Source organism: Tauraco erythrolophus, chromosome 9, assembly GCF_009769465.1.
Source record: "Tauraco erythrolophus isolate bTauEry1 chromosome 9, bTauEry1.pri, whole genome shotgun sequence".
Lineage (NCBI taxonomy): Eukaryota > Metazoa > Chordata > Aves > Musophagiformes > Musophagidae > Tauraco > Tauraco erythrolophus.
The window spans coordinates 23,042,932-23,182,731 of NC_141473.1; the positions used below are offsets into that span (position 1 = coordinate 23,042,932).

Sequence of the window (139,800 nt, forward strand, 5' to 3'; positions counted from 1 at the left end):
TTTAGAATTTGCTTACAACTGTATTGTACAATACAGCTCCAAAGTGGATGACCAGCCCAAAAAGATTCTTATTGGCTGAGCTGTTTGTGGAGAAATCTGTTTTGTGATCCAGCCAGTGTACTGAGAAAAGCAGGGGTAAGCGTGGACTGAAATAAATGGGCAAATAAAGGTTAAATCTTTCTAAGATGACTGTTAATTATGCACTGTATTTAGCTAGAAATATCCTGAATGTGTTTGTGACAGATTTGAGAGCCAGTCGGCTTGATTTTTTTTTATATATATTTTTTTTAGGCATCTCCCATATAGGGATGTTTTCATCAGTGTGGTTGTCTGAAATAGAGCACCTGCCATGGAGAAGGCAACTTTCTGAATTAAAAAGTTCAGTATTTTTAAGTATTTAAGCAAAGTATTTGTATCGATTAGGACTGTATTGTGTCTCTATAAAAAGTACTGATAACGCAGTAGCCACCGTCAGAAACAACTGTGTTTCGGGTTGGAGGTTGGGGGAACTGAACTGATATATTATAGTGAGAAGCAATGCATCCTGCTGTATATAGCTTCAGAAAAGTATTTGAGCTTTCAACTCTGATTTCCCTGGCCAATTTTAACCAATCTGTCCGAAAATAATTTAAGTTTTGCTTCAAGTGAACGGTTGGTGTCTGTAGCTGAACACTGCCATTTAACAGAAGATAATTCTTTTTTTTTAAAAGTGTAGGCTGATTTCGAGATGAGCTTATGAACTGAATCAACAGTTAGTTTTCCTTTGTTCCAAAACATGGAGACTTAAAGCAAAGAATGGATTCTCTACTAGTTCTTGCTAGTGCCTACAGCTGTGGGAAGCCCTCTTTTCATCCATGTGCTTCTAAATCTGAAGTGAGAAGCCATTATCTCCACACAATAAATACATTAAGTACTCCACCGAGATACAAGTTTTTTTTAAAGGGAGTATTTTGATAATGGGTCTGTTTCTCCATTTAGTGCACTGCTATGTGATTAGCCTATCAGAAATGTCACTGAATCGTTTGTGAATTTCATTTAATCACATTTTAATGCCACAGAATGGTGGGCTGCCTATTACTTTCTCTATCCTCTGGCATTATTAGCTTTCGCATATCCAGAAAGGATTGTATAGCTTTCAAAGTGACATTGAAAAGATACTGCACAGGCGTTGCTTTTGTTTCTGCAAGCACGTTCCTCCGGAAAAGTACTGTGTTTCAGTAATTGACGTTCTTATACTTCCACCCTAGCACATGAGTAAGTTGGGGGTTTGCTTTGTTTACCCCCTTCCTTTCAGGTTCTGCAGGAGTGCAAAATGTGATCAGTTTTCAGCAGCTTGTCTTTATGGTTGCTGTTTTGGGGCAAGGGTGTTCATTTGCCCCAAAACAACTGTGGACATAGCTTGAACCATCTTGCTTAATAGAATTCGGAAGCTCTTTGCTTAGATGATGTAGTCCTTCCTCTTTTATGGAAGAAATAAAGATCTTGCAGCCAAAACTCCTCTTTCTATGGTTGTTTCTTAGGAGATTCTGGTTCTCGAATTGAAGCTTTTTTTTTTATAAACTACTTCAGTTGACCGCTCAGTGCTTCTCTTCCCACTTCTGGTGCAGAGGCCAGAGAATTGAGTAAATAGTTGTGTGGCAATAGCCACTCTTGATCAAATACTTTAAATAAATACAGTTGTAAATCATTTCAGTTGAGGCAGAGTGTGTATAGAAAGCACCTCTGGTACTTCATGTATGGGAAGTGGTGAATGCTGGATTGGAGATAATGGAGACTGCAAATAAGCATTATGTTATGCTCTTTTATTGATATCTGAATGTTGTGAAGCAATAGTGTCTATTAATTCCTCTCCAGAATTACATTCCAAAGTGTGTAAATGGCACACAATTAAATAGTTATCTGTATGATAGTCTAAGTATATTTCTTTAACAAGTTTCAGGTTAAACAAACAAAACCTAAAGCAAAGCAAATCCCCCAAAAAACTAATACTGTTGAATTTTACACTTTTGGTGCTAAAACTGGGTAAAATTTGTAGCACATTCTTATCACTATCATTACTGCAGCGGTAACACAAATGAGAAAGTTAACATTTTGCTCTGGCTTCAGCATCACCAGCATCTAGCCAAATTTGTCCAATGAAGTATATGTACACAGCTTCACTGAAGACAGCAAAATTGCGTGACTGTGAGTGCATCAGCAATTTCTCCACTGGAATGTGTCCGAAAAGCATAAGCTTAGGGACAAAAAAAAACCCTCCTCCCCAGCCTGTGGACTACGGGCAAATAAACTGAATAGTTGGAGCTAGAGTTGAGGGGTCCTCTTATCTTGAATTAGTTCTTAATTGTGCAGCTTGTGGTTCATTTTAAGAGTCATTTGGTTCTGTAGGTTTATCCCTTTTTTTTGGTCCCTTGGATCTTTTCTAGCTAAATGCACTATGGTAGTGGCAGTCTTGAAAGGGCTGTTAGTACCACTGCTCAATGAGGAGAGCCAGCAGTCTAAAACAAATAACCTCTTACTCGGGTTAGGACTGAGGTCATGAAAGCCCCTCCTGTTGTGGGACCTCTGCAGGAATAAAGCCACACTTTAAAATTTTGAAGCCGCGCATTTATGACTTGCGTTCTTCAGGAGCATCTTTTCTCAAAAAAAAAAAAAAAATTGTTGGTGCCATTTGTTTTCATTTTCCAAAAGTGGAAGTACAGGAATGAGCCTTGCAAAGGAACATTTGCTTTTTGCTGAGTAGCTTCAGTGAGAAAATTATCCTCATTTTCTGAGGAGACGTGCATGCGAGTTCTACTAGTAGCACTAGTGTTCTTCATATCTCGCAGTTTTATCTAGCAGGTGCTTTTTCATTTGGGAAAGGGGCTGTTAATGGTATTTACTTTCATGTCTATGCAGTTCTGAAATTTTCTTCAATTTTTGAGTTACGGCATGTGGAACAAAAAAAACCCAACAAAACCAAACCATCAAAACAACCAAAAGATGGGACAACCCATGAATCTGGAAGGCCTTGTGCAGTTTCAGTAAATTCAAGCAGCTCTTGGAGAGAGTCACTTTAAAGGGCAGAAATTCAATTGGGAAAAGGCTAAGAAAAAGTTTTTTTCTGTGGTGGACTAACCTATTTCAAAGGCAAGCCCCTGGATACAGACTTGCAGTCAGGGTATCGTTTGCCCCCAGCCCCGCACCAGTTATGACCTTCTCGTGTTCATCAGTGTGTTCACCACAGTGCGAGGCTTTTGCCATAAACTGCGGGGGTTCATCTATCATGAGCAAGAGGGACGTTATTAATTGTTCCAAGTGTTTTTGGCTTGTTGATAGGTTAATTTTCTTGCCAGCTCCTAGTAATGCAATACAGAGCAATATGTCAAATATCTCTGCAGGTTCTACCATGCTGAGGCTTCATTTCTTATGAAAACCAAACCCATAGGAACTCTCCTTACTTTCTAGATGGATGATCTCCTTCAAGACCTCGGGCTTGAAGCGTTTCAAAACATAACTATACAAGTTCATACTTACCCTTCAGCTGCTGTCACATGGCTACAGCATTCTGGAAGATACATGCATTTTCAGAATTGGGAGTTTATGTGCAATAAACAAAATACCTAATTTTACAGAACTGTTATTTTAGTTGTTTTTTTTTTTCTGTTACAAAATAGTCCTAACTTAGAAATAAACTCTTCTAATACTGTGAGACATGCTTACGCATATGATGCAGTAGTTACCTTGATAGATTCCAGTTTGCCAAAGCGTAGACCCGAGCCCTATAAACTTGAAATGCTGTGCTGGGTCTGAGCCAAGAAGTCTAGTCTCTAGTAGTTCTAACAAGCTGACCAACCTAGAAAAACATGCTACAGTTAGGCACCATGCTGTGAATTTTTTTTTATGAAGGCTGTGTGTCACAAGCTTTTACTTGGCTTCTGAAAAGTTTTGAGAGCTATAGTAACTGTTTTTGAGAAGCTTCCGAACATGGCTGAGAAGATCATGCAATACTGAACTCAAGGAGGCTTTTGTGGCTGCTCTTGCTTGTTTCCCAAAGGTTTGCCTCTGAAATTTCAGAGTTATGTGATGTACAAAAGCATTAGACAACATATGGTGGTTGTTTGGGCTACTAGAGATTTAGTTCTCCCTTTGGGTTCATTTTATGCTATTTTTTCATTCTGAATCACTGCAGTCTTGGTTTAGCCTTATTGCTTTACTGGGATGAGAAAAATGGTATATCCTACCCACTAAATTATGTTATTAGTTTAGTATTAGGCTTTTCTTACTTCGCTACAGAGAAGCAGCTACAAGAATGGGATGGAAATTTTCTTGTTTCCCTTCTCGTGCCTGGCCAGAAGTTGGCAGGTGAATTAGTGAGCATTACCTACTCTTTGTTTTGAAAAGAGATCTGACAGTTTTGCAGAGACAGACACGCATTTACCTGCAAGAATTGGAGACTTTTACAATAAAATGTTGAAGAGATGCTGCTAGGTTACTTAACGTTCTGCATTTGGACTCCACAGGATCATTTTTAGTAATTTGAATTGGTTAGCTGAAAGTTGATTTTTGTTGATAATATTTTTTTCTGTTTGTCTCACTACCAGGAAGTGATCAAACACCCACCTTTGAATCTTAAATGTGGCACGTTTTTGTGCGATATATGTATAATGAAATAAATAACAAAAAAGGAAATCACTGTTCCTGGTTTTAGCAATTTAAGGAGTGACGTATAAGATGAACCTAATTTAAAGTATTGCTTGCCTCATGAAGGGAAATGTCTGCATGTTCTCTGCAATAGCCAGGTGTGTGATTTGGGTGAAGATGTTACTACAGATAAATCTATGTACAGAAATCCTGTGCAGAAACTGTGCTTGGGAAACTTCTCTAAGGCAGTTCTCCATGAAGCAGCATCTCTGCTGTTTTGACACATTCATTAAATTCTACTCACTGTTGTGGACCAGCCTGAACTCTGGTAGCGTGTGCCACCAGCCTCTAGAAAGGATGCCTGAGGGTGAACAGGTAAATGCAACTATTCCATCTTCATCTCATAGCAGAGGCTTGGAAAAATGTTTTTACTTTCTCAGCCCATCCCTTTGGGGAAAGAGAAATTATTTAAGACAGTTTTTCCTACAGCAAAAAATTCTTTGGAAAGATTGGTGGATTCGCCTTTCAGAATTTTGAACTGGAGATGATTTTCCCAAGGTGTTCCCATGTCGTCCTGCTTAACCTGGTGACAGAGATCACCCAAGCCGCCAGCTTTACTCAATGCTTTCCAAGCACAGCTGACTCGTGTATGAACCCTGGAAATGGGTTTTAAGTGAAATAATGAAACATCAGTTTGACATGCCTCAGTTTGGGAGCCAGTAGTCCAGCCAAAACTCATACTTCCAGACAAGACAAGTTCCTCCCTCTGCTTCCCACAGCTTGTCTCAGACTACAGCTCGAAAGTACCCCAGAAGTAGCTTGTTTTCCCTCACACAGTTTAAGGCTTGCAGTAGCAATGGGAAAAATGTTCGGTGCTTTTTTAGATGAGAACTTAAAATCCTGTCTGCTGCTACTTTGGTGAACCAAAAGGAGTTTTCCAGACATGGGTTACTTAATCCTGGCTTCCCGAGCTGTCACTGCTCATGTGTAACAGGGCTACGTTGTTAAACGTACATCGAGTTGTTAACGCACAGGTAAATGTGCCTGTGACTGCAGTGTGCTACCTGTACAGTGGATTTCAGAACTCGTGGATCACATTGGAGCTTGTAAGTATCAGCACCTTTAGCCTCGGGTGAGCTATTTTCTGGGTGGTGATGCAATAAACTTGGTAAAGAACAACCTGCCCCCAACCTACTGCAGGGGAGACTAAAATGGCTGATGGAAGGAAGAGCGAGCAGGAGTCAATATTCATTGTCACCTGGACTTGTCAATGACGGTGAAGCTGGTGAAGAAAGGATGTTCTACGAAAGGTCAGCTCTGGGAGTGACAAGGGGAGTCGAGAGCAATGGTCTGCTAGGTAAAACTGGATGGAGAAAATGGGCAACAGGAGATGGAGACGGTCAACAGGCTTCATCAGGGTGAGAAGCCTGTACTGGTACTAACAGAGTAAATGAGCCTTTGCTAGAGTGTCATGAAGCAGAGGGAGGGTGATGGCTCTGCAGATTGCCCAATAGTGCCTATAGAAGTGCTGCATGGCACATTGGGCTAAACCTGCAGCAGGGATTGTTCCCTACCAGAAAGGAAACCATGAAATGAGTCTAAGCGGAAGTGAGGGGTATGGGAAATGCAGAGAAAAGAGAATGCTTTGGGTTGAGAGATGTGCTCCAGGGCTCCATCTGCCCTCATAGTAGTTTTTTCCTCTTCATGGAGGAAGAAATACCTTAGCATGCTTGGGGACCTAAGACCAGGAACTGAGATCTCTGTTTGTAAATCTGGAGACAGCTGAGGAATCCACAGTGGGACAGGCTCCACAGGAGTGGTGCCTCAGTCACTTTGTTAGAAGATTTGATGGACCCAAGTGTTGGCAAGAGGGAAGAAGCAGGTCTTGTGGAAAAAAATAACAAACTTGTGTGTGTGTTTTGGCCTCAGGACATGTTGTGTGCAGGGATATTCCATCAGCGCCAAGTAGCTCCCACACAGTTTTGCTCATGGATGCTGTTCAGGAAAAGCTCTGTGCATTCTTGCTTGACGAGGCTTGAAAAGACAATGGATCTTGTTTGCGTGTATTGGACAGGAGGAGATTCTGCAAAGGAAAAGGCTGCCTTTGACAGTGACGGATATAGGTTGTTCTGTTTTCAGATATTTAACTGTTGCTGTCATGAGTTACGCTGCTGGTGTGAAACTTCACTGACTGTTTTACCACCTCAGATGAAAAAGATACTTTCACAGGGCTTTTAGTGTTCCTTTTGTGCACTGATGAGGCACCTGCCAGTCAAGATGACATGAACTGATCTTCTAAACACCGAGAAGCAGTCATTACTCTGGGTGCGCTGCTTTGGCTGCTGGTTGCAAAATGCCATGATTGTTGCTGAGAGCTATTTCTAGAAGGGTGGAGCAGCTTTGACGTTAGGGAATGGACTTCCAGAAAGAGTCTCCTGTAGTGGGAGAACTTTTTTGTTCCTGTGCGGATAATAGTAATAGACTCCTCTGAACTCCCTCATGAGCTCATTCTAATTGGTCAATTAAGGATCCACATTTTATTTTGCTCCTTTCCTCTTCCTCCTTCGAAGTGGTAGGATGTCCTCTCGTATGCCCATCCGTGTCTATAATAGAGCTTCTATTTGCAGAAGAGGTGGGGCTCCCCAGCATAGGCTGCTGTTCTGGAAAGAATTCGCAAACAGTTTCCATGCAGTCAAAAAACTTTGTTCTTAGTGGGTGACAGCCCAAATCTCCACACTGCTGACAAGGGCAGTGCTTGCTCTGCTGATCTGTGATGCTGGTCAGGAAAGCTGTGGAGCCACCCTTGCAAGAATTCAAACTTCTATTTTCCAGCTTCCCATACCTTCAGAAAGTAGTGCTGCCAGGACCACCTCTACAGAGTAGAGAGAAAGGATCGCCTAGTGCTCGTCTCATAGGAATCGGGAATTCTTCTGAAGCACAGAAGGGGATCAGCCTTCCCCTCATGGATGACCCAGACTCCCCCAACTGCTGATCCCTGTCCTTCAGGTTTCTCTTCTGATCCTCTGGGACCTGCTTGGATACACAAAGTGAAGGAAACACAGTGTGTCTTCAGCTAATCTGTTGCGAGAACTGATGATGTTAAAGGCTGAATGCAGGTCTTGGGTGTTAGCATGGACCAGCTACTGCATATATTGGGGGCCTCGGGAATAAACGGTCAGCTTGCTCCATCTCATATCACGGTTCAAAGGACAATGGGAGAGATTCTGAGGTGTTGGTGGATACCTGACTGCCATCACCTTGATTACAGCCCCTGGACAATGTAAATTAGACAGAAAGACATTGGTGTCAGAAGTTTTCCTCGAGGTGTTTCTTGTGCAGAGGCTACGATGACATCCAACACATGCACCAAGGTGTCTTGTGCTATAAATATTTTTAGAGTGCCCTTACTGTACTGTCTTGTACCTTGCTGGTAGTTGTTTACGTGACATCTGTTTTTTACCTTTCTTGACCTATCCCCTTGGGTAGCTGTGTGGGCTATGTCTCCTCAGTGCTATGTGTTAGAGAAGACAGGTGAAGAACCTGATGCTTGGGGTGGAAAGTGGACAACTCGCGCCAGCCTCCCCTTCCTGTGGGAGCAAGTCTCCTCCATGCACCAAGCCAGCTGTTTGTCTTTACCAGATGGGCTTTTCACCAATTGAGAAAACTCTAGTGCATTCGATCAGCAGAGCTTTTGACCATGGTCTTCATGCCAGGGTTCGATGCAGCCTTTTTGGCCTCTGTGAAGGTTTGGAGAGGATATTAATTTCCTGACTTTATCTTTTCTGGGAAGCTAACATTAAATGGGGGGTGAGGGGCAGAGGCAGGAATGGTTTGCAGTAGCCTGCGTTGCTGCTGAGGAGATGCCCGAATCACTTTGTGCCTTTTTATGCTCAAGTATCATTCATTGCTGTAGCCTAGAAGAGAAGTGACAAATTTATGGATAGCTGGTGGCAAGCCATAGTCTGCCTGAGCGAAGGGAGGGTTGGGAGCAGTGCTGTAATGGGAAACACTGCTTGAAGATCCTGCTGTGGGAGCTTGGAAGTACTCAGCTGAAGGAGCAGAGTTATGGCACAGGGAGATTGTGCTATGCGCGTTCACCCCAAGAAACCCCACTGAGCCTGTACGCCTCTCAGCTCAGCGGTATAGCATCTGTACTGTCTTTGCGTAACGCCACATCTATTGAGCAGCGTGAGGACAGGTGAGTGATCCATAACTATTGCTGCAGCCTCAGACTGTAACGTCTTGTCTGAGCAGCAGCTTCCCATGCAGTGTTGAATTCAGACGGAAGCACCTGGCCCTTGCAAGACAACTCTGAAGACTCTTCAGCATCCAGCGAGGTGGCAGGGCTTTGGGCATCTGCCATTTCCTGGGTGGGGGGTGGGGTGGGGGGATGACTGTGTAGATGGCAGAGACATCCCACCTGCACAGATCACCTCCATCTCAAGCCAGCAGCCCTGAAGTATGATGCTTTCCGATGTGTTACCCCCACGCTCTGCTGTTAAAAGATGTCCGAGATAACGTACAATTTTGGGCACCTGGGCTCCACCAGCTCGGATACCATGGTGCCGATTTTGATGCAGCTGAGCGTCTCGCGCACGATCTGTCTGATGGATTTCCCAGGCCTCGCTGTATATGGATCATCCCAAATCCCAACTTTCCAGTAACACAGCCCAGTTGCCCCTGAAAGCTGCTGTAACATGCTTCAAACATGGGTGAGAGGGATAGAGCACACCCTGACATTTTGCCCCATCTTCCTTAATTTCTCCCATTCTTTGGTTGGTTTGTTTGTTTTGGTTTTGCCCCATCTTTCTCCATCCATGGTCTTGCGACTCCGCTTACACGCGGATTTTAAGGCTGCAGTGCGAAATACCGTTTCTCCTGGCAGCGGAGGAGCTATTTCTCTTCGGCTGCCCCTGAAGCGACGGTTGTTGTTTCGGGGCGAAAAATAAACATGACAATTAAATTATTAAAAATAACAATTATTATTAAAATATCCGAGCTTTTGTCGCTCAAGTCCGGTAACCGGGAGAGGGAGCGGGTTGCCCCGCCCCCGACGGACCCCGCGGTCCCGCCCGGCCCGGGCCGCGGGTCCGCGCGCCCCGGGCCGGGCGGGGCCGCGGGGGTCCGTCGGGGGCGGGGAAGAGGCGCGGGCGCGGACGTGATTGGCTGGCCTCGCCTTGAGTGACAGCAGCCGCGCCCCTCCGCCTCCCGCGGCGGCGGGGCCGGTGGCGCCGCGCAGTGCCCGCAGCGCCGGTAGCCGTGCCGCCCTCTCCGCCGCTATGGGCCGCGGGGCCGCCCCGCTCCGCCGGCTGCTGCTATCGCTGCTGCTTCTACCTACCGCGGGGACGGGCGGCCGGGGAGCCGCTTTAACGGCGGGGGAACCAGAGACGGTGGAGGAGCTGATGGAGTACCGCGACCCTTGCAAAGCTGGTAGGGGAGCGGGCGGGCTGCAACTCCGGGAGAAAGTTTGCAAGCACGGCGGTGGTGGACAGGTGTCCCTGCGAAGCGCTCCTCGGTATCCCGGTGTCGCCCGGCGGGACCGGCCCCGCGTTGACCTGGCTGCGGTGGGAGCCCCGCGGTCGGGAGCCGCCTCCGCATCCCGCTGCTCTCCCAAACCGCAGCGGGCACCCCGGGAGCTCCCCCGCTGCTCCTCGTCCCGCCGGTGTGTGTGGGTTTCTGGTTGCCCTCCAGCTGCTACCCTCGCCGCTCCCGTTACCTGCGGGTTGCAACCCCGGCTAGGAGGCTCTCCTGTTTTGTTTTTGGTGTTTTTTTTGTTTGTTTGTTTTGGTTTTTTGTTTTTTTTTTAATTATCCCCCACTCCCCCCATCCCTTCGCTCACCCACCTGTTACCCGCCCCTCCCACACGAGGGACGTGTCCGGCGGCGCTTTGCGTTTTGGTGTTGTGTTTGGTGTTCTCCTCTCCCCGCGCTCCGTATAAGCTTTTTCTGTGCGTTTTTGCAGCCTGTTGGCAGCTGTTTCAACTTGTCGCGGGGTCCGGCCGGCCCGAAGTCGCGGTGCGTGCCCCGGAGAGGCAGGACCTCGCTGGCGCTTCGCGGGCGCGCTGGCGCAGAAGCTCTCCCGGGCTCCCCGGCGGACAGGGAGCCGGTGCGACCAGCCCAGGGCTCCAGCCGGGCCTCCCTGCGAATCCAGATACTTTACTGCGTGCAAGTTACTGCATCCTCTCCAGGAAGCCTCCAGCTGCTGCCTCTCTCCCTTTCACGGAGTGTTCTGTTCCCGTCTTAGACTGTGTTCAGTTGTTTCTGAGTTCATTCTAACCCTTTTAAACCAATTGATTTCTCCAAGAGCTTCTGTCGTCTGTAATAGCTTAATTTGAAGGGAGCATCAGCCCAGGTTTTCTCTTAGGAAAACTGGGTTGTACTCTTGATATGACTATTCCTCCTTTTTGGTTCCAGCTGTTGGTGAATGTTGTGGTCTTGTGAATGGCTTCTCTGCTGGGAAATTGGCAATCGATACCTTGTTAGTCTTGATTCCTTTACAGGTAACTTTGTGCAAAATCTTATTTTCTTAATGCTGTAGGAATCGAAAAAAGTAAGGCGTTTCTTTCTGTGTGTTCTTGGTCTCTCTTTTGAGTTGGGGCTTTGCCCCCCGAATGCTCTCCTCGTCCTTCCTCAGTGTCGCTTGGTGATAGCTTCCCTTGTTATCAGCTCCCTCCTGACTGCTTTTAGGGGACTTGTAGCCATATCTGCTCACATAGGCGAGCTCTGTCGAGGCAATGTCTATCGGAGCCCCTCTGTCTTGTATAGCGAGTTGTTTAACTGGCCTTGTACGTGGGCTGTGTTTCAAAGAGTGGATTTTATTCCAAAATTCAACTCGGTCCTCTTCTCTCCACAAAACGTTGCTTTGATCAGTAAGTCATTTATGATTTGAAATATGGTTTGGTGGAGTTTTTTTAATTCTTTTTAATCAGTATGAGACCCAGCCTACCAAAACATGCTTTACTGTATTTGCGTCTGCTTCTAAACAGTAATGAGTTGGTCTCACTCTCTTTCCAGTGAAACTAGGTGTTAGTGATACGGCTGTGGTTCAGACCTGGAGAGCTGCAGGTACAGTGCTTTGGCCTTCCCATCTGAAAATGTGTAATCCTTGCTTTCTCCTCAAAAGTATGGCATCATCTCCGATGTGCCTCACTTGCACTTGGGACCGTTGGGTATTACTGTCAGGGAAAGCACGTGGAGAATGAAGAATGCTCCTTTAAGAATCACATAAAGAACGTTTACTTTAATTGACTTACATCAGACAGGGAACCTGTGGCAGAAAAGGAGAAGAAATAATTTCTTTCCCAACCTGTCATTTACCTGCCTTTGCTGTAAGAGCCTTTCTTTCTCTTACAGTTCCCCCATCTTCCAGGCTCTCTACCTCTCATTTCTGCAGGTACACAGAGAGTAGCCTGGACTGCAAACGACAGCCTCCTTGTGTTACATATCCTCACCTCTTCTACTGGCGGGCAGAAAAACCTTATGTGTGTTATTCCTGTCAATTCAATTCAATTCAGTCAGGATCAAATGCAGAAATGATCTTTGTATTCTGACTTCTCAGGGTATGCCTGTAATACTTTTCCAATGTTTTCTTTCCAATAGAGAGGAAGGAGTGAATAAGACCGTCACACAGGAGGTCACACAGTCCTTTTCTGGAGCCCAGGGCCAGGCTGGTTTTTCTGACAGTGCGGGCACACATCTGTCTGTGGCAGAGGCTGCCAGGCAGCCTAGCCTGGTGTTGCTTTGGCTTTCCTATTGTCTGACCTGAGGCTCCAGAACCACGGTTTAAGTCTGCTTTTCTCCCTGAGTCTGAGTGGGTGCAGAGGACAGTACGGTGCCTCCTGCTTTGCTGCAGGCTTTTTCACCTGTATAGACTGTTAGCGGCTTTCTCAAGTTTCAGTCTTCTTCTCTATGGACCGTATGACTGACTCTCTCAATCCGTCCCGACTGGCTTTGCTTTCTGGCTCTCTGATGCAACATCAGATCTCTCCATGTTGGCTGTATCAACCTGAAGTGCAGAGCACTTGGGCAAAAGACACTCCTTATGTGCCATGTACTATCACTGTGCACTGAATGTGTACTCTGTGCACCAGTTTTTAAAGTCAGCCCCAAAACAGAGCAAGCAAGACCACACAGACCTGTGTTAGACCCTGCCTCTCCTCCTCCCCCTGCCTTGCATTTGCAGCCGCCTTCTTCCAGTGTTAGACCATTAATAGAGCTAAGCAGGTGTTCACTGCTGAAAACACCATCCCAAAGGGTCAGTCCAGCCAAGGTTAACACGTGAAAAGGTCTGTTTCCGGTGAGACGAAGTGAACACACCTCTAATGAAATTGTCCCTCTAACATGGATTATGTCAGGGCTGTTGTCTACTGCCTGTATAAGAAGTCCATCACGCTGTCTTCCTGGCATGCTATGGCAGTGACAAATTGTCTTAAGTTCCTTGAGCCTGAGTTTCTCCGCTGGTGGGAGAGTGTCAATATTTGTCTAGAAGCATGACTGGTGAGAGAGCAGTGGTTGCAGACCTGCTGTGAAAAGCTCAGGTAGCTGGTATGTTTTGTGAGGGAAAGTTTTTGATGGTCAGTGGAAACAGAGCTGGTGTTGAGAGACTTGCAGTAATGTTCCTATTGCTGCCATAGGCACGGGCTCCTGTGCACAGTCTTGTGGCGGCAGGTTGTGTGCAGGCTCTTAGCCCGTTGCGAAGACAAACTGCTGCTCCACTTATGTGTTTTCCAAAGCTGTTAAAAGTACCGTGCTTTACTACTTTTTTGCTGCAGGCTAATGGCTGTGACCCAGAGCCATGATGGATTTAGATCTGGCAGGTTACGAAGTGAAAGGTTGCCAATTCCTCATCCTTGCAGCTCATGCCCTGAGGTTGAGTGCAGGCTGTCGATGGCTGATCTGCTAGACAGGGAGTGAAAAGCCTGGCACACGCTCCTCTGTTGCATTAGCTAAGGGCGTAATAGTCTCCAGCAGCAAGGCAGGATGGACAGCATAGAGCAGGAACCTTCTAAATCACTGCAACTACTGAGCTGCTGGTATAAACATGTTTCCAGTTACCAGGGCTCAGCTGATGGGCCATAACTCCATGGCTGCTCAGCCTCTTAATTTCAGCGATCCAGAATTTCCTTTTCCTAACCTGTGGCTGCTTTCCTGTGTTTTTGATAGGGTAGGAAGAGTGGGCAAAATGCCTGAAAGGCTGCTAAAGGGGCAGTTGAGGCAGGGCTGCTCTGTCGTTTGAGTTGCCAGGGAGGGTGGCAGTGCTGACTCTGCTGGTTGGGTTTTGCTGAGTGTTGCGGCAGGTCGCTGGAGCTTGTCAAAGGGAACAGTGCAAAGGTTCCTGCCCCAGATCTGCTCCGTTACAGATGGAAAAATGTGGTAAGCCTGACATGTGCTTCGATAGATCTGCTGCTCGGAGGGTCCAGCTAAAGGTATCTGGGGCCAGAGTGCGGGTCTGAGTGAGGCTGCCTGACAGACAGGCAGCAGGGTTCGGCTATGGATGCATGGTAAACAAAACAAGCACATCCTTCTGGCGCTCCTCAGGTGAACTGGAACCAAAGGAATTAAATAGGCTGTAATTTGTTCTGGCAGTTATTTTGGTGCAAGCTTACATGAACTTTAATTTGAGGTGAAGAGCAGAACCTCTGAGGTTCAAAGTGACCTCTGGAGATAGTATAGTCCAGCTTAAGTCAGCAAGGGAGGTCGCAGACATAAATAGCAAGGAGAGCCAGGCACTAAATAATTTGTCCCCTGGATATTTACAGGCTTGATAACCTGTTCCCGCCAGCAGCAAGCCTGTGGCGAGGCTCTTTTCCACTTGCCGAATCACCTGGTGAGGAGAAAAAGCTGTGGTTTGGTCTCAGCGTCTTGGTTCCTGGGTACTGTGGCTGCTAGTATGGTGCCTCCTGCCCTTTGCAAGCTGGAGGTGCAGTGTTGCTTCTCGCAGCCTGGCATTTCCCTGGGTAGCTCATCTTCCAGGGTGGGATCCATTGGGGGTGTCCTCTGTTGGAGTCCCCTGTTTCTTGGCGCAGTTCTCTCTGCCCTGGTTAGGCAGTTTATTCGGGTGTGACATGTCCTGTCTATAGGCTGGCCAAGTCCGGACGTGGGCCAACCTGCAAGTCTTGACTCCCAGGCTAAACAGGTGAATGCAGTGTTTCTCTGTGCAGGTGTTTGCGTTAGGAGATAGGTGGACCTGCCCACCCAGCCCCGTGGGTGGGGGCTGCTGCTGCCTGTGTGTGTCTTGAGTGCCCTTCAGGGGGGTTTGCAGTGCTGAGGACCGCCAGACTGAAGAGGAATTGCACAAAGGTACAAATGAGCCTTGCAAGCAAGTTCAGCTTCTTTCCATGAGACTTTCATCAGAGAAATGGCTTTTGCACTGGGCCGTTGCTTGCAGAGCTCCTGAGCAGAAAGAGCTGGTGAGAGGAGGCTGCGGAACGGGAGCGGGGCTCTGGCAGGGAGATGGCACCAGCAAAGCAAGTCAGTCCCAAGGGATTTTGCGGAGTGTTGAAAAGGGGAAGAACTGAGGCAAGGGGTATGAGTAGGGGGCCTGTTGGGACTTCTGCTCAGTTCCTTGTCTCTGCTGTTCCTTTGTCACTAGAAGAGTTATAAGAGAAGCAGTTTGGCCACGATAGAACAGCTTTTCCCGCTGAACCACTGCTCCTTCAAGGGCGGATCCTGTTTGCCCAGTCACAGGATACCACTGTATGTCCCTGTTCCTGCTCCACCTCCTGATTTGATCCACCAGCTTTCAAATGCCCCACACCGGAGGTCAGATTCCCTGAATGCTATCCTGAGAGAAGCTCACACAGAGACAGGTAACTTGTGCTTTGCTGTCATTTGTTCCTTCTAGCTCTCCCTCTGTATAGGTGTAGTGCCTTTTGTTCTGGAGGCAGTGAATTTAATTTGGGTTGGGGTGCAAACATCTGAAGTCACATGCAGATGTTTCTGCAGGAAGCTGGGGAATTTGCTGTTAGGAACTGAAAGCCTTGTGAGGGGGTAATCAAATGAGAAAGGGGAGACAGGATCTGTAATGTTTGAATCACTTGAATAATGCTTGGGTTTTGAGTTGGATGCAGATGCTGTTTTCTCTGTTGGAAACACAGATCCATCATGTTAACTGCAGAGGAAGAAGGTGGCTCTCACAAGCAATCATTCCTCTTAACATTTTTTCCCTGATAGGTTGCAGGAAGGGTTAAATGCTCTAGGAGGAAGTTGATGGAGTCTTTTTGGGTGGTCTGGGAAAGAATTAGAGAACAGACTATTCAGTCTTTAATTTACCTGTTTTGGGGAGGTGACAGCAGTTACAAAATGGAAAACAGGTGGGTGAAGACTGCTGGAGACACTTTGTCTTTATACACACTCAGTGACACAGCTGTTTGCCGTTGGGGAGGCTGTATTTTGCAGTGAGGTTGAGCTGCACCTGAAGCTTCCCCCTCAAAGGGAAGATTTAAGGTGGCTTTTATTATAATCCTAGCCAAGCACAAGCTAATGGCTGTGGCTTAAAGAAAAAATAACCACTAACCATTTTCTTGCAGCTTGAGATCTCAGGTATGGAAGCAGTTGGCCTGAGGAATTTGAGAGCAAAACGTTATAATCACTGGGCAAAGGAGCGCTTGAGGTCCGAGTCTGAAGTCCTTCCAGTGTTTAGCTGTCTACTTGGCATCTGACAAAAGCATGCTTGATCTTTGACACTTCTTGAGGTGTGTTGGATCTGCATGTCCTGCGTGAGATGTAACACTCAGTGCTATACCTGTGCCTTGAGATTTAGCAATGGACCTGACAAGAGATGGGCAAACTTAAGACAGGGGGCCTTTTATTTCCTTAAAGGAGGCTGGTGGAGTGGGGAAGGGGCATTTGAAGTTGTCATGGATAACTTTTCCACAAAGGCCTTGTAGAGCTTTTATTGAACTTTGCAGTTGGGATGCAGTTCAGAGGTGTATGCCCTTGACCGTAACCTGCGCAGGTTTGATCAAGGAAGACTGCTTGTTCCTCTGGTGTTCTGTGGCATGAGATTAGTAAGTCACAAAGCTCCAGCCAAAGGCATTTAGAAACTGCTGCAAGTCTTCCAGGCTTCAAAAATCCTCAAAGCCAAGGATTTTGGTTTGAGGTACCTTCCACTTGTGTAATTATATTCTACCTTCACAGTCGTGCTTGGAGTTTTTCTTCTCCTCCTGTCCAGACCTCCTGCATAGTGTGTCTGTGCCTTGCTGGATGGCTCACCCAGGAACTAGCTGCATTTCACTGGTAAAGCACCTCTTTCTCACTGCTAAAACTCTACCTGCGGATGTCTCCCAGGTGAGCAGCTGCTGCCCCAGTCGGAATGGGGAAGAGCTGGGTAACTGTGAATACTCTCTGCAGTGTGTTCAGGCTCATGCATTTGTACTTGGGAAATTGCAGGTGTCGTGTGCCTAATATGCTGGATTTGCTAGCCTGCTTTCTCTAATATGTCCATTTCCTTTTTTTTTTTTCAAGTTGCCTTTTCTGCAAAGACCCTTGTGCTCTGTGCCTGCTTCCCTCTGTGTTTCCTACAGATCCATTTCGGATATTCCCATGCCTCCCTTTTCCTGAATCTCTCTTCAGTCCCTGCCTGGAGCATGGCTCAAATCCTTCTCTCCTTTCTGCCTCAGGTGTTCTGCAGTGCATCCTCCCATAGCTACAGCCTGCGGGGTACCTGTCTCCTCTCCCACACCACCAGTAGATCATGCCATTCTCCCAGCGGTCCATAGGTTCTTCCATCCTTGCTCATCTGAACAGCAGCCCCGTGCTATGATGTGCATTTACCTGCTGTGTTATGTGTGATGCAAGGGGCCATTTGCTGCAATGGGTGGGCTGCTGTGCCAATGTCACCTTGCCCTCGAGAAACCAGAGGGAAATGTTGTGGCTGGCTTCTGTGAATCGGAGCCCAGAGCTGTCTGTGCCAAGGAGATGGTGCTGGAGCAGAGGAGAACACTGACCCGATGGGGAGGTCTGTGTGCTCTTTTTGGAGATTGGCAGCCTTGGAGGGAAGAGGGCACCTCTGGCACTGAATGACCTGTTTGTCCTGGATTGTGAGTGTTCCAGGTATGAACCTGCAACAATACTGCTTACAGCTGGTGCTGAGATGAGCTTTCACTGCTCGGAATGGATGGATGATTGAGTAGAAACTGACGGTTGTTTTGATTCAGCTACTAGGTCTTCTGCTTCTTTTTCCCTCCTCCTTTGTTGTAGCCTAGCTCCCAAAAATGCTGATCTCCAAGGGCACCTGTACTTTGATGTTCAGATCCACTCTAGCGCTTCCTGAACAGGAAGGTTCCCTGTCAATAGAAAACTGCTTAAATGTGCAAGGAAGCCCTTGATTAAAGAACTCTCAATGATTGATTGCTCTTTCTTGGCCAGTTTGTGTCAGCCTGGCTTGGAATGGAGTGAAATGTTTAACTGCGTGTTGTGAAGGAAGCCCATGCGAAACCCCAGCCACTGGTAAATCACCCTCTGTTTCGACTGATCCAAATTGCCAGAGACCCGCAGCTGCTGCTGGTCCATGAATCAGCTCAGCTTTAGACCTGAATGGAAATTCACATCCTCTCAAGTCATTTTGTATTTGTGTGAATGTCAGCACCCAAGCAAAAAGCATCTGTTTAACCTCCCCATCTATGAACCCCAGAGCTGTTTGCTGAGCAAACTGCACCACAGTGTTGTAAGACACAAGTTCAAGTCTGCTGAGCGTTTTATCTCCTCCTGTTGAGAGTTAGTGTTGGAGTATGGTCGAGTCCCTTTGTCTGGTTATTAGAAGCTGGTTGATACGATCCTGGAGGGTGCTGAGAATTACCTTTCTGCAGTCCTCAGGTCATAGCTGCAGGTGTTGCCCGTCTCCTGTGCCTTGTCAGTGCGACTTTGAACTTTGATAGCATTGCCTGCAAATAGCATTGCCTAATCAGCAGCATTTTCACTTGCTCTGAACTTTGGCAAATTATCTGGTTTGGTTGGTGTTTTGCATGCTGAATTTCAGGTGAGACTCGCTGGGAGTTGTTCATTCATTTCTGTGAGCAGAGTTTGGAGGAGAGAGATTTGCTTACAAACTGCTCAGCCTCCTGCTGCTGCTGGCTGTGCCTGGTAGAAGGGCCTGTCCTGCTCCAGGGGCAGATGTCTGTTGTGGAAGTAGAGGACTGTCCGCACTGATGTGTGTGTTGATGGGATGCTGTGCAATGAAGGCATTGGTTCAGTAAGGCATCGATTTTTCCTTTAAAATTCCCCAGATATAAAAACACTTAGATGCTCTGGACTTGCAGAGTCAAAACTCCTTCTTGCAGCAATGTCAGCATTAGGTGTACTTCAGAGCTTGTGATGTAGCTCATTGGGCATGAAGTTAGACTCGAATGATGTGCACTGGAACTCTGCCTCTCTTGAACAGGTGTCCTGTGCAATGTGTCTACCTTGAGACTGCATCAAATAGGAGGTAACAAAGGGGACTTTTGGCTGCCTTGTCCACGTCTCTGTTGCGGAAGTTGATGGGTAGCAAATGAGGCAACTACTGCAGAAGCTTGGACAGCTACATGGCAGAGATGTTTGAACTATACTGGAGTGAAGAAGCTCCAGACTGAGAAAAAGCAGTAGGTAAGTGATCCTGGCAGGCAGCGAGGGAACCTGATATAGCGACCTACAAGTTAGGTGGTATTGAAAAGGTTGGAAGTCATGCACCTGCATTTGCCTTACTGAGTATCTTTGGTCGAAGTAAGGCTGTTCCTTGGGTGGCTCATTGTCAGTAGCTCAAGCTGGATGTGGACAGAGGAGTGATAAGACAGCAAGGATCTGCCCTTCTTTTATGGAGTCTGTCAGTCGAGCTCCAGGCAGAAGAAACTGCAGTTTGAAGTTGTGTGCACTTGGCTTTGGCTGTGCGTGAGTCTCCAGAGGTCTAGTTCAGCCTTCTGTGGCTACCAGATCTTGTACCCTGCCATTTTCCAGATGCTTCTCTGTTGGTTTGTATGCTGCCTGTGCACTCCCAACAAGAGTAAGGCACAGGTCTTTATCTAAAAGTGGGTTTTGAGAAGTTTTGGCTGCGGGGCCAAGAGCTTTCAGAGTTATTTGCACAGCGTGACTTCTGGTGCAGACTGGTTTTCGTGATCCTATTGCAGTCACTCAGAGACTTCCAGAGCAGTTTGTTTTGTCCTTGCTGGCACTGCTGACCTGGGAAGGCAGAGATGCTCCAGTTCGTGCGGCTGACCCTTCGGGGGGGCTGGAGGGGCCCATTGGGTTGTTTTTGCAGTGGAGAGAAGCCTCTTATTTGCTGTGCTGTTGATGTTGGAAGTGTGTTTTGCTCTGAGCTGCAGCTGGTCTGTGCATCAAGCTGCTGATGTGCTGTGCAGTTGACCGCTGCCTGGATTTAATCTCTAATCTTTGATTGTTCTTGAAAGCATGTTCTAGGGATTGCATTCCCACCCACAATGCTCCTGTGACCCATTCCATTTCCTGGGTGTCTAAGTACGGAACAGAAAAGATTCATTAACCTGGCAAGTAACCTCTTTTTATGGGGGAAGTGATTTTCCGTCACGCTCTGTTAGATCCTATTGATTTCTGGTTTTCCCCTCTTTGGCCTCCTCTGTCATATATTCTCCTCTTTGTCATGCTTCAGTAAGAAGGTGATATGTGATATGCTGGGGATTTTTTTTTTTTTTTTTGCTATTTCCTGGGCAGAGAGTAAGATCTCCTGAGGGCATTGCTTGAGTGCCCAAGTCTCTGCCTTTTCTTGGAAAGCTTTGTTGTCAAGGTAAACTGCTGGTTAGTAATGGGATGTTGATATGAGGGGTAAAACTTCCTGGTTGCCCTCTTTTTTGTCTCGATGTTGAGAAGAGAGTTTTCTATTCTTTTGCTCTCTTTGCCTGTTGTACAATCCCTCATCTCCTGGCAGAGGTGAGTTTGCCATGGGGTTTGCAAGCATGCGTGACATGGAGACCCGCAAATCATCAAGCGTGCCAGCTCCTTCCGTCCTCCTGGGTGGTGTTGGCGACTAGGTCCTGATGATTTTGCAGTGCTTGTGTGTTTCATTGCTACACCTCTGCTCGGTGTGAAATGGAAGGAGCTGCCAGGTTTGGGCTGTCCCACTGGCTTGTTGTTACGGAGGTGGATTGTGGCAAATGTGAGGGGATGAGGCATGTCCATGGAGCTGGGTGTGAGCGCATGGGGGTGTCCCCTGTTTCAGGGAGAACAGGACATTCCGTGCAAAATTCCACACAGGGAATGGGGAAAGGGTTTTCTTCCCAAGGGGTTCCCCTCCTCCTGTGCATGTTTATGTATTCCTCCCTCTGGACAGTCATCATTATGCTAATGCAGCTATTGCAAAGATAAAATAAGGTAAACGCTAAATACTTGCTGTCTGAGCAGGATGCCTTGGTTTTGAGAAGACTGTTGCTCTTTGCTAATGTATTTGATTTTTAAACAGAGCCTTTCTGTGATTCAAGGCAGATACTTTACTAGTTAGAGAAATAGTTTTCCTTCCAACAGAAGGAAGCTTTTGTATTAATTTCCAAACTTTCATGACTCTTGCTGAATTCCTTTTCTTTACATATGAATATTTTTATGGTAGTCCTGTGTAGAAGTATTGCATTTGAAGCATCAGAGACTTAAAATCTCAGAGAGCTTTGTTGTTTCTTTTAGACTTCTATATTGTTACAAGAAGCTGTATTCTGAAGAAGCAGTTGGCCTTTGCACTGCCTGTCCTGTTGCTGCTCAGGTTCAGCTGGCCAGAACGCGGAGCTTTGCCCAAAACGAGAAACAAAGCTCGCTGTGGCAAGGTTTGTCATCTGGGTTTTCCTAGAGGAAGATGCATGAAGAACAAATCTGATTGATTAATTTACAAATATTAGGCTGCACTTTCCTAAAATAGGCAATTAAACCCTGAGGGTTTAGTGAAGGGGTACAAGCTGTGTTTGCAGACCAAGCAGGCTGATTGGCAGAGGTGTGGAGTGGAGAGCTGCGCTCCTGGCTCTCAGCAGAACATCGCCTGGATGGTTGGTGCCAGGCTGTTTGGAGGCTTGCTTTCATGGTTCAGTACATTACGTGGGAGAAGGGGGAAAAGCTAATGGGAAGGTTTTGTAGGGAAAGAGGGTAATATTTTGTTCAGTAGAATATACCAGAAAGCTTCTGAAGACCTTACCAGATCATAGTCTTTGGTTTTAGTTGTGAATGGATGTGGAGAAACAAACCAACAAGCTCAAGAGTCTTAAAAAGCATTTGATTCAGCATTTAGAGTTGTTTTCCTCCTATTGCTTTCAAGGCTTTGAACTTTCAGTTTCTATGTTGTTGTCTTTTTTAAGAAGTTTCCTCGTGTCCTTCATTAACCCCAAAGACTCCTAACGTACCTCATTAATAATCTGTATATGTTAATACAATTGGGAGTAGAGATGTTGGAAGGTCTTGTAGCAAAACTGGGAAAGCTGGCAGTGTTGCTGTCAGCAGAAAAGGGTTCTGTCAAAGGATCAACTGGATGTGGGACTGGCCTGGGAGATTTGGGACTCTTTTAAATGTGCTTTGGAAGGATGTTACTGTCTGATGTGAATGCTGAGATGGAGCTTGGTGGCCTCTCCCTGCAGGACTGTTTTCAGAATGTCCAAATACCCCCTCAGTCAATATGAAGGCTCAAGGGGTTGTGTTTAGGGGCGTACAGGTCTTCCTTCCTATGTAAGGAGAAGACCTCTTTGCTGCTCTGTGATGCTGCTGTGCAATGCAGGCAGCTGCTGCTTCCTCGAGAGCTGGCCTGAGGATGCTGCTGTCCTCTGGAGAGGGAAACTCTGTAATAAACCATGCCCTGCAGAGGCTGGAGATGAGGGATGGGGTTGTGTTGCAGGGGCCTCTTCTCTCATCCTTCTGCTGGTGGTGAGGCAGAGAGGGTGATGGATACACCAGAAGTCTTGTGCTTCCCTGGGCTCTTGTAACTCATTATCAAAAACCTGCCAGCAACCTCCATTACACTGTCACAAGCCAAGGTCTTGGCATTGTCTCCATCCCCCTGCCTTGCCCTGAATTTTGCTAATATGCATGAATGCAGAGTCCTGAAATTCAGGTCCATGGTTCCAAAGTTCATGGTCTTGAGAATAAACAAAAAACTATTGTGGTGGCTGAGAGCTGGGTACCCCATTAACCCAGAATCATGAATATTTATCATGCTGGATTACAAAAGAACATAGAGACTATATTGTATTTCCTATAACTTTATTTCCATGGCATCTTTTCTTGGTGGGTCACTTTAATGTAAGCTTTGCTTATTTAGTTGCACACTTTAAGCCGATTAACTTTTTACTAATAAAATGTGTGTTGACTCCCTTTGTCCCAGCTCCTGTTTGTTTGTACCTACACTCCTATGACAAAGAGTCACAGAGAACTGCTTTAAGCTTCGGCTAAATCTCCCTGCTGGAAGCTTTGAACGAGCTGAATGTGTCTGGGGGTGATTTCAGCCTTGCATTTTCTCTCTCGCCCTCTCGCTGCCTGGAAGTTGGGCCCTGCAAAGCTAGCTCTTCTGAACACCCCCTCCATTTCTGAAACCATTTGTGGTGCTTTGGGGTTTGGCAGGGATGATCCAGCCCATTATTGTTGCTCTCTGAGCTGGGTCAGAATAAAACTACAAGTGAGGGGAATCGCAGGAGCTTTCCAGCCATGAAGGCTGATCTGTGGTTCTGCATGTGCGGTAGTTTGCCGGCTGGTAACCACATTCTTCCTTCTCTGCCAACATTCTTTGCCCTGTCATTCAATGCCCAACATATTGCACGTTTTACTGTGACTTGTCTCTAGGAACATCCCAGAGAGATGGTTCCATTCTGCCATTTTATTAAAGGCCCTCTATAAAAATTCTCCTTTTCCATCACAGGTAGTTCAGACTAGGATTTTAAAGTTAGTTGGGACTCCAAAGGTATGGATAAGCACTTGGAAAACACTTTCTAAATGCCTTTTAGAAATCCACTCCTTTGTGTTTGGAGCTTTGTTAAAGCTAAAATGATCCTTTAGAAATGTACTGTTAATACGTAAGAATGGCTAATCTGCCTCCAGACAAACTCAGTAGCCTGTTTCCATTGGGCCAGCAGCAAATGCCAAGAGAGATGTAGAAAAGCAGGGTAAAACAGAGGGGTACATCCAAAAAATCTCCCTGACTGCAGTTGACTTCACAACTCCTGAGCCAGGGACAGTTCATTGTCTTTAATGATCTTGGATAGATTTGTCTTCCATCTGCTTTCTTTTGGAACCTGTGTAAGCTTTTAGCATCCATAGCCTCCTGGGATGAGAAGTGCCAGAGGTTAACTGCAGCATCCCTTTACTCTTTTCTTATCCACGTGCAAGTCAGTGCATCAGGTGTTGCAGAGGTGTTGTTAGTGTTGTCAGGTGTTGTTAGTGTTGCCTACTAGTTTGCATTCCTGTCTCCTTTTAGACCAAAGCTTCCCATGAGTTGTCTCTGTCTAGGGGAGATTCAGAGGAACACAGCTGTTTTTAATAGAACAAAATACTCATCCTTTACTGTTGCAAGAAAATCCTGTCTTTAAGAACCCTGAGCTCACACTGGCTGGGGAAATGTTGAGGACAGTAGCAGCCTTGTTCCACACCTCCTGGAAATTGCTTAGTGCTTCTCTGCAGCACGTTTTGCAGGTGAGTATTGGACCACTCAAGTTTGAGGGATAATTTTGAATGTGCCCATTAATTTACTTGCAGTAGAGAGGGGATGACTGGAGGAGGTCCATGCTGTTGCTCCCCCGTTGCCTGTCCTCTCCAAGGAAGCATCTAACAAATTGTGATGGAAGGAAGGACGGTGTAGGAAGAGGATGTGCTCACCACTGTAGTATCTGGGCATCTTTTAGTACTGGAAGTTTGAAACTCCTGTTACTTTGTTAGAGTTTTTGGTGAGGTTTTGTAGCTGAAGGCATGGTTTCAGAAGGCACCTTGTGTTTGTGACGGCTCTGATTTCAGGCAAGGACCTTGTGCCCTTAGTACTGGACCTTTGAGAAAGATGATAAACAAGTTGTTCTTTACCTAGTCTCAGCTAAGCATTTGGCTGCTGTGATATGGTTGTACAGTGGACACAGACAGGTAGCTCTGTGTTGTGGCATCTACAGGTGGCTGCTGGTGGTGTTCCTCACACAGGCAGTCAGTGAGTGAGCCAGTGAGGTTAAGAATAAAAAATAAGAGAATCTTTATAGAGTCAGTAGTAGATCTCTAGTAGTCCTCAGTCAGCTGTGTTGGATGGGGTGAAGAAGTTGAGATGTGTGAGAATAAATATATGTCCTCTATCAGTGTCAACAGAAGGAAATATGAAGGCAGGACTGTGGGTGAGTTGGTTCTGTGGCTTGCTCTGAACCCAGAGCGTGCTGGTCCACAGAGAAACTTTGATTGCGTGAGCTTGTAACTGGCTTTCAGCTAGTTTGGGATTCTGCTTAGGACCTAGGGGTGTCTAGAAAAGAGCAGCTTTGAAGAGCAATTGTTAGGAGCGCTTCCTAGCTTGTGAAAGTTCACAATCTGTCCTTGTTCTGATGGCATTTAGAAAGCATGCAGTGACAGTGCACCTCCTTTGGGCAGTTTATACACAGTATTCTCTACTGATGGCAGAAGCATGGGTATTTAGTGCAGTGCATTGTATTTTCTTTTGGGGGAGTATTTTGGGGTTTATGTCGCTTCTAGATCTGTGAAGTTCTTTGGGTTGTCTTCTGCAGAGTTCCCAATGGCTTTTTGCCCTCCATCTAGGACTAGTGGAGCTGATGAGGTTTGACGTGAGTCATGATTCCTTTTCAGCATCTAGTGTGTAGATGTAAAAGGGCCCACTAGCAGTAAGCCCAGAGAATTACATTGATGTGTTCCTCCTTTCCCTTGCTCTCTGACCCATTGTGTCGCCTTTTGTCATTGATCTTGTGACCTTTCCTGTGCAGTCAGACCTGGTGAGGAGACAAAACCAGCCTTAGCATGTGAAGCCATCACCAGCCGTGGAAGTACTTGTTCTGCGTCTGATGATACCCAGTTCCTGCGTGACAGCTGTGCCATGTCCTGCAGCAGGGGCACCATGAGCTATGTTCATTCTCCCTAACCAGCATTAAATACAAAGTATAAATCTCTGTGCTGGATGCAAGCTTTTTTTTTGTGATGATGACAGTATCCTTTTATTGCAGCAGTTCCTGTTAGAGACACAAAAAATTGAAGAATCTTGGTGCTCTCAGTTTCCTCCTGGCTGAGTAAAATAAAAATTGAGTTGGCATGTTTACATCACCCCTCTGTCAGCATTGTAGTTCAGCAGTCTCCATATCAACATATCTCATGAGTGATGTGTATGGTGCAAATACTGTGGAGTATTTGAATGTGTCTGATGAAGACTGATGCATGGCTGTAGTGTCCAGATAAACGAATGAACCATGGAAGTGAGGGTACTTGTATAATTGAGTGTGGAGAAGCAATTGTCACGCGTTGGTTGCTTTGTTTGAGGAGTGGTATGTTAGGAACAGAGTTATGTTTTCTGGACTACCTTAAATATTACATTTCTAAACTTTCTCAGACTTCTAGACCCTACTAATACTCCATTTTACCAGTGGATTTGCCTGCTCTCAGCACTTCAGTGTCTTGATAGTGAGGGAGCTGTGTCCTCTCTTTCACGTGCATGAAGAGTGGGTGGAGTTTTGCTCCCCACTGTACTGCAAGTCTGCACAAAATCTGGAGGGGAATGGGAAGAGTACAGCTTGAAGACCTCCATGCTAAGGAATGCTGGTCTATGGTGGTTTCAATCTTGTGCTAGGTCAATATTAAAGTACAGATATGTACCATGCTGGGAAGCACTAGCATTTGATGGGTTAAAAGTTGTGGTGTTGATGTGGCTGTGGAGGGAAAACCGACATGAGGGGGAGAAGATTTGCTGCTGCTGAGTTGTTACAATACCTCAATAGCTGGAAACTCATTTTGATGGTGGCAGCCCTTCTGGAAAGTGCTTGCGTTTTGCTTTTTGCTGATCCAGAGCTGGCATGGGAATCCTGCTCCCTGAGGGGGTGAGCAGGGGGCAGATCTCCCTGATCATCCTTTCTGCTAATGATGGTAGGGAAAGCAGTTTGCTGCAACTCCCTCAGGTTCTCCTGCTGAGCTGACCTCTTGTCCCTGGCATCTTCTGGAGGAGCAGGAGGTGCTGAAAACCAGCAGCTGCTGGAGCAAATGCCCAGGCACTGAGTCCTCCTTCTGACCCAGCACAAGTGTCCTTCTGCAATAAATGAACCACTTCTCATTTCTCGTACCTTCCTTTTTCCAGTGGTGCTGATGGCCCTGGTGGCCCTTCTTTCTGCTGATGCCCATGGGTGCTCGTGGCAGGGCCTGGCTCACGTCTGCGGGAAATGGGAACCAGGAACCAGTTCTAGTTTGTGGTTCTTTGAGCTGGAGTTTTTTTCCTGACGACATCGATCTGCCTGTGGCTGGGAAGTGCTTTCAGAGCCTGAGCCAAAAAGGGCTTCACTGCCTCAGAGCAAGGCAAACGCAGAGAGACCTTACTGGCACTGTTAAATCCTGGCAACCGTCTCAAAGCAGTTCTGTCCCCTCTCCCCTTTACTCTGCTTTTGTCAAACTGCAACCTCCTGTTTCAAAGACAGGCACGCTCCTGACACAAGGCTGTTTGCTATCCAGACGGCACAAACAGCTTGTCAGGGGAAGAAGTTGTCTTCATTCCCTGTGTAAAGACATTTTATTAAGGCTGGGAAACGTCAAAATTGAAGTTCACTTTTGCACCTTCAATCCAGCCCCACTTATGATTGTGATAGTTGCTAATCACGCAATTGCATTATGCTGCTCCTGGAACAGATCCAGCTGCGGGGTGAAGGGGACTGATGGTGATAGGGATCCTTTCTCTTCTCTTGCAGAGCCAGGGGGGTGCCCAGTGAGCAAGGAGGAGAAAAGCCTCTGTCTTTCAGACAGCTGAGTGGCACCCTGGCAGAGTGCGAGCCGATGTTCTGCATCAGTGTTCCTCCATGGTCTTCATCGAGCTGTGCCAGCAGTCCTTCCGAGGCTCCTTGCTACCTTTGTGCTTTTCTGGGTATTTGACACAGGAGCACATAGATCCCTTACAAAAGTGCCAAGTGCTTGCCGCCGCAAAGTGGAGACTGGAGCCCTGCCTCAGACAGGGCTAGGCTAATGTGCAGAGGGCAGCTGGGACGTTTCAGGGATGAATGGCCAGCAGAAGGGGTTATGGTGCCCATTCGGAGTTGTGTATTTGATGTAACCTTGTGAGTGTTTGTGGGAGGCCTGGGATGAGTAGCTCTGGGTGATGTTCTGTTTTCAGGACAAGGCTGGAAAGGGAGGGATGGGTGTGCTGAAGTAGAAGACGATCCGCTGGCTGAGGAGGGCTCAGCAGCTGCTCTCTAAGCCAGCCGTGTCCACTGAGGCTGCAGTCATGGCCACTTTATTCTGGCTCTAAGTCTGGATTGCTGCTGAGGAAGACAGTCTTGCCTCCCATCTTCCTTTTCCCAGTATCAGTGAGCTCTGGGAACTGAGCACAAAGAGGGACTGATCTGGTTGAGAACTACTGGTTTTTACTGTGTTGGTAAAATCAAGCTAGTTTTTACTGTTTTTCTTCCCAGTCCTGCGAATGCTTATAGTGGCACTGGGGAGGCCATAGGAACAAGTGACTGGGAAAGGAGAACGGGGAAAAAAAGAGTTAAAACCATCAGCCTCTGGGTATGTAAATCAACAATTCTGCGAGCTGCGTGCACAGTGAGATGGTGTTTCCGTTGTGCATGTGCTTGTCCCATCGTGCTCCCTTGTCTGGACAGTCATGATTAATCTTCACTGAGGGACCTTCCGTTTCCATGAAATTGTAGAGGATTTTATGTATTAGTGATCAAATGTGGCTGGAAGGCAGTAAGAATGAGTTTGCAGTTTAGGGAGGTGTGGAAAGTAAACCGTATTTGCATATGCATGAACCATAAGCCTTGTTGAATGTCATCTTCTGCTGGATGCTTCAAGCCAGTCTTGCTGCAGCAGGGGACAGAGGTCAGTCAGGCTGGCCTCTCTTTCTGGCCTTCCATAGGAGGTGAAGGATTAATGATGCCTCCTTCAAATTACTTGCACTATAGTTTTATCCTGGCTCTTCACATCTGCTGTGATGTGATAATGCTGAATGCCACGAAGGGCCTTTAAATGGCAAGCAGCTTCCACCTGAGATCCTCCTGATGTCATAGCCTTTGATCCCAGTGTGGAGCTCTGCCTACTAGCAATTATGTTTTGTATGAATTCCACCACCTTGCCTTTGGAGGTGGCAATGTGTTGATTTTTCCTTCTAAACCCAATCTCTAGCGTACTGATTTCTGTTCATGGTGAGACTTGTGCATTCTGCGGTGACCTCCCCAAAAGCTGCACCTTACTGTGAGGAGACAGACTGCAGCGGAGAGCCTGGCTGCCTTCCGAGCACTCTCCAAGGGCAGCGTTCTTGTACTCACAGGTGCTCCAGGCTTCCTGCAGAGCTCAGGGCATGAAGTAACTCCTGTAATTTGGACCCACGGGAAGAGGCTGAACTGGAGAGGACCCTGCGCTGCCAGTGGAGGAGGCAGTGGTGGCTGCTGTTAGCACGCTGAATCGCATGCTGTTTTCATTCATTTCAGCTGTTTAAAGGGATTACATGAGGAGCGGCTTCTGCCGGCAGGCACTCGCTGCCTATGGAAATCTGCAGCTGTCTGGATCGGTTACGTGCAAATTTGATGCCTCCCCTTTATGCGTAGGAATTTGTGAATGACGGAAACCATGCGAATCAATTGCATGAGTAATTTTTCATGTGCTTCACCCTACGTCAGATTTGAGGGGGGCTTTTGGTTAACTGTGTCTTGGGATGGCCACTATGTGTGGGAGTAGGATAGCTGTAGTGAACATGGATCCCCTTGCCTTGGGCAATGGGAGACAGCCCAGCATGCTAGTGAGCGTGGAGCTGAATGCTCTCATCTTTTGCTTGGTCCGACTGCCCTGTCTGTGGCATGACTGCCCTGTGAAGTGGCAAGGACTTGAAACCCTTCAGCCTCAAGAGAGGGAAGGTAACTCCAGCACTGAGGTGCTGGTCTCTAATGGTGGAGCACTGGGATGGGAAGCTGGGACATCTAGCTCTACCTTGTATTCTGTGACTGAAGAAAATTGCTTGACTTCTTCAGGACAGGCCGAGAAACATATCTTTGGATGGCTCTTTGGGACAACTGTTTGGTGCCTTCTTCAGCAAGCTTTGCCTAAAGAGATGAGGTGGCTTTTACTGCACAAGGTGTGTTCCCATAGGCACAGATTCTGCACTGTGCTTTCTTGGGATGCAAGTATAACAGGCCATTATTGACGAGGAAAATAGTGGCATCCATGTACTTTCCCCTTTGAATTTTTAAGTCCTCCTAATAGCCTCCTCTGCATTTCCAAATAGAGATATTTATTGCCCACTTCCCTGACCAGCTCTACCTTTTGGAGAGCGGTGCCCCTAGGTGAAGGCCTTAACTGTCTATCTGCTCAACCCTTCCATCTACCCAGCTACAGACAATCAATTTGGATGTGGTTTAGCTGTGATATGGCAAATGACCTGTTGCCAGGCTGGAACTGAGCAGGAACCCACAAAGGGGACATCAAAAGTGAGATGCGAATTTCAGATGGCACACAGCAAAATGTGGAAACATGAAATTATAGCTTACGTGGAGCCCCAGAGCTTCGTTTATGCTTTGAGGAACTCTTAACAGCTACAGCCTGGCAGCCGATCGTAACGTCTGAATGAGGGCTGAGCAAAAACCATGCCTGTCCTGTGAGTAAGTAGCTTCTCCGGAACCAGATGCTTGCACTGCCTGATCTGATAGATCTTCATGTGTTGAGGTGTTCATTACAGGTCTTTTCCAACGTCTGTTCACTGTGGTTCCTAAAGTGTGTTGCTGTGGTGGCATGATCCCGGGAGGAGGCAGCATTCAGGCCAGTCAGCAGCATCTGACTGCGGAAGGGGCTGGGGAAGCCCAGGCAGACCTGGGAACAAAGGAGCTGTTGCTCTGAGCTGTGTGGAGAAACCTTGCTGTGTGGAAGGCAGACAATCTCCCCATTTATTTGCAAGCAGCATTCGGTCACAGTTTTTCTGGCAACATATGGAAACTGTTTAAATTAGCCATATGAGCCATACGTGAAACAGATGCATATTCTTGAGCAGGCTTTTGTCATTGATGTTTCAGCGAGTGAAGGGTGCAGCTGGCTCGCTTGGGAAGTGGGGAGCGTGTCCTCACCCAGATATAGTTAAGTGCTTGAAGTGAAACAGAGAACCAGAATGTTACAGGATGTGTGCCGATAAAGACCAACTTCTCGTGGGCACTTGCTGCATAAATAAGATGAATTGATGTAATGACATTTAACCCTTCACTGCTTTCCTGATTGCTCATTGCTGGTGCAGGATCAGTTGTGTCAACAGAAGACTGTAGGTCCATCTTGCTAGCTAGATGGACTTGTATGCTAGTATATCGACACACTTGTATGCTTGTGTATCGACACACTAGTTTAAAGCTCTGAGGTCTGATCAAAGCACAATTCTGCACCTTTCTGAACAATTGAACAGACTGGATAGTTGGGCTGAGGCCAATGGCATGAGCTTTAATAAGGCCAAGTGCAGAGTCCTTCACTTGGGGTATAAAAACCCCAAGAATTGCTATAGGCTCGGGGAAGAGTGGCTGGAGAGCTGCCTGGCGGAGAAGGACCTGGGGGTCTTGGTTGACTACCGGCTTGATATGAGCCAGCAGTGTGCCCAGGTGGCCAAAAAGGCCAATGGGATACTGGCATGTATCAAGAATAGTGTAACCAGCAGGAATAGGGAAGTGATCCTGCCCCTGTACTTGGCAGTGGTGAGGCCGCACCTGGAATATTGTGTCCAGTTTTGGGCCCCTCACTTTAAGACAGATATTGAGCTCCTGGAGCGAGTCCAAAGAAGGGCAACTAAACTGGTCAAGGGGCTGGAAAATAAAACTTATGAGGAGCGGCTGAGGGAGTTGGGGCTGTTTAGCCTGGAGAAGAGGAGGCTGAGGGGAGACCTGATTACAGCCTACAAATACTTGAGAAGGGATGGTGGGGAAGTAGGGGAAGGGCTCTTTACATTAGTGATGGGTGATAGAACAAGAGGAAATGGGCATAAGCTTAGTCAGGGGAGATTCAGGTTGGATGTTAGGAAGTATTTCTTCTCTGAAAGGGTTGTCAGCCACTGGAATAGGCTGCCCAGGGAGGTGGTTGAGTCCCCATCCCTGGATGTGTTTAAGAATAGGGTGGATGATCTACTTGAGGATATGGTTTAATGGGGATTAGGGACGGTTGGACTCGATGATCTCTAAGGTCTTTTCCAACCTAGAAATCTATGGATCTATGAATCTTAGTGAATAGAGAGTAATGAGATCTTGTTGAAGAAAGCAGAACATTGTGACTGCTGTGGCTTTTGGGTGCAAATCTTGAGAGCAAATTCGTATGGGGAGAAATTGCACCCAAAACTGATGCCTCTGTAACTGGAGCTGTGACAGGCTCTGAACTTCAAATCCTGTGGAGCTCTGCACACTGGGAGGAGTGTGTTGCGACACAGCCCTAGATGCTCACTGTGATGTGTATGGCTGGGACAACAAAAAATGACCTTGAATATTGAGAGCATTGGCTCCATATGTGCCAGCTGCGATGGGGTGGACCAAGGTGGGAGTTGCTGAGAGTGCAGGGATGGTTGCTGTGGATGTTTAGGTGGTGCAGTTTAGCTGATGTGGGACAGTAACACTGATAGACAAGACAGGAGATTTTATGGCAGTGAGGGTCATAAAAGGGTGAGGAAGCAGTGAAAGCAGAGTGCTAGGAGCGTTGCTGATAGGACTAGACTGGAAAGGAAGAGGTTTTGGGACATCAGAAGGAACCACCTGAAGGAAGGCCATGGCAGGATGCAAATCTTTCCCACGAGGACGGCGCTGGGATTTTGTGTCCTGCACAGGGATGTCTGCACAGTGAGTGCAGTGTTCGTACATGGTGTGCTCCTGATGATCTCATGATGCTTGCCATCGCAAAGATGATGAACTTGAAGAGTGTCTGCTGGGGTGGGCGGGCTGGCTGGATTCTCTGCCATGTGTCTCTAAAAGTGCAAATTCAGAGAGGTATTCGAACAGGCTGCAGACAAGGTGTGTGAGCTGCAGAAGGGGAAGCAGGAGATCCTGTTTATACAAATGATGAGAAAAGGCAATTACTGGATTTTTTTCAGGCTTTCTTGTAGGACTTTAAAACAGACAGAGAATGACCAGAGATAACCCTCTTATGGGGTGGTTTAGGGGGCTCTAGTTGTCTCCCTGAACCAAGTGTCCTCGCAGCAGCCTGTGCTCTGCACTGTGTCACACCGAGCTAGCAGCGCAGTTCCCATCTGGGGCATCACTGTCTCCTGCAGGATCATCCCCTTCTGGGAAAGCCGCCTCTTCGGATTATGTGGTGCTAGAGGTCAGATTTCTGTGACCGAGGTGAGTTACTTGGCAAGTGCCTGTTCCTGGGCCAGTTGTTGGTACGGGGAGTTCCCCCGAGGTGCACAGCCCAGGTGTGAGTGCCCTGTCTTGGGTGTTGATGGGCTGAGCCCTTCCCCAGGCCGGTGGGCCCCAGCAGCTGCCCCGCGAGCATAGGCAGCCCCTCTGGGGGGGGGATTCCCTTTGCTTGTAGCATCAGGGGCTTCAGATGTAAAACCCACGTGTTTTCAAACTTAGCAGATGAACCAAACAGCTGTTTGGGCCGAATATTGATATTTTGGGTTACGGACGAACCTGGGTGAAACATCTCTTGCGATGTGTTTTAACCTTTCCTCCTTTTTTTTAGCGTTGTTCATATGTTTCTTTGAACCATTTTTGCCTGTGGTGAGACTTGCCAGGAAGCATCCTTGTTGCAGGCATTACTCTAGTAATGTTTTGCGTGCAGGGGGAGGAGCACTCTGTTTTGCAAGGTTATTTTTAACTCCTAATACTTGTGGCGAGGCCAGTCCAGGATGGTGGCTGGATTCTTCACAAGGAAGGGCTGCGCTCTGCTGCCAGGGTGAGCGATTTCCACTCCTCCTGATTGGGGTGCTGCTGTAATTTTCCGTTCATAGTGTCTTCCTCTGGGGAGGGTTTGTAAAGTTTGATTGTTTTAGAGGAAAGAGAGAGAAAAGGAGATAAAATCCGCTGGTCTCCTTTTGTTGTGTTTTTGTTGTTGTTGGGAGGGAAAAAATGCTTTTTTTTTAAATTTTGTCCCTTATTAACGCCACGTAAATGCTGTGTTTCAGACTGCTTCACAGCTCAGCATGTGCCTGGGACAGTGCTGGTGCCTTATGCAGCCAACCTGTGTCATTGGTTTCTCTCCTAACCTCGTGTCGCTTCATGCTTTGCTGTGTTGTGCTAAGAGACACACTCACCTGTTTCCTCTGCCATCACCTCTTGCTTTTCCTTGACACAGTGATTTTTGCAGCTTGGTTCCCGGTCCTGTGGGGTGCTGAGCCTTTCATGGCTGGAGTGAGCTCAGTGGTCTGTGGAGGTCCTTGATGGTTTGCAGAGCAGGACTGTGGTGTTTGCCCAGTTCCTGAGGTCTCATACACGGACAGTGGGTTTTTCTTAACCTGTCCTTCAGGGCACCTATGCTTGGTTTAGGGCATGAACCCTGCTATAGTCTGGAGGTGCCCTTGGTCACATCCCATGCCCCCACCACACCATGCAGCGCCGTGGCCACTGGCTGCTGATCTCATTCTGATCTTTTCATTGTTGTGTTTATGGCAATCCAAATTCCCCACCCCGGCCTGAGAATTTAACATCAGCACATTTGCATGACTGATCGGATTTGTCTCGCTTCTATGACGACATTGTTTCTATGGAAAATTAATGGATTCTCACGTTGTATTTTTAATGGCTAAAACCACCCCCCTGCAACCCTCCCATCCTTGAGCTCTCAGAGGGGAGGTCTGTAAACAGCTCAAATTAGCCATCCTCTGTAAATAGCTCCTATTTCTTTCCTGCCTGCTGTCCATTTCTCTTCTCTTTTCCAACAGTGCTGCAACACTCCTCTCCTGGTGTTGGTGGAAAAAGAACAATGAGTAAAATGAGCCCATGTTTGCTTTCCTTGCCTGGCCCTTGAATAGATGTGATCTATCATGAGCTGCCCCCTTTCATCCAGGACCATGTGGTTTTAAATTGTCTGCCTGCCTTAAAGTTTGCTCCAAGCAGGCCTAGGTTGTTGGCTTCCTTTTTTGAGGGCGCAGCTCAGCTAACAGCTCTGCTTCTAGTCATTTTTGTGATCAGCCTGTTTCTTCTGTGGGTGGGCAGGTGGCAGTGAATTTCCTGCCTGTCTGGGGTCACCTGTTCCCTTGCTGCATTGCCTGGCGTGAGAACAGTGAAGTTTTGACACTCAGGGCATCAGGGAAAAGGGGCAGGTTTTGCAAAGGAAGTGGACACCTGAAGGAAGAACATCCCTCAAGTGATGCTGTTAAACTGTAGCGGTTCACTCTGTGTTGTGGGCATGGCTGGTGAAATGTCCTCAGTGGGGGGACAGTGCTTAGCCACTGAACCACTCCAAATGAAGTGTAGGGTTACAGCAGTTTTAGTCTTAAATTTTCTTCTGCTGTCTCTGAAGTTATTATTCCTCAACTTAATTTCAAGGAATAAATCCAGGGCAAGTTCCATGGTATGGGAATTACCGGAGGAGAAGGTCTGACCTGGATTGTCCCCTCTCAGAAGGGTGAAGCTGGTGGCCAGAAGGCTCAGAAAGGCTCTTGGGCAACTGCTGAGAGGGGTGCAGTGATTTAGGTCAAGGTCTCCTAACCCATGGTACTGAGAAAGTAGTGTTGAACAGGGACTTGGATGCCTGAGACAGAAACTGCTAGCAGCTAGTCCCTGTGCCTGTCCTTGAGGGGACACTGGGGTGAGCGGGTGATCGCTAACCTCCCCCAGCCTTACATGGTTGACTGCTGAAAATTGGGGCCTGTGTCCCCCACAAGGTGAAGGTCCTTTGGAAAAGAGCTTGTTCCATTGCCAGATAGCTGGGCCACACTCAATTGTCCTTATTCTCCTGCCTACCCCTGATGTGGCTTGTGCGCTGCGGTTTGCTTGCTGCTGAAGAGCTGGCGTTCAGCTCCACAAGCCCGAGGTGAGGTGGTGTCTCTTCCTGGGGCTAGTTATTGGGCAGCTCAGCTGAACTTGGTGTTCCTACCTTCTGATTTTAGGTCCAGATACCTGGAGTACAAGACCAGCCTGGTACCTCAGCCAGGAGGTCGTGTCTGCGAGCGGAACAGGCTTTGCCTTAGCCCTTTGGTAATTAAGATGCACTGCTACAAACTGCAGGCAGGAAACCGTGGGGACCTGATAGCTTAGTTACTTAGGACAAAAACATTGCCAATTTTTTAGGCCAAAATGCTGCGGGTGTGGAGATTAGGTGGTTGATTTGAATTCTTGTAGTGGAGGGAGGAGATGGGGCAGGAGAGAATCCGCTCTGTGCGGGCAGAGGCAGGGCTGAAGCAATCGGCAGTGCAAAATGTTACTTTTCTGGATGCGATTGTTGCTTGGGGCTTTGGATTATATTAGCGTGGAAGAAACGCCTCTGAGTGAAGGGCCACAAATCATAGCAGGGCCAATAGGGAGGGAAAGAGGACTATAAAACAGGAAATCAATTTATACTCAGTGGGTGTTTGCAGCGTGCTCACCCTTCCTTCAAATTGCCAAAGGAAAGATTAATTAAAGTTATATTGAGCTGCAAAAATGATGGAGGGTGTGAGATGGGGCTTGTGTGGTGCAGCTTTCTCCATAATTAATTGACAAAGGCATTCTTCGATTTCATTACCCAGAACCTTGCCATCTCCTGCTCTTAAAGGGCAGCTGAAGTGATGCTGGACTTCCAAGCCAGCGTTGCTGCCTTGCAGGTTGAGCTAACGAGGAACACTTCACAGGCACTTGGGGAAGGTGCTGCTTCCCTCAAGTAGTGCCACCGTGCTCTTTGAGTCCTGTCATTTAGGATCAGACCACAAAATGCTTTTGTCTGCTTGTGTTTTTGTTTTTTGGTTCCCACTTCTGCTAAGGTTGAGAGCTGTATGCAGTGCAAGGTGGAGGTATTCACAGGAGATGGAGATTGCTGGTGGCTAGGTCTCTCGTCTCTGTCTGCTGCCTTTATTTAGTCAGAATAACTTTTGAGCAGGGTATGACAAAAGCTATAGGAAGCCAGGGCTTGTCTGGACCACTTGCTAACTGCCAAACAGAGAGAGAGTTGTATGTGGCTCCCCTTTCTCTGCATCGTGATCCAGCTGCCATCTGTGTCCCTTCTGTACTTTTCATGAAAAGCTGCACCTGATCAGTGCTGTCTTTGTGAGAGGCTTTTCCTGCTTGCACCAGCTACTTTTTGGGGCTGTTTTGTATTACTTTCCTGTTACCTCTCTGGGATAGGCTTTGGAGACACTAAGGCTTTGCCTTTGTGATGGAGTTTCAGAAGCCAGCTCCTGTGAGCTGAGATGCAGCTCAACCTGTCAGGTTCTACCAATCTGTGACTAGAGCATGTCCTCCCAGATTTTCCCTTGAAGATCTTTACTTGATTTGATGCCAGAGCTTCCCTTAAATCTGGTTGAATATGAAACTTTCTGCTCTTGTCGTTCTGAAAAGGAGCTGTGCCAGCCCACTCTAAGGGGTGTTAAATGCTTTGTGGTGTAAGAGGGAGTTTCTACCCACCATGCTGTTGTAAGGGGAAAGCTCTGCTGTCTGCCCAGTGGTCCAAGGTCTGGCAATCCTAGAAGTTTGTTTCCTCTGTTGATTTTCATAATAAATTACTGATATGCTCACTGGTGCAGGGCTGGGAGATGTAGAGCAGGCGGAAGCTTTGGATTAATTGGATGCAGCAGCTCCTGCTTTACTGGCAATGTAAGCACCATGACCGTGCCTGACTTCTGTTTATTGTACATTATTGCTGTGATGGCTGATAGCACCTGTCTGTGGGGTACTGCAGAAAAGAACTTTTTTGTTTAAAAAATGTGTATGTATAACAGTCTCCTGATGCAAGGCCAGCACTAGATGTTTCTAAAATCAATTGTAATTGATTGGGCCAAGAAGAGGAGAAAGTGATTGCAGCTTAGTGCAAATGCTGAATTTGGCACTTCTTAAACCAGCTAGGACAGAAGAAACAATGGTTGAATTGGTTAAATTACATTAAGTTGGCAAATCAGAGGTTTGGTTTTTGTTTTGTTTTGCTTTTGGCAAGGGCATCTTGCCAGGCTGTTGGCTTAAAAAGAAGATACCAGGTTGTTCTGAGTCACTGCTGACTTTTCCTCTATGTAGCTCTGAACTCTGTGTGACTTGGAGAACAGGCAGACTTATGAACATTAGCCTGGTTTAAAAGCAATTTCCCTGCACCTTCTTCTCTATAGGCTGGGAAGGTGTTAGCTGCTCAGCTTACGGATGGAGGTAGATAAAGACACAAAATGTGTGCTTTCTCATCATCCTTGGATGCTTCAAAGAGGGAGTATTGCTTCATAGTCCACTGGCTCAATGCAGTAAAAGATGGGATTTTTTTTTTAGCCTATCTTATGTGCAGACTGCTTCCTCAAACACTAAGCAATAGCAAATGGAGAGATATCCAGGCATGGATGGGATGGGGTAGTATTCAGCTGAGAGCTAAACACTAAGGTGAAAGGTAGGAATGCTGAGCTGGCAGAGTCTGCAGAGGAAGAATTTCACTTTGAGGTGGTGGCACAGAGTGGGATCACACTGCTTGCACTTGGGAGCTAGCTGCGCCTGAAAGCCCTTCCTGGCTTGTGAGAAGTGAAGGTGCTGAAATCGAGCCCTCTTCTCAGCAGAGCGGAGCATCTGTGGCCATGGTGGAGTTGGACAGGAGCCAGGAAGGGGACCTTCCTGATGTCCTTCCCAGGAAGGGGATCTTCCTGATGTCCTTCAGGCATCAAGAGACAGACAGGGTTGGCTGGGCAGGAGGACAGCTAAGAGAGTTGCAGAGCTTGGTTTTGCTTGCACAGGAGTGAGGTCTCCAAGTGAATTTAGCTGCCTGTGGGGTGGCTCTGTGCATCTCCGTGTTGGGAGATCAAAATACATACGTTTTTGTGTCCATGATAGCTTCTTCCTGAAGTCTGCTGTCTGCCTACATGTGAAATGTGGCCCAGAGGCACTCTGCAGACTGTGTAGAGATTTCAGGGAGAACAATTCAGAGATGCACAGCCAAAGCTCTGCTTTGTACAGTATTGCCATGAGACATGCACCGTCACCTAGAGCAGAAAGCAGAGAGAGCAAAAATGTTATAAAGCTCATATAACTAAATTTAATTTGCATGGAAACAGGAGGGGTTAAGCCAGTCCCTTGGGTTTTGCACACTGGATTACAGGGGAGTAGCATCTTTAACCCTGTAAGACACGCTGAAGAACTGGGCACCAGACATCCTTCTGCAGTGCTTTCTTATGAAGAGGCAGGTGTTTAACCATTTAAGAGCCCATAGAGGGAGCTGCTTTGCTGCCTGTGGCATGGTTTCTTGCTCTGTGTTCACCTATGCCCTCCTGCATTGCTGGTTGTATGGATTCATAGATCAATGGACTCGAGTGGCTGCCGTGTCGATTGGAGAAGAGGAAGACCTTGAGTGAGGAAGCAACCAGCAGCTGGAGAGTCATGAATATTAAATGAAAAGATCTTTCTCCTAACCTAATTATGGCAGGCATTGTAATCCATGCCACTGAATTGTTTGGTTCTTGGTTAAAATAACATGATATTCAGCCAAGGCAGAGCATGTATCATTCCTTAAAGCTGGTCATTATGTAGGCTGACATGTATGTTTGCGGCTTTGGACAAACTCAAGCCCAAAGTATTTCTTTGTTCCTGCATCATCACTTTCCAGGAAAGGAAATTCATTGAACGTGAATTGGAATTTCTGGCCTAATTTGGTCTCCTGCAGATAACTTCCCAAGAGAGAGTGCTGTGGGAGCACTACACGTGATAATTTAGGCAAGTCAGGTTCTGCACAAGGCTGAACAGGGATTCAGACTCTGATTCCCAGCAGGTTTTGATGTTTCTGAAGTATGTGTTGTGGTTTAAAAGTGGAGTGTTTTCTTAAACATTCCTCCACATATTGAAACTGGTTTCTGAAACGAGACGTGCTCTCTGGGCATGGGAACTCATGCCCAATGAAAACTGAATTGCCAAGTCCCTATTGCCAGGAAAACCTGTTAATGCCAGACACCAGCTTTGGCTCCAGACACCCTTGCCGTGAGGATGGGTTTACCAGCAGAGCCTTCAAGCCAGCTCATCCCCAAAGCTGGGAAACTTCTGATCATTCCTACTAAGGAGAAACAAACTGATCCAGATGAAGACATAATGGCTGAATATGGCAGTCTTGATGCTTTTTTTACTCATTATTGCTGCTTGATTCCCATCCTCCTTTGGCTCGAGTGTTCAGTGCTCAGGATCTGGCCCTATTTCCAAAGGGTTGGTTTGAGATTTTTTTCTCTCTCTTCTTTCACTGGTTTCTGCCTTATTCTGAGGCTTTGCTCTTCCCTCTGACACAGTTGTTACTTTGCCCAAAGGAATGCGCTGAGTTTTTTCTTCAAGGTGTAAATCTTTCCTAGCATACTTCAGCATACTGTTCTACTGGTTCCTGTGCCAGCAGGCGGTTCAGCAGCAGCAGCAGCCTCGTCTTTCTGCAAAGAAAGAAATATGGAGATGCTGGGAACGCACTTTGATCTGTTGAATTATTTATTTATTTTTAGACGGCAGAGTGTTAGCCCTAATGAAAGTGTTGCCAGCCCTGAAAATTAAATCTCCCAGCTCTCAGACCTGCCAGATTGGGAAGCATCACCAAATGCTCAAAAATAACTTGTGTGTTTTTGCTGGTGCATGAATGTTCGTATTGTTGTTTGCCAGGAGGTGGCACTCGTTATTGCCTACCTGTGTCTGCATATGGCCAGCACTCCTGGCCTTTAGCTCACATGGCCAAGGTGGGACACTGTTTTTCCTGTGTACTATTTGGATATGGTACAGTCACCTCTGGAACAAGAGGAGCTGGTGTCTTAGGATCTTTCAGTAACACAGACGATGGAGAGCAGAGATCTGAGTGGGGATAGACATTGTCCCTTGCAAATACATGTATGATTATCTCATGGGTGGGTTCAAAACATACCCTTTGATTGCACTGTGAGCCACAAATAGCCAGCGTGGCTTGTCACTTGGGTGATACAGTTGAGTCTGCTACCTGGGTTGCTTGACAGTGGTATCTGCTCACGAAGTTGGAGATGCCAAGGTTAATTGTGCAAACATTTCTTCTTTGAATATTTTGCACTGGCACGAGTAGTTATGAGGTATCCCTGCTTGAGAACCGTTCTACACATAGAGGCTGTGAATACTAGCAAAAACTGAGTTTGAGTCATGAGTATTGATGAAATGAGAGGCACCTGCTTGGGTTATCATTGCTATTTGTTTTCCATGCTCATTGCTGTACTGCTCTGTGGGAAACCTGCTGAGCAAGGGTAAAGTCCTTCCAGTCCATGTGTTAAAACTATGCTGGAAGAACTGCAATTAAGTCTGTCAGCGTGAGCTGTGCCAGCTGGCTACAAACTCAGACAAGACCCTCGAGCTGATGACACGCACTAACTTAGTGTGGCTCTGGCCCCACAGAAAGAGGGCTCCTTTGGCTCAAGTTAGAGGGCATAGTCCTCAATCTAGGTTCAGATCCCATTCAGCCCCTAAGCCCTGCCATTTCTTAATAAAAGCTTCAGTCGGTGAAACAGTCTGTGTTTGAGGTGGAGTGGGATGGAGAGAGCTTTCTTGGCAGGCAGGATATGCCTGTTTCCAAGGCCTCTTTTTTTGTGAATCTCTGTCACAGCTGGTCCTGAAGGGTGCTACAGGGGAAATTGCAGTAGCCTCCCATAGCGTCCAGAGGGCGACTGCTTTGCTGATCCCTGTCATCAGCGTACATCTATGGCCTATGCTGATACCCTTGTGCGGGAGTGGGGGCTTCCTGGCATGGGGTCGTGGCAAGGAACTGGGTGAAAGTTTTGCTCCAGCTTGGTGGCTGGAGATCATTTCAAATGCAGACATCGGGTGATGTTCCTCAAGCGTGGAATTATATTCTTCTTTTGCCAGCTCAAGTGGCTCTCGTATAAACTTGGAGCTGAGGGGATGAAGGATACCTGTCCTAGGGTATTTGTCTTGAAGTGTTAGAGATCAGTCCGTTTTTAACAAATCACAGTATTACATTATGTTTTGAGATGTATTTTTAGGAACAATGTTAATCAGTTTTCTGACTGAATACCAGAAGCTTTTCTTTGTGATATTTTTTTCCTACTTTGAGGAAAAAAAAAATAGAAAAGATAAGAATTTTGATAAAAGACCTGGATGAAACACACTTTTCATGAAAAAAAGAGTATTTTAAACTGTTGTGAACACTTTTGTATTGAGTTCTCATAAGAGATAGCAAAATTATTTTTCTCCCCTGAAATCAGATTGTGCAACTCAGACCTAGGGAAAGGAGAAAATACAAGCAGGGAACGGGAGAAGGGAATTGCTTTGGGGGTGTTGGGAGGGGAAAAAAACAGATTGTAGGTGATTTACAGGGAAGACCGGTGAAGATTTTATAAAGAAGACACATTAGGCCGTCCCATTGCTTTGGAGTGGAAGCCTGCCAGAAAAACCTCAAAAAAGTGAATGTGGAATATGAGGACTGTGAAGATTTTGGTAGGTTTGGACTCTGGTTGTGTGTGAAGCACCTGGAGAAACTGTTCAGCCTGTCCTCTGCCTGGAAGGAGGTGTTCTCCTTCCCAGTGCCATCTGCCATACCTTTCAGGCGTCATGGCACCTCTGTGTTCCACACACAGTGCAGACACTCGCGTGTGGACTGCTTTCCTGGGGAAGAAATGTGCTGAAAATGAAGACAGCTTGCCAGGCTGCTTTTTTTTTCATTTGCGTGCTGAATTTGTTTGTTAAACACAGTCATTCTTGCCCTTTGCCCCAACAGACAAATGCTGTCCGGTTGCATATGCTGGGACGTGGTGAGGTTAAAGTTTCGGGGTGGTTGACACAGGTTGGTGCAGCATGGAAGCAAACTGTCTCATATTGGCTCTATCAACCTCAGTAAGAGCTGTTCTCTTCTTACTATCCAGCGCGATTAATGCATCTTCTTAAAGAACAGCTGGCACGCTGTTGCATCGAGTGTTAAGAGTTTGCACCTGGCTGTACGCTTCAGAGCTCTCTGCCAAGAGAAATACTGGTTTCCCAGTTTGTTAGCCTGCTCTTTGGAAATTTCATTTTTTTTTGTTTGTTTTCGTTTTCTTTTTTTTGGAAATCCTCCCACATTAAATTAAGGAGGAGACTTTGGTAAAGGAAATCAGAAGGGATGCTTTGAGATGCTTCCTTTGCCAGCAGTCTCTGAACTTGTGACCCTTTAAAATAAAGTACTTGGGCTTTCCTGTGGGATGGCTCCCTTGGGGTGGAAGCAAGCGTCTTTCAGGTTTGTGTGCCTTTTGGAAGGAGCCTTTGACAGCACAGGAGAAGTTGCAGTGCAGTATTCTCAGCCAGGACTTCCAGCAAGGAAAGTTGTTCAGCTGGTTTGGGACTGTGATAAATCACTGTTCTATTGGAGCATGCTGGGACTGCAGAAAGCTGGAAATAAATACTAGGGAAATTCAGCTTTTGTAGTGGGCTGTCTTTCAGGATGATGTATGGCTTTGTAACAGAAAGAGATTCCTTCGCTAGGGCTGGGAGAAAACTGCTGGAAAAGGAAAATGTAACAATTCTGTTGATGTAAATCCATGCTGCAAGTTTGCCCTGAAAACTGTGCTTTGGTATGGGCAACCTTAGCCTGAGAAGCAAATTATATGGTGCTGATGGAAAAGAGTCTCTGAGAGCCCAAGGTAGGGGCCATTAGTTTAGGGCTGAAATGGGATGATAGGTTTGGCAGGAGGGTAGGGAATGGATATCTAGCTGGCTGGTATAATAGTGACTTACCAATACGTGACTGGGGAGGGGATCAGATGGCATAGGATGCTGTTTGCGTCTCTGCCCCTTGACTGCTACGTTCTCCTGAGCAAATAGTTTCTCTGGATGGATAAAATGTCTTCAAATTGCAGTCACAGGAGCATACGTCTCTGCTTTCTTCCTCTGGCCATTCCCAATTAGCTTGCCATTTGGCCATGCTGGTAGATTTATTAGCTGATGGGGATCTGACAGTGTTTTAGGTTCTTCTCTGAGGGCTTGGATTGCCAAGAAGTTGGGGAGAGCCTGACTTCTGTATTTGTGTAGCAAACGGAGGCTCTATTCTAGTTATAGTTGATGTCAGTCGATGTATAGGCTCGTCTGCACTAACTATGGTCTCTTCTAGAGCTGTTGCCATATTTCTGTACTTTGGGGTTTGGTAGCACTGTTGAGGAGACCCAACCAAAAAGCCAGAGCCAGCTTTCTTTGAGGCTGTCTCCCATTCCTCTGCTGTGGCCAGGTAACCAGGAGGAGACAGCTTTGTTCCAGGGAAAGGGGGAAGCATCTGAGTCCCACTCCGCTCATGCCAGGGCTTTGCTGCTCTGGGGCAGTTTGTGGTAGGTGGGACGTGCCCAGCAGCAGGCAAAGACTTCTTGCCATTCCCATGTCCTGAAACAGTGACATTAGCAAATGCTGTTGTACTGGTGGAGGTGCTGAGATGCAGCGTAGAGGAGGCCAGTGCTGCATCAGAACCAGTGCCGTGTTGCATCAGAAAAAACTCTCTGAGTTAACATTTCATAATTCAGTTGCCACAGATCTGATTGTAGGTTTCTGATATTCAGGCAAAGGTCCATATTTCATTTGGTCTTGGCAGTAGAAGTGCGATGATCAGTAAAACCCATTGGTTTCTCAGGCCTAACATACTTTGATCAGTGAGGTTGCTAGTGTAGCAATGGGATGTTTTTCTCCCACAAGTAATGTAGATGTTGTTGACTTAACAAGAGAAGAAAAAATGATTCCATCAAATCTGGTTACTGTTGCAGACAGTGACTCAACCTTGCTTCTTGTCTGGCTGACTGAGTTCTCTTGAACTGTACCACTGATTAATCTGCTCTGGTTTGTTGTTGTTGTTTTTTAATTTATTATTTTTCATCAGCCTATGCAGGCTTCTCATATGAGTTTTAACAGGTCTGTTTGTAACCTGTTTGTTATCTGTGAAAGATCTGCTTGATCAACTGCTTCATTGCCTGTGTTTATTTTGTTCAAATTCCCCAAATGGTAACTATTCACTGCAGCATCAACTGGGTCAGGATACTCTCAGACTATGATTTTTTCCACTCAAATGACTTCCAGTCTGTTTCTCTGAGCTGTGAATGTTGAGGTATCAGTTTATTTACCTTATTTTCATGGCTTCTGGCTGAAACTCAAGGATTTTTACAAAATCAAAAACTCCGCAAAGTTAAATCTGGGTAACTGATCCACAAAGGGACAAATAACTGGTGTTTCTCCACTGAAGTGGAAACGGTAGGCTGATGCTCAGCTTGGATTTACACCGATGCAGTGTGCTTGAGGGCTAACCACGTTTATGAGATCCTGCAGACTGAGAACTGTAGCCTTTAGATTTACGCTGCTGAGCTTGAGGGCTTCAGCACTGTCCTCCTGTCTTAGGCATGTTGTTAGCCTGGGGATGGTGCGGATGCGACGTCTCAGTCAGGGTATGAGCTGTGGCTGAGTGAGCTCCTTCATACTAGCTAGGGAAGTGCCAATGGTTGTCCCTCACGTAGGCTTTAACAAAGAGCGAACACCCCCACCTTAGTGCCTGGTTGAGAGCCAGACCTATAAACACGAGTAACACAAGGAATCCCAGCTGATCATCCCTTTTTAGTGGATCTGCACAGTGGCTTAGTATAAATGCTGTCACCCAGCCTCCACCAATGTCCATTCCGTCTGTAGCTGTAAAACTGCTGCTGTGTGTTACCTCTTTCTGGTCCATGGAGTAATAGCCTTTTAAGTGCGATACAAGCCACGTAAGAACTGTACTTTCCTTCTGAAATAGAAACTAAACTAATTTCAGTTTGTTTCTCTCCAGCTGCCTTTTGGGGAGATATTGCTTTAGATGAAGACGATCTGAAGCTGTTTCAAATAGACAGAACTGTTGACCTAACAAAGCACTCAGATGGCAACGCAAGACACACTTCAGGTAAGGGCAGCCCTGGGGTGGCGGTGCCTTCTTTCCCCTGGTTTTATCCTTAGGGAGGAAGGAGTTTCCTCTCATTCATAATGCCTGGTCCCACAGCCAGGGAGGTGCATGCAGAGCTTACTTATGTGACCGAAGATGGGATCCAGCTCTGAGCTTTGTTAAATAAAAACTGAGTCGCGTTTGATGTAGCCAATCGTATCTTGTCTGAGGGAGTTTTTTCAAATTTACAGCACTGGTCGCTTTCCATGAGAAACTGTCTTTCTGCTGATTTAGAAGGAAATGTGTTTGAAATAGGGACACTCATTCTGATATTAGCTTTTACTCTTACTGTCCTCCCCCCACTTCATGCAATGTGTGATCTTGATGGAATAATGCATTTTTTTCAACAGTCTACCTAGGTAAGACGCATGGCAGTCTTTCATACAGACTACCCTTGAAAGTGATGTCATAGTTGAAATAGGTTAGTAATTCTGTTGAGTTTCTGTGAAGCCAATAGATGGGGTAGCATGTGCTGATGTTGCCCCCCTACACAGCTCTTACGTGTTCAGTCTTGTGCCAGACCAGAGTTTTTTCTTGACTCAGTAGCTCTGACTGGTCTCCAGCTCTAACAGTCTCTGAAACGCTCTGCAACTGGTTTGGAGGGCTCCCTGCAGTATTGTGGCCTCTACTCTATGCTGGCAAGAGAGGAATTTTTGGAAGTCTGAGCTCTGAGACACACCAGAGGAACTGGAGACAGAGCAGGTCAGGACAAACTTTTCTCTCTCTGCTGATACGCTATTAGGTTAGCAAGTAGGATGAAAGGTTGGGCAGAGGCAGAAGTCACTGAAACTATGTGTTCACCTGACTCCTGTGCATCTCATATTGTGTCATTCATAAGGACTGGTGGCTGGTTCTGTATCCTGTGGCTGCCTAGCTTTAATTTCAGAGCATCTAAGCACTGAGTAGGTCCTGTTCTGGGGATCAGTGCTCCAGCTTGCTGTTGGAATGAGTGTGAAAGATGTCACATCCATCTCCCAACACAGAGGCATGCTTTCGATGTTGATGTAACTGATTAAACTCATGCAGTTGCTGAAATTCTGGGCAGAGAAGGACTGTCCAGTTCTTCAGATACAGATTGCTTCCTGGAAATGCAATTAGCCTGCATTGTCCTGTCACCTCGCCAATTCATGTCATGTTTTGGGCTGTGGCATGTTCTCAGGTGATAGGTGATTAGGAGCAGGTTGCCTTCAGAGGAGAAGGTAAATCAGAAAAAGAGGACTAAGTGTGACAGGCAGCGTTCATCTCTTCCAAGTCCCTTTGTCAGCTCTTGAAGTTGGATGAGGAGACTGCTGGGGAAGCAAAGCCAGACAGTGTTTGACTGTATTAGTTTGCTATGGTGCCTTTCTTAGTTGTCATACCCAGCATGTTTCTTTCACTCAGCAATGGTGCCAGACCCACGCCATCTGGCAAAGGAACTGAATTTTATAACTCACATCTGTATTGTGTAATGCAGGTGCTGGTCACTTACAGCCCTTGCTCATGTTGTGTGGATGGACCAGTCCCTTCCTGGCACCTTTTGTCAACTGAGGCGAAGCTGGTGCATCATACGATGCTTCACATTAGGCGAATGGTGATGTCATGTCACTCACTTGGCCCTCTCTTCATCTCTGGCAGGCTTCATTCGCCCCCCCTGGCTTTCGGCCCCTGGAAGCGCAAGCTGATAGATGGGCAGCCTCCGTGACTGTCGTGCTTTCTGTGGAGCATGCACAGAGGGATCTCTGTGTTCACCTGCCCTGCGAAGGGGCTCTCTACAGGGGCGGGAAGGGTTGATTCTTCTCTTGTGGGGCTTGCTTGACACTCGTGAATTGTAAGAGGGTGGTCTACTTAAGCATGGTAGGGATTGGGACCCATTCTTCCCTGGGAGAAAGTGCTGCACTCTGCTTTTTTATTTCCAGTGGGAAGAATGCAACCTCTGTACAGAAACAGCCTAAGACCTTTTATGAATGAAACTCCTTGAATTATAACATCTCAGAGTTCCTAAAGCTGCTAATCGGATTAGTCGTATAGTGGAGGAAGTACTTAATACGTATATAGAGACACACAGGCTCTTCGTATCTGGGAGCTGCAGTTCTGAACACGCTACTAGGCCAGGCATTCTTCTTCCCCTGTGTTGTTTCCTTGTCCCCAGAAAATGCTGTTCATCTGGGAGGAGAGGTGAAAATTGTGCCATTTGACACATCTGCAGTGTGGAGCATCTGCAGCTGCCAAGGCTCTGGAGGAAGAATGAGGTTCCCATATTCTTATGGTGACAGGGGACACGGTTCTTCACTGGATCCAACTGGAGACGATCTGTTTTAGGAAAAGCCCTACCTTGGTTCATGAGAGCTGAGACTGCCAATTGTTCAAACTTTCCCATTCCAGTTCATCCTCTTGACCTTCTTCCAGTCTCCTGTCTAGGAAGATAGTTGCCCTTCTCTAGGCCCTTGAGAGAGGAGCAGGGAAATCTGATCTGAGGACAGCCTGGATTCTGCCACAGATCTCTGTGCTGAACATCCAGGCTTGTTTTCTGCATTAATTTCCTACTTGCAGAAGTGCCATAATCACCGTTCAGACCCTGAAAGTTTTTGAGCCTGCTTGAGAGTGGGATGTTTTTTATTGTGCTGAATCAGCAGTGCCCCTGATTTGGCTTCTGGGAGAATGGGATGCCTTGAAATTCAGTGTTTCCAAGTATTTTCTCAGCAAATATTGGAGCTAGTGTTTCATTCCCAAATAGCATTGTCCTTCGTGTCACAGAGCCAGGGTCATGGTTCCTTCCCTCTGATGGACGTTGGCTCAGATCTCTCTGGCTTTTGTGGGATTCACAGTCAGAGGTAGTTGTCTCCTTGGTACCCAACTTGGTACCTTGCTTCAGAGCTCCAGCAATGATGTCCCTCTTCGGCTTTGTCTGGATGTTTCTGTCCAATGTGCTTGGATTATTCTGTGTGAGTGGTCACATACAGGGAATTGGCATTACACAGGCAATTGCATGACGTGTTATTTACTTAAAGCCTTCTGGAGTGCAGAATATGACCTGATAGTCCTTATTCATGTGAGCAGTCTCCTTTGCTCCAAAGGAGCTTCCTTTCCAAGAAAGCGTCAGGGAGAGCACAGGCTGAGCAGCTGAAAACTGCACAAGGCTTTGCAATAGCGTCTTGTGTGCAAACATCGTTCTCTGATATGTTCATAGCGGTGGGATTTTCTTCAGACCCTATTGAGAGAAGGGCAGGCATGATGGTGGTCTACAGCCAAGCGTAACCCATTTAATCCAAGCAGGTTTTAGAAGTCTGCATGTTGATCTCTGTTGACTTGATTAAAACTCTGAGCTGTGGGTTAGTAGAGGGTATTTGCAAACAATGCAGAGTAACTCTGAGTGAATGCCAGGAGACGTGCTCTTCTAAGAGGGCTCAGGACTACCAGCTAGTTAATTTCTCATCTGGACCCTTTCAGAATTTCCCCAAAGATTTATTCCAAAGTGCTTTCCTCCAACCCGATTTTAAATCATTCCAGTAATATGACATCTGTGCTCTTTTGTACAGGTCTCTCAACCTCAGCCCTGCTTTACTTGAAGCTTAATTTTACTCTCATCAGTGATCTGGTAAAAGAACTGTTTAAAGTTGCACAATTTGACCTTTCTTTGAGTTGAGATAAAATTTTTCTGATTTTTCTAAACCAGGAAAAAAATTTTTGTTTCCACCCCATTAGCAGCTCACCTTTGAACCTAGGTCCTACGCTCAGAGAATTTTGTGTTCTTTTTGTTTGCTGCTGCTTGTATTATTAGAGATTCTGCAGGCCAAACTATGCCTTCCACATCAACCATTCATACTGCTATTACCATCTGTAATGCCCCGTTAAAAATCTGCCAAACAGGACATTTCCTCCTCCTCTTTAAAAATGTTTTGCAGCCAAATGGGAGGAAAGACAGTAAGGGATGTTGTTAACGTGAAGGTGTTACTTTGCATTTGAATTGTTTAAGATAGCAATCCCCCTGTCTCTGCTACTGTGGTATAAAGTTTAGATGTCATGTTCACTATGAAAATCAGTTGTTCTCATACAGTGGTGTTGAAGTGGATACCCTCAGGATCTGGCCCTGTAGAGGTACAGTAGTGGTTCATAATGAAATGAATCCGGTACCTGGAGAGCTGCCAGTGAGTGCTGTACTCCGCAAGCCCATACTTCACCAACTCCTAATCACTTTGATGAAAGATTATTTTTTTTTCCCAAAGAGCTTACAGTTTTGAAAAATTTCTCATATATATATTTTTTTAACTTTTCAGTGAAAAAATTTGCTTTTACTATGTATTTGTAGTTTAGAAGAAGCTGGAAACAAGGCTTAGACAATTCCTGTGCTGATGAGAACCCCCAGATAGCTTTGAAATGTGGGGAAACAAGGCGGCCCACAGGCAGGCTGCTTAACTGCGCCATGTCGCTTCTCTTTTGGACCCAAGTGAGTCTGCTGGTGCAAGGTGGTTGCCTTTGCTTTTTTGCTTTATGTGCTGAAGCATTCACCACAGATGAAGAAGGACTTTTGTTTTCTTGCCATGCCCATGGGAAGGATGTGCCTATTTAATGCTAATGGGCTTAATTTAAGTCTTTTCAGGCAGTTTAGGGATTAAGAGAATTTTTCTGATATATTACCTCTTTTTCCTGAATTTTATATCATGGAGGCAGTTTCTAGTCCTGAAAGGCACCTCTGTGAGTGAGAAGGGCAAGCTTATCTCTTCTGGGTTTGGCACCAGCAGATCAGAAGACACGGGTGCCTGGCTGCCCTCGCGGATGCCCTGCTGTGCTGGCCTCACTGCTGGGGCACTGACTCTGCGTCCGCTGCTGCCAAGAATGCTTTTCAAGAACAGTCAAAACAGGTTTTCTTTGCCTCTGATCCTGAGATGTTTTTGGGCTCATGGCTTGAAGGCCTTGATGAGGCTTTCACACTGCCACAAATCAGTGGTCCAAAGGATTTACAGAGCGTCTTTGCTAGCTAGAGTGAGTGATACTTCAGATAAAAGTGCAGCTGGGACAGGGTATGTTTGGTCTGGAGTTTCCACTGAAATCAGAGGAGGGACAGAGGCTGCCGTGAATAGCTGCAGGCTCTGGCAGCAGACTGAGCCAAGTTATTCTCTGGCAAATGAGGCAAAGAGAGGAGTTCTGCATTAAAACTTCTTTTAATAAGAGCAGGGAGTTGGATTGTTGGCACACACCAGCTCCGCTTTTCTTGAGCATGCTGTGAAAATGCAGGCAGCTACTGCGCTTCTTCACCGAGTCTGCAGCAGGCCCACATCTGCAGCAGGCTGGCTTGCTTTTTCTTGTTTTGGGATGCCTGTGGTCACCTTGTTTGATGGGACTTTTCCTGTTTCAGGACTGGCTCATAGCTTTTTTAGTAGCATGACAACCCAGGAATCTCAGATCTAAATGCACTGTGCATAAACTGCTTTGGAGTATGGAGGCAAACCTTGAAGAGACCTGGAGGGGAGCAGAAAACTGCGCAGTCCTGTGTGGGTGCATGCCTGAAAGTCTGTATGGTACAAGGGAGGGTGACCACAGTGCTTTTCAAGTTACATAGCAGCTTTTCATTCACGTGTGGTGGGCTATCAGCCCCTGAAATATGTTTTGCTGTTCTGTGGTTACATTCCTGAGGAAAGGGGTTGATTCCCATGTGAGCTGGGATTGCTTGCAGGACAGGTTGCTCTAGTGTGGCTCCTCTGCTAAGAGCTGTACTGTTTAGCCTCGGGCTGGAGAGGCTAAACAAGCAGGGCTTCTGCTGCTTCATGTTGGGAGAGAGTGCTCAATCTAGGGGCTGTGGCCATTAGTAGTGCTGTACATAACTTCCAACTACTCTTTGATGCTACTGATGTGTTTCTAGTGAAATTTAAGTTACTGTAAAATGCACTTCCAGAAAAACTCAGGGATTTTGGACCATGACTATCTGAGATTCAAGGGAAGATCTGATTTATGGATTTGAAGGAGAGATGGTTAAATTCAGCTAACTTGGCAGATGCATGCCAAACTCAGAGCTGTTTTTCTCTTGTAACTCATGTTTGCACTTTGTTCTAAGTAGAAGGGTTGGACTTCAGCATTGCTGGATTCGGGGCTGCCTGGGTCCCACGCTTTAATTCGTTTAGGTTTAGAGCATATCTGTGGGTTGTGCTAACTTAATCTGAGCTGTGTTGGTCATAACTGGCCAGGAGCAATGCAAATAACTATGTACGTACTGTAACATAACCCACATCTGTGAACTCTCTGCAGGGGTCTACTCTTCCATTGGGAGATCTTTAGTGAAGGTTGCTTCCTCTTATATGAGTAGAGGAACATCTTTGTTCCAAGAGACCTGTCTGAGGGCTCTGTCCATCTGTTTGCATACCTCCTTTCAGTTCTCCACAACACGTGACGTGCACTCTAGGGATGTCTCTTTGCAGTCCATGCAGCCTCTTAGCAGGAAGAGGAGCCTCAGCCTGCTCTGCGGAAAGGTAGGTGCCAAATGTCTGATGCTTGGCCTGATGCTGAGGTTTGTTTAGCTGTGCCAAATGATTTTCCCATGACTAGCCCCACTGTTTACCTTTTTGAGTCCATTCAGTCAGGAGTTTTACCAGAGCAGACAACCATGAAATGAATTTCTCGTAGTTCTGTAGTTTACTAAGGCAAGGCAGGAGCTCTCCTTTGGAAGAATTGGGTAAGTCCTCTAGGGCTGAAAATGCTCTTGTTCACACTGTTTTTCCCAATTCCATGTTTCTATGCAATAAGCCAGTGATATTCCCTTTGCAGAAAAGCAGATACTGAGTTTACTCCATCCATCCCAGAGTCTTACAATCCTATTGCAACCTTCTCAGATTTTCTCCAGCGTAAAGATAATTGCCTAGAAAGCCCATGACCCTTGGCTGTTGCTGATGAACCTTCTAATTCCCCCTGTAGTTAAGGCTGTCCTGCTAGCAAATGTTAATCTTTGTAAATGCTTTTCATTTTTGATTCCTGAGTGCCAGCTTGAAGTCCTTTTGGAAAATGTTGAGAGAGATTTTTCTCTCTAATTGCTGATCTTAGGAATGCCCTTTTGCTTGTCACAGCAACAGTCTGCCAGTCTGGTGCCTGATGGTAGGAGAGGAGAGAAGGTGATCAAGTCAAGGTGCCAAAGCATGGGATGTGTATGTGTGCAAAGAGGACAGATCTTCCTTGCAAGGTTGCAGAAGCAGCCCCGAGTCAGGACAGCACGGCTGTCAGAAGCGGGAAAGTTGGCTCATCAGGCACGTCTGCCTGTCTCATCCTGCCACTGCGCTGGATTGATCGTCAGTCAGACGGTGTCTGTGAGGTGATGGCACAGGCTTGGGTCTAGAGCCCTGGGGATACGCCGCGTGGCACATGTGCTGGCCTATCCGCACAGCCAACTGTGCTCAGTTCATGGGCACAGATTCTGCTCTGGAGGGCTTTGCGTCTTCTACTTCCAGAAGAACAACACAGGCCAGCTTTTGCGCTTTTAGCTGGGCTGTTTTGCCCTTTCCACACTGCTTGCTCCCAGTGAGGAAGAGTTCTCCTTGCTGTTCAATGTGGGGACACAAGAGAGATGCAGAGCAGCAGCTTGTTTCTTTGCCCTTGTATGCGCGAGGGATTCTTCTCATTTCCTCACTCCACAGGTGCCTGTGCGTTACATGTTCAGTTCTCCGGCTTTAGAGATTCCCGCTCATCCTTGGGTCGCCCGTAGCCCCTTTCTCCTTGCCCAGAGAGCTGGATTCTCCTCCCTGAGGAGGCAGTTTCACCTTCCCCCTGCCTGGAGAGGGACCAGTGTGTTCAGGCGTTTCTCCCATCCTATGTTCATTGAAGGCAGTTTGCTCTTTTCCTTGCTTGCATCCTCAGACCTTTCCCTTAGGTGATACCCATGGAGAGCTGTCTCCCAGGCTGACAAATGGTGTCTTACTGTTACTCCTGCTCCCTAAAGTGTTTTTTATTCCTACTTTTGCTGTGTTTTGTACAGTGCCTATGTGACCTTGAAGTATGATATGGGAGAGAGAGCGTTCTTTGAGTGCTAGATAATGTTTGAGTCAACACCAGCTGTTAATAGAGGGCTGTCCACTGCCTCCCGAGGCAGTGAGGTGCTGCTTGTGGTGTGCCTGAGTAGCAGCAAGATGTGCTGGAGTCTTTACTCCAGCTGCCCCACCAAAAGGTATGCAGGCTCCGATTTTCTTTGGACTAGGGTCTTTCCAGTATGACACATGGCATCAAAAACAGTTGGGACTAGTGAGGCTTGCAGTGTTCCTTCACACAGTGGGCTGCGGTGTCCCAAACGTGTCCTGTGACAAGCAGAGAAGTGCTTCACTCCCCCCAAGAGAAATAACGTCTGTCTTCTCTTTCCTCTTTGCTTGTGATAAAAGACCTGCAGGGCAGGGAGAAGAGAGTCCCAAGCAATAGATGAAGATACCATTTGGCCTTTGCCTGGATGACACAGCCTCTGTGTTCCCCGTGGAGTAAGATGTGTTCTTTCCTCTTGCTCAGGTTCCCAATGGCAGCTGGTCACATGCACCACAAAGTTTGGTTTGTAAATACACTGTTCTCTGAAATCAAGTTTTCTGGATGGTGGCCTCCCACCTGTCAAAATAAGTGGTTTTATTTCTGCTGTGCAGCCAACATTCAACCTGACATAGTTTTTCTTTTAGTGATTTTTTTGAGCTCTGTAATATTGCTTAAATTAATCCACACAAGCAATAAAGCTTTCTCCGTTGTAACAAAAATCCCCAGCTATTTCAAACTTTGCCACTTCCTCATTCTTAGTGGAAACTTTTGATGGTGTTTATCCTGTGAGCCTAATTCATATGCTTCTCTCAGAAATCAGCCAGGAAGGCAATAACTCAGCATTACTTTTGTCAAAAGCTGCACATCAAAAATTAATCAGCTTGGATTTTGTTAATGAGCAATTAACTTTCTTGAAGCACCCAAAGACACCTGCAGAAACTACATACGTTGATGCCACGGTCCAAGCTGCTTCCAAGCAGCCTGTTTCTGTAGCTCCTTCCTATTCAACGTGGTGCCACCATCAGCTTTGGGCATAGCTGCAGCAGCATCACTGCACTGATGATGCTGAATCCCTGCTGCTCCCTGCTTGACTTGGCCTGGCTTTAGCTCCTGGCCCCACTGCTTTCTCCATCCTCTGAGTTCTCTTTCGGGCACATCTCAGGCACCTGGAAGTTGGTGCTAGATGGTATTATTAACCCTTTATGGAGCTGGGGTAGTCACTGTGTAGAGCATTTATAACATCTGATTTCTGCTTGCAACTGTCTTGCTGTCGATCGCTCTTAATTAAATTTTCTTTCGCTCTTGTCTACAGCTGGTGTAACGCACGGGGAGGCTGTTCTTTTTACTGATGCCAAAGAGTCTGAATAGTCTTTTGTGTTTAAGTGGAGGTTATTAAATAGCTTTATATTAATTAACTGTGATGCAGGGAACACATGGGCAAATGTACTTGAGGAGATCAGTTTATCCATATGGAAATTACATTGGAAGTTAAATCCATTACCCTAATTGTAAAATTCAACAGTGCTTAGCCAATAACTGCGGAATTGCCTAATTCGGGCATTTGTTTCAGAGCTGGGCAAATGCCTAATTTCCTTGAATACTTACTCAAATGAAAAATTGAATTTGCCTCAACTGCGTAGGCTGCCTTGTCATTTCCGAGAGTGTTTTAGCAAATGAATTTGGAGGCAGAAATGGTTAGAGAAAGGGGAAAGTCTAATAAGCTCTGAGAGCAGTCATTGCAGATGGTCACTCTGCAAGGCTGGCTTGGATGCTTTGACCCTCGGGCTCTCTCCTTTCAAGCGGGGATGTTGCTGTGCCCACAAAATAAAGTTGTTTACCCTTTTCAGTGAAATAGCTGGCAGGTCCAAGAAACAATCGGTAGCCAAAATGTCTTGATGGATAATAGCAAACAACAAATAAATTCGAAGAAGTTGTAAACTGCTCGTGGATGATTGTGAACAGAAAGGGGTTACATTTGTGGAATAAATGTGTTCACTTCGAGCTGCTTGTTCAGGCCTAATTTGGAAAGAAGGCTGGCGTTTGTAGCTACAGTGGACAAAAAAACCCTTTGCTGTGGCTCCCCTTTTCAAATGGCAAGGACAAAGTATTTATTCAGCTGTCAAGTGGGGAAAGAAAGCAAATTAGTTTTAGGCTGAAATGCTGGACTGTGTTTGCTGCTGTAGTTCCGAGGCCAGATGGTGACTTGGACAGCCCTGGGGAACGGGTAACAAGTTTCTCCAGGGCACAGATCAGAGGCAGAAGGAAATATTCAGATTATGATGCTCTTTCACTTCCTAGAGCGAAGAAGACAGTGTGAGATGTATAAAGCTGTGCTGAGGAGGAGCTTAGTCACTCTTGTTTTTGAGGTTGATGGTGTTGCTGAATCCTGGAGTCAGTTTGTGGCACAGAGTGGGTTTGAGACCTGACTCCCCCACCGGACCACAGCTGTCCCTGGGACGGACAGGACAGCTTCTCTGCCAGCAGCAATCAGTGGGCAGCTCACTGCAGCGAGGGCAGCTCCTCTGCCACTTACACCTCCAGCTCCCCTGCTGCATCTTTAATGACTGCAAATGATTCAGCATCACTTTGACAATGCGGCTGGAGGTGGCCTGAGGCTACCCAGCAGTGGCCACGTTTGGCTTATGCTCCCAAAGCTTTCCAAGCCCCACTAGCCCTACTTTATGCCTCAGTTTCCCTGCTGTTGGCAATCCATTTGGGATGTCCTTTAAACAAGGTGTGGTGGACCTGGTAGGTGACCAAGCAGATGGGATGTCTCTGATATGTCGTCTTAAGGCACTCAACTTCCTGTTAAACATGGCACAGGCTCCTGAGGGGTAAGAAGGCACCAAAAATCTCCAAGAAGCTCCAGGATTGGGAGCGCCTGAATATCCAGGGAGAAAGCACGCTGGAAGAAAGGTCTCTGTGATGGCACCACACACTCTTTGTGGAAGGACTTTTAATTGCATTCAGACATGGTTTAGTCTCTAGTGTGGTGTTTTATTTTGAGTTACTTTTCGTCCAGTATAAACAAGGTAGGGGGAAAACAAAAGGATTAGGAAGGTGGAGTGGGAGGAGCGGTCTGGCCGGGCTGTGGAGAGCCCTGGGCCCAGCCGGGAGCCCGCGGCCGCAGCGGGTCAGGGGGATGCTGCGAGGCAGCATGGGGGGTGGTGCGGGGCTGTGCCCGGAGCAGAGGGAACCTGGGGCGATGAGGCTGTGCAGGTCAGAGGGACAGGCACGTTAGCCGGGCCAGGAGCATTATCCTGCCTGCTAGAACAGTAACGGGTGAACCCGAAACAGCTCTTGTGGTTTCCCTATTACCTGCAGGTTCACTTCAGTTTCTCTTCTCTTTCAAAGGAGAGACAGGGAAGGAGGAGGATCGTTGTGAATTGAGAGGAATGCGATGGAGAGGCAGGCACACCTGTTAGTAATAGATCTCGATCCATCAAATTGACGAGAAATCAAGTGCAGTGGGGTGGGGGAGTAGTTGGTGCTACACATTACAGCTTTGATGTGGTAGGATGGCAGAGGTTGCACGCTCTGGGGGACCTGGCCGTACAGCAGAGACGTTCCCATGGCCAATGTACTTGTGTACTCACTTTGGCTTTTAATTTTCACTTGCCTCAGTAAAAGCACTGTAAGCCAGGGACTTGCAGGATTCTTTCTCGCTGGAAGAAACTGTTGACATGACACAGGTCATAGGTAACTTTTTTTCTTTCCTCTCTCATCTGTCTGTCTGTCTTTTTACCCCAGGGAGCAGAGGTGATTGTTACAGCCTGCAGGAAAAGGCCCCTTCTCATCTTCTCAGTCCTTCCTCATCTCAAGAGAGCATTGCTCCCTTAAACATTGGCTCTCGGTTGGAAGGCTAGGGGAGAGTTTGGGTCAGGTTGTCTCATTTCCCGCAATGCCTTCTTTAAAAAGAAGATGCATCACAGTATACAAGCGGTACTGCCACTTCCAGAACAGAGGGAGTGCCCAGGGAGAAAACAGGATGTTGGGGAACAGTGCTACCTATGCTTCTGCTTTGCCTGCTGTGCCGCTCCAAACGTGGATGGCTAGCAGAATGGCTTGGTGCTTTAAGTGCTTTGTAGCTCACGTTTGTGGCAGTTCACTGTTTGCTTAGCTGTGTTCACCTTCCTCTTCTTGTGAACTTCCCTGGGAGGCTGGTGTCCTCACCTCACATGAGCATTTTCAGAACTGATGTGGAGATGACACACCTGCTTGTCAAGCCTCTGGACCCTGAGACTCTCCTGAGTTATTGCAGCTAGTCAGCTTACTCTGAATATGAAAAACAAATTCCTGCAGGGAATTTGGGGTTCAGAATTCTTCTCCTTTTTAATTTATTTTTGTTTAACTAAATTGAGAGAACTTCAGCTATTCCACTGACAGGAAATGCTGAAGGATCTATCTCAAATCATTTGCTCAGATCTCCAGGGCCCTGGGGTTTATGAACGGTTTTTGCTATAGACTCTCTACCAGCTCTGGGAAACATCTGTTCTGCATTCTGAATGCATTTTCCCAGCAGAGCTTGTTTTAATAAAATCATCACTTTCTCTGTGGTTAGAAGATCCAGTGTAATAAAGTGTTTTTTCTATGCTAAGTTGTTGACCGCTGATTAATGAGGAAGTTAAAAAGCAGCATGTAACATCAAGTTTGACTTATCCTGTTCTTCCAGAAGCTTCTCTGATGGTCATAGTATGACAGTTTACCAGAACTGAAACTCTGAACAGTGACAAGTGTTTAATGTTACCTGCATGTCTTAGTTTTGTTGATGCTTGTTTGTAGCCTCTGTTTGAAATCCAGTCTCTTAAGCTGTGACATGCGAGTAGCATATATGTTGAATGACAGTATGAAAGCGAGGTGTTTTAAGGCATAGGCAGGGGAGGTGAATTTTTTTTTTTTTTTAATGTATTTTGTGATGCTTTTTTCGCTGGTTGCTTCCTAGCTCTGAAGTGGCCTTTCTTCCACAGTAAGACATATTAGAAAAAGCCTTGCTGAGGTTCAATCTACATGAGACCAGATAATTATGTTTACAGTCAAGTTATTCTCTACTGAATCAGAAAAATAGGAGAACCTGGCAAAGTCCTCAGTGCTCACTGGGGACTCTGTTGTCCTCAACGGAGGTGATAAAAGTAGTGATTGTAGCTTACCTTTCAGGTTGAGCTATGGAGCCCTTCTGCTGTGTGGACAGCAACCAGGGAAGGAAGAAGAGATCCAGTGAACATGGAAAGGGTCTTCATTGGTCTGGAGAGCAAAAATTATCCTGACTTGGAACTGCACTGAAGGTTGAAGGTTTTGATTTTAGTGTGAGCTTTTCAACTTTGGAAAAAAGGGAGATGATGCAAGCTTCATCCCATCCAACTTCCCATGTAGGGACATTGTGTGTTCTCAAACTGCAATTTTTCAGACACCTACAATTCCTATTGGCAGCAGTTGGGTTTTAGATGAGAATTCTGGACAGGTGTAGTCTGAAAATGAAGCTTGATTTATCTCTGGATAGACTGATGTTTCTCCTTCACTTTCAGGTAAGGAGCTCATCTGGCCCCAGAGTAGTGTTTTTGGATAAAAGCTAGAAGATAGGTAGTGTTAAAATGTTTTAGAAGTTGCCTGCCTCTCACCAGCTTTGAGGTCTTAGAGGGACTTAATAGGAGGGTGGTGGGTATTTGTAGGCCCACTACGTGTGTCCCAGTTCACCAGCGGACTGCTTAGCTACTTTGCCTAGCTTTCCTCTCCTTTTTCAGACAAGAAGCCCGTCATGGTTTGTTTTCAAGTGGCAGTAAGCACAGAAGCTTTATTTAGTAAGGGATCTGATTGTCCTGTGGTGGTTCAGACTACCTGGGCTTTAAAAAAAAATAAGCAGAACATGCACAGCAGTAAATACCTTTAACCCTAAGTTGCATCTTGTAGAAGACAAATTTTCAGGTCCAATATATTACTGCTTCTGCTGGTTTCACCCTCTGTCTTGTGAGAATCGTGGGTACTGACTGGAGTCTGCTTCCTGTTCTTCCCTCAGGTTACAGGAATTTCATCCTGTACTGGTGGTACAAGGGAACTGCGAACAGTATAGTGTTGATGGCATGCTTTGTGTGCTCTCTCTCTCTCTTAGTATGTTGTCTTTTATTTTGGTTCCAGCTGAACGATTTGGACTTCTTTTAACAAAACTGGGTTTTTATTTTCCTGTTCTGGAAGAGTGGGAGAAACTGCTTTCTTCCCAACACTGCCACAGCCTGCTGCTGCTTTCTGCTTTGCTGGACCGTTACCTACCACTTCAGGCTGCCTCTCTAGTTCCTGCAAACAATTTAGGCACCTGTTCTTCAGCCAGAGTTGCAAGCCTGGTGGATTTATTTGAGATTTATGGTACATTTAAGCTACTGGATGTTTCTTTCAGTCAGCCAAGCTCCCTTGACAGTGCTGGCCTGTGGGAAACAGAAAAGCGAGTTGTTGCACAAGTGCACTGTATGTAGAAGATGAAATATTCCCAGCCTGGGCAGAGAATCTCTTGTGTGTTCTCTGCCAGGTCGTGCACAGAAACTAAGTTATCTAGTTAGAAAGTCCAGCAGTGTCCTGCTGGGCTGTAGCTGTTGTTAAGCAGGACAAATCATTAAGAAGGATTGAATCACAAAAATGTGAGAGTTAAAAGAGCTTAGAAGTTCTAGTACAGCTCCCTGCACAGAGGCATGATCTAACAATTCTGTTCCTGGTTGTAGGAGAAGCAGATAAAGCTGAAACAGTCATGTTGGAGATAAGTGTTGGCTGGTCTAGCCCGGCAGCAGATGGGAAGTACTGATGATGAAAGTGATATTGGAGCACTTGTGAACTGCTGAACATACATTAAAAGCAGGAAAGTCAGCCCTGTTTTGCTCATCCCATTACAGGTTACATGTAAGCTGTAGACCAAGCCTCCCTTTTTGTTACTGTATTGGCTTTCCACAAAGCATTGTGTCAAATGGAAAATATCCATTGTGCTCTTCAGTGTTTCTAGTGATAATAGGCTTCAATATATACACAGGCATTTCATGCTCTGGAGCAGTAACTCTGGAGGCTACTCCACTCTTGGAGGCAACAGAATAGTCCAACAAAGAGGTACAGCTTCAGGAGGATGTTGAGGTGGCAACAGGACCTGCACATTGCCTGCAACCTGTGTGCAGCTGCTTCCAGATGCAAGGTGCATTTCTTGGCTTCCTTGTTTATTGATTATGGCACGTCGTTACTTTGCTTTGCTAGGATCATGCGTTAGCCTCCTCTTGGGAAGAATCAGAAGAGAGGACTAAGAGTCTGTCAGGTCACTTTAGTCTTTGGGGTATGTTTAGGTATCATAAGGATGGGAAATGTCTAAAAGCTCAAGTGAATCGAAACAGGATTTTTCAAAATTCTCATGTATGATTCAAAAGCACCCTTGTGGGAGAGAAGGGTATGGGACAGGGAGCCCTGTCTGTCCTAGTGAGATTAGTAGTGTTTGAAAATATCCGGTATATCTGCACGCCCATATCTGGCCTTTGTGTAGTGCTCTCCTTTTTTATTGGCCACAATGAGACAAAATATGCAAAGATGTTGTAGATTTCATTAGTCACACTAGTTTATTCAAACTTCTCCTTTGCATAAGAAACCAAGGCTTGCACTGATCTCTGGGAAAGAATGTGCTCACAGCTTGGAAGAGCAGTCTGCGCAAATGACACTGCAGCACAGTGGAGGTCAGCAGCTTGGGTGCAGAAGAGGGGGCCCGGCTGTAGGGTTTGGTGCCATCATTTGCAATTCAATCCCATACAGTTCCCTCTTAGGGGAACAATTCACTAATGCAGAGTTGTTCTTTTTTCCTAATTCACCATATAATTCACCTCCCAAGTTCAATTAAGAAGCAATCTGTGACTGGAAGCAGGCTACATTTATTTAGAAATACAAAATTATCCTTTGCTTCAGCAAAGACCACATGCCTTAATAATTCTGGTAGTGAATGGCTAGTTGGGGTTTCCTTTAAATGGAATGGGATATTGTGTGAAGAATTGCCTACTTTGGAGGGGGGGGGGGTGAGAAATCCTGGGGATGTAGAATTTAACTGAGAAGAGGAACTTTTGTTGAGCTTGGGCTTAAGGAAGTGACGAGGAGTGGGCATGAAGAAAACAAAGGGAAATCTTAGGATGGGACATTGAGGCTGGAAAAGAGTGATAAAGTTCAGAGCAATCCATCTTGTTGAATCAGGCTTGTTCCTGTTCACACATCTAGTGGCTTTTGTCCAGTCAAGCTCTGTTAAATTATGGCACTTCCTTTGGGAGACAATCCCCTGATTTAGTGCATCTCTTGGACCAGGAAGCTTTAACCTATAGCCAGCTGAGAGTCTGAGTATTTCACTTTCCTCTGATTCATTTTATTGCTGTCTTTGATCATCCCTTTCCTGATATTCTAATTAGTTATAGTAGTATAATGTCAGAGACATAGAATTTGGTACCATCCTCTCAGCTCTCCTCTGAGGTGTCAGAGATACACCTTTTCCCCTGTCTTTGCCCCCTTGGAGGGGCTGGAGAAGCGTTTGCAAGAAGCCAGCTCCAGAGCAAAAAGAAGAGTCCAGCTGGCAAAACAAGACTGGTTCAGGGGCTGGAAGATGTCCAGCTCTCTTGAAAGTGGGACATCTCTCCTGAAGTGTCCACACAGCATCCAGCAGTGCTCTATGACTAGCAGCATCAGCCTTTTTCCATATGGTGGTTGATTATGCTATTTCTGCTTTACCTTGCTGCCAAGACTGTAGAAACTTGCTCTTGCTAATACCTCTGCAGAGATCAGCTCATTCAGCCTCCTTTCTGCTCGCGGGGGAACCATGATAACAAGATAGAGAAGAAGGGAGGGGGACAACAGAGGTGGTATCAGCACCACTTCTTAAAGCTGCGAATATAGTCCCAAAGCATGTTTTATTTCTCTTGCACATCTTGCTGTCTCACATGTTGTGCTTTCTAACTCTAGGCACTGTTTTTGAGTTCTCCCTCCTACTTCAGTCACCATGGAGAACTTTCCTGCCAAAGAGATGCTGGGTTGGTTTTCCACGTTGGATCTGTGACTGTTCAGCAGCTTGCTGCCCACGTTTCTATACGCTGTGTAGTTGCTCTCTGGCTTCTGTGGTGTTCCCAAGTTGGACTTTGCAGAATGGAAAGCCCAGGAAGCCTGGAAGACGGATAGCTATAGAAAGAAGACCCTTGTTCTTCTCTCTTCCCCCTCTCCCATTTTCCAACCATTTTTCTGTCTCTTTCCACTACATTTTTGTCTGCTGTCCCTGTCCTGAAGGTTATCTTGCTGCCGGATGATCTCCTAGTGCTCCCTCCCTCCCTATGCTCAGCAGCTGCTGGTACTACACAGAATTCAGATCTCAAGACTGTATGATTGTTGGTCAACTGTCATTTAAGAGATGTCCAAAATTTGAAAACTATCCCAGGAACTTTAAGTGCTTCTGGGAAGATTGCATTTAGCATAACTCAGGTTACCAATGTAGTGAGAGGCTAGAGCAGGTACACTGAAACAGTGTGAAACATCCCAAGCCCCTTCCTTGTAGAGTTCTGGTTTAAACTGGAAAGATTTGCACCTATTGAAATGTCCAGATCCTGATTTTTAGCAATTCACATGTATTTTTTCACGCAAGGACAAGAGACATCTAAACAAGCCTTGAGAGGCTTTGAGGTACTCAGTTTGCTGCACCTCCCATTGGAGATTTCATCCTTTCTCCCCACCTTCTTTGGTGGGATGATCAGCAGATCCCTGGGTAGATTTTATGGCAGAGTGCAAACTCATTAAGCACTCCAAACTTTTTATTCATTTAGATTTTTTTAAGAAACTGAAAAATACCACAGAAAACCAATATTGTGAAAATACCTCTGCTTCGTTAGCCACTTTGAAATATTTAACCTCTCTGAGTTTTGGGGGGATTTTTGTTGCTTTTTTTTTTTTTCTCTTTCCTAGCTAGTATTGGGACAGTTAGTTTAGAAGCAGGCATTTTAGGGGAAGTTGAAGATGATGGTGGTGGGAAGAAAGATTAGAAAGTATTTTGTGAACAGAAAAATATAGTTACAAAATCAAGACAGAAGATACGTAATTCAGGGTCTTTCCAGTGCTCTAAAACCTGCTTTGATTAAAGCAGTTATCCATGAGCTGCCTGTGAGCATTCAGAACTTCACTGTGTCTGGCACCTTGCTAGCCCAGCAGCCAAGTGAATATGAAGTGGAACTCAGTCCTCCTGTGTCACTTTGTTGTGTTGTGCTGCTTGTGGGAGGGTTGGCTGTAGACCTTAGGATTGTAGGTACCAGGGTGGATGTAATGGTGCTTATAGAAATCAGACTTTAGTAGTAACGTTGGGTAAGGGAGGGAATCTCAATTTGCTTCCTTTAGCACAGGTGAGTTTGCACAGTTGGTATTTTCTTTTACATTGAGCAGAACTATTCTGAAGTCCTCTGAAACAGAAGTTTTAACAAGTTATTGTTTGTTTTAAATCAGTTTCTGGCACTGGGTGACATTTGAAATCTTTTTCTGTGGCAGAATGGATCCGATATTGAGGGAAGATCCTATTTCTATCATATATCAGAAAAACTGAAGTATTGGGCTATTGCTAAATATCATAGTACTTTAGTGGTCAAAAGACCAGTAGGGGCTATAGGCAGGGGTCTCTGTCTCCATTTCCTAGCAACGTGGCTTTCCTGGGGAGGTAGGATCTCTCCCCGAGTCTTTATCTTACGGTAGAGGATTCTGGATGCACTGAGCCCCCTCAGCCATCTTGATGTGCTGGACAGCCTAACCTAGTGGAGTCATTTCTGCAGCCCCTGCAGCTGCTGCCAGCAATGCTCTGCCCTACCATGCTGCTGGGGAGAGGGAGCAGCAGCGCTGTCTGGGGGAGAGGGTTAGGCACAGCACTGGTACGAAGATACCATGAAGCTGCTATGGTTTCTGTGCCCAATAGCTGTGACATCAAGCAGTCAAATCGCTCCCCTAACATGTTGGTATCTTACACATCATGGGAATATCATGAGTCAGTTTTCCATGGAGGAGATAGAAAAGCCAGGCAGGGAGGCACTTGGAGTGGGACCAACCAGTTTTGGTTTGGTGCCTGAGCTGGAGGGAGCCACCTCTGTGGCCAAGCTGGGGACCTCTGTGTCCCTGGCAATGCTGTTCCAAAAGGGAGGGGTAGCTGGCACTGGATGAGGCACAAGAAATACCCAGGAGTTAACATCACAGTTCTTCCTGCTTAGGTAGCTGGTAGATATTAGCATCACAGAGAAGAACTTTTATTTTCAGGTGAAGCTGAATTCAGGCCCGATGTATAAGAGTTGATAGAGCTTATTGGTCTGAGTGTAGATCATTCTTTGCCTTGAAAGTGTACCTTTTTTAATTGGAGATTTAGTAGTGGTACTTACCAGGAGGATGGTAGCCATAATATAGCTCCTATTCTCAGTAAATCTCCGTGGAACTAAACTTCTCTTGAAGAGACTTTCTGCCCATTCAGTATATGGGGAAACTAAGGCACAGGATGGTAATGAGTTGCAAGGTGTCACTGTAAGTTAGGAGCAAATCCAGGAAAAGAGCCCAGCTTTATCAGGCTCTTAGTCCTTGTTCCTTGCACAGGGAAAGCAGCCGATTTCTGTGGCTGCACACCACAAATGGCATCACTGACAGCTGCTGTCCTTCCCATGTCAGAGCTCTGCCAGCTTGCTCACCAGGAGATGTGTCTGTGCTCTTTTTCCTTTGCAGGAGGCCTGGAAGAACAATCTCTCATGTCAAGTGAGGACACCACTTCAACCGATCGTAGTAACGAAGCAGTTAAAAAGGGTAATGTGGTACCCCACCCAGACCTTTGGGTATCTTTTATTTACTTTTTTATCCCCTGTAAAACCATGTTTTGTCCCATGTACATGTTGTGTGCCTCTGTGCCTAGGAGACCAGCCTTGCCCAGGCATCTGCATTTTTTACTGTTGGTGGACTCTCTGCAAGGGTGGGTTTGCCTTGTATAGTGTGGTGGGTTGACCACAGCCAGCAGCCAAGCACGCACACAGCTGCATGGTCACTATCCCCCTCCAGCAGGATAGGTAAGAGTGCAGGAAGAGCAAAAGTGAGAAAACTCATTGGTTGAGATAAAGACAGTTTAAGAAGTGAAGGAAAGAGGAAAAAACCCAAACCCAAGTGATATAAAGGCAATTGCTCATCCCCATCCACAAGCAGACTTATGGCCAGCCAGTTTCTGAGCAATGGCTACCTTGGAAGACGAAACTCCAGTTTTTAACTGCTGAGCATGATGACATATGGTATAGGATATCCATTTGGCCAATTTTGGGTCAGCTGTCCCAGCTGCATCTTCTTCCAACTTCTTGCCTATCCCATGTCTCCTCACCTGGGAGTGAAGAGGGCTCATCAGCAGGTCAATCCATGGAGGGATGCGTTCATAGCCTAGTGCTGTATTCCCTCTTTGGAGTTGCTCATATCTCTGGAGCTGCTGGCACGCCTGAGGGGCAGTGGAGCAGCAGGCAAGAGCACTTGAGGAAAGTACTTCTAAAAAGCTGTGTTGGTGCGTCTGTCTGCCTGTTTCCACTTAGACATGGGCTGGTGCTGCTGTTGACATAGAGCTGAGCCATCTCTGCTGGCCAGATGAGTCTGAGAGACCCCTGAGTGAGTTTCAGAGAGCAGCAGAGGCAGTTTCATGGCATGTTGCAGATGCAGAGTGCTGCCTGGACCGTGGGCAGTATAGAGAGGCTTCCACCCATGACTGGTGTATGGAAGCCTCTAAGTGTTGTTTATCATGGAGGAAGGGGGCAGATTTTAGAAAGGACCTTGTTTGTCCCAGGCTTAGCAATAGTACTAGTCAGTAAGAGAGGTAGACTAAGCTTTAGAAAGGCTGCATGGCTTATTTTTCACTGGAGAAACCCTCTCCATACATGCAACTTGGCAGGGGCTGTAAGCAGTGCTTCTTCAAGCTTGCTGTCCAGATTTCTTCTGTCCCCTGGTGATACGGCATCTGCTGCCTGGTTTCCCCAAGTCCCTGATAGGAGGGTGTATGAAGCCTCTCCAAGGACCCACTGCAAATTTTAGTTGTTAGATGCAGAAGATTTTATTAAGAATTAGGAGCAGTCAAGAGCTGTTGCAGGACTGATGTGGAGAATTCGCCCAAGGTGCATTGCTGTTGAGGAAAGAAGTGTTGGTGGCACAGAGATATGGACCCAGGGTCCTCTGCGCAGAGCTCCTACTGCACCAGGTGAAGGAGAACGTGGGGCAGATGACTCCTTACTTGGCTTTGCTAGCAGGAGCTGCCTGTGCGCAAATTCACAGAGATCTTGGGCAGCCCCAGGAGCAGTTTGTGACTGGGAGAGAGGTATCCAGATTACTTGTGTCTTGAGACCCTCTCCCTTCTTCCAGCTGTGGCCTTTGTAATGCCCCAGCAGTACAGTGTATGCAAAGAAGGGGAGACCGGCTCTTATTTGATTGTGGGAACCCCCAACCTCAGAGCATCTTCCTTCCAGGGTTCAGCAGCTAGTTTGGGGATGGGACAGCTTCTGAAATGCCTAGTCAGCATGCTGGGGAGGTGCTCAGGAAGAAGAGGAACAAAGGCAAATTCCCATCTTTGTCTTGCAGCTCAGAGCAAGACCTCCAGCAGGAAGGGCTGGACCTGGTGAAGCAGAGGGAGGGTTTGAAAAAGTTAATTCCTTCTATCCCCCTGCACTGCCTTAATTTTCTTCCCATTGTTTTGATCCCCTCAGCCTTGGCAGTAGTAGTTTGCTTACCTATGCTGCCTCTGGAGGGATGAATGGGAGAAGAGGCTCTGAGCAGCCCCTCTAGTCACTGGAGGAAGGTCTCAGTGGGGCTTGTGCCTTTTCATAACCCAGCAGCCCAAGTCCCTCACTTGGAAGCAAAGCTGTAGCTGCTCTTTCTGATTTCCATACGAATCACATGACTGCAACTGGAGCTTAGATCCCTCCTCTTGGGGCTTCAGAGAGGCCCACCAGCACTGAGGAGCCACCACCAGCAGTGCTGCCTCTTGAGGTGAGCAGAGAGCTCCCTTTAGGCCAGCACTCTGCAGATGTAGAAGCCCCTGCACTCTATTATTCCTTTGTCGAAGTGCAGCTGATGGGTTGGCTGTGCAATACAGGCAGCTTGTCTAAGAAAGTGTCTACACAGTCCTTACACATGCTAGTAAAGCGCAGCCGGACTAAGACTGCTTTGACGTTTGAGGGTCACCCATGGCACAGCAAATGTGGGATGAACAGCCAGGAAGCTCTGAATGGAGGATATTTCCTGCTGGATCAGACCCACATCACATTAAAAGTGCAACTCACGTAAGTGTAACCAGTATCGGAGCAGAGCTGCAGCAGCGCAGATGCAGGGCAATGGACGCATCCTGCCTAGAAGCCTGCGTGAATCTTCAGGCAGGTTTTATGGCCAGCACTGGACACCACACAGCCAAGGCTCTTCTGCCTTTTTAGCAAGAATTGAGACACATGTTGTTTTCCCTTTTGTATTTTGCTCCTTTTCATTAAAATGAAGAGATTCAACATGGATGGAGATTTGTGCTAAATATAGAGTGCCTCAGCTTTTCCACTCTCAGCATCCCTCCTCCAGCAGAGACTCTCTGATCCATCTATGTTTCCAAACCACCCAAGACCTAGCATGTGAAAACAAACGCTTTTATGTAATACTTTTCAGCCTTGAGTACATGTTTCAGTCTAAGTGGCCTGTCCTCTTTGTCCAAGGTCAGCTGGAATGAGTAGTTGTTGCTGTTGTGAAGCTAGCCCTGCCAGAACAACCGTTTCTCTGCAGATCTGGAAGAGTAAGGCAGGTTAAGAGTTTGTTTGACCTCCCTTCTCCCATTCCCCTTGTTTAAGTACTTGTCTCCCCATCTATGAAGTTGCAGTTGGAGAGAGTGGGTAGCCAGAGACAGGAGGGCTGTTCCTTTATACTTTTATGGGAGAATAGATTTGGCATATGGATAGGGAGGCTCCAAGGCAAGAAGGGCCAGGGTGGTACAGATTAACTGTCTCTGAGTCCCAAACAAATCACTGGCAAATCTGGCTATGGCTTCTGGTTTGGATTAATATCTTGCTTTTCCTGTTTTTCTTTTTCTGAAGCTCCAGGGTATTACCTGAGGGCTGCACGTGGAATTAAAGAGGATTTAAACAGTGTTGCCACTCTGTCTTGCAGACGGCAGGCAGAACACAACGCTTGTGAGGAGACTGAAGAGGAAGGAATATAAAGATGAGTCTGGGATGGATACACACTCCTCTCCCAGAGTGCGCAGGGCAACCACATCCAGGGCTGAGAGGATCTGGCCAGGGGGGGTCATCCCCTATGTGATCGGAGGAAATTTCACTGGTCAGTAGTGAAAAAGTTGCTCCCTGTTTGCTCAGGGGTGAGTGTCTCAAAATGTGTGGGAGATCTCGGGAGCATAGTATACCCACAAATGACTCAGGTCCTTGGGATGCTCTCCCCTGAGGCATGGTGGCATGTGGTTGAACAAGGAATTGTGCACTGTGGAAGCCTGAGACTGAAGTGTGCAGTGAGATGATGCTTCTCTTGGAGTCCAAGAAATAATCGGGTGACTTGGTCACTTTTCTTGATTGTTTCAAGGGCCAGCACTTGTGGGCTGCACTGACACCCTGTGTTTCTGGAAAGGGATCCTCTCTGCTATTGGAAGAGCAGGAGCAGAAGTAGAGTGGGTTGCTTTCTGAATCCTCACTCAGAGAACTTTTCCTGTGCACTCTGCTTCCTGACCTGCTGTTTTCTGGGCACCAAACTTCAGGGTCTCCTCTAGCTGTGTGAGGGAGAGGAACAGTGAGCTGGGTCCCATGGTGGATGAGGAGCTCTCCAGAGTATCCTTTCTAGGATCTTTATGGCGTCTCCGGGGCACTGACCAATCTAAGATGTCTCTTGAGGTGCAGCAGATCTCTTGCAAGTCTCTTACGCAAAGCAGACAGACAGCTTGCCCTGATGCCACCTCTCTATAGCTCAGTGGTTCCCTTGACTCATGGATGACAAATGCTCTGTGCCTCACTGCAGCCAGCTCCTTCCTGTCTCTCCCAGGCTGCCTCCATCATCTCCCACTTAGATCCAGTAGAACTTAGTCCTGTGAGCTCCTGTGATGTACTTTGTCCCAGCAGCAAAGGGCAGTTTGGGAACCACTCCTGTGCAGTGTGGGTTTGCCTCCCCAGTCCTGCCTCTCCTGCCAGTTTGGAGTAATCCTCAAGACCTCTTTAACATGTTCACCCAGACCCTATCTCATACTGGCTCCCACACTGCTGCCAGGAGTATGTAAAGCCTCAGTGGAAGGATCTGTTCACCTCCTACAAAAAGAGAGGCTCATGCAACCTGGCAAGATATTGAGTGGCCTGCTAGCCACAACTTCCCCCTATGTTTGTCAGAGAACAAACATCCCCATCCCTCAGGAACTGATGAGAAAGTCTTTTCTGTGTTATGTGTGTCCCACTGCCCTTAACCAGTCCAGAGTAGGTAACGCCATCCTTCCATTTGGGTGAGTGTGTGAGGAGCAGCTCTCACCACTCTCTTGCAATCAGTTTGGTGTTTTGCCTCAGCTTAATCCATCCCTGGAGCTCCTGTCTATTCCTTGTGCCTTTCTCATGTACTTCTGGCCTTTTCCCCCCTCCCTAGTCCTTCCTGAGCATGGCAGCTTGCTCTGCAGCTCTATGTGCAGAGGCTATGCTGGAACGGCAGTGTAGGGAGCCCTCCTGGCCATGTACTGCTCTGGGGCAACCCTGCCCAGCTGTCTGTGTGACTGTTTTGGATAATGCTGAGTGACTGCTGTGGAGGTATCCTTCCTCCTGGGGAGGGAAGGTCCTGCAGCCTCTCTTCTTGCTGGTGTGCAACAGACAAAATACCCTACTTCTCAGTTGTCTCTCTGTGCAAGTCCCGAGCTGTCCCTCAGTTCAAGCACAGAGCAGCAATGTATCTCCGTACCTTCTTACACTGCCCTGAGACTGTCTCTAGCTCCTATGAAGTTTTTGCTTCTAATTTTAAATATCTGGTGGTGTGTTTGCACTCATGAGATTCCTGGGTTTTGGAAGCTGTGTGTGGTTGTGTTATGTTGCAGCATGAGAGCAAATTTGGCACACCACTGAGTAGCTAGTGCGCAGATCAGAACACCCAGCAGCTCTGCCAGAATGACCTCTGTCTAGTGAGGTGACATTTTTCATGTGCAGTAGTAATGATATGCTTAACCAAGCTTGCTACCTGTTTTAATTAGTGCAATTAGTTTATCAAACAGAATGAGAGAAAAGTATGATACAGGAAGTTAGTGCTATAGTAGGAAGTGGGTCCCAGATTCCTAGAGGTGTATACAGGTGCAAGATTGACTGTTGGAAAGATTGACTGTTCCCCTATCCAGATGAAGTCCATTAGAGATTTTCCTGAAAGCCAGGCCTTCACTGTTTGCTCTTCTTGGATTTCTTTTTCAGGAACCCAAAGAGCTATCTTTAAGCAAGCGATGAGGCACTGGGAGAAGCACACTTGTGTGACATTTGTGGAGAGAACTGATGAAGAGAGTTTCATTGTGTTCACGTACAGAACGTGCGGGTAAGTGATACGCACATTGTCTGCAGCTATCTGTGTTGCAAACATCCCTTTCGTTGATAGATGGCTTTGTAAGTCTAGCTCTGGTCAGAATAAACCAATGGCCACATCAGGGAGTCTGTCACGGAGATCCATCCTTACCCTCTGTAAGGTTTGCCAAGATAGTTTAGTATTTGCTCAGAAGAAGGTGCTAAGCCTTTCTGGATTCTTTTTGCTGGGATAACACTGAAGTATATATGTGCATTTTTATAGATACTCACATATGTGTTTTCTTATTCATATGCGCGCGCACACACACGCACACGTAAGTACTGCTGGCCTGTCCTGGACCCTGCCAGATGCCATCTGCTGTTGCTTTGTCTCAGACTTCCCCAATTCATCGATGAGCTGCATGGGTTTGTGGGTTTTCTTTTCCAGATGCTGCTCATACGTGGGTCGCCGAGGAGGAGGCCCTCAGGCTATATCCATTGGGAAGAACTGTGACAAGTTTGGTATTGTGGCTCATGAGCTGGGTCATGTGGTGGGTTTCTGGCACGAGCACACACGGCCTGACAGGGACCAGCATGTCACGATAATCAGAGAGAACATACAGCAAGGTAAAATAGCACTTCAGGTTATTCCACCTGGCTTTTGGGTGGGTGGAAACCTGTCTTGCTGGACTTGTGGAAAACTAGTGGTCTGTGAGCTGGGATGGTGAAGAAGAAATATTGCTAGTCCTTGCCTAGAATAAGGATCAAAATAGTTGAGTGAATAGGGATTTTGGATGTCCAGCTGCAATTGTTGGAATGTAGGAGTATATCCCTTTCATGCTAGGTGCTCAGAGGTGGAAGGTGCTTTTTTGGGTTGGTTTGGTTTTTTAAGTGATGTGTTTTTTTCTGTTTGTGTTTGGCATCACAGGTCAGGAGTACAACTTTTTAAAGATGGAAGCTGGGGAAGTGAACTCACTGGGAGAGACCTATGACTTCGACAGCATCATGCACTATGCTAGGAACACATTCTCCAGGTGATAATCCAAGGTTACCTGTCCTTAGGACTATTTTCAGTAGTGGTGATTAGCTCTGTGGGATACATGGAGCCTAGAAGGAGATCTGTGGTCTATCATAGAGATATGTGGCAGTTGCAGTGAGCTCTGCTGCATTGCAAATCTTGGAAATTATTTGAAAAAATAAGGTGGGTGAAGAGATGTATGGTGGACTCCTGTTTTCCTCTCCCCACTATGTTCACCCAGTGCTCATAATCTCAGAGATCTTCCAAAGCCATGTTAACATGCTTTGCAACCATCCCAGACAGCATGTGTGTATGCGTGTATGGATCTGCCTACCTGTTAAAAACACCTTTGAATCTCTTGGTTGTCCAGCTCATGCTTTGGAGTTGCAATATTGCTTTCAGAGTCCCTGGCAACTTTGCCAAGGGAGAATTTAAACTCTAGATCATGATCTAGAATTGCTTGGCTGTTTTTTAAACCATTTATGTATGTGCCTTAGATCATGGCCTCTGCAGCTCTGTGGTCTTCTATGTGACTGAGCTCTTCTTGGAGAATTTTTCAGTCCTATTCCTGTCCCAACTAACTGGCCAATTTCTGTGTAGGCTGTTTGCTCTTGACTCCCATATCAGCACTCCAGATAGAGTCCATTTTGTGATCAGACGGCTCTACTGCATAGAGAGGTGAAATGACCATAGTTATTTATGTCCTGGATTTGGAATGAGAGTAATGGATGACCAGCTCTATTTTGCTGCATTATTTGCTGTTTTTTCCATGAATCCTACTACTGCTCCTTCCCAAGAGCTTTCCTTCACTACATACCATGAGTAAAAGGGATGGGAGGCAGAGTGCAATATTCACGTTCTTGAGAACTTTTTGTTCTAAAAATTAAATGTGTCTTTGGGGATTTTTAAAATTTCTTACTCCCCTGTTGTATGGAATTGCCAAGCCTATCGTTTTGTTCTTTTGTTTCTGACACTTCACATCAACCAAGAGAAAATTATCAAACTTGCTGAAATGCTACTTGTTCTGACGGGGGAGATGGCGGCTGGGCAAGGGTGCTTTGTAGTCTTCAGAGATTTCTTTGGATCAAATACTCAAAGCAAACAATTTTTCTTCCCGTGAGGCATCTGCTGGACCCTTACAGCATTTGCTAGACTCTAAATGGTTAGAATTGTTTTGCACAAAAGCAGGATTAAGTTATTACCGCCATTTATGTTGTGGATGCCTTTGAGTCTGTGTCTCTTGAAAACCAGGGTCCTTCAGAATACTGCTAGGCCAAAAAGGGACAAAAATGGCAAGAGTCCTAAATTTAAATTGGTGCTTAATAGGATTTTTAAGTCTGTTTTCTTTAAGCCCTTTGTCTCTGTGACTCGCCCTCACCCCAGCAGCAGTTTTTGTGCAGTAATTGAACTGAGCACTAAGTGCCCCTGTGGGCTGATTGAGCTCTCGCCGTAACTAGGCAGTGCTGGGAACAGGCCTTTACCAAGACCTGTCTTGGTATCTGCTTCCTTAATGGAATGGTGCTTACTTTGACCAGTCAGTAGAGATTTGTGAGTGTTTGCATGTCTACTTCCCACCTTACTGAGTTTTGCGGCTGCTGGACAATTGTAACCAAAACTAATAAAAGCACAAAGCCCATGAAGATACCAAGTTCCAGCATGTTTCGTTAAGATCGGTGGCTAAGAATGGGGAGATAGCCCCTGTGTGATGCTGCTAAGGGAAGAACTGTAGTGGTGTGTTAATATGTTAGTATGCACCAGAAAGTCCATGTAGGAAGAAGATGGTGTGAGCACACCATCAGTGAAGAATGGGGCATGTCAGTGAGGAGGAGGTGAAGGACACAGAGCTGCATCTGTGACTTGCTGTCTTGAAGCAACTCTTACATGGTATATAGCACAGCCTTGTTGTTTATGACTCTTGTGAAGACTGATGATAGCAAATCATATAGTGTTTGTCATGGTCAAATGCTGCTGCAAATCGTAGGCCCTTTTTCTTCTAAACTTTGTACCTAGAACAGAGAGAGACAGTTTTTCTGGCACCAAATTAGTTGTAGCAGTGGAAATTGTTTCTAGCGGTGCTTTTGAAAATTGCTGCAGGAGTCACTGCTCTTTTTCAGTTCACAGCAAAACATGTTTTTCATTTGTGTCTGTGGCTAATAGGAATAGGAGTATGGCACAAGAGGCTGTAACGACAGCAGTAACAAGTTTTTACCATGGGAACTTCTGTTCTTCTCTGTGTCAGAAAGTTGCCTGTTTTGCAGAGTATGACTGCAGGCTTTTATTTCTTGGTGCATTCCTTACAGACATGTCAGCCAATTAAATTGAATATTACTGTCTCATTAAACAATTTCTTTTTCTGCTGTCAAGACTCATAAATGGCAGCTTAGCATTAAGAAAGTTTAAACCTCCGTTGAGCCCTAAGCAAATAGTGGGTTATCTTAATTCACTAAGCCTCTTGCTAGTAGACAATGGCAGCACAGCCTGGAGTTACAAAACATGACCTCTGCAAAGCTTCTGTTTGAATCAAGATGCAGATAGCACTGTCTGGATGTCAAGGTGCATCTTCTTGATGTATTGGCAGCACACCATCCTAATCCTGCACAAGACGTATACACATAGCACTTTCTTCCTCCACAGGTTTTACTGTGTGAAGTAGGGTTATGTTGTCTCTCCTCTGCAGACAGGGATGAAAATAGAGAGGTGGGATGAAATTTAGCTACCTGCAGCTGAGTGCTTAACCAGCCTTGGACGTCTTTGTCAGCAACAGGACAATGGGATTGAGTGCTCCCTCAGCAAGTTTGCCAATGACTCCAAGCTGCATGGCATGGTCACCATGCTTGAGGGAAGAGATAACATCCAGAGGGAGCTTGACAGGCTTGGGAGGTGGGCCCATGTGAGCCTCATGAAGTTCAACAAGGCCAAGTGCAAGGTCCTGCACATGGGTCAGGGCAATCCCAAGCACAAATACAAGCTGGATGGAGAATCATAGAATGGTTAGGGCTGGAAGGGACCTTCAAAGGTCATCTAGTCCAACCCCCCTGCAAGGAACAGGGATATCTCCAACTAGATCAGGTTGCTCAGGGCCTTATCCAACCTGGCCTTGAACGTCTCCAGGGATGGAGCATCCACCACCTCTCTGGGCAACCTGTTCCAGTGTTCTACAACTCTCATGGTAAAAAATTTTTTCCTAATATACAATCTGAATCTACCTCCCTCTATTTTAAAACCATTACCCCTTGTCCTATCACAACAGGCCCTCCTGAACAGCCTCTCCCCATCTTTCTTGTAGGCCCCCTTGAGGTACTAGAAGACCTCTATAAGGTCACCCCGGAGCCTCCTCTTCTCCAGGCTGAACAGCCCCAATGCTTTCAGCCTGTCCTCATAGGAAAGGTGCTCAATCCATCCTCATAGAATGGATTGAGAGTAGCCATGAGAAGAAAGGCTTGGTGTGTTGATGGAGGAGAAGCTCAACATGAGCCAGCAATGCACACTTGCAGCCCAGAAAGCCAACCATATCCTGGGTTGCATCAAAAGAAACGTGGCCAGCAGGTCGAGGGAGGTGATTCTGCTTTCGAGAGTCCCCACCTGGAATACTGCATTCAGCTCTGGAGTCCCCGACAGAAGAAGGGCATGGACCTTTTGGAGCAGGTCCAGAGGAGGACCACGAAAATGATCTGAGGGATGGAGCACCTCTGCTATGAAGACAGGCTGAGAGGTTGATGTCGTTCAGCCTGGAGCAGAGAAGGGTCTGGGAAGACCTTCTAGCAGCCTTCTACTACCTAAAGGAGGCCTACAAGAAAGCTGGAGAGGGACTTTTTGCAAGGACGTGTAGAGATAGGACAAGGGGCAATGAATTTACACTGAAAGAGGGTAGATTTCGATTAGGTATTAGGAAGAAATTTTTCACTCTGAGGGTGGTGAAGCACTGGAACAGGTTGCCCAGAGGAGCTGTGGATGCTGCATCCCTGGCAGTGTTCAAGGCCAGGTTGGATGAGGCTTTGAGCAGCCTGATCTAGGGAAAGGTGTCCCTGGCCAATGGCAAGGGGTTTGGAACTAGATGATCTTTAAGAACCCTTCCAACCTAAACCATTCTATGATCTGCTTCCTTGAGTGGTGTTTAAAGCACCTGTCTCTGTTGCCCTCAGATGGGATGGTGAACGTTCGGCTTTTCTCAAGTTGATAATTTCGTAACGTTTATATAACACACATTGTGTGCTATGCAGGTGCTAATGACTCCTGAGAGCATCTCTGCTTAAACTGTTGTTCTTAGCTAGTAGCAATGGTGGGTTGTTGTGCTTGACTTACCACCGCATTGGGCAGCTAATGCATGCTCTGCCTGGACAGCAGGAGAGTGAGGCATCCAGGACTACTGGGTTCTTTTCCTACCTCTGGGGGGAGAGGTTCGGTATCTTATTTGAGAACGATTCTGGCGGTAGAGTACCTGAGCTGCTCTGTTTAATGATATCTGCTTGGTGTTTATTAATTTGTGAGCCAAAATATTGGTGCTCTTAGAGATGCTCGCTGTTAAACATGCAACTTAACATCATAAAGTGTTTTTAAGCAGATGGGGTTTGGGTGGACAGCATGAGGCTGCTGGGACCTCTGTAGTTTAGACCAGAAAGACTCTCCATTGTTCTCAGTTCCTTTGATTGTGAAATGAGAGGAACTATACTTACTGCCTCCTAATTTGGAGTCATGTTCAGCAAAGCATGTGAAGGAAGCATGAAATTCAGTTGGTGGCAAAAGCAAAACCAGAGATCTTACTCGCTCAACCTAGGGTGCAGCCTTCTGGAAGAAAATGTATTTGACAGGTAATAAGGGATCACAAGGTAATTTGAAGCTGAGGGTTGTTTGTGTTGTGTGAGCAGTACCATAGGTGTATGCTCTGTGCAGGAGGCTGGGGACTGTGAGTATGCAGTCATGAGGGCTGAAACGGGAAAAAGGATCAAAAGTTTGAGCGTGCAAGTGGTGGTTTCTCTGTTAAACTTTGTCATTCCTTCCTAGTTGAGCCTGGAATCTGCAGAAAGCATTTCACTGGCCACAGAAGTATGTCCCTGCCAAATGCTGGGTTCTGTGAACTCCTGAGTAGGTTTGAAAACTTACTGTGAGCAAACCGACCTGTTTGTCTGTTCGTGGTGTTTCTGGAATTGGAGGATCTATTTTCAATACATAAACTTAAATAAATTCAGCCTGAGGCATGCAGCTAGTATTTAGAATGCCAGCCTGAATTTGTCAATCAAAATTTGATGGGATCACCTCAGAGCTTGTAAGTACCGATTTTACTGCTGATCAGGAGTTTTCCTACTACTGAAAAAAAACCTCAAAATCCACCATGCAAGAATTGACTGTAGTTTTTAAAACAGATTAAATTGCTTCCCCTCTATTTCTTCCTTCAGTTTGAATATTTACAAAAGAACTTTCCTCCACAAAATATGTTGAATAGAATGATATTTTCTATTCAAGAACATTGGCTGCAGCTCTGGACAGCTGTGATCCAAATAGTCTGCTTACAGTATTTATTTAATTAAACCAATACAAAAAAAAACTCTCAAACTTCTTCCCAAAGGCTCTTAAAGCAGCTGAGCAGTCCAATGAACAAATTACTCATGTGCTTAGAGCTTAACACGTACTTGAAGATTCTTGTATCAGGACTAGGGAGCACTAAAATTATTGCTTCTGCCCTGATTTCCTATTGGACTCTACAGACAGTATTATGTCCTGTCCTTCAGAAAGAGAAGTCTGCCTCCCAGAGCTGATGCCGAAGTTTCAAGCTCACTGTTAGTCTTGGCACCTCCAAGCCTGTTGGACATTCAGGGGTGCAGTGAAATGGTTTCTGTGGGCTGGACAGCCTGTCTATGAGCTCTTGGACTTCACCAACCTGGAGTTCAGGTTCCTTATTCCTCCCTCTCACTTTAGCCCTGTAGCCCTAATGCTGCCTAGGGATCTTTCTTGTGTGCAAGCTCTTGCTTGGATGCACAGACTTTGCATTTTGATGGAAGTGAGCTTAAATCCTTTTCTGAACTGAGATTAGAAGTGCGGGAGAGAGCTCCTGAGAATGAAGTACCACATGGAAGAAAAAGCAGCGAGGGAAAAAGATGCAGAGAGAAATGTAGTTATTAGCTTGGAAACTCATGCAGAACAAAAGTAGAGCACTTGATTTTTTTTTTTTTCTCTTGTCTGTGGCAACCACAGTAACAGCCAGCCTAGCCCCATCTGCTACTGAACAAACTCCCTTTCCCTCTGCTCCTTTGCCTTAAGTGTCCAATATGTGCACCTGCTGAGCCAGATGTGCCATGAACCTTCCGCTAGAATATTTCATTGCCTTTTCTGATTTATGGCAAGGAATGTATCTATACTCAAACAGAGGCAGCAGCAATCTTGATATATCAAAAGAGGAATTTACTGGCTTGGCAGACTTGCTTGTACATTTGGAAGCTATCTGCTATAGTGAGAAGACTACCTCAAGACATGCCGTTATCACAGTCTGCATTACTCCTGCTTGTTAGTGTGGGATCTATGGTCAAGGGGATGGCACGGGAGGCTTGCCAGGATGACTTTCTGTGCATCGTGTCACTTTCCCTACTTCACTGATCTTTGTCTCTCTGTTCTTCCCTTTAGAGGGGTTTTCCTCGACACCATCCTTCCCCGTCGTGATGATAATGGGGTCCGGCCAACTATTGGTCAGCGTATTCGCCTGAGTCAGGGAGACATTGCTCAGGCAAGGAAGTTGTACAAATGCCCAGGTAAATACGGCTTGTGGAGATGGCTCCAGCTTTATTGTAGACACATGGTTTATCTGGAAGGCATTGGAGTTCAAGAGCACTGTAAAAATCTCTTTGAAAGAGACTTGGGAAATACAGACCATCAAATGCTTCAAGCTGGAGCTATGGGAGAATCGAACTTGCCTAACGTGTCTTCTATTAGTACTTTGCCAGTACTCCTGTTTGGTTTAGGGCTTCAGGTTTGTCCAGTGTTCTCTACTAAAACTAGTAAGAGGAGCTACAGTGTAGGCTGTGAAAAGGGGCTAGGACAAGGCTTTTATTTTGCTGTCGTTTTCATGTACATGTACTGTCTAGAATAAAGAGTGTAGGCTCTGTTCATAGAAGATGAAATCAGTGTTCAAGACCATGGACAGAGTGGGGACTAGGAGTTAGCAAAGTGGCAGAGGGATATCTGGTAGACCAAGGGTCTCAGCATGTCAACCATCAAACCTCTGTTATTTACATAGGTGTTGTCCCAGGGATACATACACCTGAAGGAAACTGTAAGTGTATCTCTGTGATTACGGTGTGTTGCACTAAGGCTTGGGAGATAACTTGGAAGAAAGCTCAAAAGATGCCAATTTGTGAATCAACCAGGTGCTGGAAGCTGATGCTTGGGCTGTTTAGGGGAGGGCTGTATCCCTCTTTCTGCTGCCAAAGGATTGATAGACCAGGAAGAGCTTTGATAGAGAACCCATCTATAGCTGTGTGACATACTAAAAACCAATAGTCTGCATGCTGCTTTGTCTGGGCTCTGAAAAGATTGGCAAAAGAGCATTGGGGTCACAGCTATGACTGGGAGACTAAATTTACCCATCAGAACAAAAGGATCCTTTTCAAATGGAGATGTTAGACAGTGAAAGTTTATGCAATAGTTTTAGCTGAATAGGTTAATAGAGAAAAGCAGATTTCAGAGAAGAAATCTGCCAGACTTAAGGACAGGTTGAATATGAGGATGTAAAGAGAGGCTTGAAGCAAAGGTGGCGCTCAGCCTGGTGCCTGTGGCATGGACTGCAATGATTGAGAAGGGAGATAGCATGGAAGATGTTGTGCTTGGAAGGAGAAAATTTAACAAGCTCTGTTGAATTTCTGCTGATAGTGAAACATCCATGAGAAGATAGCGGAGAATGAGAGAGTTGCCCTAATTTTGCAGAATGACTCTGTAACATTCATAATCATGCAGGGAGTTAAAAAAGGACTTTGCCAGCATGGCTCAGGAGTTTATCTAAATAAGTTGGTCTGGTTAGCGTATTAGTCCCATTGAAAGTGGCTTTGACTGATCATAAACTTAATACAATCATAAATTACTAATTTTCTTTGAATAACATATCACAGAGAGAGGGGAGATAGTGAGGAGGAGAGAGGAGTTTTACCAGTATACAGAGTCACACCTTAAGTGAGTGGCTGGCTAACACTGCTCTGTGAGTCATTCATGAGGCCATGGAAAATGGTCAATAGCTGGTGTGCAAATCCCTTTCTTCTTTGTATCCAACTATGGGTCAGAATGTGGGTTCATAAGGATCTAGAATAGAGTCTGAGGATCAGCAGTAGACTTCATGGTCCGTGATGCCTGGGGATCACTGCTTAGCTCACAGTGAGTGGTATAACTTTCTTAGATGTGCTACTTCTAACTAACTTTTTTTTGCTTTTTACCACTTATAATTTTCTCCGATTTGCTTTTGGTTGAACAAGATGTAGTTCTTGGAAAATTACCTCTTTGATTAGTTTAGGGATTGGTTCATTTGAATGCTGAAAAAAAAATTAGGGATGTCTTGCACCATGTTTTTTGATTGAGCCAGACTTAATCCAAGCAGACTTTTCATTCTCATAGCTGGAAGTATTGACTACAGATTCAGATTTCTTGAGGCAAGCTGAAAAGCCACGTTGGCCTGAGGTTAAAGTCAAACTAAAAGCTACAAAGCAACTTTCTTTAAAATGAGGACACTTCTGAGTCTCAAGTTTCCAGTTGCGAAGTAAACTTTTCTACTCTTTATTTTTTTCCACAAAGCTTTAGCAGAGGTTAATGCAGTTCAGAAAATATTTGGCAGCAGAATGATCAGAGCTTTAAGCATACTAAACAAATTTTCTTCAAATACCTACTGTTTTGGTTTCAGTTTGCCTTTTTTTTTTTTTGCTTTACATCAAAATTTGTACATAGGTTGCATTTGAAGAGAAGGGATGTAGTATATTTAATGACATGAACGTCTTCAGCTGCCATTTGAATCTGTAGCATGAAAAGTTCTCTTCTGCAAAATGCAAACCACAGGAGTTCAAAACCAAGGGACTTCAGTTGTATGTTTGAGCAGGGTCTGAGTGAGACTTTTTGTTGAGGACAATTTGTTCAGTAATCATCCAGAAGTTGAATGGCAGATGGTTTCACTTTTTAAAAGAGTGTCCATCTGAGAACGCCTGAGAAAATCCCTCAAAAAAAAGAGCTTGCGTGGTGCAGGATGAGTTACAAGCATGCACTGGTATGAGCCAGAACGACTGCTGTGCCTATTGTAAGAAACAGGCTCTCCAGCTCGTTAAACTGGAGCTCTTGTGGTTTCTACAGTTAGGACTGTCGTAGCTTTTCCATTCTAAAACCCTGCTGTTTTAAATTGCTTTTAATTCCCCAAAGCTTATAGCTGCTGGGTTAAAGTTAGTGTCAAACCAGGTGAAACCAGATGAAATTTGCTGAAGGAATTTATGGAAGGCAAGATGTGTCCTGTTGCATGGTAAGTGCTAGATTTGATATGGCTGCATGGTTGAGGATTTGGTGAATATTGTCACTACAAAGACTAAAACGGCACGTCCTACTGTCTTGTGCTGTACTAGAGGAAACAGGCCTGTGTGACTGTGCTAACTGTGCAAGAATGGTCAAACTGTAAGTTGAGAATGGTCCTGCTTTATGTCATCCTATCCAATTCTCTGCGCAGCTTCAAAAGATACGGTACCAGTAACCATCTGATGACCAGTGAGTAAGTTGATCGCTCAACTACTTCATTTACAAATAAATTCTAAAGCATTCACCTTTTCTACTTTGCTTTTTGCCCCTGTTCCTTTCTAGCAGCTTGTGTGTGCAACAGCCTCTTCACTATGACTGAAAACCACCTCAGCTCAGTTTCTTGGATCCCAGAAGTACCAAACACTAGTCTTATTGGACCTGTTGGCTTCTTTGCTACTAAGCAGAGTACACTTGTATTGCTTATCGGTGTGCTCTGCAAGAGATTGTGTTCTACACATAAATATACATTGCTTGTTAGTATCTTGCTTCCTTCTGCAAATGGAGGCACTCACTCTCTTCTGTGCTGAAAGGCCAGTCTCTCCCATTGTGTCTGGAGAGTTTCCTCTGCAAGGTTTGGATAGTTAGCTAGGTGTCCATACATGATGTTTTAGCAGAGTAGTGTTTGGTAGTAGAAACATTAATACCTGTTTCATAATTACACAGTCTTGCCAAGTACTGTGCAATTACTCTTGGGAGAATTAAATCTAGAATGTTGGAAGCCTTCACTGTGGTTCAGCTGAGGGTGGTGATCGTCTTTGGCCTGTGTCATTATGGTAATGTAGTATGTGTTCCCAGTGAGTTTGCTTATCATTTCATGGGGACAGTTTTTTTTTAAATAGATTTTTGAGCAGAGGAAAAGAACTTTTCTATATCTTGGTGAGTTATGGATTGGAATCTTCTCTCTATTGGGACACATTGTCAGATGTTGGCCTTCCTAGTGCCATCCTAAGGTGGTGGCCTCTCCAAACCATGTGTTGACTAGTGGTGATGCCAGAGGATCAGCTGAAGAATGGCTTGCTGTCCTCAAGATGAATGTAGCTGAATCTGAGCTTCTTTGAGGTGTTTATCTGCTGGGGCAGCATGTATTTGCTGCTTGAGGGTCCTAGAAAAATCCTGGAAGCTGGAATTATCTGACACAGATAACAAGGCAAGGCATCTTTGCAAGACGTAGAAAGGAAGAAAGTGTATTTGTTCTGCAAATAGAAGTCCAGATTTCTTCTCCAGTTCATGCCAGTCATCACCTTTTACAAGCATCTCTCTCTGCCCGCCTGTAGAATACATACAGCATCACTTGCCAAACATGTTGGGAAAGGTGGGAAGATATTAGCTATTTCTGCATAATTAAAATTAAAACTTCCTGTGCAACGCTCCTTTTTAGTTGCATAATGGTGGGAGGAGTTCTCAGATTTCAAAACTGCTTGAGAAGGAAGGAGCAATGTAGAGGTTTTGAACTCTTGTTTATTTTATTAATTCCTCTGGGGCAGACGTTTTCATTTACCTGCCTGTTTTGCTCAGTGGTGCTTTTTTCTAGTAGTTTAAAATACCTTTATCTTTCCTGACAGGAATCACTTTGCTGGGTCGCATGCCGACCTGTGCCTTGAAATATGTGCAACTTGTTCCTAGTGGTGACTCCACCTTCCAGAGCACCCCTAGGAGCTGTTTGGTTGAGCAAAACCCCTTTTTGTGTCCCTGCCTATTGTTCATCTGTCTGACCTGTCAAGCTGTGGGTCAAACTACTACTTCAGGGAAATTAGGAATTTCTGGCCTAGGTGACTCCTTCTGCTCTTTTTGAAGATATTAAACTTTGTGAATGGGTCCAGCCTCTTTTCACCTCCAACTTCAGACCCACCCATCTAAATGTGATCTTGGCTGAAAAATTAGCTAGTGTTTGATAGCATCAGGCAGAAGAACATCCCCTGGCATTTCCATGAGAAAGCGGCCAAACATTCCGCCTTGTTGGATCTTTCAAAGCACTGCTGCTTAAGGAGGGATTTTTGGGAGCTGCCTTACTGTCACTGAGGAGACCAAGTTGCAGGTCAAGGGCAGCTTTATAACATCAGCAGGTTATGAAATTAGAAAAAGTAACTGGAGAGCAGGCAAGCCAAGGTCCCTGCTCCTTGGGATGAGTATTTGGATGTGTCTAGTGAGCACTCTGAAAGAAATGGGAGCTTTGATATTTGTGATCATCCTACCTAGCCAGTCAGCTGCTCTGCAGATGTAGAGATGGCTGCTCCTTGTTCCAGCTCAGAGAACAAATACTACAGCAGTCGTGGCTTTCCCAGATGTTGGAAGCTGCGGTTCCCTACAGGAGCATATGCGTGTGCATATTACTTGCTTCCCAAAAGTCGCTCTGGGATCTACATTTCATCAGCTACAACAGGCCACAAAAATGGGAAGGTGGAGAGCAGAGCACGCGGCAGCGTTCATGTTTTATCTTAAGCAGTGTGACAGCAAGGTAGGTGCTGGACAGCTGAAGCATGAGGGCAGTGGGGCTTGCCCTGCTTTTGTTAGGATGTTTTAACCTGAAAAAAACACACTTAACAGTGGTAACGAAGGAGAACTTATAATGAAGGGAAGACAGATTTGGTGGCAGCAGTCGTGGGGTTGCAAAGAGGAGTGGGGTTGATATTTTGCATCTGATCAGTGGATGACATACTCCTCAGTAGGGCTGAAACCTAAAAGTGCTGATGTATGGAAGGAAGATGAGTGCCTTTTAAGAGCTGTTTCCCTGTGTCCTTGCACTGATAATCTTCTGTCCTGGCAATCCTGACAAATTTCACATCACCCCTTCGACGAGGTCTCAGGTGGTCTTTGGGTAGTACCATGAAAAAACCATCCTTAGAGTACAAGCCACCTTTTCATAGACCCTGGTATCTTTCAGAGGGTCACTCCTTGTTGCTGTTTTTTTTCCCTTCTTGCAGCTTGTGGAGAGACCTTGCAGGACTCAACAGGGAATTTCTCAGCCCCTGGCTTTCCGAATGGCTACCCCTCCTATTCCCACTGTGTCTGGAGGATCTCGGTGACCCCAGGGGAGAAGGTAGGTGCTGCACCAGCATGAGGGTACTGTGTGCTTCCCTTGTATCTAGTTTTGCTTGTGATGACAGTGTTAGCAGCTACCATAAGATTATGCTGTAGCTCTCTGCATGCCTGGAGTGCAGGGATGGAGCCTGGAAAGGCTCCTGAGCATCATCGCCGTCCTTCCAGATATGGGGTCAGGAATACATAGTCCTGAGGAGGGAAGAGGTAACCCTGGAGCAGAAGCCCCTCACAGGTCTGGGCTGTGTGTTGATCCTATCATCCTTCCTCTCTATTTGAGACTAAACCCTACTGGGACAGTCTCCTGCCACCCGCTAGCTCTGGCCGAGCTGGGAACTGGGGGAATCTCCTTTCAAAGCCAGGTGCCAGTCAGATGAGTCAGATAAAATGTGCCAGCAAGCCGCGGTCCTGAAGGGAGCTGAGGAACTGTGAGTGACATCAGTGGCCTGCCCCTGTCACGCAGGCATAATGTCCCTGTCAGGGAGCTCCAACTCTCCGCCTTGGAACGCTGAGCCCTGCTACACATCAGTCGGCCACCCTGTCCGCTTTCTGCCCAGCTCCCTTTGTTTTATTCATCTTCCTGTGGAAATGAAATCTTTCCTTAATCCACTAATACCGGCCCTTCAGGCCTGTCATGCCATACCAGGCTGCAAGAATGTGCAGCCCGGCTTGGGAGCTCCTTGGCAGAGCGGCTTTGCTGAGGACCACCCTCGAGACACGCTTAGGACTCGGACTCGAACAAAGAGGAGCAGAGCTTGTTCATTCTGCAGCAGCTGTCTTGCTCTCGGACCCAGTTCTGTCCCCTGCAAGCCCAGTCCGGTTCAGCGCTGAGTGCCTGCCCTTAGCTGCAGGGAGAGCTTCACCAGGGCCAGAGTGCCAAGGACTGTCCGGGTTTCGGAATACTGCACTGGGAGCTTTGCAGTGTAAATCTTACTGTAAATTCCCCCACTGTCTCTCAGCCTCTTCAGAAGAGTTGTGTCTGTATCTGTTTTAATCTCATGATGTTTCTGTGGCAGACTATAGATGTAAACTAATACATGGGGGAAATCTTGCAAGGACAAAAATGCCACAGGTACACCTCCATCGACTTCCATAGGCCCAGAGCAAGGCCTGTAATCCTTGTTACAGAGGAAAGAGACCAAAGGGATAGAATTTTTATGCTGAACTCTGCTCGGCAAAGCCACTGAACACAATTGCATCATGGTGATTGTGAGTGTATTTGTCAGAACATGGAAACTTGTCAGCAAATTTAGCTCTTTTTTACAAGAGCTATTTATATAAGGGTTTAGACTTGAAACAGCTGAATTTTGAGGTAGTGTGTTTCTCTATGATATTCCCATTAATCAAACCCAAGGATTCAATTTTTAATTTAAAAAAACCCTAACAAATCAGGCTTTTTTAGTAGCCTTTTACTAACTGGGGAACAGTGACTGTGAGTTACAGAATGGATAGTGAAAATGCTGTCTGCTGTCATGTACTTTCAAGGTTTCATTAAAATACCTTGAGAAGCCTTTCTCTTTTGCGGAAAGCTGATTAAAATATCCAATCAACTGTCCAGCTGTCTTTTCCTGCATACTCTCTTAGGCAGCGCTATAGCAGAGGTGAAGCACGTAACCTGTAGGATCTTTTTGAAGTAGCTCCGTTCCCAAAGAGAGACGTGTACTCTCTCCTTTCAGATTATGCTAAACTTCACGTCAATGGACCTGTTTAAAAGTCGCCTTTGTTGGTATGATTATGTGGAGGTCCGCGATGGCTACTGGAGGAAGGCTCCATTACTGGGTGAGCTGCTGTTTCATTTTAATTGCATTTCGTATGTTCTTCATGAAGCTTACTGGGGGGGGGAAACCCAAACAGATATCACCCTTACTTTACCTGAAAGGAGCTTATGTCCAGCCAGTGCATTGGCCATCCATTACTGTCTCCATCCAGAGATGTCAGTGTGCTATATTCACATTAAATGGTCCATGCTCCAAGTCCTTTGGTAGCAAAGACATTATTCCTTCCTTTTTCAGCTTGAGAACTGAGGTGGAGTGGGAAGTGAGTTGGGGGCATGGCTGGAATTAAAAGCATAGTCTCTGGAGTTTTATTATCGCTTTTTCCTAAAACCTGGGTAGAGCTGTCAGGCAGACAGAATGAAGCAGCCATACAGCTCCTGGTGCAAACTCCTGCCATTATTTCTCAAATATTTCTATCTACAAATAACACTGCAGTCTGTACTTTGGGCCTCTGTATTTCTAGCAGGGAACTTGCTAGACCATGCCTGGGATATCAGACTGTGCAAGGGCTCTACTCCGCTCCTGCTTCCAAAGATCTCAAGGAAGCACAGCTCTCTGTGTCCTCGCTGTTCCTCTGCCTCTTGCTATTGTAACTGCAAAGCTTCTACCATCCTGAGTGAGCAGTCAGGATTTCCCCTTGCTTTGCCACTGGCTTTGATCCTGACTCTGTCTCCTAACCTCAATGTCCCCACTTGTAAAATGTTGCACTGCAAACAGCCCCTTCTACCTGAAAGGAAAGAAGCAATCAGGTTGTGTAGCATCTCCAGCTGCATTAGAGATGTCATGTCCCATGCTGTAGCACAGGTCTGGGCTAGTCAGCGTGGAATCAGTGGGCTTAGGGAGGTCTGGATGCTCGCCTTGGCCCCACTGGACATCCCAGCTCTGGTAGCAGGTGTAGTGCTGAGACTGGAGGCGTGCTGCTCTCTAGAGGTGTCTGTGGGCCTGCCTTTCAATGCACAGTTGGCAGCAGGTTTTACTGCTTCCTGCTTGTTTTGGGGTTGGCAGCATTTATTGCTATTTTCTGCAGCACATGCATCAGGTAACATTGCTTCAGCAGCTGCAACTTAGTCCCCCGTTATTTATTTTTTCTGCCAAGTAATTTAAAGGTATTTCAGAAGCCAAGCACCTCCCCGACCCCCTAATGCAGGTGGACTTGTGAGTGTTTCCATCTGGAAGGAGACGCTGCATGAGCGGCCACGGTTCCCGCAAGGGGCTGAGCCCATGAAATTAGCTCAGAAGAGGCAGACAGACGGCGATTCAGCAGGGAGTGGGGAGGGGGATTAGCGTGAGTTGTGAAAGCACGGGCTTCTTGCAGAGAGAAAAAAAATACATGTGCGCTGCGTATTTTCCCAGGGAAGTGTGTGAAAACCCAGCCTTTAAATGGTGTATAACTTTTTATGAATGGGCCCTTTATCACACTCTGAGGAGTTTGCTCATTCTCGTTCCTCATCTGCGTTTCCTCTCCTTGACACCCTTGTTAAACTCCGAGTCTAAACCCAGGAGGGAGTTGGTTGATGACCTTAGAGGAAGGAGCTTTGCAGCACCGATGCTGTTTGTTAGCATCCCCTTTGGGAGCGGAGATGGGAGATGCTATCGATATGCCACAGGGCTGTCACACTGCCCAACAGCGCCGGGCAGCTTTGGGGCACAGGGGCTCAGAATTGAATAGTTGAATAAAGCTAGGATCTGCGCTAATGTTTGGATGGGGGGCTCCACAAGTGAAAAATGTTGGCGATGAAACTACCATTGAAGAGAAACGGAGTTTGTGACTCACCTTCCATGCAGTCTGATTTGCACTGACTGGCCTGTTACAGAGGCATAGCTCTTGCATCCCTGAAGGTCATCACCTTCCTAAGGCTGGCAGGTGGTGAAGGTGGGGCAGAAAGAGCCAAAAGTGGCAGTAGCTGGCTGTGTGGGCAGCTAACTAAGCAGGGAGCCCCATGGCTTTTAACGCATGAAATTCATGCCAACTACTCTACCCTCCATACGTAGGAAAAGCATCAGCCCTCTGCCTGCCAGCCAACAGGCCTTGAACTATCTGTCTCCTTGTCCAGTGTAGGGAACCACCAGTGCAGCCTGCTAATGGGAACTAAGGTGCTGCCTTGCAGGTAAGGCATTAACCAGGTTTTTACCCACTGAAGGTTGTTCAAAGAAGCCTTTGTCTGGTGTTGCAAGGCCAAGATCCCTACCACCACTGTCCTCACTAAATTCAGCCTGAGGAACTGCTCTGTGCTGCTGTCAGACTCCCACTGGGCATTCAGTTGGACAGGGTGCCAAGACCACGTTGAATTCAGTATATATCCCTGCTGGTGTCAGCTGAAGTGAAAAGCTATGTTTGCACTGTGTGCTCTCAGTGCATACTTGGTGCTTGCTCTGTTTCCATGAGGAGCTTCTGGCTGGTGCAAGTAGAGGAGCACCAAATTAGGGTTGTTGAGGTTGTTGGGGCTACAGATGCCATCTGCAGCTGTTCTGTTTAAAGATTCTCCCTTGTTGACAGGATTCAGGTGTTTACCAGTGCTGGTGCAGGACAGAGAGCTCAGAGCTGGGTGAACCATTTTGTCTTGGTCACAAAGCTCTTGAAAGAGATTGAGTGTCTGCAGAGGCTTGACTGGGAAGAGGTGGATTTACCAGGGAAGTGAGAGCAGAGGGTGAGATAAGGGATATTTTCTCATCAGCATGGCCATATCCCACCCTCGGTTTCACTTGAACACTTTGCTCTTGGATGAAAAGAAATGAAGGAGTTTCTGAGGCCTAGCAGGTGGAAAGGATGTTCCCTAATGTCACATCTCGAGAAGGACAGGGGATGGTTCCCCACCCTTGCAGCTTATTTGACCAGTCACTTGATGAAAACAAGAGCCCTTTTGAATTTACCAGGGCAACAGAGGCTGCGTCCATGATTACTGGATTCTGCTTCCAGATGAAGAAAACCTTTATTAATTTAATATTTTAAGAGAATATGAATTAATGGGGGAAGAAAACAGAAACTCATTCAAAAGCACAAGTGATATGAGAGTGAAAGGATGTTTTACACAAGCACAGCTCCTTTTAACCACAGACTCTTTGCTTCCTGGAGCCGCAGGTGCCTGCTATGCTATGCTGCCTGTCAGCCAGGAGATCTTGATCGTCTCTTTCCTGCCTTCTAGGTAGATTTTGTGGTGACAAGATCCCTGAACCAGTAATCTCCACGGACAGCAGGCTGTGGATCGAGTTCCGGAGCAGCAGTAACATCCTGGGCAAAGGCTTCTTTGTGGTCTATGAAGGTACAGCCTTTAGCTAGAAGTCGTCTATCACATTGCATGGAGCTGCCAGGACAGGATGCAGGGGTTTATGGGATCAGTAGGAGTTCTCCTTCACCGTGTGGCTAGACACAGCCCTCGCTCTTGTTTTTATGGGAATTGGCAGATTTGGTGGGCTGTTTCAGCAGACAAGGCATGGATCTTCGGAATAGATCATCACGTTTTTCAGAGGACAACAGGATGGCAGAACAGAGCAATAGTTCCCATTCATAGGCCAGGTTCATAGGTTTGCCCTAACCAGCCCCTGCAAGCAGCAGTGCTGGGTGTAGCAGGAATTCCTTCCAGTAATTTAACAGGCAAAGTTCTGTTTCGGATCATACATTTTATGTCTCTAAATGCAGCTTGCTTTTTTTTTTTTTTCTCAAATGCAAAGATTGTTCTTTGGTTTCTCCCTTGTATGTTTTCTTGCAGAAGATTAGAAATTAGCATGTCAGATGTTCTGCAGGTCAGGCGCTTTGGAAACTTGCATGGCACTGGGATGCTGAAACCACTTCACAAGAGGAGCAATACTACCAAAGTCACTAACAAATCAGTAACATCGCTTCTCCATATATGGTTATTTCTTACAACAATGATTCTAAAATGTATTAAAAGCTTTCATTGTTCTCTGCGCAACAGGCATTTTCTTAGAAGTACCAATGTTGTCAACAGTATTGAGGTTGACTGTATTGGTACCGACTTTACATCTTCTTCTTTCTGCAGCCACAGAAGCAAGCATGACACTGGAAGCCCAGTGCCCAAGTGTCCCATATGCTCATGAATAATGGTACTAGCAGAGGGAAGTGAAGAAAATGTGGATTGTTGGGGAAGTGCAAATAAAGCAATATGAGGATTTCACAACAGTGCAGGGCTAACAAATCTGTTTCACAGGAGAAATATCTGGTTTCTGCTGGAATTGTTGCCCCAGAGACAGAGGTAGCTTGCCTGATCTTTTTTTGTGTGTGTGTGTCTCTCCTGAGAAGCAGCTGTTGCCTGGACAATGTGGTTTGTAACACCCATTTTATGGAAGTTTGTTGGAATTAGAAGTGATCAAACTAGTGTGTCTCTAATAGACTGTTTTATTTTGGCTTATTGCTTTGGTGGGCTAGTCAGCTTAATTCTTACAGTGGATTATTCCCCAGTCATATCTGCTCCAACTTTAAAAGAAAAAAGAAAAAAAGGCAAGGTGAGGATTGTTTTTAGGAAGCGACTTCTCTGTTCTTCATCATGCGTGTTAATATGGCATCATGCTTCATATTGCTAAATGGTATTGAAAGAAAATTTTTTTTTTACGTTGGCTACGTGCCAAAGTCACTTTGCAAAATTTTCTTTTCTCCTGATAATTTTCCTTATTTCCTCTTGATTAACAAATGACCCCTAAAGGTTCAGTAAACATAAGCCATACTCGCTTCACTTGACTTCTGAGGAGAGCAAATGAAAGTGGAACATGCATTTAGCGGTCAAACTTTGCATCCCTTTGACTGTTCATGTTTTCCTGCCTCATCAAGGCTCTGGCTTTTTATGTAACTCTTTCCTGCAAGAAACTTCCCATTGGAAAGGTATGAAATCTCTTGCTAAGCCTGAGAGCAAGCACAGAGTATGACTGATGGAAACCAGCTTGTACCACAGAGAGTGATGGCCCATTGCATAGTTCTTTTCTTAGCTCAGCCTCCTCTTGTCAGAGCAGCAGGTAATGAGATTGTCTGCATCTCTCTTCATAAATTATTTGCTGAAATGAGAGAGTTTCCAAAAATCTTCCTTAATCCCAATTTCCCTCTGATGCAAGCTCTGGTAATGGCTTGTTTCTTTCCTCCATTGTCAGGTTGCTTGCTCAGCTGTTTTGCGACTTCTGTGTCTAGGCAATAAGGATAATTTTTATTTCCAGGAGGGATTGCCCTTAAGTGTTTCATTTTCTATCAGTTTTTATCCAAAAACTCTCTGTATTGCTGTTAGTTCCTCTTTTTCTTTTGAACTCTTCTCTCTCACATACTAAAAAGCCAAAGTGGGTTTTAGCACTGCTTCTCTGTCCTCTGCTTTAGTGAGAGTGCATGTAAATGCTTCTGCATCTGAACTTTACTGGGAGCTCTGTGGGTGAGGACTGATTTTTTTGGATTTGGATTGCTTCAGGTCTTGCCCATAAAGTTTTCAGTAGATGAGAGGAAAGAGGCAGAACCATGTAGCCACATGATGGGAGAATTACTTGATATTAAATGACAGTTTATGTAGTGAAAGTGTCCTCAGAGTTCAGTCATATTGTTTCTTTTCTTTCATGACATTCAGGATGGGAAGATACTGGTGGGTTTGCCCTGTGGCACTGCTGGCAGCCCCACGTTTGTTATCATTATTGCCTTCTCAGCAGATGTTCTTTCCTTTTTGCAGTAAAGCTCTTCCAGTATGCTTGGCGCTCAGCTGAATTTCAGCGTGAACTACTGTAGTGGATAGAGAAAATACTGTTTGTTGGCTGGCAGTTTTAAAAAATTGTCAGTTCTCTGCTCTTGTAGTCTTCTTTCTGTTAGGTGGAGGAGACAGTTCTCTAAAGGGTCCCTCAAGGGTTCTCTCTAGCACCGTTTGTAGTTCTGAATATAGGAACTCAAACTACAACCTGAAGTGTGCTCTGCGGCTGAATTTTGGGTGCAACTATTTGGTGATGCCTTAGCACTGATTCTCCCAGAAAGAAGATAGCGTTGCACTAGCTAAACAGTGCTTTTAACTAGGTCATAGTTAAACATTAGCAGCTTACAAGGCAAACCCAAGGTGATGTTACCCAGTGCAAGCAATTTCCAGGACACTATAGGGAGACTCACATCTGAATTGCTACTGCAATGCGTTGTGGGGAGACCCCAAGGATGAAGATGGTTGATGTCTGGCAGGTCCCACAACACTGCCGTCTCTCTCGTACTTACTATCAGTGCTTTTTGTTTTCCTGACGTTAAGCACAGCCAAAACATTCATATGCCTTCTTTAGACGTGTGTCTTACGTCATGGGATAACACAGGTTTTAGCCTGTCATCTTCCTTTCATTTGTTACATAGTCTTGCAGACAATTATGCTGGACTGCTACTGTCTTTGAAGTCTCTGCTAGTTTTGTATTAAACTAGATTTTCATTATATTTTATGTTCTTGGTCTTTAAGCTTACTTATTCTTGCATTTAGCACAAAATTTAATTTTTCATGCACAGCAGTCAGCCTGTTGGTCTCCTGATGAACAGCTCAACTCATGCTTGCTAACATTGCCATCGTGTGGCTGGATTAGATTTGCAACTGGTTTTTAATTGTGGCGGGTTTTTTTTCCAACTTTTCTTGGTCCTTAGTGCTGGTAGCAGGTTTTAAGCAGTTATGAAGGTGACAGGAGTGTTAAACACACAAATCTGTAAAAATTCTCTGTCCCAATGAGTTCACCTTCTAAGGAGGTTGGCACAGCAAGACAAGAGATGCTGTCACTGAGACAAAATGTTAAATTTGTAAAAACTTCCAAGACTTGTGTGTTGCCTTTGTGGAAAAAGCAGTATGGGTACAGATTTGAATGAGGAAGAAGGCTATGTATGGAACAGGCTTTACCTGGGGAAAACCTACAATCTTACGTTTTTTCTGTTTGTTTTTTTTTTTTTTTTTTATGAAGCTATTTGTGGTGGAGAAATTCACAAAGATGCTGGCCAGATCCAATCTCCCAATTACCCAGATGACTACAGACCTTCCAAAGAGTGCATCTGGAAGATCACAGTTTCTGAGGGCTTTCACATAGGAATCATGTTCCAAGCCTTTGAGGTGAGAAATGTCATTTTATATTATATTACAGATATTCTTTCCCTTTTCGTAGGTCCTTTAAAAATAAGAAGGAAGTGATGTAAATAATAATAATAAAAAATAAATCTTTTGAATAGTTCAGAATGTTTCTCCTCACCAGAAGTTTGTTCAGAGATTTTGAAACGAATTTTTAAATATCATGAGTTTTCAAAAACTGTTACTCTGGACAGAAAGAATTAGAAAGGGCACAAAATTTCTGATGATGTTAAGTAGGGACTCATGAGTCCTTGAATTTTCACTCTGGTCAAATGAAATTGAATGGTCACAATCAAGGCAAAAAAATCCTGTTGGTGTCGCTGGGATTTGGCAGATTTCAAGGTGTTTGTGAGTCTCTGAAGAAACATTGTGTTCCCAGATGACAGACAGGCTTTGAACAGCTCAGAAGAGATTTTCTCCTGTTGGTTACAGGATGTCTTACACTCTTAGATAGGTGCCCAATCATGTGTTTCTGGCTACTGATTTAGAAATCACAGACAGGAGTCGACAGGACCTGGGTTGGTGCATAAAACCCATTTAGCCCATAGGCTCCTGTGGCTTGTGCATACTGACTATGCTTGTCCTGGAAAAGGCTGACACTGTTACCTCCTGGCTGTGACCCCATGGCTATGCCTTGAGCCTTTTTTGTTTATAGTTGTTCTGCACTGTCACTTACAGCTTCTCATGGAAAAGCAGCTTGCAGATAGTCAGGGATCAGGTTTCACTGGAGGGTAGCCATGAAATAGCAGTAGAACTGACATGTGCCTGGGCTTGAATGCAATTTCAACTGCAGGAGAGTTCAGTGGCAACCATGAGGTGAGTACCTGGTTGTGACCAGTTGTTTGGGTTGCTCCTTTGGAAGCTGGTCTCTGGCCAAAGTCTAGCTGGGTAGCTAGCCTGACTCAGAGCACTCATACTAGTCTTATTGCAGATTGAATGGCATGATGCGTGTTCTTATGACTACCTGGAGATCCGAGATGGCCTCACTGAATACAGCCCACTGATCGGTCACTTCTGTGGCTACGAGAAGCCGGAAGATATCAAATCCAGCTCAAATAAAGTATGGATGAAGTTTGCATCTGATGCAACCATCAATAAAGCAGGCTTTGCAGCAAATTTCTTTAAAGGTATGTAATCTAGTACCTCTCAAGGTCAAAGTTGGGGGTCACTCATTCCTTAACCTACTGCCATCCCAAAGTTATCAGTTACCATTGTATGTGCTTGTAGTTAAGAGCTGTTAGACTTTTCTGTACAACTGACAATATCAAGTTTATATACAAATTGCTTTGAGAGCGTAGAGGGGTTTGATGCTGAGGCATGAACACCACCTTGCTGATTAAGGCAGAGAGCCTACCTCAAAAACATTAGCATTTCATTTATGGGTCAGTACCAGCACAAGCACTGACACAGCTGGACAGAATGTGACCCCTCTTTATCCAGGCCAGGGGATTTTGACATTTTCAAAGAAGGTACTAGTACTGTACAAAGAGTGTTAAAACCACCTCTCTACTTAAGTCTTATTCCAAAATAAACTTCTGGAGAGAGGGTAAATTTGATTGCAAGTAGAATCCCAGGGGAAATTCAGAGTGCTTTGGGAGACAAATGTGTTCCTAAACTGAGATCCTCTTCAGGAATATGCAAATGAAGAGTAAGATTCTTCTTAAGAGCTGGACTCAAGCCATGGTCCTTTACCACCATCCTGGTGACTTGATAGAGGCAACAACCACATGTCTAACCACTTGGGAAAATACCTGTGGAGCAACTGCAAGTCATGTTTCTCTCAGGTTCAGTGACAATTGTACAGAAATAATAGCTGCAACGCCAATATTTGGATTGCATAAGTCCTTTATTTATTTGTACTTTAACTTTTGTCTCATGTTAGGGTGCAACGGTCGTTGGATCTCTCAAATTTACAGGACAATGTACTCTATGAATTAAAGTTTATTTCTTGAGCTTGTTAAGAAATACAACAAACATGGCAGGGTTCAATCCCCTTTGCTCAGACTAGTCTATCATGTGAATTCACTTATTCACTATTCAAGTTATAAGGTTTCGTAATTTATAACCCATAATTCTTAATCCGTGCACTTTATGCCAAAAAAAAAAAAAAAAAATTTGTTAAATAAACTTTTAATTCACGTAGTACGTTGTGCTGTGAATTTGAGAGATCCAAACGGACCGTGACAAAAGGTGATTGCGAGATCGCTGGCAAATACTGTGATGTTTGATTCCAGTCCCTGAACAACTCTCACAGTGCCTAGACTTCCTTGTTTCAATTTCTCAGATTCCATAAAGACACAGAGAATACGTCTTCCTAAAGACATTTCGGCTTCTTTCAGGAGGTGATAGAGCGGGCTGACTGTGTGACAGAGATGTCTTCCAGGGATTAGCACTGCATGGAGACTTCTTGGCCTGCAGCAAGTCAGTTTGTAGAATCTGAGGTTCTTTGGCAAGTTTTTAAGGGAAGAAAATTACACACCTGAACCTGGGATGCCTGCCTTGTGAATACAGATAGTCAGAAATAAATTTATTTCTTTATGCATTTTTTTTTTACACAAAAAACGTATACTGTTAGTATAATTGTAGACACAGGTATTGTCTGTGGAGTTTTTGCTGGCAGACTAGATCTTGCAGCATCTGCTCAGACTTCACCTGTTTGAACCAGAAACCGTGTAGCTCATGGATTGTTCGGGTGTTGCTAAGTCCATGCCAGTAAGCCCAGCTGAGGAGCAAAATATATTTGCTTAGACCAAGCACCACAGTAGCCATAGCTACACAAATTCTAGCGAGCTTGCATTGTGGGCAGAGCTGATGTCAGTTTGCAAAGTCTGGGTAGACATACCTGCAGGCTACACGTGGAGTTTCAAGCTGGGATCTGAAGCCTGTATCCTTTACCTCCATACCCAGAGGGATTTTGACTAGCAGCCACTTCATGAACAAAGTAAATGAACAAATTAGATGGCTCTGCAGGCACTATTCAGATGGCCATGCATAGCTGATTGAGCAACAGGTTAGCTTTGTGTTAATGAATTATGAAAGGAATAGAGCTTCAATTACACATCTTGCAACATTGCAAGAAAATAACTCAGCCTAAAAAGACCAAAGTTAAGGATGGAATTGAGTGTTACGCTTTGTGAGAACTTGCAGGGATAACTTCTAAGTTTTGATAGAAAATAAGTCTGCGAACAGCTCAGAGAGAGCTCCAAGAGACAATGACAGGAAAATATAGAGAGCAATTACCTCATGTCCATCCCATCATGTATATCTCAATGGAAAGCTCTAGGATTATTCTTTATACTTATCTTCATTTTGGTAACAAATTGTTTGTATCACTGAGGCCTCTTTTGTATATGGTCAAAGCGTGAGTAGTGATGTGCTTGTCTCACACTCACATTGTTGTGCCTTTCTTCTTCATGGCAAACATTAGAGGAAAGACAATACTTTGCAAAATATACCTGTCCATAGCCAGGACATGTCCCTGTCATGGTAAAGGCTGATCACAGGGATTTTTGATGATCGTAGGAGTTGTAGCCTCTCTTTTCTCTCAAGCAAGTGATTTAACAGCCAGATTAGAAGCTATGGAACATGTACTCAAGCATGGAGCAGCAAAAAAATACTCGACTTTCTTCATAGTGAATCTACAAACAGAAACCAGAAAATAAAATCCGTTTGGACTGGAACTGTTGCAGTGAGGGGTTCCTGGCTACGAGAAGGCTTTGCAGGAAGACAGTGCTATCAATAGAATAGAATAGAATATTTCAGTTGGAAGGGACCTACAATGATTATCTAGTCAAGACTGTTTCTATTTGATCTACATAGCAGTAACTGTTACTGGAGCATTATATTGGATGTAGGTGTCAAGGTGTTGGCAGTGGGAGGCTGCAGGGGCTGTCCAGTGCTAGACAGATGGCTCATGCTGGATCCACAGTGGACCTGTTGCAGGACGCAGCTGAGCCCATCAGCTGAGCTGGTGGCGCCTCTGTGAAAACATGTTTAAGAAAGGTCTAAAATGAGGAGGAGAGAGAGGAGGTGGGAACAAAAGTGTGAAACAGCAGAGGTAACACCAAGATCAGAAGAGGAGAAGGTGGAGGTGCTCCATGGCAGAGCAGATATGCCCTGCAGCCTGTGGAGGACTTGGTAGCTCAACTCACTCAAGAGCATAAGGAATTTAAAAAACAAACAAAACAACAGGGCCAAACAAGAACAAAATGCAGTGAAATCTTTACAGGAGACCATGTTTTCCTGCTCCTGTCTAGAAAAAGCACTCTTGACTAGTAACAGTAATTGCAGTCCTTTATGATTTTGGTGGTAGGAGTGCTTTAGCACTTGTGAAGTTTGCTGCAGTGCCTCCTCTGTGGGCTCGGCTTGTCAGCTAGTGCTCTGTTCCTTCTGTCCAGAAGTGTTGCATGAGGAATACGATGGGGTTTGTGTGGTCAGGAAAGTGTGACTTGTTCCATTTTTTTCCTGATAGAGATGGATGAATGTTCTCTGCCAGACAATGGTGGATGCGAGCAGCACTGTGAGAACACACTGGGCAGTTATAAATGCACCTGCGAGCCTGGCTATGAGTTGACAGCTGATAAAAAGAGCTGTGAAGGTGAGTAACCTACAGATTGAGGTATCTGTCTATAGAATGGGTACTATAGCTAATAATGAAATGAACAGTCTTAGAGATGATTTTCCTTGCTTCTTCATTTCTGTGTATCTTACTCCACCTGAAAAATTTCTTTTGTCAACATCTTCCAGTGAAAAACAAGTTTTTGTTGAAAAACTGAAAATACGCTGGTTCTCTACTGCTAAACATCTCTAAAACCAGTTGGTCTTCATGGCCAGAGATCCCTGTTCAGACCACATCTCCCACCGTGCAGCATGAAGTGCGGGCAAGCATTATAACCTAACTGTTGCGTGGCCCGAAAGTATTTCAGTCTAAGGCTGAAATTTTTTTTTTTGTAGAATAAAATATCAAATGTTTTGCCTGCATGCAAAATACACATTCTCCATACTGAGGAGTAAATTTCCTTATTATGTTATTGGGGGGAAAAAGAACTCCATGTCTTTGATAGAAACTGTTTCTTTCAGCTTTCTGTTTATACAGTTAATCTGTTGCAACAAGCGTTTGCTCTCACCAACAATACAACTATTGGTGTGGTGAGAACGCACATGCTGTTCTTGCCTCATAGCTCTGCCCTTCACCTGAGACGTGTGGGCAGCTCCACATGCTGTGAATGGTGCTCTCAAAATCACCTGGTTTGCCCTGACTTCTGCTTTGTCAAACTGTTTGAGGAAGGCTGCTATCCACTTGGTGAGGGCAGAGTTAGGTGCGTGCAAAAGCCTTTTGGAAGCTTTACTTTATTTGTTTAAATAATTTCTTGCAATTTTGAGCTAGCCAGTTGGTATAACTTGGCAAGCGTTTTTTGAACTTCACTCTTAACCTCCCATTTTAAACTTCATTTGTGGGCAATACAGACAGGATAGTCTTTGAAATTGTAGTGATGCATATCAGAGTAAATTGCTTTTGTTTCTCCAGACACACTTGCTTGCTACACTTTTTGTATTGCAGCTGCCCCCTTGGGTTAGTTCTCTTAACGCAAAATGATGCTGGGAACAAGTCACAGGGAGCTTTTATCCCTGTGGGTTTTGAAGATCTGTCCATATCTCATTACTCCCAAGAAACAGCAAGAAAAATTTGCTTTGTTGCAAATAGAATTTTGCAGCAAAAGAGCATACTGAGGTAAAAGCCATGCCCTCCCACAGGAGGATGAAGCTGAGATGTCCTAAATTTTTAAAGGCAATGGGATAATAAAGCTAAGTCTTTGTCTTCCATTTTCCCTAGAGAAGGTGCAGTCCACATAAAATAAGCCGCTGAACGGTTGACAAGGATGTCTTCCCTAGGATTCCGTTATCTTCTAATTATTCTATTACTGATAAACTGGAAATAGTAAGGTTTGTAGGACTGAGTGTGGGTGAATTTACCAAGCTGGCCTTTACAGCTGTTTTGTACATGTCAAGTCAACTGATCCGTAGTAAGCCCAAGGCTAGAGAGTAAAAAGAAGATAAATCTTACATGATTTACGTGGCTCTCAGGGCCACAGCCTGGCCGTGTGTGTTTCACTGGTGATTTATAGCAGGTGAAGTTTGTCTTCTTTGCAGCTCCCAGCATTTTAAACCTGTTCAGGCTGCAGGGATTTGAAATGCGCCACCAACCAGGATCTGATTCGTTTCCTAGCTAACAATGTGGCCCAATCTGTGTGTCTGAACCGAACCAAGTAAAACTTGTGTTCATTTATTGCCTCTCCAGCTGCCTGTGGGGGCTTCATCACCAAGCTCAATGGGACCATTACTAGCCCTGGATGGCCCAAGGAATATCCTACTAACAAAAACTGCGTCTGGCAGGTGGTAGCTCCAGCCCAGTACCGGATCTCTCTGCAGTTCGAAGTGTTTGAGCTGGAAGGCAATGATGTACGTAACCAGTCCCTGCATCTCAGAGGTGTGACTATTGGCTAACTCAGAACTAGATAAATCTTTGGGGTACAAGGAAGAAGAGGCTCTGTCTTACTGTCTTGTTTCCCTGCCCTTGGTATAATAAGCCAATAACAGTGATTGTTCTCCTTGAAGTCTGGATCTGCTTTATCTATGGAGTGGAAGGATTAAAGCTGTTCTGTTATAAATGGGCTTCTTTTCCCTACCACTTTTGCATAATCGTAGTTGTTTTCCATCCATAATAGGTGTCCCATCCCTCTCTTTCCCAGAGCTGCTTTTGTAGGACTATAAGTGGAAAAGAACAGTGAAGTAGAGTTCTTCAAGGATAAACAAAATAACCAGTAAAAGAGTCTGTTCTCCACCCTGCTGAGGGCAGGGTGGATTTTAAACAAAGCATTCGGGTCTCACTTTCCCCACCGTAAATGGGGGCAGTGACTCTTCCTTAATTCAGCAGGCTGCTGAAATTCATTCAACACTGTCAGGCTCTTGGATAATGCGGGAGTAATTATTTTAGCTGAATTAAATGGAACCTTTGCTATTCTGATAAACACACTCATGATTTAAGACCAGGGCAGAAGGGGAAGGGGATGAGAACACTGACAGAGGAGAATTGGGGGAAGTTAGGAGTGTGAGTATAAGGCTGTTTCTGTTCCCTATCAGTCAAGCCTCTGTCCCCTTCCTCTGAAATGCTCTGTTCCAAGTCCGTGGAGCTGAGGAATGTTCTCTTCTTTTGGCAGGTCTGTAAATACGACTATGTTGAGGTTCGTAGTGGGTTGGCTTCTGACTCCAAGCTGCATGGCAAATTCTGTGGCTCAGAGAAGCCCGAAGTAATCACGTCCTATGGCAACAACATGAGACTGGAGTTCAAATCAGACAACACGGTCTCCAAGAAAGGCTTTAAAGTTCACTACTTCTCTGGTACGTGGATGTATTCTTTCACTTTGCTGTCTCCTCTGACTGAGCCTCTTGGTTTTGGTGAATTTTCTTCAACCTCCTGTCAAATCAGGCAGAGCCTGACATGGTTAGTTACATCTAAAAAGCATGGTTACTCTGTGCTGTGTCACTTTTCATCTCAGTTTCTCAGTGCAGTGTGTGGTCCAGTTTCGTAGTGTGGTGTCAGCAAGATGTATGGATTTCATCAATGCCTCCAGTCTTTCCACAGCGGGAAGTAATGGGGAAACTGATCCTGGAAGTTGTTACTGTCCCTGGAGTCATTAAAGAAAAGCTTTTTCCTCTGAAACTAGAAGAGGTGGAAAATTTCCAGAAGTCTTCTATATAGCAATCCTTCCCATCAAAGTAGTGCATGCTAATGGAAGTTTCTAATCCTCTGTTCTGAATCCTTTTTAGCTCTTGGTGTCAGTGATGTGTCTTGCTGGCAGACAGTTCTGGAGATTAACTGTACATTGTACAGAGGTGGAAATTCAATTTCATGCTGTGTTTTCAGCAGAGACTGAGGAGTATTTATGTTTTTGAGGAGGATGATCAGGCAAAACGGCCGTGAATTTCAAGACAGTTGCAGAGTAGAATCAGGGCTAGAGGTTTGGCTTACTAAATCTAATAAGAGGAAGGATGAGGTGGGGTATGTTTCATCTAGAAGTACATTTGGAAGTGAGGAGATGAGGTTAATGAGGTCCAGGAGGGGCATTAGCCTAAGAAAAGTTTGAGATAAACTGCTCATAAATTAAATTGGACTGGAAACCATGAGCAGATCCTGCGTTCAGAACAGTGAAATTCAGGAATCATAGTCCTGAACACACAGGAGTGTACATCCAGTGGGGTATATTTCAGCTTTAGGGAGCATCTTGTACCTTAGATCCTCTTCTCCATCTGGCTGCTTGTGCTCTTGGACAGAGCTATTTAAAGATGGACACTAATCAGAGCATGTAGGAACTTGACAATATAAAGACTTGCCAGTGGATTTTTGGCTATTTGTGCGATGGTTTTCCTGGTCTCTATTCTAAAAGAATGAGACATTGCTATAGGTTTCTTTTCGATAGGAGTCTTTAATCATTCAAAACCTACATTGTACAATAAAACACATTTGTGATGCGTTTTATGGAATGAAAGACAATTGAAGAGAATTGTATCTGGGCTAAAAAGCTGACTGGACCAATCCAGCAGCAGAGGTTGGAATTTTGCCCTGGTATCTGCCCACCTGGACATAGGTCTCCCAGCTGGCATCTGTGGTAGTCTGTTTCTCACTGTCAGCTCAGTGTTTGTTGGTTTGGTCCTGCCCAGACAAGGACGAATGCTCCAAAGACAATGGTGGTTGCCAGCATGAATGTATCAACACCTTTGGGAGCTACGTATGCCAGTGCAGAAACGGCTTCATGCTGCATGAAAATGGCCACGACTGTAAAGAAGGTAAGGTCCCTGCTCCCTGCCCTCAGGAAAGACCCTCAAACACCATTTGTGCCAGGGTGCTTCCTGCTCAGTGTTGGAAGGCTGTTTGTACAGTGTACCAGGCTGGGCCACTGAAATAGCCCCAGCTAGCTGAAAACTACCTAGAAGAAAGAAGAGGAGGGCTTGTTTTCACCTGGATCCATTTCCCAGTCTGACCCTCTATATGACCACAGGGATGGATAGGGTAGAGGCAAGAAGCTGGGCTAGAGAAAGGAGCAATGGTGGGATATTGCCATTAGACTAGTCACTGCTGCTTTGTTCAATTATTGGGTTGAGTCAGAAAAGAAAGGATGACCTGATCTAACTGCTTTCAGCTGTCAAAATTACCTTTTTTCCTGCATCTCTACTCCTGCTGTGCACAGTCTCTGGTCCTTGTCTGATCTTTCCGTGAGCTGATTCAGCTTTCCAAGTTGGCAAAATGACTCTAGGCTGACATAGCACCAGAGTCAACATGGTGGAGGGGTTGGACCATGTCACTGGGAACAGGGCAGACAAGATGGAGAAGCAGGAGAATACGTTTGGGAATGAGGAGGTGGATGAGGTTACTGAGCCCCAGGGGAATGAGGTAGTCCATTTCGCCAGCTGCCAAGTTAGCTCAAAAAAGGATAGGACAGACCCACCAGAACTATGCAGTAATATTAAAATGTCTTGTTCAGTGACTGAAGCCTTTCCTGTTTCTGCCCTGTTGAGGTTCTCAGTGGGTGGAAAGGAGCATGTAGGGCATTACGTGATTCTCATGTGAGACCTGCCTTGATGCCTCCATATCGTGATCTCTCCCTCTCTCAAGCTGGCTGCGAGCATAAGCTGAGTGGTGCGGAGGGAACGATGAGCAGTCCAAACTGGCCTGACAAGTACCCCAGCCGGAAAGAGTGCACCTGGGACATCTCTGCAACACCCGGCCACCGAGTGAAAGTGGTGAGTAACCAGCGAGCGAAAGTGTGAGGGGAGGAGCGGGCTGGATTGTGAGGAGCTGAAGTGACTCCCTCTACTGCTGCGTGAGCGGGACTCGGTTGATTCCGCGGGTCCATCTGGAGTGCCCGGAGGAGGGCACCCGGGGAGGCTGCCCGTGGCCCGCAGAAGGGCGGGAGACCTCAGGGAGGCACAGGGCAGGGGTGACGCAGCTTGGAGGAGGCTCCAGCAGATGACGACTGTGGAGCGTTGTCTCCCTGTTAACAGAAGGTGTAATGTGCCCGCCCGCCCCTGCCCCCTGCAGTGAGCCGCTCCACTGGGACCGTCTCTGCGCACCGTGGTGGCAGGGCTAGTCCACAGCCCCTCTGAGGGTGCAGTGTCGGGCCCATTTGAGAGTGTGCCTGGTGCTCATGGCAGGACATGCCCAAAGCTGTGCAGATGGCCCATGCACGGGGGAAATAATGCCTGGATCCTTGTGCTCAGTAAAAGTAATATTGAAGAACTAACCATTCAGTGTGCTAGGCAGGGTTCCTGGCAGGAAAAATAAGAGTATGTAAGGCTTGCAGTTGAAAACTGTTGTCATGCACTCATGTGAGGCAGCAAAGCTAAGGCTACACCACACATTCATACGAACGTCTGAGCTTTGCCACCCTGATATCACTTTAATCTGAAAGTGCACTATTCTGTTTTAGTTTGTGGAACAGACATACCATTTCACCTGCTTCTCACTTGACATTTCTTCCTCTGCTAAATTGCATACTCAGATTTACAAATGTCTGTCTCGATTCTCCTTGCTATTGTAGACCTTCAATGAGTTCGAGATTGAACAACACCAAGAATGTGCCTATGACCACTTGGAAATGTATGACGGGCCCAACAGCAAGTCACCTATCCTTGGCCGCTTCTGTGGCAGCAAGAAACCAGACCCTGTGGTGGCTTCTACCAACAAGATGTTCCTCAGATTTTACTCTGATGCTTCTGTGCAAAGAAAAGGTTTCCAGGCAAAGCACAGCACAGGTAAGTTGATTGCCTGCCAATACACCAGCGCAATGAGATGTCATCAAGTCTCAATGCATTTTTTACCAGGCAAAACCAGACGCACTTTCTCCCAAATAAGCTTAGCCTGAATTTTAAGTGGTTTCAAATTGTGCTATCCAGTTGCCAGGCCGGTTTTGGCACCATACTGTAAATGCCAGCTTCCTTATCAGCTCGGAGATGTCTTGATGACATTCCTGCTCATGCTCTTTCATTTAAATTGGAGGTATTTGGTTGAGCAGCAACCCCTTCTGTTCCTCATCAGCCTTCAGAAAATGAGATAATGCAATTTAGCCTGTATATTGGCCCACACATGGAAGAGGCCCATATTAGATTGATTATGGTGGAAGCAGAGATGTGCTATGGACAGATACAGCTTGATCCTCTTATCTGTGGCAGCCCAGAGGTGAGCGTGTTGTACCAAGGTTCACTCTTTTGAAATCCCTGCCACTGTAAACAGCTGAAACATGCTCTGAGTGGCAGTACATGGGAGGCTGGTGAAGAGGAGTCTTTCTGACTGGCTGCAGGGAAGCTCTGCACCAAAGCACACGTTTTGCACAAGCACAGGGCTACTTTTGTGCATTGTGTGGGTAGAAAAGGATTGTTTTGGTCCCCAGTTTTTTGACGTGTTTCAACTTACTGCTGGCAAAATACTTGGGGTCAGAATTTCAGCTATGGGACAATAGCAAAGAAAATGTTAAATCTTCCTTTAAGCAATTGCTTTCTCAAATAATACATTTTTCCAGAGTATAATGTGGCAGGAACTCCATCCTGCCAGTTTTAATTGATGGCCTCTTTCCATGCATGTCCTGTACCAAAACAACCAAACTTCTCTACACTATGTGGGTCACTGGATTCATGGATGACTGGAGAATTGACTGGTTTATGTTAGTTTGGTGCAGTGGTTAATTACCTTCCCTGTTGTACATGCACTTCAAGCTGGAGGTCTTCTCTCCTCAGGACTGGCCCAAAAGTGGGATGGTGAGACTTTTTTGGGAGGTAAGGCCTTTGAGAGACTATTTTGTGCCCTTTTCTTCCTCCAGAATGTGGTGGACTCTTAAAGGCTGAAGTACGAACTAAGGAACTATATTCCCATGCTCAGTTTGGGGACAACAACTACCCAAGTCAAACCAATTGTGAATGGGTGGTTGTAGCTGAAGATGGTTATGGGGTGGAGCTGATATTCCAGACATTCGAGATCGAGGAGGAGGCTGACTGTGGGTACGACTACATGGAGATCTATGATGGTTATGACAGCACCGCACCCCGCCTGGGACGCTTCTGTGGCTCAGGGGTAAGCCGTGGTGGTGGTGATTTCATAGGGATAACTGGGGGGTGGCAAGGAAGGATACTCTCATACCCTTTTTGGAGAGGGGCAGCTGTCACAAACTGGTGATGAGAATGCCTTGCGTGTCTGCGTTTTGCATCTTCCCCTGTTGCTAGAGATCACAGTTGTTTTATCTGATGCACAGAGTTGGTCTGAAAACCTTGCTGACTGACTTTCCCTTGTTAGCCCTGGGCCATGTGCAGCAGCATGGGACTACCATGCTGCTGTGCCCCAGCCCTGCCGCAAAAGCGTTGTGTAAGTGTGGGAAACAGCTTCTAAAAGCCAGTTTCATCCTCAGTCACTTCCTGCCTGATGCCAAGTCATGTTGTGGACATGGTGAGGACAAAAGGTAGAGGGACTTGCAGAGCTGCTTGTTGGCTCCAGGATGGCGTGCTGTCTCCTAAACTGTTATCTCTGTCTCCATTAACAGGAGTGACGCTGTTAGCATGAGTAATAGTGTGTGGTATTTAAAATCAGAGGGTCTGTGTTTGATTTCTCTAGGACTTCAGCAATAAAGTGGAGAAGATTCTTATTGAATTTAAAGAGAGACAGCCAGGGAGCGGGTCTGTGGAAGCAGTCCTCACAAACTGGGGAAATCGTCTGGAAAATAAACAAAGGCATGGCAGCTTGGTGTGAAGAAGTTCAGGGTGGCAGAGTAGTAATCTACCTACCTTCACACTGACAAATGGAGAATGGCTGTAAAAGTGTTGGTCCTGCAGAGAAGCACAGGGAGATTGTAGCAGGTCACAACAGTGGGGGAGATAACCAGAGTTATCACGTAAGATAAGTGGATAAGTTATTAAGTGGATAAGTTATTTTGCTGCTAATGAACCATGGGAGAGCCTCAGCAGCCAAACAGAGTCCAGTTTGGACTGTGTCATTTCCTGAAAGGTAAGGACAAATTAGAGCAAACTCAGAAGACTGGAACAAGAATACACAACACTCTGTGCTGTCTCCTTTCCTTTTCTGCAGCCTCTGGAAGAAATCTACTCTGCAGGGGATTCCATTATGATTCGATTCCATACAGATGACACCATCAACAAGAAAGGCTTTCACGCCCAGTACATAAGTACCAAATTTCAGGATGCATTGCACATGAGAAAGTAGTTTGACTGCTCCTCATAGACATTCCCCATCTGAAGACTGAGACATTTAACTGTCATCTTTGTCTTTTTTTTTTTTTTAAAGCTTCTGTGCACCTGACCAAAAGCTGTGTACAGTATTTTCTGTAACTAAAACTAAATCCAGTCTCAAAGGTTTGCCTCTGCAATTATTAGCATGACCCTTTCTTGTTAACATACCGGACCAAAAATTGTCTTCTAATCATACCTGCCAGGGCATAAACATTGTATTTTGCACAGCTTGCCATGGGGCTGAGTGAAGACTGAGCTTGAATTGAGAAAAACCTTCGTCTCTTGTGTATCCTGTTTCTAGGTGACATTTCCCAAGCATCCTATACACGTGAGCTTAATGAACATGTTTTCTGGAGCACGTGGTGTAGACAGTCACCCAGTAGGATTTTCTCAAAGGACTTTGGGAACTGCCCACTCTCCCCTACCAGCCCAAAATACCCTGTGCAATAAGTGAACAACCAGATACCTGGAACTCCATCACTCCTTCTGTCCTGTCTATTTATTGTCTTGGTTATTGTGGGTTGAGAGCCAGGCAGGGGCACAGAGACAGTCTCTTTAGAGCTGCTAGTTACTTGAATCACAGTGAACGAGAAAGGCCCAGTGCCTGATTTGCAGTAATTGTCATGGTATATGTTGAATGGAAGTACTTCAATGCAGCAGCCAAGGGAAAGGTGGTGGCTGACAGGGGAGTACTGTGATGGGATGAAAGGCATGACTGTGATGGTGACAAAGCTTAGCAGCTGGAGTGCTGGCAGTGTGCTCCAGTTACACCACCAGGCAAGGCAGGTCAGAGGGCTGTGGCAGCAGTCCAGTCCTTACCTTAAATGAGGAATCTCTCCTCCTCACTCCATCCATGTTTGCTTTCTCAGCCTTCTTTATGCTGCTTCCTTTCCTTGATACTACTTCCCTGTGAGCCCTTCCTTTTCACAGCTGAGCTGCTGTCCCCAGGGCTCCCCACTGCAACCTAAGGCTGCTCTGGAACATCAGCTAGCCAGAGCATCTCCCTGAAGGAAACGCTGGGCCAGAGATAGTCAGGATGTCTCTGAGGCAGAGGCACACGGCCAATGCCACAGGTCAGCTCTGGTGAGCTCTGGGAAACTGTAAAACGTGCAAACTCCAGGCGTGGGACTAGGAGCAAGTCTGCTGGTTCCTACTTCCTCCTCACTCCTCACTGACCCATAGCCCAGTCTCTTAACTTCATGGCAGGGGTGCAAATGAGATGATGACTTAAGCAGTTTGAGCTATAAGGCTCAGACATGCTCTACATTGCAGTTATTTATGTACATGGAAGCTACCAAGCCGTGGGCCTGCAGAATTAACAGGTAGCTTGGCACTTCTTTGGGAATAAGTAGGGAAAACTGTGTTTTTGGAGGAACCACTGTAATTGGGCTGTTCATACGGGGAGAAAAAAAAACAGAAGAAAAATATTCTGAATGATATCTCATTAAGGCACTCATGGGCAATTATGAGCTAAAAGCTGAGGTATGTTAGCTTTAATAAAGTATTTATAATCCAAGGATTACTATGTTTACATAGCCAATGTACTGTCAGGCTCTGACGTGACACCTCCTCTCTGGTGTATGACTGTGGAAGAAGTGTGGGGCCAGTGCCACTGTCAGGCACAAACGACATTCCTGGAGATAAGGGCATTTCCAGATGGATAATAAATAGACCTAGCCCTCTCCAGAAGTCCTTGAACACAATAAGGTCTAAGTATTGTGAATACTAGAAGCAAATGCATGGAAGTATTTTCTTGCTTAGTACAAAAAAAAAAAAAATAATTTATACACACACACGAGATTATATGTATATAAAATGTGCATGTAGAAGACCAGTAGTCAAAGCCTTAATAAGTGTCATGTAAACCATACTGTACCATTGACTATAGTTTTATTGCAGACTGTATAAAACCATGGTATTTCTGTTTGGGTTTTTTAGCTCTGTTTTGTTCCTCTTCAAATTTTGTGGCCTTCTTACAGGCAAGACCTCTGATCTGAAGCTGGTTTTGACCATGCATGTCTGGGGAAGTGAGCTCTGCTAGATGGGGTCTGCATTCGTCCTTCTCTTCCTTGCCCTGTTCAAGCAAAGTTGCAGTGACTTAGGTCTGGAAATAAAAGCATGACGGTGATCCCTGTGAAACAGAAGGGAAGTTTGAGGTGGCAAGCAGCAGTTCAGATTTCCTGGCGCTCGAACAGAAACAATGACTCTGGAGAGAAGTGACTGTAACAGCGTCCCATGTACTTCGACATCTCTGTTCCATGGTCTGGTAATTTCCTGTCTTCCCTAGACTGGTTCATTGCAAATGCTTGCAATGTGGTTTGATGTATCTACTACACTTGTTAGCATTCATGCAGGTGTCTCTTGTGACAGTGTGCTCACAACTCTTGTATTATGCATTTCAACCAATGATATGTGTAGAATATTTTTGCTGTACTGACTGAGCTTAACAGTCAATAATTCTAAATTTGTTGAAGTTTCTTAAGAAAAAAGAAAAAAATGTCAGACCCTCTAAGGTGTGTGTATGTATTCTAGTCTTCGTGAGGATTTGCATTTCACTAACTGAAATGATTTTTTAAGAGGAGAGAAGAGGAGGATATGGGAGCAATCACAAATGTACCTGTGCCCAGAACGACTCTCTGCCTTCATTAAGGACTGCGGATTCACTTGCACGTTCTGTTCTGTTGTATGCATGCGTTTACCACTTCCTCAAGGGGAGGAAATTCCTTAATACATTGCTTGTTCTGCCAACTGTTGTTTGTGTTTACTGCTAATATTGGGTGGGATTTACTCTCTGCAGGAAGCGACTTTTCCTTGACCCTTTAGCTTTCTCTTGGTTTTTGCAATCAGGAGGGCATTTAGGAAGTGGGGCAGAGGAACAAGTTGGTCAGCTAAAGGGCTGCATCATTGTGTTTCATGATCTGCACTCATGCTTAGTGGGCTGAGATGCAGATCTGCAGCAGTAGACATTAGGGAACTGGGAATTAATCCATAAGGAGACTTCAAATGAGAAGGTTCATTTACTACACTACAGCAGGATGAGCATGAGGCAGATGTTCTTTACAGCAAAGTTGTGGTCCGCGGTCTTACTGCAGCTGCAAAACGTTCAGTAGCTAGGCAGCACCTAAAATGCTTTTTTTCCCCTCTTCTGTCCTCTGCTTGATGTCTGCTCTGCTTGCTAAGGATCATGTCTGTGTTCTTTCCCCAACACACACCCAGTTCATGCATGTTCCCCAGCCACAATGTTTGTGGTGGTGTGTGTCACAGCCACTCAAGCCTTCATGGTGAGTGAATTGCCACCAGCTGTTCCCAAAGGCAAAGCAGCAATGGAGATGAAGAAAGCAATAAGCATCCGCATGTAGCCTCCTGCACCAGAGTATCATGCCACACTGTAATCCTGGGATGAGCCTGGAGGCTGACAGTCAAGTCATCAGGTGGACATCATTTCCAAAATGAGGGCCAGAAGCCTTCAGTCACACAGAGAGTCACAGCCCAAAGTGATGTTGAAACAGTAGAAATGATGCAGCCCAAGTGAAGGCAGTGGGAAACAGGAGGGAAAATAGAAGGTGGAACATGTTTCCAAGTCGCAAGTTTCAGAGAAACACGCAGACATTTGCAACTGCAGTGAGACAGGTTCCTACTGTGTGTGCGATCCGTCTCTTGTGTGTGTAAAGATCTTTTGCAGGCTTGTATCTTCCTTGCTATTCAACTACCATGTTCTCTTAATGTCTCTTTCCAGACTGATTGTCTGCCAGCAGTGCTGTGTGACATGGCTGGTCCTCGTTTTCTCTGCTTATTTCTAGAAACAGGACTTAATTTTCTAGAAAGCGCCCAAGGACCATCAGTCACCACGTGTGAGATCCTGAAGGAAACATCCATCGTCTTCCTCTTTTAAAAACACAAGTGCCCAGTGGCAAAGTGCTCTCCAGACACAGAACGGTGCCTCAGGGCAGAATCCTCCACTTTGTGCTGATGTTTCCAGCAAACGTGCTCTGGCAGATGAGGTGCAAGCCTTAGGAGGCAAAAGCAGGCTTCCCCTCACGCTGATCCGTGGTACCTGTTACACACGCTCTCGGAACCAGGAGCGGTTTCATTTGCCGTTGGGCCGGCAGAGAAGAGGCGGAGTCCCTGGTGCCCTGAAGCCCAGCTTCCCAGGCAGTGCCAGACCCTGCCCCTGGCAAGGAGCTGGCTCTGTCAGGTGTGCTGGGACCCAGCCAGGTTGTCTGAGTCAGCCTGAGGGAAGTGCCATCGTCTCTTCCTCGTTGCAGGTCCGCAGTTCGTGTTTTTAGCAGGAAGAGGAACTCATCCTTAAAGGAGCACTAACCCTGGCATCGGGTGGTCTGCTGTTAACGCATGCAGGGATTTCTCGGGGAGAAGAGCAAAATGGTGAGTGGGAGTCGTCCGGTCGAGTCCACTGAGACTTGTTTGGATGGAGGCAGCAGGCTGAGGTCAGAGTATAGGAGAGGTGAGGCCACGGGAGCGCTTAGCTGTTGGATGAAAAGCTCCCCAGGAGCATTTAATCCTCCTGTTCTCTGCCCCGACCAGATCAATCGAGCTGGCCCCTTCCTTAGCTCTGCGTTGCCCTGCAGTGCAGCCAACAGTTTCAGACACCTGCTTGGATTTTAGTGTCTGCCCCAGCTTTTCTGTCCTGGGCATATCACCTGGTCTTAAGGTGGCTGGAGGAAAGAGGAGGCCTGTGCCCTGGATCATGCAGCAGACCCTTCTTGAGATTTCCTGTCCTGGAAGATGGGACGTGCTGAAACGTGCGCTGTCTGTTGTCAATTGCCAGGTGAGAGTGGCTGGGAGCAAAACCTCCCTCCTGCCAGCAGCTAACTGGCTCTGAAGCTAAGGCAACCTTCAGACATATCAGACATCTAAACACAACCAAAGCCCATGAGGATGGAGAAGCCCAGAAGAGAGCCATGTGTGATGGAATCCGGATATGGAAGCCATCCACCCGATCGCTGAAAGAATAGCACCAAATAGTGGCTGGGACCAGAAATAACAGACACAGTCCTTTTCCTGGGCACCAGGGGTGACACGGTTGCTATTTATGAACAAGAGAGTTTTCTCTTTGTGCAGACATGAAATTCTACAGAGGACAAGACAAAGAGGTTTTGCATGGGAAAGAACTTGTTTGCAATGATGCCTATGAGATGCGGAAGAGAAATGAGATTCCCTTGGAGTGCCCAAGCTCTATGGGAGAGATGGTTTTGCTGTCCTCCTAAATTTAAATTAATTCATTTTAATAAAGAATATCTAAATCCTTGCGGTGATACTCATGGTAGAAAAGAGCAGCCAGAGAATTGGTTGGAGTCCCTATCACTCAGATGCCTGAGCGCCTGGCAACAGCCTGCAAAGACAGGGAAGCACTCTTCATTGGGCAGAAGGAGATGAGGCCATGAGCGAGATGAGGTGATGTTCCCAAGAAAACTGGAAGGAGAACACAACTGCAGCTGCAACACTTAGCTCCTGTGATGGCAATTTCCCTTAGTTCTCAGCTGTTTCTTAGCTGCAACGGCCTCTCAGTCGCTCTTTTCTGACTCTGTGCCTTGGCATTTTAGCTGGGAGGTGAGGTGGGTGCGTGATTTGGGCAGGAGACACCATCCAGAGTAACAATCTCTTCAGCAACCCCATCTTGATTCATTTAGGGGTGCCAAGTGGCCACAATAACGTGCAAGGTTTTGCTGGCAAATGCCTCGGGGAGAGCAGAAACCTTGGAGGAAATGGTGGGAGGAGGACAGAAAAGAATCATAGGGAAGGTGCTCCCAGCTTGTGGAAAGGCTGGGCTGTAGAGTGCCCAAGAAATGAGAGGAGCCCCCAGGAGCAGCCAGAGATCCCACTGAGGGGATGAAGGCAGCTGGAGCAGTGCTCTCCTCCAGGAAGGATGCTGCAGCTGTCCTTGGTCTGGCTGTGGGCAGCAGGATTGGCAGCCCCAAGAACTGCAGATAGATCTGCTGATAGCTCCCAGGCCACAAGAACCCCTTCCCCTCCCACACCATGAGCCTTCACAGCCTGTGTTGTGCTGTGACCGGCCAGGGCCTCCTTGCAGGCAGCAGCAGTGGGTCCAGTGGCTGAAGCAGACAGAACCCTTGCCCCAGGACAGACAGCCCTTCTCACAGGACACTGGCCACAGGTGCAGCAGACGAACTCTATAGTGGAGTGGCAGGTGTGGGCACTGCTCCAACCCAAAGAAAATAACGGCTCAAATCCTCATAGATTTCTCTTTATTGGGTCAGTAACATACACACATGCAGCGCTATCCCTCTACAAAACATGCTGCTATGGGGCCCCCCTGTGATGTGTTGGAACAGCTCTAGGAGGCTTTGAAGGTGTCTACTTTCTGCCCGCACCTGTGTTGGGTTTGCCTTCTCAGAGGCCTGGGGAAGGCAGGCCAATGCTCCAGCTGTTGGATTTAGCAAGGGAGGTGTAAAGGAGTAGCCAGGCTCAGGACACCTTAGAGAGAGGTTTTGTGCGTTTCAGCGGGGCAAAGCACGGAGCTGGTAGGCAGGAGGTATGTTGTTTGTCCCACTCAGTGTCGGGGTTATGCTGAGTTCCTGGGGATCAATGACAGGCTTCAAGTTAAAATTCTGCAAGATGGTGGTGATGAATAAGAATATTTCCATGCGTGCCAGGCCCTCTCCAGGGCATATTCGCTTCCCTGGAAGTGAAAACAGCAAAGAGCGTTTAACAGGTGTTGCCGAGCAGACCAGAGTTTGCAGTAAGCAGATGTGTTGTGCATCTTTATTTACCAGGTACAGCCTCAGCTGTGAGATGACTGTCAGGATTACCAAGGACATTTGCAAGAGAAGAGTTTGTTGGAGAAAGACCCTAGGTGGTTTTGTTGGGTGTGTGAAGGAAGAACACGAGCAGGAGAAATCTTACACATGGAAGTGGCATCATAGGAGGCAAGATGAGAGAGAGCAAGGTGATGTAAAGCAAGGTTGAGAAGTCAGAGGATTGGGGCTGTTGGTAGGCGAGTGGTTGCATGTAGCCTGAGAGGTACTTGAGAGGTGCTGGGGAAAAGTGGAGATAGCGCAGAAAGGCAGGTTGGTTAAGGCTGACTTCGGTGGTTGTGTAGGAAGGTGACAGGTATTTAGAAAGTGTCAATGGGTCCCATTTGTGTCATTACACTGGCAAGTCCTCGTAGGAGGTTTGAGAAGCCACCAGACCCAAACAAGATGGGAGATGCAGCTGGGGAAGCGAGAAGCAGGGAGGAGTTATCCAGAGAGCAGTGAGGCCCAAGGAAGTACAAGTTGGGCCGTGCTGGGAAGAAAGAGTGTGTGTTTATAGGGAAAGGTAGGGTAGTCCCCAGAGGAGGAGTTCGTCGACAGAAAGAGGAAGAGAGAGGAAATCTGTGCTTTACCTGCTGAGAAGGGCATGAAGAACTCACTCTTCCTAAAGGTGCCGTTCTCGTTCAAGAAATGTCCGGGGTTGAACTCATTTGGGTTTGGAAACTCCTTACTGTCATGGAGGACAGAAGTGAGGATGGGATAGATTGTGGTGCCCTGAGGTAACACAAGGAGAACAGCAGAACAGCGGAACATGAAAGGGAGGCAAGTTAGGTCACTTAATACGATTGCCTGACAAGTTAAGACAGAACTTCCCAGCACAGCCCTACCAGTGCCTTTGGTTTCCCTTTGGCGACGCTTGATCTGAGGAGGCAGCTTTAGGGAGACTACTACTCCAGTCTTGGCCCATGGAGTGGCAACAAGGGATTGCAAGTGAGCTACAGGAGACTGAGGGTAAAACCCTCATGAAGGGCTGTGTGACGAGGTCAGGCCACAGCATTTCTAGCTTGTAGCATGTGAGTGACAGCCTAAGAGCAAACGTGCTGCCACCTTGTTGTTGAACTTGAGGGAAGAGAGCTTGCCCACTAACCTTGGGAATGACATACTCTCTGAAGCAAGTGTCTTTGGTGACAGCGTGAGGGAGACTCAGGGGGGCGAGGGAGATGAAGCGCTGGATTTCATGGACCACTGCATCTGTGTAGGGCATCTGGGTGCGATCAGCCACACAAGGTCTTCGCGATCGTCCTACTACTCGGTCGATCTCTTCTTGAACTTTCTCTGTCATGAGAGGTACAAACAGTAAAATGGGTTAATAAACCCAAACCTACCTAAACAGGTTTCCCACAGCTGTCCAGAAACCATAGATCACAGGAGCATTGATGTTGGTTTTGGTGTTGACGAGAGCCCAGCTCCACTGCGGCCCGTGCAAAGAATGTCCTCCTAGTGACTTGGTTAGATAGGAGTACTGGGAGATAAAGATGAGGACGCAGTCAAGTCCCTGACGGTGAGGGGGGTGCAGCTGATCATGATGCCAGTGAAGCTGAAGGATCTCTAATGGCCACCCTGGGAAAGGACAGTGCAAGGACTTTGCCTACTTGGGTAAAGTATGAGAGAGAGAAGAAAAGTTGGGAGAAGGATGTGGTGTTAAACACGCACCTTGCCCAGGGGGACAGCTAGAGAGGAGGAGGTCGCAGACTGGTACCTTGTATCTTTGGGTGTTTGAGAAGCAGCAGAAGCCCATATCTTATGGTGGTGCTAGTTGTCTCAGTTCCGGCAATGAACAAGTCGAAGGTGCTGGTTATCAGGTTCTTCATGTGGAAACTGGAGTTGGGATCTTCTTTCTCCTAGGGAAAAGGCTGGTCTGTTTCTCTGGCTGAGCTGAGAAAAGTGGCCCTTTCTTGTGTCGTGCCAGACCTTCCTTTTCACTTAGAGCTATTGCATTTCTCTGCTAAGGGGCAGCAGCCATCTGGGACATTGTAATGCTGACTTTGTGCAGTCAGCTCAACCCCAGACCAACCTTCTTTCAAGCTGTGCACCAAACGGTACGTAGCTGCCTGTTAGCCCTTGCTGTGCCAGCTGCTTTACAGTGAAAGGACTGCAAGACCAGATGGCAGATGTCCCTGTGTTTCAGTGAGAGCAGACAAAGGTCTTGCTGTCCAAGCAGCTGCAGGTGGTGGCTGGTGAGTGTGCAGAGCCAGAGCTCTGAGCTCTAGCGCGGGCAATATCTGAGGTCTTGTTGGTGTCTTCCCACTGCACAGCCCAGCTGCCTGGGAAGGGGTCATCCCACTGTCTGTGTTACTTAGGAGAGGAAAGGGGCTCAGCGTAGGCGTGTTTGGGGATGAGCTGGGGCTGTATGCCTTCTCCTTACCTCCTGCATTTTCCTGAGGAAGCAGTCGATGAAATCCTGAGGGGAGCTGGGATCTAGGTAACGTTGGTGCACCTTCACCTCCTCTTCCACAAAGGCTTTTAGAGCATCAAATTCCTTGAATATTCTGTTGTGTGGGCCAGGGAAGTAAACCAGGATATTTGGGAACATCTGGTAGAGCTGGAAGGAAGGAAACAGGAAGGTCCCTAGCATGACCATTGCCCCTTTCTTTGTCATTAGCAGAAAGCCTAGGAAGGCCACACGCCTCTCAACTGAGCCAAGCAGAAGGGTTATGAGGCTGGACAGTCTGACAGGACAGTAGGGTCTTGCTTAGTAGAAGTAGGAACCTTAGAGATGGAGAATGGAGAAGGGTGTTCAGGGTTAGGGGGAACTGCACTTAGCTGGCAAAGCCAGCTCCATTGATGAGGGTGCTTCTTGCTCTCCAATGAATTGCTGTGCAGCAGAGCATTGATGGGGTCCTAGTTAGAAGACTGAAATTGGACTTCATTGGGAGGGAGGCCTCCTACTCCCCTGGGAGAATGCTGGCACTGTGAAACAGCTACTGGATGTACCTGTCCCCAGTGGGAGTTCAGCATCTCAAAGATGTTGTTCATGTTGTTCATCAGGGCCAGGAAATTCTTGTCTTTATAGTCATACCGTTTTCCAAAGACGATGGAGCATACGACATTGGAGACAGCACAGCTCAGCATGAAGGTTGGGTCAAAAGGTGTTCCTGTGATTTCAGAAAAGTTACAAACCATTAAAAAAGTCCCAAAACTATGGCTACTTATAGCTACTGTGGGTAACCTGAGCTCTGGTCGTTAAGGGAAGTATCATATCATGGTCTCTGAGCGACACAGAAGGGTCCTCCAAAACGAACAGTTGGTGATCATGGAATTATTTACTACTTTGTAATGAGGGGTAGCTGGTGCATGGAACAAACACATGGGAACTTTGATTCTGTGCTAAAGAATGGGCTTCCTTTTTTTGCAAACATAACCTATATTAAAAATGGACCATACCCTTTGTTTTGTTGATCTCTTCCAGCAAGTAGTCAGTTTCCTCCTGGATCCTCTCTTCAATGCTCCTCTTCCCCATTCCAAAGTTGCGCAGAGTGCTGAGAGCAAACCGCCGGACTTCTAACCACCCCTTGTTGTTGCTAAACGTAATCCCTGCAGAGGTAGGAGGAAGAGGGAAGACCTGACATGGACGTGCTGAGTGTGAGATGAAGAGGCTCACGGTGACAATGAATCTTGTCCCTGGGAGACCGTTGACATGGTACTGTCATAGAGTGCTGTGGTTTGGAGGAGGCAATCTCTGGAGGTCCTATAGTCCAACCACCTACTTTTAGCCTTCTCCACCACATACCCAACCTCCTTGTGAACAATTCTTCACTCATATTGCAGCTATTTCCCTCGCTGCAGCTGGTGACAGTTGCTGCTTGCCCTTGCCCTGCCCATTGCTGAGATCAATCCAGCTCCATTTCTCTGCTACCCTCTTTGGGTGGTGGAAGCCAGCCATTACTCGCAATGGGGCCCACCCACTCCACGCAGTCTTCCCTCATGCACAGTACACTCCAGCCCTAATCTGCCAAACGCACCCCCCGCCCTTCCCTTCTCCTCAGAAGGAGCTCGGTCAGCAAACGTACCTAATCCATTGTTAGTCCTGTCTAATACGGGCATGGGTCCTCTGGCAGCAAACTCATCCGCGCGATCAACCAAGGCTTCTTTCACCACATCATGTCCATGCAGCACTACCACTGGATCAGTGCCCAGGTGCACTGTGAACACTGATCCATACTCTTCACTGAGCTGTCAAGATGCAAGAGAGAACATGGCTGTGGAGCCGAAAGGGAGGAGGAGTTGGAAAGCAGCTTTGCTGCTGCATCCCACTGCAGGCAGTGCAGCCTCAGAGACCCACAACATCAAGATTTGGTCCTCTTATGATAAATGTGGGTGTGGAGAGGGTTCCCATCTATCAGACCCTGAACGACAATGGCAACGGCAGTGGTAGGGAACAGCTGAGATCCCCATGGCTTTTCTGCTCCTCTGGGACTGCCACTTATCAAGCCATGGCCACAGGAGGTCCCCATGCACAGGTCCCACACATTTTTCACCCACAGAAGAAAGCAAGAGAGAAGAAAAAGTGGCCTTACCTTCTGGAGGGTTTTGGCCAAGTTCTTTGGTTTCACCTGCAGCACGTTACCCAGAATTGGAAGGGGAGCTGGTCCTGGAGGCATCTTCCCCTTTCCAGACCTCCCTCTCCATGCTGCGAAGGAGAACAGGCAAGCAATGCAAACCAGGAGGACAACAGTGGCAGCTCCCAGGAGCTCCATTTGCTTCTGCGGCTCAGGAGGGAGTGAGTCTGTCTGCCAGAGCCCGAGTTTATATAGTGAAGGTCTATGTTAGCTATGTTAGCTCAACAGCGGGTTTTGGATCATGGGGCTGAGTTAGTCCATCTAACTAGTGATCTAGTCAATCATTTGTTAGACTGCCCTGTGTTATGAAACTGTATAAAGTCCTTCAGTGCCATTTGGATTGTCTGCTATTTACTATTGATTGTATAATCTGTGAGTGGGGTAGAGCCACCTTTGCTTGTTCCTGAAGTTTTGCTCACGTTATCAGTGGAATTCGAGACACATCTGCATTTGTGAGAGCCTGGGTATAGGTTAGTGCAACCTGGCAACTAGTCCTTGCACTTGCAATGACCAAAGAAACCCACCCAACCTACTGCTGGAAGCTGGTATGCACGAGTTACTGTTTTGTTGACATCTGACGCGGATATGAGGAACCGCTTCCCTGGAGAGGCCAGATGTGCTCTGGGAGGCTGCAGAGCATGTCTGGTGTTTTGGGAGGACTTCAAAAAGAGCTAGAGGCTTCCTGCCCAAGAATACCCCAGGGTCTGCGTACTTGTGAGGTCCTAACAGGAGTGGCAATGGCAGGTAGAAAGGACCCTCGGGGCTGTGGCACTGCCTGTGCTGGGCTTGCTCAGTCTGGCCATATCCTTCTGTTTCTCCTGAGCTGTGACACCCTTGCAGGCAGACAAATCTCCTCCAGTTGAGCAGAAGGTGTTGAAACAATAGGGGATGTGGGACTTGGTGGGAGTTAGCGAGGGGCCTGGATGTACCGGGTGCTTGGTTGGAGTGTGCTGGGTTTGCTGTGCAGCAGTGTGTTAATGTGAGTTTTCCCTTTGCTCAGAGGTTCCAGTGAAGGTCTCCATCCCTTGCAAAAGTTTCTGTAGCTTCCCTATGAATTCCTAAGTCATCCTTGATCTCTCACAAAGGTGCAATTATTTGCTGGTTGTTCTTTTTTAATTTACTTTCACTTCTTAAAGACCTGTCCTTGATACGTGGGTGGAAAAACTGAATTGAAAACAAGTTTGGGCTAGTTGCTGATCTGCTGGCCTAAACTCCTGCATCAGCTCAGATGTTTTCAGGGCAGTTCATGAAAGTTCATGTAGCTCTAGGAGCTTCCAATTGGTGAAAGTGGAGTTCATGGGAGTTTGCATTGCCACATGAGGTATCTCTGCTGCGAGTTCATGACCTTACCACCTTCCCTGTAAAGTTCCCTCATTCCTGGGAAAAAAGGCTCACCTCTCAGCTCTGCCTCACAATTAGCGACATACTTTGTGCAAAATCCCTAGAACTAGGAATATTTTCAGGTCAGTCTCTCTCACATTCCTTTTTCTGCCAACTGTTGTTTGTGTCTACTGCTAATATTGGGTGGGATTTACTCTCTGCAGGAAGTGACTTTCCCTTGATCCTTTAGCTTTCTCTTGGTTTTTGCAATCAGGAGGGTATTTAGGAAGTGGGGCAGAGGAACAAGTTAGTCAGCTAAAGGGCTGCATCATTGTGTTTCATGATCTGCACTCATGCTTAGTGGGCTGAGATGCAGATCTGCAGCAGTAGACATTAGGGAACTGGGAATTACTCCATAAGGAGACTTCAAAAGAGGAGGTTCATTTACTACACTGCTGGGTATGACCTTCAGCAGCAGGTCTTAAAGACCCTGGGAGATGACACTGCTGTGCAAAGGACAGCAGGATGAGCATGAGGCACACGTTCCTTATGGAAAAGTTGTGGTCCACTCTATCACTGCAGCTGCAAAACGTTCAGTAGCTAGGCAGCACCTAAAATGCTTTTTTTTCCCTCTTCTGTCCTCTGCTTGATGTCTGCTCTGCTTGCTAAGGATCATGTCTGTGTTCTTTCCCCAACACACACCCAGTTCATGCATGTTCCCCAGCCACAATGTTTGTGGTGGTGTGTGTCACAGCCACTCAAGCCTTCATGGTGAGTGAATTGCCACCAGCTGTTCCCAAAGGCAAAGCAGCAATGGAGATGAAGAAAGCAATAAGCATCCGCATGTAGCCTCCTGCACCAGAGTATCGTGCCACACTGTAATCCTGGGATGAGCCTGGAGGCTGACAGTCAAGTCATCAGGTGGACATCATTTCCAAAATGAGGGCCAGAAGCCTTCAGTCACACAGAGAGTCACAGCCCAAAGTGATGTTGAAACAGTAGAAATGATGCAGCCCAAGTGAAGGCAGTGGGAAACAGGAGGGAAAATAGAAGGTGGAACATGTTTCCAAGTCGCAAGTTTCAGAGAAACACGCAGACATTTGCAACTGCAGTGAGACAGGTTCCTACTGTGTGTGCGATCCGTCTCTTGTGTGTGTAAAGATCTTTTGCAGGCTTGTATCTTCCTTGCTATTCAACTACCATGTTCTCTTAATGTCTCTTTCCAGACTGATTGTCTGCCAGCAGTGCTGTGTGACATGGCTGGTCCTCGTTTTCTCTGCTTATTTCTAGAAACAGGACTTAATTTTCTAGAAAGCGCCCAAGGACCATCAGTCACCACGTGTGAGATCCTGAAGGAAACATCCATCGTCTTCCTCTTTTAAAAACACAAGTGCCCAGTGGCAAAGTGCTCTCCAGACACAGAACGGTGCCTCAGGGCAGAATCCTCCACTTTGTGCTGATGTTTCCAGCAAACGTGCTCTGGCAGATGAGGTGCAAGCCTTAGGAGGCAAAAGCAGGCTTCCCCTCACGCTGATCCGTGGTACCTGTTACACACGCTCTCGGAACCAGGAGCGGTTTCATTTGCCGTTGGGCCGGCAGAGAAGAGGCGGAGTCCCTGGTGCCCTGAAGCCCAGCTTCCCAGGCAGTGCCAGACCCTGCCCCTGGCAAGGAGCTGGCTCTGTCAGGTGTGCTGGGACCCAGCCAGGTTGTCTGAGTCAGCCTGAGGGAAGTGCCATCGTCTCTTCCTCGTTGCAGGTCCGCAGTTCGTGTTTTTAGCAGGAAGAGGAACTCATCCTTAAAGGAGCACTAACCCTGGCATCGGGTGGTCTGCTGTTAACGCATGCAGGGATTTCTCGGGGAGAAGAGCAAAATGGTGAGTGGGAGTCGTCCGGTCGAGTCCACTGAGACTTGTTTGGATGGAGGCAGCAGGCTGAGGTCAGAGTATAGGAGAGGTGAGGCCACGGGAGCGCTTAGCTGTTGGATGAAAAGCTCCCCAGGAGCATTTAATCCTCCTGTTCTCTGCCCCGACCAGATCAATCGAGCTGGCCCCTTCCTTAGCTCTGCGTTGCCCTGCAGTGCAGCCAACAGTTTCAGACACCTGCTTGGATTTTAGTGTCTGCCCCAGCTTTTCTGTCCTGGGCATATCACCTGGTCTTAAGGTGGCTGGAGGAAAGAGGAGGCCTGTGCCCTGGATCATGCAGCAGACCCTTCTTGAGATTTCCTGTCCTGGAAGATGGGACGTGCTGAAACGTGCGCTGTCTGTTGTCAATTGCCAGGTGAGAGTGGCTGGGAGCAAAACCTCCCTCCTGCCAGCAGCTAACTGGCTCTGAAGCTAAGGCAACCTTCAGACATATCAGACATCTAAACACAACCAAAGCCCATGAGGATGGAGAAGCCCAGAAGAGAGCCATGTGTGATGGAATCCGGATATGGAAGCCATCCACCCGATCGCTGAAAGAATAGCACCAAATAGTGGCTGGGACCAGAAATAACAGACACAGTCCTTTTCCTGGGCACCAGGGGTGACACGGTTGCTATTTATGAACAAGAGAGTTTTCTCTTTGTGCAGACATGAAATTCTACAGAGGACAAGACAAAGAGGTTTTGCATGGGAAAGAACTTGTTTGCAATGATGCCTATGAGATGCGGAAGAGAAATGAGATTCCCTTGGAGTGCCCAAGCTCTATGGGAGAGATGGTTTTGCTGTCCTCCTAAATTTAAATTAATTCATTTTAATAAAGAATATCTAAATCCTTGCGGTGATACTCATGGTAGAAAAGAGCAGCCAGAGAATTGGTTGGAGTCCCTATCACTCAGATGCCTGAGCGCCTGGCAACAGCCTGCAAAGACAGGGAAGCACTCTTCATTGGGCAGAAGGAGATGAGGCCATGAGCGAGATGAGGTGATGTTCCCAAGAAAACTGGAAGGAGAACACAACTGCAGCTGCAACACTTAGCTCCTGTGATGGCAATTTCCCTTAGTTCTCAGCTGTTTCTTAGCTGCAACGGCCTCTCAGTCGCTCTTTTCTGACTCTGTGCCTTGGCATTTTAGCTGGGAGGTGAGGTGGGTGCGTGATTTGGGCAGGAGACACCATCCAGAGTAACAATCTCTTCAGCAACCCCATCTTGATTCATTTAGGGGTGCCAAGTGGCCACAATAACGTGCAAGGTTTTGCTGGCAAATGCCTCGGGGAGAGCAGAAACCTTGGAGGAAATGGTGGGAGGAGGACAGAAAAGAATCATAGGGAAGGTGCTCCCAGCTTGTGGAAAGGCTGGGCTGTAGAGTGCCCAAGAAATGAGAGGAGCCCCCAGGAGCAGCCAGAGATCCCACTGAGGGGATGAAGGCAGCTGGAGCAGTGCTCTCCTCCAGGAAGGATGCTGCAGCTGTCCTTGGTCTGGCTGTGGGCAGCAGGATTGGCAGCCCCAAGAACTGCAGATAGATCTGCTGATAGCTCCCAGGCCACAAGAACCCCTTCCCCTCCCACACCATGAGCCTTCACAGCCTGTGTTGTGCTGTGACCGGCCAGGGCCTCCTTGCAGGCAGCAGCAGTGGGTCCAGTGGCTGAAGCAGACAGAACCCTTGCCCCAGGACAGACAGCCCTTCTCACAGGACACTGGCCACAGGTGCAGCAGACGAACTCTATAGTGGAGTGGCAGGTGTGGGCACTGCTCCAACCCAAAGAAAATAACGGCTCAAATCCTCATAGATTTCTCTTTATTGGGTCAGTAACATACACACATGCAGTGCTATCCCTCTACAAAACATGCTGCTATGGGGCCCCCCCTGTGATGTGTTGGAACAGCTCTAGGAGGCTTTGAAGGTGTCTACTTTCTGCCCGCACCTGTGTTGGGTTTGCCTTCTCAGAGGCCTGGGGAAGGCAGGCCAATGCTCCAGCTGTTGGATTTAGCAAGGGAGGTGTAAAGGAGTAGCCAGGCTCAGGACACCTTAGAGAGAGGTTTTGTGCGTTTCAGCGGGGCAAAGCACGGAGCTGGTAGGCAGGAGGTATGTTGTTTGTCCCACTCAGTGTCGGGGTTATGCTGAGTTCCTGGGGATCAATGACAGGCTTCAAGTTAAAATTCTGCAAGATGGTGGTGATGAATAAGAATATTTCCATGCGTGCCAGGCCCTCTCCAGGGCATATTCGCTTCCCTGGAAGTGAAAACAGCAAAGAGCGTTTAACAGGTGTTGCCGAGCAGACCAGAGTTTGCAGTAAGCAGATGTGTTGTGCATCTTTATTTACCAGGTACAGCCTCAGCTGTGAGATGACTGTCAGGATTACTAAGGACATTTGCAAGAGAAGAGTTTGTTGGAGAAAGACCCTAGGTGGTTTTGTTGGGTGTGTGAAGGAAGAACACGAGCAGGAGAAATCTTACACATGGAAGGGGCATCATAGGAGGCAAGACGAGAGAGAGCAAGGTGATGTAAAGCAAGGTTGAGAAGTCAGAGGATTGGGGCTGTTGGTAGGCGAGTGGTTGCATGTAGCCTGAGAGGTACTTGAGAGGTGCTGGGGAAAAGTGGAGATAGCGCAGAAAGGCAGGTTGGTTAAGGCTGACTTCGGTGGTTGTGTAGGAAGGTGACAGGTATTTAGAAAGTGTCAATGGGTCCCATTTGTGTCATTACACTGGCAAGTCCTCGTAGGAGGTTTGAGAAGCCACCAGACCCAAACAAGATGGGAGATGCAGCTGGGGAAGCGAGAAGCAGGGAGGAGTTATCCAGAGAGCAGTGAGGCCCAAGGAAGTACAAGTTGGGCCGTGCTGGGAAGAAAGAGTGTGTGTTTATAGGGAAAGGTAGGGTAGTCCCCAGAGGAGGAGTTCGTCGACAGAAAGAGGAAGAGAGAGGAAATCTGTGCTTTACCTGCTGAGAAGGGCATGAAGAACTCACTCTTCCTAAAGGTGCCGTTCTCGTTCAAGAAATGTCCGGGGTTGAACTCATTTGGGTTTGGAAACTCCTTACTGTCATGGAGGACAGAAGTGAGGATGGGATAGATTGTGGTGCCCTGAGGTAACACAAGGAGAACAGCAGAACAGCGGAACATGAAAGGGAGGCAAGTTAGGTCACTTAATACGATTGCCTGACAAGTTAAGACAGAACTTCCCAGCACAGCCCTACCAGTGCCTTTGGTTTCCCTTTGGCGACGCTTGATCTGAGGAGGCAGCTTTAGGGAGACTACTACTCCAGTCTTGGCCCATGGAGTGGCAACAAGGGATTGCAAGTGAGCTACAGGAGACTGAGGGTAAAACCCTCATGAAGGGCTGTGTGACGAGGTCAGGCCACAGCATTTCTAGCTTGTAGCATGTGAGTGACAGCCTAAGAGCAAACGTGCTGCCACCTTGTTGTTGAACTTGAGGGAAGAGAGCTTGCCCACTAACCTTGGGAATGACATACTCTCTGAAGCAAGTGTCTTTGGTGACAGCGTGAGGGAGACTCAGGGGGGCGAGGGAGATGAAGCGCTGGATTTCATGGACCACTGCATCTGTGTAGGGCATCTGGGTGCGATCAGCCACACAAGGTCTTCGCGATCGTCCTACTACTCGGTCGATCTCTTCTTGAACTTTCTCTGTCATGAGAGGTACAAACAGTAAAATGGGTTAATAAACCCAAACCTACCTAAACAGGTTTCCCACAGCTGTCCAGAAACCATAGATCACAGGAGCATTGATGTTGGTTTTGGTGTTGACGAGAGCACAGCTCCACTGCGGCCCGTGCAAAGAATGTCCTCCTAGTGACTTGGTTAGATAGGAGTACTGGGAGATAAAGATGAGGACGCAGTCAAGTCCCTGACGGTGAGGGGGGTGCAGCTGATCATGATGCCAGTGAAGCTGAAGGATCTCTAATGGCCACCCTGGGAAAGGACAGTGCAAGGACTTTGCCTACTTGGGTAAAGTATGAGAGAGAGAAGAAAAGTTGGGAGAAGGATGTGGTGTTAAACACGCACCTTGCCCAGGGGGACAGCTAGAGAGGAGGAGGTCGCAGACTGGTACCTTGTATCTTTGGGTGTTTGAGAAGCAGCAGAAGCCCATATCTTATGGTGGTGCTAGTTGTCTCAGTTCCGGCAGTGAACAAGTCGAAGGTGCTGGTTATCAGGTTCTTCATGTGGAAACTGGAGTTGGGATCTTCTTTCTCCTAGGGAAAAGGCTGGTCTGTTTCTCTGGCTGAGCTGAGAAAAGTGGCCCTTTCTTGTGTCATGCCAGACCTTCCTTTTCACTTAGAGCTATTGCATTTCTCTGCTAAGGGGCAGCAGCCATCTGGGACATTGTAATGCTGACTTTGTGCAGTCAGCTCAACCCCAGACCAACCTTCTTTCAAGCTGTGCACCAAACGGTACGTAGCTGCCTGTTAGCCCTTGCTGTGCCAGCTGCTTTACAGTGAAAGGACTGCAAGACCAGATGGCAGATGTCCCTGTGTTTCAGTGAGAGCAGACAAAGGTCTTGCTGTCCAAGCAGCTGCAGGTGGTGGCTGGTGAGTGTGCAGAGCCAGAGCTCTGAGCTCTAGCGCGGGCAATATCTGAGGTCTTGTTGGTGTCTTCCCACTGCACAGCCCAGCTGCCTGGGAAGGGGTCATCCCACTGTCTGTGTTACTTAGGAGAGGAAAGGGGCTCAGCGTAGGCGTGTTTGGGGATGAGCTGGGGCTGTATGCCTTCTCCTTACCTCCTGCATTTTCCTGAGGAAGCAGTCGATGAAATCCTGAGGGGAGCTGGGATCTAGGTAACGTTGGTGCACCTTCACCTCCTCTTCCACAAAGGCTTTTAGAGCATCAAATTCCTTGAATATTCTGTTGTGTGGGCCAGGGAAGTAAACCAGGATATTTGGGAACATCTGGTAGAGCTGGAAGGAAGGAAACAGGAAGGTCCCTAGCATGACCATTGCCCCTTTCTTTGTCATTAGCAGAAAGCCTAGGAAGGCCACACGCCTCTCAACTGAGCCAAGCAGAAGGGTTATGAGGCTGGACAGTCTGACAGGACAGTAGGGTCTTGCTTAGTAGAAGTAGGAACCTTAGAGATGGAGAATGGAGAAGGGTGTTCAGGGTTAGGGGGAACTGCACTTAGCTGGCAAAGCCAGCTCCATTGATGAGGGTGCTTCTTGCTCTCCAATGAATTGCTGTGCAGCAGAGCATTGATGGGGTCCTAGTTAGAAGACTGAAATTGGACTTCATTGGGAGGGAGGCCTCCTACTCCCCTGGGAGAATGCTGGCACTGTGAAACAGCTACTGGATGTACCTGTCCCCAGTTGGAGTTCGTCATCTCAAAGATGTTGTTCATGTTATTCATCAGGGCCAGGAAATTCTTGTCTTTATAGTCATACCGTTTTCCAAAGACGATGGAGCATACGACATTGGAGACAGCACAGCTCAGCATGAAGGTTGGGTCAAAAGGTGTTCCTGTGATTTCAGAAAAGTTACAAACCATTAAAAAAGTCCCAAAACTATGGCTACTTATAGCTACTGTGGGTAACCTGAGCTCTGGTCGTTAAGGGAAGTATCATATCATGGTCTCTGAGCGGCACAGAAGGGTCCTCCAAAACGAACAGTTGGTGATCATGGAATTATTTACTACTTTGTAATGAGGGGTAGCTGGTGCATGGAACAAACACATGGGAACTTTGATTCTGTGCTAAAGACATGGATGGACTGTCTTTTTTTTGCAAACATAAGTTATATTAATGGACCATACCCTTTGTTTTGTTGATCTCTTCCAGCAAGTAGTCAGTTTCCTCCTGGATCCTCTCTTCAATGCTCCTCTTCCCCATTCCAAAGTTGCGCAGAGTGCTGAGAGCAAACCGCCGGACTTCTAACCACTCCTTGTTGTTGCTAAAAATAATCCCTGCAGAGGTAGGAGGAAGAGGGAAGACCTGACTTGAGCGTGCTGAGTGTGAGATGAAGAGGCTCATGGTGACAATGAATCTTGTCCCTGGGAGACCGTTGACATGGTACTGTCATAGAGTGCTGTGGTTTGGAGGAGGCAATCTCTGGAGGTCCTGTAGTCCGACCGCCTGCTTTTGGCCTTCTCTGCCCAACCTCCTTGTGAACAATTCTTCACTCATATTGCAGCTATTTCCCTCGCTGCAGCTGGTGACAGTTGCTTGCCCTTGCCCTGCCCATTGCTGAGATCAATCCGGCTTCGTTTCTCTGCTACCCTCTTTGGGTGGTGGAAGCCAGCCATTACTCGCAATGGGGCCCACCCACTCCACGCAGTCTTCCCTCATGCACAGTACACTCCAGCCCTAATCTGCCAAACGCACCCCCCGCCCTTCCCTTCTCCTCAGAAGGAGCTCGGTCAGCAAACGTACCTAATCCATTGTTAGCCCTGTCTCCTATGGGCATGTGTCCTCTGGCAGCAAACTCGTCCGCGCGATCAACCAAGGCTTCTTTCACCACATCGTGTCCATGCAGCACTACCACTGGATCAGTGCCCAGGTGCACTGTGAACACTGATCCATACTCTTCACTGAGCTGTCAAAATGCAAGAGAGAACATGGCTGTGGAGCCGAAAGGGAGGAGGAGTTGGAAAGCAGCTTTGCTGCTGCATCCCACTGCAGGCAGTGCAGCCTCAGAGACCCACAACATCAAGATTTGGTCCTCTTATGATAAATGTGGGTGTGGAGAGGGTTCCCATCTATCAGACCCTGAACGACAATGGCAACGGCAGTGGTAGGGAACAGCTGAGATCCCCATGGCTTTTCTGCTCCTCTGGGACTGCCACTTATCAAGCCATGGCCACAGGAGGTCCCCATGCACAGGTCCCACACATTTTTCACCCACAGAAGAAAGCAAGAGAGAAGAAAAAGTGGCCTTACCTTCTGGAGGGTTTTGGCCAAGTTCTTTGGTTTCACCTGCAGCACGTTACCCAGAATTGGAAGGGGAGCTGGTCCTGGAGGCATCTTCCCCTTTCCAGACCTCCCTCTCCATGCTGCGAAGGAGAACAAGCAAGCAATGCAAACCAGGAGGACAACAGTGGCAGTTCCCAGGAGCTCCATTTGCTTCTGCGGCTCAGGAGGGAGTGAGTCTGTCTGCCAGAGCCCGAGTTTATATAGTGAAGGTCTATGTTAGCTATGTTAGCTCAACAGCGGGTTTTGGATCACGGGGCTGAGTTAGTCAATGTTCCTAGTCAATCATTTGTTAGACTGCCCTGTGTTATGAAACTGTATTAATTGCTAATTGAAGACACGCCTTATCTCAAACAACTGCAGAGGCCAACAGAGTTTAAGAAATTTATAATGTGCTCATAAAACTGCTTTTGTTTTACTTAAAGTTGATTGTTAAAGAGATCACACTAGGGTCACACTCTTCTACTGAGGCGCTCCCAGAAATTCACTGTCACAAGAGCATCTTCCAAGTCCTTCAGTGCCATTTGGATTTTCTGCTATTTACTATTGATTGTACAAGCTCTCAGTGGGGTACAGCCATCCTTGCTTCTTCCTGAAGTCTTCCTGACGTTATCAGTGGAGTTCATGCTGCATGTGATGTGCCAAAGAACGTATTGACATGCTCTCCTCAGTGCACAGCAATTGCCTCAGTCTCTCTCCCTAGTGCTGTCTGGCCTCACAAGAGAGGAAAGTACAAAATATCCATCTAGCAAGCGCAGAAAGGTCTCCAGACTCACAGTGGACAAGAAAGGACTTGCTGGGAGAAATAAGATAAAGACAAAAGAAAAAGAGACTAGACCTTGGGACTCTGACCTCTTCAACGTGTCCTAGAGGAGAGAAAGAGTAAGAGAAGCAGGTAGAGAAGAGAGAAATCAACAACTTCAGAAGGTCTCTGGGGAATGGCTTTCCACATTGAGACACATCTGCATTTGTGAGAGCCTGGGTATAGGGTAGTGCAACCTGGCAACTAGTCCTTGCACTTGCAATGACCAAAGAAACCCACCCAACCTACTGCTGGAAGCTGGTATGCACGAGTTACTGTTTTGTTGACATCTGACGCGGATATGAGGAACCGCTTCCCTGGAGAGGCCAGATGTGCTCTGGGAGGCTGCAGAGCATGTCTGGTGTTTTGGGAGGACTTCAAAAAGAGCTAGAGGCTTCCTGCCCAAGAATACTCCAGGGGCTGCGTACTTGTGAGGTCCTAACAGGAGTGGCAATGGCAGGTAGAAAGGACCCTCGGGGCTGTGGCACTGCCTGTGCTGGGCTTGCTCAGTCTGGCCATATCCTTCTGTTTCTCCTGAGCTGTGACACCCTTGCAGGCAGACAAATCTCCTCCAGTTGAGCAGAAGGTGTTGAAACAATAGGGGATGTGGGACTTGGTGGGAGTTAGCGAGGGGCCTGGATGTACCGGGTGCTTGGTTGGAGTGTGCTGGGTTTGCTGTGCAGCAGTGTGTTAATGTGAGTTTTCCCTTTGCTCAGAGGTTCCAGTGAAGGTCTCCATCCCTTGCAAAAGTTTCTGTAGCTTCCCTATGAATTCCTAAGTCATCCTTGATCTCTCACAAAGGTGCAATTATTTGCTGGTTGTTCTTTTTTAATTTACTTTCACTTCTTAAAGACCTGTCCTTGATACGTGGGTGGAAAAACTGAATTGAAAACAAGTTTGGGCTAGTTGCTGATCTGCTGGCCTAAACTCCTGCATCAGCTCAGATGTTTTCAGGGCAGTTCATGAAAGTTCATGTAGCTCTAGGAGCTTCCAATTGGTGAAAGTGGAGTTCATGGGAGTTTGCATTGCCACATGAGGTATCTCTGCTGCGAGTTCATGACCTTACCACCTTCCCTGTAAAGTTCCCTCATTCCTGGGAAAAAAGGCTCACCTCTCAGCTCTGCCTCACAATTAGCGACATACTTTGTGCAAAATCCCTAGAACTAGGAATATTTTCAGGTCAGTCTCTCTCACATTCCTTTTTCTGCCAACTGTTGTTTGTGTCTACTGCTAATATTGGGTGGGATTTACTCTCTGCAGGAAGTGACTTTCCCTTGATCCTTTAGCTTTCTCTTGGTTTTTGCAATCAGGAGGGTATTTAGGAAGTGGGGCAGAGGAACAAGTTAGTCAGCTAAAGGGCTGCATCATTGTGTTTCATGATCTGCACTCATGCTTAGTGGGCTGAGATGCAGATCTGCAGCAGTAGACATTAGGGAACTGGGAATTACTCCATAAGGAGACTTCAAAAGAGGAGGTTCATTTACTACACTGCTGGGTATGACCTTCAGCAGCAGGTCTTAAAGACCCTGGGAGATGACACTGCTGTGCAAAGGACAGCAGGATGAGCATGAGGCACACGTTCCTTATGGAAAAGTTGTGGTCCACTCTATCACTGCAGCTGCAAAATGTTCAGTAGCTAGGCAGCACCTAAAATGCTTTTTTTCCCTCTTCTGTCCTCTGCTTGATGTCTGCTCTGCTTGCTAAGGATCATGTCTGTGTTCTTTCCCCAACACACACCCAGTTCATGCATGTTCCCCAGCCACAATGTTTGTGGTGGTGTGTGTCACAGCCACTCAAGCCTTCATGGTGAGTGAATTGCCACCAGCTGTTCCCAAAGGCAAAGCAGCAATGGAGATGAAGAAAGCAATAAGCATCCGCATGTAGCCTCCTGCACCAGAGTATCGTGCCACACTGTAATCCTGGGATGAGCCTGGAGGCTGACAGTCAAGTCATCAGGTGGACATCATTTCCAAAATGAGGGCCAGAAGCCTTCAGTCACACAGAGAGTCACAGCCCAAAGTGATGTTGAAACAGTAGAAATGATGCAGCCCAAGTGAAGGCAGTGGGAAACAGGAGGGAAAATAGAAGGTGGAACATGTTTCCAAGTCGCAAGTTTCAGAGAAACACGCAGACATTTGCAACTGCAGTGAGACAGGTTCCTACTGTGTGTGCGATCCGTCTCTTGTGTGTGTAAAGATCTTTTGCAGGCTTGTATCTTCCTTGCTATTCAACTACCATGTTCTCTTAATGTCTCTTTCCAGACTGATTGTCTGCCAGCAGTGCTGTGTGACATGGCTGGTCCTCGTTTTCTCTGCTTATTTCTAGAAACAGGACTTAATTTTCTAGAAAGCGCCCAAGGACCATCAGTCACCACGTGTGAGATCCTGAAGGAAACATCCATCGTCTTCCTCTTTTAAAAACACAAGTGCCCAGTGGCAAAGTGCTCTCCAGACACAGAACGGTGCCTCAGGGCAGAATCCTCCACTTTGTGCTGATGTTTCCAGCAAACGTGCTCTGGCAGATGAGGTGCAAGCCTTAGGAGGCAAAAGCAGGCTTCCCCTCACGCTGATCCGTGGTACCTGTTACACACGCTCTCGGAACCAGGAGCGGTTTCATTTGCCGTTGGGCCGGCAGAGAAGAGGCGGAGTCCCTGGTGCCCTGAAGCCCAGCTTCCCAGGCAGTGCCAGACCCTGCCCCTGGCAAGGAGCTGGCTCTGTCAGGTGTGCTGGGACCCAGCCAGGTTGTCTGAGTCAGCCTGAGGGAAGTGCCATCGTCTCTTCCTCGTTGCAGGTCCGCAGTTCGTGTTTTTAGCAGGAAGAGGAACTCATCCTTAAAGGAGCACTAACCCTGGCATCGGGTGGTCTGCTGTTAACGCATGCAGGGATTTCTCGGGGAGAAGAGCAAAATGGTGAGTGGGAGTCGTCCGGTCGAGTCCACTGAGACTTGTTTGGATGGAGGCAGCAGGCTGAGGTCAGAGTATAGGAGAGGTGAGGCCACGGGAGCGCTTAGCTGTTGGATGAAAAGCTCCCCAGGAGCATTTAATCCTCCTGTTCTCTGCCCCGACCAGATCAATCGAGCTGGCCCCTTCCTTAGCTCTGCGTTGCCCTGCAGTGCAGCCAACAGTTTCAGACACCTGCTTGGATTTTAGTGTCTGCCCCAGCTTTTCTGTCCTGGGCATATCACCTGGTCTTAAGGTGGCTGGAGGAAAGAGGAGGCCTGTGCCCTGGATCATGCAGCAGACCCTTCTTGAGATTTCCTGTCCTGGAAGATGGGACGTGCTGAAACGTGCGCTGTCTGTTGTCAATTGCCAGGTGAGAGTGGCTGGGAGCAAAACCTCCCTCCTGCCAGCAGCTAACTGGCTCTGAAGCTAAGGCAACCTTCAGACATATCAGACATCTAAACACAACCAAAGCCCATGAGGATGGAGAAGCCCAGAAGAGAGCCATGTGTGATGGAATCCGGATATGGAAGCCATCCACCCGATCGCTGAAAGAATAGCACCAAATAGTGGCTGGGACCAGAAATAACAGACACAGTCCTTTTCCTGGGCACCAGGGGTGACACGGTTGCTATTTATGAACAAGAGAGTTTTCTCTTTGTGCAGACATGAAATTCTACAGAGGACAAGACAAAGAGGTTTTGCATGGGAAAGAACTTGTTTGCAATGATGCCTATGAGATGCGGAAGAGAAATGAGATTCCCTTGGAGTGCCCAAGCTCTATGGGAGAGATGGTTTTGCTGTCCTCCTAAATTTAAATTAATTCATTTTAATAAAGAATATCTAAATCCTTGCGGTGATACTCATGGTAGAAAAGAGCAGCCAGAGAATTGGTTGGAGTCCCTATCACTCAGATGCCTGAGCGCCTGGCAACAGCCTGCAAAGACAGGGAAGCACTCTTCATTGGGCAGAAGGAGATGAGGCCATGAGCGAGATGAGGTGATGTTCCCAAGAAAACTGGAAGGAGAACACAACTGCAGCTGCAACACTTAGCTCCTGTGATGGCAATTTCCCTTAGTTCTCAGCTGTTTCTTAGCTGCAACGGCCTCTCAGTCGCTCTTTTCTGACTCTGTGCCTTGGCATTTTAGCTGGGAGGTGAGGTGGGTGCGTGATTCGGGCAGGAGACACCATCCAGAGTAACAATCTCTTCAGCAACCCCATCTTGATTCATTTAGGGGTGCCAAGTGGCCACAATAACGTGCAAGGTTTTGCTGGCAAATGCCTCGGGGAGAGCAGAAACCTTGGAGGAAATGGTGGGAGGAGGACAGAAAAGAATCATAGGGAAGGTGCTCCCAGCTTGTGGAAAGGCTGGGCTGTAGAGTGCCCAAGAAATGAGAGGAGCCCCCAGGAGCAGCCAGAGATCCCACTGAGGGGATGAAGGCAGCTGGAGCAGTGCTCTCCTCCAGGAAGGATGCTGCAGCTGTCCTTGGTCTGGCTGTGGGCAGCAGGATTGGCAGCCCCAAGAACTGCAGATAGATCTGCTGATAGCTCCCAGGCCACAAGAACCCCTTCCCCTCCCACACCATGAGCCTTCACAGCCTGTGTTGTGCTGTGACCGGCCAGGGCCTCCTTGCAGGCAGCAGCAGTGGGTCCAGTGGCTGAAGCAGACAGAACCCTTGCCCCAGGACAGACAGCCCTTCTCACAGGACACTGGCCACAGGTGCAGCAGACGAACTCTATAGTGGAGTGGCAGGTGTGGGCACTGCTCCAACCCAAAGAAAATAACGGCTCAAATCCTCATAGATTTCTCTTTATTGGGTCAGTAACATACACACATGCAGCGCTATCCCTCTACAAAACATGCTGCTATGGGGCCCCCCTGTGATGTGTTGGAACAGCTCTAGGAGGCTTTGAAGGTGTCTACTTTCTGCCCGCACCTGTGTTGGGTTTGCCTTCTCAGAGGCCTGGGGAAGGCAGGCCAATGCTCCAGCTGTTGGATTTAGCAAGGGAGGTGTAAAGGAGTAGCCAGGCTCAGGACACCTTAGAGAGAGGTTTTGTGCGTTTCAGCGGGGCAAAGCACGGAGCTGGTAGGCAGGAGGTATGTTGTTTGTCCCACTCAGTGTCGGGGTTATGCTGAGTTCCTGGGGATCAATGACAGGCTTCAAGTTAAAATTCTGCAAGATGGTGGTGATGAATAAGAATATTTCCATGCGTGCCAGGCCCTCTCCAGGGCATATTCGCTTCCCTGGAAGTGAAAACAGCAAAGAGCGTTTAACAGGTGTTGCCGAGCAGACCAGAGTTTGCAGTAAGCAGATGTGTTGTGCATCTTTATTTACCAGGTACAGCCTCAGCTGTGAGATGACTGTCAGGATTACCAAGGACATTTGCAAGAGAAGAGTTTGTTGGAGAAAGACCCTAGGTGGTTTTGTTGGGTGTGTGAAGGAAGAACACGAGCAGGAGAAATCTTACACATGGAAGTGGCATCATAGGAGGCAAGACGAGAGAGAGCAAGGTGATGTAAAGCAAGGTTGAGAAGTCAGAGGATTGGGGCTGTTGGTAGGCGAGTGGTTGCATGTAGCCTGAGAGGTACTTGAGAGGTGCTGGGGAAAAGTGGAGATAGCGCAGAAAGGCAGGTTGGTTAAGGCTGACTTCGGTGGTTGTGTAGGAAGGTGACAGGTATTTAGAAAGTGTCAATGGGTCCCATTTGTGTCATTACACTGGCAAGTCCTCGTAGGAGGTTTGAGAAGCCACCAGACCCAAACAAGATGGGAGATGCAGCTGGGGAAGCGAGAAGCAGGGAGGAGTTATCCAGAGAGCAGTGAGGCCCAAGGAAGTACAAGTTGGGCCGTGCTGGGAAGAAAGAGTGTGTGTTTATAGGGAAAGGTAGGGTAGTCCCCAGAGGAGGAGTTCGTCGACAGAAAGAGGAAGAGAGAGGAAATCTGTGCTTTACCTGCTGAGAAGGGCATGAAGAACTCACTCTTCCTAAAGGTGCCGTTCTCGTTCAAGAAATGTCCGGGGTTGAACTCATTTGGGTTTGGAAACTCCTTACTGTCATGGAGGACAGAAGTGAGGATGGGATAGATTGTGGTGCCCTGAGGTAACACAAGGAGAACAGCAGAACAGCGGAACATGAAAGGGAGGCAAGTTAGGTCACTTAATACGATTGCCTGACAAGTTAAGACAGAACTTCCCAGCACAGCCCTACCAGTGCCTTTGGTTTCCCTTTGGCGACGCTTGATCTGAGGAGGCAGCTTTAGGGAGACTACTACTCCAGTCTTGGCCCATGGAGTGGCAACAAGGGATTGCAAGTGAGCTACAGGAGACTGAGGGTAAAACCCTCATGAAGGGCTGTGTGACGAGGTCAGGCCACAGCATTTCTAGCTTGTAGCATGTGAGTGACAGCCTAAGAGCAAACGTGCTGCCACCTTGTTGTTGAACTTGAGGGAAGAGAGCTTGCCCACTAACCTTGGGAATGACATACTCTCTGAAGCAAGTGTCTTTGGTAACAGCATGAGGGAGACTCAGGGGGGCGAGGGAGATGAAGCGCTGGATTTCATGGACCACTGCATCTGTGTAGGGCATCTGGGTGCGATCAGCCACACAAGGTCTTCGCGATCGTCCTACTACTCGGTCGATCTCTTCTTGAACTTTCTCTGTCATGAGAGGTACAAACAGTAAAATGGGTTAATAAACCCAAACCTACCTAAACAGGTTTCCCACAGCTGTCCAGAAACCATAGATCACAGGAGCATTGATGTTGGTTTTGGTGTTGACGAGAGCACAGCTCCACTGCGGCCCGTGCAAAGAATGTCCTCCTAGTGACTTGGTTAGATAGGAGTACTGGGAGATAAAGATGAGGACGCAGTCAAGTCCCTGACTGTGAGGGGGGTGCAGCTGATCATGATGCCAGTGAAGCTGAAGGATCTCTAATGGCCACCCTGGGAAAGGACAGTGCAAGGACTTTGCCTACTTGGGTAAAGTATGAGAGAGAGAAGAAAAGTTGGGAGAAGGATGTGGTGTTAAACACGCACCTTGCCCAGGGGGACAGCTAGAGAGGAGGAGGTCGCAGACTGGTACCTTGTATCTTTGGGTGTTTGAGAAGCAGCAGAAGCCCATATCTTATGGTGGTGCTAGTTGTCTCAGTTCCGGCAATGAACAAGTCGAAGGTGCTGGTTATCAGGTTCTTCATGTGGAAACTGGAGTTGGGATCTTCTTTCTCCTAGGGAAAAGGCTGGTCTGTTTCTCTGGCTGAGCTGAGAAAAGTGGCCCTTTCTTGTGTCGTGCCAGACCTTCCTTTTCACTTAGAGCTATTGCATTTCTCTGCTAAGGGGCAGCAGCCATCTGGGACATTGTAATGCTGACTTTGTGCAGTCAGCTCAACCCCAGACCAACCTTCTTTCAAGCTGTGCACCAAACGGTACGTAGCTGCCTGTTAGCCCTTGCTGTGCCAGCTGCTTTACAGTGAAAGGACTGCAAGACCAGATGGCAGATGTCCCTGTGTTTCAGTGAGAGCAGACAAAGGTCTTGCTGTCCAAGCAGCTGCAGGTGGTGGCTGGTGAGTGTGCAGAGCCAGAGCTCTGAGCTCTAGCGCGGGCAATATCTGAGGTCTTGTTGGTGTCTTCCCACTGCACAGCCCAGCTGCCTGGGAAGGGGTCATCCCACTGTCTGTGTTACTTAGGAGAGGAAAGGGGCTCAGCGTAGGCGTGTTTGGGGATGAGCTGGGGCTGTATGCCTTCTCCTTACCTCCTGCATTTTCCTGAGGAAGCAGTCGATGAAATCCTGAGGGGAGCTGGGATCTAGGTAGCGTTGGTGCACCTTCACCTCCTCTGCCACAAAGGCTTTTAGAGCATCAAATTCCTTGAATATTCTGTTGTGTGGGCCAGGGAAGTAAACCAGGATATTTGGGAACATCTGGTAGAGCTGGAAGGAAGGAAACAGGAAGGTCCCTAGCATGACCATTGCCCCTTTCTTTGTCATTAGCAGAAAGCCTAGGAAGGCCACACGCCTCTCAACTGAGCCAAGCAGAAGGGTTATGAGGCTGGACAGTCTGACAGGACAGTAGGGTCTTGCTTAGTAGAAGTAGGAACCTTAGAGATGGAGAATGGAGAAGGGTGTTCAGGGTTAGGGGGAACTGCACTTAGCTGGCAAAGCCAGCTCCATTGATGAGGGTGCTTCTTGCTCTCCAATGAATTGCTGTGCAGCAGAGCATTGATGGGGTCCTAGTTAGAAGACTGAAATTGGACTTCATTGGGAGGGAGGCCTCCTACTCCCCTGGGAGAATGCTGGCACTGTGAAACAGCTACTGGATGTACCTGTCCCCAGTTGGAGTTCGTCATCTCAAAGATGTTGTTCATGTTATTCATCAGGGCCAGGAAATTCTTGTCTTTATAGTCATACCGTTTTCCAAAGACGATGGAGCATACGACATTGGAGACAGCACAGCTCAGCATGAAGGTTGGGTCAAAAGGTGTTCCTGTGATTTCAGAAAAGTTACAAACCATTAAAAAAGTCCCAAAACTATGGCTACTTATAGCTACTGTGGGTAACCTGAGCTCTGGTCGTTAAGGGAAGTATCATATCATGGTCTCTGAGCGGCACAGAAGGGTCCTCCAAAACGAACAGTTGGTGATCATGGAATTATTTACTACTTTGTAATGAGGGGTAGCTGGTGCATGGAACAAACACATGGGAACTTTGATTCTGTGCTAAAGACATGGATGGACTGTCTTTTTTTTGCAAACATAAGTTATATTAATGGACCATACCCTTTGTTTTGTTGATCTCTTCCAGCAAGTAGTCAGTTTCCTCCTGGATCCTCTCTTCAATGCTCCTCTTCCCCATTCCAAAGTTGCGCAGAGTGCTGAGAGCAAACCGCCGGACTTCTAACCACTCCTTGTTGTTGCTAAAAATAATCCCTGCAGAGGTAGGAGGAAGAGGGAAGACCTGACATGGACGTGCTGAGTGTGAGATGAAGAGGCTCACGGTGACAATGAATCTTGTCCCTGGCAGACTGTTGACCTGGTACTGTCATAGAGTGCTGTGGTTTGGAGGAGGCAATCTCTGGAGGTCCTATAGTCCAACCACCTACTTTTAGCCTTCTCCACCACATACCCAACCTCCTTGTGAACAATTCTTCACTCATATTGCAGCTATTTCCCTCGCTGCAGCTGGTGACAGTTGCTTGCCCTTGCCCTGCCCATTGCTGAGATCAATCCAGCTCCATTTCTCTGCTACCCTCTTTGGGTGGTGGAAGCCAGCCATTACTCGCAATGGGGCCCACCCACTCCACGCAGTCTTCCCTCATGCACAGTACACTCCAGCACTAATCTGCCAAACGCACCCCCCGCCCTTCCCTTCTCCTCAGAAGGAGCTCGGTCAGCAAATGTACCTAATCCATTGTTAGCCCTGTCTCCTATGGGCATGTGTCCTCTGGCAGCAAACTCATCCGCGCGATCAACCAAGGCTTCTTTCACCACATCATGTCCATGCAGCACTACCACTGGATCAGTGCCCAGGTGCACTGTGAACACTGATCCATACTCTTCACTGAGCTGTCAAAATGCAAGAGAGAACATGGCTGTGGAGCCGAAAGGGAGGAGGAGTTGGAAAGCAGCTTTGCTGCTGCATCCCACTGCAGGCAGTGCAGCCTCAGAGACCCACAACATCAAGATTTGGTCCTCTTATGATAAATGTGGGTGTGGAGAGGGTTCCCATCTATCAGACCCTGAACGACAATGGCAACGGCAGTGGTAGGGAACAGCTGAGATCCCCATGGCTTTTCTGCTCCTCTGGGACTGCCACTTATCAAGCCATGGCCACAGGAGGTCCCCATGCACAGGTCCCACACATTTTTCACCCACAGAAGAAAGCAAGAGAGAAGAAAAAGTGGCCTTACCTTCTGGAGGGTTTTGGCCAAGTTCTTTGGTTTCACCTGCAGCATGTTACCCAGAATTGGAAGGGGAGCTGGTCCTGGAGGCATCTTCCCCTTTCCAGACCTCCCTCTCCATGCTGCGAAGGAGAACAGGCAAGCAATGCAAACCAGGAGGACAACAGTGGCAGCTCCCAGGAGCTCCATTTGCTTCTGCGGCTCAGGAGGGAGTGAGTCTGTCTGCCAGAGCCCGAGTTTATATAGTGAAGGTCTATGTTAGCTATGTTAGCTCAACAGCAGGTTTTGGATCACGGGGCTGAGTTAGTCAATGTTCCTAGTCAATCATTTGTTAGACTGCCCTGTGTTATGAAACTGTATTAATTGCTCATTGAAGACATGCCTTATCTCAAACAACTGCAGAGGCCAACAGAGTTTAAGAAATTTATAATGTGCTCATAAAACTGCTTTTGTTTTACTTAAAGTTGATTGTTAAAGAGATCACACTAGGGTCACACTCTTCTACTGAGGCGCTCCCAGAAATTCACTGTCACAAGAGCATCTTCCAAATCCTTCAGTGCCATTTGGATTTTCTGCTATTTACTATTGATTGTACAAGCTCTCAGTGGGGTACAGCCATCCTTGCTTCTTCCTGAAGTCTTCCTGACGTTATCAGTGGAGTTCATGCTGCATGTGATGTGCCAAAGAACGTATTGACATGCTCTCCTCAGTGCACAGCAATTGCCTCAGTCTCTCTCCCTAGTGCTGTCTGGCCTCACAAGAGAGGAAAGTACAAAATATCCATCTAGCAAGCGCAGAAAGGTCTCCAGA

General features: G+C 46.7%; 4 protein-coding genes across 9 annotated transcripts; 1 reads left to right on the forward strand and 3 right to left on the reverse strand.

Moving 5' to 3' along the window:
* The first annotated feature begins 9,899 nt into the window (after positions 1 to 9,899).
* On the forward strand, positions 9,900 to 106,846 carry TLL2 (tolloid like 2). The gene is made up of 21 exons (XM_086616241.1): positions 9,900 to 10,050; positions 45,558 to 45,668; positions 65,391 to 65,468; positions 68,826 to 68,996; positions 71,093 to 71,210; positions 71,625 to 71,803; positions 72,105 to 72,210; positions 78,810 to 78,934; positions 84,641 to 84,756; positions 86,432 to 86,534; positions 89,674 to 89,790; positions 93,425 to 93,570; positions 94,517 to 94,712; positions 98,057 to 98,182; positions 99,884 to 100,044; positions 100,803 to 100,983; positions 102,304 to 102,429; positions 103,256 to 103,383; positions 104,181 to 104,394; positions 105,456 to 105,706; positions 106,712 to 106,846. Exons 1-21 carry the CDS (start codon positions 9,900 to 9,902, stop codon positions 106,844 to 106,846), a joined length of 3,039 nt encoding a protein of 1,012 aa, XP_086472367.1.
* Positions 106,847 to 113,348: 6,502 nt separating this feature from the next.
* On the reverse strand, positions 113,349 to 118,360 carry LOC147528251 (cytochrome P450 2C20-like). Of its 3 annotated transcripts, none has more exons than XM_086616878.1 (9): positions 118,181 to 118,360; positions 117,674 to 117,836; positions 117,048 to 117,197; positions 116,598 to 116,758; positions 116,029 to 116,205; positions 115,363 to 115,504; positions 114,751 to 114,938; positions 114,236 to 114,377; positions 113,349 to 113,530 (listed from the first exon to the last, which is right to left on the reverse strand). In XM_086616878.1, exons 1-9 carry the CDS (start codon positions 118,358 to 118,360, stop codon positions 113,349 to 113,351), a joined length of 1,485 nt encoding a protein of 494 aa, XP_086473004.1. The 3 variants fall into 3 exon arrangements, with proteins under 3 accessions (XP_086473004.1, XP_086473003.1, XP_086473005.1); XM_086616877.1 differs by having other exon boundaries at positions 116,586 to 116,758; XM_086616879.1 differs by lacking the exon at positions 116,029 to 116,205.
* Positions 118,361 to 123,509: 5,149 nt separating this feature from the next.
* LOC147528252 (cytochrome P450 2C19-like) lies at positions 123,510 to 128,514 on the reverse strand. 2 transcript variants are annotated; one of them, XM_086616884.1, is made up of 9 exons: positions 128,335 to 128,514; positions 127,828 to 127,990; positions 127,212 to 127,361; positions 126,759 to 126,919; positions 126,190 to 126,366; positions 125,524 to 125,665; positions 124,912 to 125,099; positions 124,397 to 124,538; positions 123,510 to 123,691 (listed from the first exon to the last, which is right to left on the reverse strand). In XM_086616884.1, the coding sequence occupies exons 1-9, from the start codon at positions 128,512 to 128,514 to the stop codon at positions 123,510 to 123,512; spliced, it is 1,485 nt and encodes a 494-aa protein (XP_086473010.1). The 2 variants fall into 2 exon arrangements, with proteins under 2 accessions (XP_086473010.1, XP_086473011.1); XM_086616885.1 differs by lacking the exon at positions 126,190 to 126,366.
* Positions 128,515 to 134,167: 5,653 nt separating this feature from the next.
* Positions 134,168 to 139,179, reverse strand: LOC147528253 (cytochrome P450 2C19-like). 3 transcript variants are annotated; one of them, XM_086616890.1, is made up of 9 exons: positions 139,000 to 139,179; positions 138,493 to 138,655; positions 137,870 to 138,019; positions 137,417 to 137,577; positions 136,848 to 137,024; positions 136,182 to 136,323; positions 135,570 to 135,757; positions 135,055 to 135,196; positions 134,168 to 134,349 (listed from the first exon to the last, which is right to left on the reverse strand). In XM_086616890.1, the coding sequence occupies exons 1-9, from the start codon at positions 139,177 to 139,179 to the stop codon at positions 134,168 to 134,170; spliced, it is 1,485 nt and encodes a 494-aa protein (XP_086473016.1). The 3 variants fall into 3 exon arrangements, with proteins under 3 accessions (XP_086473016.1, XP_086473015.1, XP_086473017.1); XM_086616889.1 differs by having other exon boundaries at positions 137,405 to 137,577; XM_086616891.1 differs by lacking the exon at positions 136,848 to 137,024.
* Positions 139,180 to 139,800: the final 621 nt, after the last annotated feature.

What these genes read in the sequence shown, in the direction of transcription:
- LOC147528252 (XM_086616884.1), bottom strand. Translation starts at nt 128,514, where the DNA reads ATGGAGCTCCTGGGAACTGCCACTGTTGTCCTCCTGGTTTGCATTGCT. An exon ending in TGGCCAAAACCCTCCAGAAG is followed by an intron (nt 127,991 to 128,334) that starts GTAAGGCCACTT and finishes GCATTTTGACAG; the next exon opens with CTCAGTGAAGAGTATGGATC. An exon ending in GAGAGTATGTCATTCCCAAG is followed by an intron (nt 124,539 to 124,911) that starts GTTAGTGGGCAA and finishes GTGTTACCTCAG; the next exon opens with GGCACCACAATCTATCCCAT.
- TLL2 (XM_086616241.1), top strand. Translation starts at nt 9,900, where the DNA reads ATGGGCCGCGGGGCCGCCCCGCTCCGCCGGCTGCTGCTATCGCTGCTG. An exon ending in CAACGCAAGACACACTTCAG is followed by an intron (nt 45,669 to 65,390) that starts GTAAGGGCAGCC and finishes TTTCCTTTGCAG; the next exon opens with GAGGCCTGGAAGAACAATCT. An exon ending in TCATGTTCCAAGCCTTTGAG is followed by an intron (nt 93,571 to 94,516) that starts GTGAGAAATGTC and finishes GTCTTATTGCAG; the next exon opens with ATTGAATGGCATGATGCGTG.
- LOC147528251 (XM_086616877.1), bottom strand. Translation starts at nt 118,360, where the DNA reads ATGGAGCTCCTGGGAGCTGCCACTGTTGTCCTCCTGGTTTGCATTGCT. An exon ending in TGGCCAAAACCCTCCAGAAG is followed by an intron (nt 117,837 to 118,180) that starts GTAAGGCCACTT and finishes GCATCTTGACAG; the next exon opens with CTCAGTGAAGAGTATGGATC. An exon ending in TCCTCAGGAAAATGCAGGAG is followed by an intron (nt 115,505 to 116,028) that starts GTAAGGAGAAGG and finishes CCTTTTCCCTAG; the next exon opens with GAGAAAGAAGATCCCAACTC.
- LOC147528253 (XM_086616889.1), bottom strand. Translation starts at nt 139,179, where the DNA reads ATGGAGCTCCTGGGAGCTGCCACTGTTGTCCTCCTGGTTTGCATTGCT. An exon ending in AGAGATCAACAAAACAAAGG is followed by an intron (nt 137,578 to 137,869) that starts GTATGGTCCATT and finishes CTGAAATCACAG; the next exon opens with GAACACCTTTTGACCCAACC. An exon ending in TCCTCAGGAAAATGCAGGAG is followed by an intron (nt 136,324 to 136,847) that starts GTAAGGAGAAGG and finishes CCTTTTCCCTAG; the next exon opens with GAGAAAGAAGATCCCAACTC.